At 34.2% G+C, this 144,179-nt stretch overlaps 12 protein-coding genes across 12 annotated transcripts; 10 read left to right on the top strand and 2 right to left on the bottom strand.

Moving 5' to 3' along the window:
- The first annotated feature begins 5,500 nt into the window (after positions 1-5,500).
- Positions 5,501-6,445, top strand: LOC109443658 (olfactory receptor 6C6). Its single transcript, XM_019724342.2, has one exon. The coding sequence runs from the start codon at positions 5,501-5,503 to the stop codon at positions 6,443-6,445; it is 945 nt and encodes a 314-aa protein (XP_019579901.2).
- A 9,097-nt stretch (positions 6,446-15,542) lies between these two features.
- Positions 15,543-21,807, bottom strand: LOC109443680 (olfactory receptor 6C6). The gene is made up of 3 exons (XM_074324886.1): positions 21,710-21,807; positions 21,289-21,327; positions 15,543-16,380 (listed from the first exon to the last, which is right to left on the bottom strand). The coding sequence occupies exons 1-3, from the start codon at positions 21,805-21,807 to the stop codon at positions 15,543-15,545; spliced, it is 975 nt and encodes a 324-aa protein (XP_074180987.1).
- A 6,060-nt stretch (positions 21,808-27,867) lies between these two features.
- On the top strand, positions 27,868-28,806 carry LOC109439553 (olfactory receptor 6C6). The gene has a single exon (XM_074319045.1). The coding sequence runs from the start codon at positions 27,868-27,870 to the stop codon at positions 28,804-28,806; it is 939 nt and encodes a 312-aa protein (XP_074175146.1).
- A 15,072-nt stretch (positions 28,807-43,878) lies between these two features.
- Positions 43,879-44,817, top strand: LOC141568630 (olfactory receptor 6C3). The gene has a single exon (XM_074319035.1). It carries the CDS (start codon positions 43,879-43,881, stop codon positions 44,815-44,817), a length of 939 nt encoding a protein of 312 aa, XP_074175136.1.
- A 9,201-nt stretch (positions 44,818-54,018) lies between these two features.
- On the top strand, positions 54,019-55,419 carry LOC109439235 (olfactory receptor 6C1). Its single transcript, XM_019719497.2, has 2 exons — positions 54,019-54,919; positions 55,400-55,419. The coding sequence occupies exons 1-2, from the start codon at positions 54,019-54,021 to the stop codon at positions 55,417-55,419; spliced, it is 921 nt and encodes a 306-aa protein (XP_019575056.2).
- Positions 55,420-67,525: 12,106 nt separating this feature from the next.
- On the top strand, positions 67,526-68,485 carry LOC109439229 (olfactory receptor 6C3). Its single transcript, XM_074324885.1, is given in 5 exon segments — positions 67,526-67,603; positions 67,605-67,945; positions 67,947-68,056; positions 68,059-68,205; positions 68,208-68,485. Coding segments are annotated over 5 exon segments (954 nt in total).
- A 4,858-nt stretch (positions 68,486-73,343) lies between these two features.
- On the top strand, positions 73,344-74,636 carry LOC109439228 (olfactory receptor 6C3). The gene is made up of 2 exons (XM_019719489.2): positions 73,344-73,365; positions 73,975-74,636. The coding sequence occupies exons 1-2, from the start codon at positions 73,344-73,346 to the stop codon at positions 74,634-74,636; spliced, it is 684 nt and encodes a 227-aa protein (XP_019575048.2).
- A 5,203-nt stretch (positions 74,637-79,839) lies between these two features.
- LOC109439236 (olfactory receptor 6C75) lies at positions 79,840-80,778 on the top strand. The gene has a single exon (XM_019719498.2). It carries the CDS (start codon positions 79,840-79,842, stop codon positions 80,776-80,778), a length of 939 nt encoding a protein of 312 aa, XP_019575057.2.
- Positions 80,779-93,476: 12,698 nt separating this feature from the next.
- LOC141568624 (olfactory receptor 6C2-like) lies at positions 93,477-94,424 on the top strand. Its single transcript, XM_074319021.1, has one exon. The coding sequence runs from the start codon at positions 93,477-93,479 to the stop codon at positions 94,422-94,424; it is 948 nt and encodes a 315-aa protein (XP_074175122.1).
- Positions 94,425-106,925: 12,501 nt separating this feature from the next.
- Positions 106,926-107,864, top strand: LOC141568622 (olfactory receptor 6C75). Its single transcript, XM_074319017.1, has one exon. It carries the CDS (start codon positions 106,926-106,928, stop codon positions 107,862-107,864), a length of 939 nt encoding a protein of 312 aa, XP_074175118.1.
- Positions 107,865-116,528: 8,664 nt separating this feature from the next.
- On the top strand, positions 116,529-117,476 carry LOC109439226 (olfactory receptor 6C2). Its single transcript, XM_019719488.2, has one exon. The coding sequence runs from the start codon at positions 116,529-116,531 to the stop codon at positions 117,474-117,476; it is 948 nt and encodes a 315-aa protein (XP_019575047.2).
- A 10,145-nt stretch (positions 117,477-127,621) lies between these two features.
- LOC109439237 (olfactory receptor 6C70) lies at positions 127,622-128,610 on the bottom strand. The gene has a single exon (XM_019719500.2). It carries the CDS (start codon positions 128,608-128,610, stop codon positions 127,672-127,674), a length of 939 nt encoding a protein of 312 aa, XP_019575059.1. The 3' UTR covers positions 127,622-127,671.
- Between the last annotated feature and the right edge of the window lie 15,569 nt (positions 128,611-144,179).

Below are 144,179 nucleotides of genomic sequence, written 5' to 3'. Positions count from 1 at the left end.
GTCATTGTGTTTTATGCTAGTATGGCCTCCAGTGGTGTCAGGAACCTGCGTATGTTCCATGTTGACTCACCATTTCTAGTGTAATTGCTCATACTCACGGCTCCACATGGCTGGACATCCACATTATAACAGTGAGAGAGGGTAAAGAGGAAAAGGGAGGCAAATCCCTTTTATCAAGGGCTAATCCCAGGAAACTGCACAAATTGCCTCCCTTTACATTCTTTGAATAGATTTTAGTTACTTGGCCACAAGTTGCAAGGAAGGCTAGCGGTAGACATAGATAAATATTCCACTAATGTGGAAGTAGAGAATGCTTAGTAATTATGAAATATCAATGTAGGATCCATTAGACAATATCACAAAGACTAATTGGAAGAAAGACAGCTTTCGGAATAGAAATAAAATGACATACAGGACATAAAATGTTAGTCGTGTCTAGAGAATTGATAGTGGCACATTTAACCTGAGATGCAATTAGCCTATGGCAGGCTAAGTTCTCCATCTTATACTGTCACTTTTTATTACCGATTAAAATCCTGTTTTTTCCTGCTTCCAAATCCATATCTATGTATCTGGGATTTCAAAACATGAATGTGTGGGAGAGCAAAAAATATGATGGAAATCTGTACTGAATTCTCTGGAGATATAGTTAAAAGTAATTAAAATATAATATATACATATTATTTTTTCAAAGATTTAGTGCCTGGGGAGAACTCTTGTATAACATAAATTTGTGATCCTTTGGGAATGGTGTTCTTAAATCTCATAGCCTCCTCAGAATTCTTCATAATCTTTAGATATTTTCCTTCTTTTTTATTTATTGATACTTTTATTCAGATTATGAGGTCATGAATTTTTTTAAATTAAAATTTATTGGAGTGACAATTGTTAGTAAACTTACATGGGTCTCAGGTGTACAATCCTGTATTACATCATCTATATTATTACATTGTGTGTTCACCACCCAGAATCAGTTCTCCTTCCATCACCACATATTTGATCCCTTTTACCCTCATCTACCCCCGCCCCCGCCCCTTACCCTCTGGTAACCACTAAACCATTGTCTTTGTCTATGGGTTTTTGTTTCTTCATTTGTTTGTCTCGTTCCTTTGTTGTTTTCAGTTTTATATACCACATATCAGTGATATCATATGGTTCTCGACTTTTTCTGTGTGACTTATTTCACTTACCATAATAATTTCAAGATCCATCCAAGTTGTTGCAATGGCACTATTTCATCTTTTCTTAGGGCAGAATAGTATTCCATAATGGAATACTATTCTGCCCTAAGAAAAGATGAAATAGTGCCATGTCTTCTTTATCCAATCATCTATCGAACAACACTGGTTGTTTCTATGTCTTGGCCACTGCAAATAAAGCTGCAATGAACATTGGAGCACATATATCTTTAAGGATGAATGTTCTCAGATTTTTTTGTGTAGATACCCAGGAGAGGGATTGCTTGGTCATATGGTAATTTTATTGTTAATTTTTTGAGGAACCTCCACACTGCCTTCCATAGTGGCTGCACCAATCTGCATTCCCACCAACAGTGTATGAGGGTTGCTTTTTCTCCACAGCCCATCCAACACTTGTTATTATTTGTTTTGTTTATGATAGTCATTCTAACTGGTGTGAGGTGATATCTCACTGTGGTTTTTAATTTGCATTTCTCTGATGATTAGTGATGTTGAGCATTTTTTCATATGTCTGTTGGTCATCTGTATGTCCTCTTTGGAGAAATGTCTCTTCAGGTCCTCTGCCCATTTTTTAATTGGATTGTTTGTTTTTTGTTGTTGAGTTGTATGAGTTCCTTATATATTTTGGATATTAGCCCTTTATCAGAGGCGTTGTTTGCAAAAATCTTCTCCCATTGGGTTGGTTGCCTCTTTATTTTGTCAATGGTTTCTTTTGCTGTGCTGAAGCTTTTTAGTTTGATATAGTCCCATTCATTTATTTTAGCTTTTACTTCCCTTGCCTTTGAAGTCAAATTCATAAATCTTCCTTGAACCCAAGGTCCATAAGTTTAGTACCTATGTTTTCTTCTATGCACTTTATTGTTTCAGGTCTTATGTTTATGTATCAGAGGACTAACACTACCTAATTTTAATACTTTTTATAAAGCTACAGTAATCAATGCAATGTGGCATTTTCCTAAAGTAGAAAAATTGATCAGTAGAACAGAATAGAGTCCAGAAATAGATAACACCTGTATATATAGCTGATTTTCTAACAAAGGTTCAAATCAGCTGAGAAACTATGGATTTTTTCCCCCAAGAAGTTAATCTGATGTTATGTTTATCATATAAAAGCAGTGTTTGGGCTGCCATTCAACTTTGTGAATTCTGCTAGTACACCTGAAGCTTTCTTAATAATGGATGGCTATGAGCAATTTCTTCATATTTAAATACCAATAGCAAGTCTTTTAAATTTTTCTTTTGAAGACTTTTCAGGGGGTCATGACAAAAATCATAGGGGACTTTGTTTAATAATAATTTATACCTGGGTTTCTGATATAATATATCTAACCAATCCCTTTTACTCATTTTGAGCATATTCTTTTATATCAATACAGTTCAAATGTTTCAGTTATTTAAGTTCTCCTGACTAGGCCTTCATGTCATAAACTAAATGTGCCACCATATATTCCCCCCCATATCAAAACAAAACAAAACACCCAGAGTCTATGTAATTTTACTAACAATTGTCACCCCAATAAATTTAATAAAATTAAAAAAAACACACACACACACAAAACACCATCTTAAAATTAAAAAAAACACAACTCAGACAATGTTCTAGTAACATACAATTAAAATCCTCATTTTAATATTGAATCTATTTCACACATTGAAATTTTCTATAGGCATATTATTATTATTACTGTTATTACTATTATTATTTTAGTAATTGCAAGAGAAAATTATTTATTGGAGAAAACTTGACCTGCAGGTTTCTCCATAGTCCCCTTGGGACTTAGAAACAATCAGTGTTTTTGTTGCATATTCCCCAGATTGAAAAAAAGAAAAAACTGAGTGGAAGTTTGTTTGGCACATAAATAGTGCCAAACTCTTTGTTTGCTCATTTCAGTAGATTCCCTTGTGTCTTTATTGAGCCAAAAGATAAAACTTTAGCTGTGTTAGAATCATGGGATATGTTCAATTTCTGTACTTAAATATTGTATTTCTTCCTAGATTTTGATCTTCGATATAACATTTCCAGTTAAAAGTTAAGGAAAATTTTCTGAAATTTAACCAAAATGGAAAGGATGATAGAAATACATCAATATTCTTTAGTATCTGAATATTGAGATGTGTAGTGAATAGGAACTTAAGTGAAAAATGGGAAATATTAAAAAACAACAACACATTTCACCTTTTATTTGAATCCTTCTGAAGAAAACAATTGGTTTTTAAAATATCCTTTTAATAAATGAATAATGTCCAGAAATGATCATCACTCATAATTTAGTTAGTCCAATATGGCCCGTGTAAGGTAAGTCAAATTTTTAGTTTAACTTGTCTTTTTTTGAGTTAGAAGTTAGGGAAATATTTTGGAAATGCAAGATTATTAAATTTATCTTTAAATTGTCTCATTTGATCTATTCCTTTGATGGAGAAGTAAAAATTCCTATATAATTTTCCTATGAATGTATGTAAAACATAATAACATGTATATTTTCATATATAAATGACTAATCATTTTATTTATTTACCTCTATGAACTTGTAATTACATTGGATGCATCATGGAGATAAAAATAAGGAGCAGTAATCATTTTTAATAACAATTAGCTGCTGTTTACTTTTTTATTCTTGAGGAAATCTAACAAAACATTTATATCCAGTTCAAGGTTAAAGACAACTAGTGTGTTTAGCACTAACTCAGAACATTATGAAAAATAGGAAACAATGATGAATTAATGTCTTTACTAGTTATAGTTAGTCTACCAAATCATAAAATTCCACAGATAATGAATAAAAACGTAGATTTATATTTTAATGGAAAAAACTCAAGAGACAATCAAATAGAAGTACTTTTATGGTGGAATGCAAAGACTAACATTATTCGTGAAGAATAAACAGATTAAAACCGGTGACAAGCATTCAGATGTGTTTAAGACAAATATTCTAGGAATTTAGTAGCTTTAAAAAGTACATATGTGCACCTGAAGCTGAACAATAATGAATGCCAACTATAATTATATATATATATATATATATATATATATATATATATATATATATATGTGTGTGTGTGTGTGTATGTATGTATATATATGTATATGGTTACAGGAAGTGGAGTACAGCATTAGGAATAGAGACACAGTGGAAATGTAATGGTTCCGTGCGATGTCAGAGGTATAGTGGATGGGGGAGGGGGATTCACACAGTGTGAGGGATATAAATGTAAACGTCTAAGTATTGCTTTGTCTTGTGCACCTGAAACTAATAAAATAAAATAAAAATGTACATGTGTGAATAAAATAATATCAGGTTATCTAGAAAAGTAGAGGAATATATCTGAATAAACTTAATTGAAAAGAAAAGGAAAATACTTATGTGGCATTTCACTTTATCTATCATAGCTTATATTTTTAAGAAGGGGGAAAAAAGAAAGCCTTTTTAATATCATCTGGAAATTCTGAAAATTGGCTAAGACAAAGAAGTCTTGCTTTACTACAAAGAATATAATTAGCAAAAAAACAAATACAGTTAGTAACTGTGAAATACTGCTGTAGCACTAGTCAGTGACAAGGACTGTGCTTAAAAGCATTTTTATACTCAAATGAAAAGATATAGCTTCTTAATGTGATCTTAATATAATCTACACAACCATAAAGAAGGAATGTGAGACTATTATAAATTGAGTAAATTTTTAAAAGATTAAAATGTAGGAAGACTACTTTTAGTTTTTCTGTTTGTTTCGTTTCCTAAGTCATTCAGATTTGAGGCATTGTTAATGACTTACTTAGAACTTTCTAAGTTGATTCTAAAGGCCACTGACAAAGTGTATGAATAGGCAAGTGGAGGGAATTAAAAAAATAAACTGAAAGAAAATGGTACAAAAAATGTAATAAAGGACATATGAAATGAAACGATGATGAAAAATGGAATAAAAACTACTTGAAATATTTGCTAAATTCAGAAAATAGAAAATATGAACTATTTAAATAGTCTGTTAGGGTAAAGTCTTTGAAAGATAGGTTATAGATCAACACTAAATTGTGAAGTTAAATTTCAAAGGACTGATAAGCTCCCTATTAAGTGGTAAGTATGCCTTATTTCAATCTTGTCACGGGAAGAAACTCAGCATTTTTATAAAGATGACTAACATTAGGGGACATGTTCATTTTGATGACCTCAAGGTAGTTTGTGAAAATGTTCGCACATACGTAAGTTTTTGAATAAGGAACATTTTATGGCTGAGAAGAAAGAAAATTATTTTTTTAAACTATGATTTAATTTTGTTTTCTCTAGCTTTGATAAGAAAAAAAAGAAATGAACAATTCAATGGAAATAGAGTTTATTTTGCTTGGATTGACAGATGATCCTCTGTTGCAAATTGTGATTTTCCTGTTTCTATTTGTCAACTACATCTTGAGCCTGATGGGAAACTTAATCATCATCCTCCTCACTCTGCTGGACCCCCATCTCAAGACTCCAATGTATTTCTTCCTCCGAAATTTCTCCTTCTTAGAAGTTTCATTCACAACCGTCTGCATTCCACGATTCTTGATAAGCATTCTGACTGGAGATAAAACAATTTCCTACAATGGTTGTGCAATACAGTTATTCTTTTTTCTTTTATTAGGCGTTACAGAATTTTACCTTCTGGCTGCCATGTCCTATGACCGCTATGTTGCCATCTGCAAACCGCTGCATTATCCGATCATTATGAACAGCAAAGTGTGCTCTCAGCTTGTACTCAGCTCTTGGTTAACTGGATTCCTAATTATCTTTCCCCCATTGGTCTTGGGACTCAAGCTGGAGTTCTGTGCTTCAAAAACTATTGATCACTTCCTCTGTGACACTTCTCCTCTCCTGCAGATCTCTTGCACAGATACACAGTTCATAGAATTGATGGCTTTTGTCTTAGCTGTTGTGACACTTGTAGTCACTTTGTTGTTAGTGGTCCTCTCCTACACATACATCATCAAAACCATTCTAAAATTCCCTTCTGTTCAACAACGAACAAAGGCCTTTTCCACATGTTCCTCTCACATGGTTGTTGTCTCTATTACATATGGAAGTTGCATCTTTATGTATATGAAACCATCAGCAAAGGAAAGGGTGACTTTAACTAAAGGTGTAGCTGTGCTCAATACCTCTGTTGCGCCTTTGCTAAACCCCTTTATTTACACCCTAAGAAACCAGCAGGTGAAAGCAGCTCTCAAGAATATGCTGCACAGGTTTTGTTATTTTGAAAACAGTGAGACAAAATAGGGATGTAAGTAATACGTTGTTGAAACATGAATAGGAAAATTGAAAACAATTTTCAGTTTATTTTTTCATATCTATGCCATTTCTCCCCTCAAGTATTTATATCGTATTAGGTTTACTAAGTCTTCCTGATCTCTGTGCTTCCCTCCGTTCTTCTTATTGACTAGATCTTTATACTCTTTAGTAGTAAACTGTCTCCTTCAATCAGAATATTAAATTCCATCTTTGACTAGAAATATCTCTTCCCATTAATGATACCTTCATGTACTGAATGTTTTAAAAAAATGAACCTTGCTAGATGTACTTAGTTAATTATTTCAAATATGTGTGATAATTGTTAAGCATTGCATCTGCTCCTACGTGTTTTGTCTGCTAAAACTGAGACACAAACTCAAAACCTGATAATTATTATGTCGTGTAATTGCACTTGTGATGAAAAAGAGAAATTAAATATTTTTAAAGTTCAAAGTAGGCTTGCAAAAAAAAAAATAACTTACGCTAAAACTTGAAAGATGAATAAGGAAATAAAATTTCAAAGGTTCTGTAATCAGAAGTATAAAATATGCAAAGGAACTGAGATTCTAATAAATAAGTTTCAACTTGAGAGTTACAATGATTATGTATATGGTATTTGTAAACATTATTAGTTAATGTTTTGTGTAGAAATAATTGAACTCCAGGCTTTGGAGTTCAATTGCTTATATTGCATTATAGTATTTGGTCTACAAATGATAGTAACCCATGAAAGAAATTCAGGTATTATATAATTTATTTACAGATAGGTTTGGGATCTTTTGATATATTTTCAATTATATGTAAATTTAAAATGCCTGATCCATTCTGGTTGTGTCAGTTTCATCAAATTTATTAAGTATACCTTACATAAAAGTGCATATGATCATTTTAAATGAATGGATTTCAACAAATATTGACATCCACATAATAATAAAGGCAGAGAACATTTACATTATAGTAAATATTTCCCTTTACCTCTTCCCAGTCATTCCCTTTCCCTCATGCCTGCCACTGGATCCAGGTATCCAGTCTTGTCCTTTTGGTCACTATAAATTAATTTTGCCTTTTCTGAGTTTTTTTACAAAAGAAACCACAAAGAATTCCCTTTGAACAACATCTCCCCATTTTTCCACCCTCTAGTCCCTGGTAATTTTCAATTTGTATATTTGATCCCATGCTTAACACAGGATCATGAAAATGAATTTATCAACTGTCATGTATACATTTAATATATTATTACAAATATCACATTATCATTAGTTATCAATGCAGTATAAAAGCTGAGTGGTAAAGAAATAGAACATAAACTAAGACTTAATACAGTATTGTCATGAGCAAGAAGAGTATTTTCCCTCCTTTTAAAAAATATATTAAATCAGAGAATGAATAAACAGTGATTTCATAGATCAACATGAAATTTAAATCAGTTTTATTCACACACTTGAATGTTTTAGAAATGTGACCAATGACGATGAAGAAGATGAAGATGATGATAAAATGAAGGTAAGTTTGTGGTCCTGGTGATGGAAGTCTTATGTCACCATCTACGTGGTCACAGTTACCTCATATCATTGGATTGACTTTCCTCAGAGATGAAATGAATCCATATACATGAACATATGAAAATCAAATGATACTGTACTTTTACAATATGAAGATATAATCCGGACCTTCATAAAATGGAGATGAGATCTGTATACAAATCAGGCTATTTCAGACATTTTTTCAGAATGTCTTCAGAATGTATCTCATCTTGTTGAAATCTGCTCTCTCTTCCTTTCCCTGCTCCCACAGATCTCTCTCTCTCTCTCTCTCCAAGCCCCTTCTCTCTCGCCATTCTCCTTTTATCCAGAGGCACGATTATCACAATATAATAAAATTAAAATTTGGGAGCAAATTATTTTTCTAGAGGAAATGGGAGAATTATTTAATTTAAATCAAAATTTAATCCTTAGAATTGGTGTAACTGGGGAGTAAAGTGGCTCAGGTCAAAGTAACGATTAATCCGTATCTCATGCACTTGTACTTTCCACTTGAAACGTTACTCCTAGGCGGTCCAGTTGAAAATGTGAAGTAAGAGTAAGCCTTCCAATGACGTGAGAATATAGCTCTCCTAAACAATTTAGGAAAGATTCCATGATAAAGTTACCAGGAAAGTGGGTGGATGAAGTTCCAAGCCATGAGATAGGAAGACATCAGCACTCGTGTGTCACATTCTAAACAGAGTGAGGGTTCTGTCTTGTGGAGAGAAACTTCCAATATCTGAGGATGGAGAGGCAGGCAGCTCTGATTACTATATTGCTCAACAAAATATTAAAGACCAATGAACTAGAACAGTTAAATAAGTTCCTGGTTGAAAACCTATGGCTACTCCCATAGCTCAGATAAAGTACAATACGTATTACTTTTCCTTGCTTTTGCTTTTTGAGAAGAAATTTACTTACAGGTGATTATACACACACATATGTACAGGCAAATATTTCCAAGGGTTTTCTTTTTATCCATATAGGTGTTCATTTTATTATTTACTATGTTTGTGTTATTATGTATTTTATTATTTATTAATTGTAACATTTATTTTGTTAAAACAGGACCCCAGGATTCTTTGACTTCTGAGGGATATAGAGGGCATGTGAGGAAGAGGAATTGTGGGAGGTTAAGGGGAAAACATGGTAATACATACATCATCTCCCTATGATGTAAGGGACTTCTAAAAGAATTTTTAAACAATTAGAACCTAAGCTATACTCTAATACCTATCAAGCCAGGAATGCAGCAAGTAATAAATATAACAATTAAATGATGAAAACATTTTTTTCTTTGTTCAACTTGATTCCTCATTTAATTGAGAAAATATGATCATTTGTGGATAACTATACTTTTTTTTCTTTTTAGTTAAAGTTTACTGGGGTGACAATTGTTAGTAAAGTTACATAGGTTTTAGGTGTACAATTCTGTATTACATCATCTATATATCACATTGTGTGTTCACCACCCAGAGTCAGTTCTCCTTCCATCACCATATGTTTGATCCCTTTTACCCTCATCTATACATTTTTTTTTTTTGGAAATTTCTCTGTGGCCTAAAACTTTTATGAGGTGATGATAAAATGCTTCCTTAAAAATCATTCAATGTATGTTAGTTGAGTGTGGAAATGGAAAATGAATAAGGAGGAGTAATATTTCTCTTACACCATTATCCCCTCAATCTAAAGTTCAATAAAACCTCTCATTTTTTTTCCTGAATATCTCTGACTCTATTATATGTATCGTAGATCCACTGTCACATTTACATGCTGAATTTCAAAATTTTCTCAGTAGGTTAAAGTAATGGTCCACTCACTTGTCCCCTTGACTCTTTATTGTCTATATTCAACATAAATTTCAAGAGTAAGCTCCCCACCCCCAAAAAAGGTGAATATTAAAATTTACACCTTATATACAATTTCAATGATTCTCTTTACTGGAAGTATCATGTAAAGAACAGCATCTCAAAATAACCAGGGTATATGTTAAACACCGACAGTATCCCAGACAGAATGACTCAGACACACCAGGAATGGTAACTTGAAATTACATTTATAAGACCACCTAGGTGATTCTTATACACACAACCTTTCAAAATTATTTAATATCAAGTTTAAGTCCAAAATACTATTCTGACACACAGGTCCCTTTATGTTTTGACCCTTCAACCTTTCCAGACTTGTTCCCTCTATCTCCTGCAAAGTACATCTAGTATCAGTTGCAACGTTTTTGAATTGTTGAAAATAAGTGTTATCTTTTACTGAGTGCTAAAGAGTTCTAATAGTATGTATTTTCTGAACTATGGGTTATGACTCACATGTGGAGAAATTGAGGCATAAACGGTTTATGTATTCTTTGCAGTGTCGCACATTGTGTACTTGGTGAAGATTTTAGTAACCAGGCTGAATATCTCAAAATCCTGTTCTAAGCATTAGATATACTAATTCTCCAAATACATGTGGTTATCTAACACTCTGTGTTATTTGTATATATGTATATCTTAGTTTTCTTTCCTTATGTATACTTTTGGTTTCAGCAGAATTATTACTTTCTCCTGAAAGTCCTCCCGGATCTCAAACGTTACTTAGAAGCCATTTAATGGGCCCCATGTTATTTTTCTAAGTGTTTACTAAAACACTAATTATAGCAATATTGGAGTTATGTGCAAGTTACATTCATACAAAGCATATTTTACTCAAAGTCATAGTTTCTGGAAACTAATATTCAATAAGAGATGTTATTAAAACTTGGATTACAAATAAGTCATGGCGATGTAATGTACAGTATAAGGAATATAGTCAATAATACTGTGATAGCGTGGTACAGTGTCATATGGTTGTTGGACTTATCATGGTGGTCACTTCTTTAGGTGTATAAGTGTTGAATAACTACGGTGTATACCTGAAACTAATATAATATATGTTAGGTGTATTTTAATGAAAATCTTTTTTAAAAACTTGGATTATAGACTTGAAGGGGGTAAGTTACTATAGCAAAGGGAAATATTTTCATAAAGAGAATAAAATGTAAGGATTTTTAAAAAGAAATTTTATAAATATATTTTTTCAATTTTAATACTGAATTGAATATATGGAATTTCAGCATAAAGAATTTTCAGAAAATAATGACACAGAATTACAGAATCATTGAAATATTAGAATTTTATTGGTGATTTCTTTATTATAATAGCTTTTATCCATCTGTATTTGTTTAGGTTATGAATGTATGATTTAAAAACCAAAGTCCCCCCCAGAGTCAGAATATACAATGTGACATATAGATGATGTATCACAGAATTGTACACCGGAAACTATGGAATTTTACTAGCAATTGTCACCCCAATAAACTTTAATTAAAAAAACAAAATAAAAGGTAAACAAAAAACAAAGTCCCGTCAATTAAAACATTTCCCACCTGCTTTTTCTTAAGGGACAATGAGAGTAGTAAATTAGATGAAACCAACATTGTTTTACCACTCACTCATTCACTCATTATGAAGCATTACTGTTTCCAGGTAAGTAACTATTTACAAGCGAACTTTGAAGACTCAATAGAGGATTTTAAATGAATGGAATACCATGTAATGAAAAGTTTTATATCATAAATAAAATTGAAAGGTAACGGGCAAAATACTAATCTGTAAAGATAAAAAAGACAAACTTACAATACTTATAATAAAAAGAGCTTGTACATGTTGATGAGAAATATTAAAACAATATGGAAAAGAAGGGCAAAGGGGATGAACAGGCAATCCATTGAAGAAATGAAAATGACTTATAAAATTATCAATATCTGTTATCATAGATACCATATATTATATACTACTAATGATATTTCAGTATCACTAGTAATCAAATAATTGACCTTTAAACAGGAGAATATAATTTTGTTTGACAATTAAAAAATGATTGTAAAAAAATGATACTACTATGAAAAGATAAACTGTACTTTTATGGGTCCAGAATGAGAGAATGGCTCAATTATTTATGATATGGCAAAATATGTTATATTATTCAGTCATGAAGTTTCACCATTGTTTTACAGATTCAAATTAGACATAAGAAAATCCTAAGTACAATATCAGAAAAAATGTGTGTTATGTAGTATGGATCAAGTAATGTTAAGGTATACATATAAATACATAGAAAAGAAGACTGAAGAAAAGCACCTACATTGTTATAGTAGTGTTCTGAGATGTTAGGTAATTTTGTATGTCTTCTTGACTACTGTGTGTTTTCAGAAATCTCCATGGCTTCCTTTTGAAGTTTTGTTCGTTCTCATCCCTCCCCTACCCACCGTTCCTCCAACATGCAAACACACGCTATATACACCATTTGATGGAGGGAACTGTGGGAGTTTGTGATCTCCACATCTTCTTGCCCCCACATTTATTTTTTGGCCGTGAAAACATTAAAGCCTGAAGTAGCAAAGGCCAAAAGCGCTCCTTGCGTTTGGGAATATTAGTGTGAAGACTGGCTTTCAAAACCCAGTATTTCTCATTGTCATAGCAACCTGGATCTTTTGGTTCTGTTCTAATTTCAAGACTAATGCTCCATTTTTTAAATATAAGTATGCTCAATATATTTCAATTTTAAAAATTTGTTTACTCATTTATTGATGCAAGTATGGCTTTGTAGATTTTTAAAAATTTATTGGGATGATATTGGTTATAAAATTTATAGGTTTCAGGTGTGCATTTTTATAATACATCATCTATATATTGCATTGTGTACTTAAATTTTTGATTTAGAAATAATTCATAGTTTTTATGCCTACAAAATATATTTTAGGTGCTTTACACTAAACTTACAAATTTACTACTGACTTGCAAAGACCATCTTTCTACAATTTTCTACAATCAGAGACAATACCTAAAGTGCATCCATTCCTAGAAGAGGTAACACACCTCTTGTGACTGTGAGCAGGGAGCAAGGACCCCAAGCTTCTTGTCTTCAGGCCCCAATTAACAAGGCGTCATTCTATGTGAGTTTAATAAACCCACAATTACAGTTACAAAGCTGGACATTTAGGTGCTCTCAAATCAACACCCATTCTAGCAGAGTTAGTCACAACATCACTAGTTAAGATACAGAGCAATTAGACGCTAACGGAAAATGTTAGCTCTACCATTCAGAAAGTAGAATTAAGGGGTTAAACCCACCTGCAAGTGTACTGTTAATTTTTTTTTTTAATTTTTAAAATATTGGCCTCAAATCCTTTTCACCAACGACAAGGAAGATCTGAGTCTAAATGGAATGTTTTAAAAGAAGTGCTTCCTCGTGCCTCGCTCAGGCTGCATGCTGACCTTTTCATGGTCCCCAGCAGTTGCTCGGCTGTCAGGAAATGCTGGCAAAGGTGGAACATCACTGGACCTGTCATGAGGTCAATCAGCTTGTTCTTGGGCCAGTTTGCTAAATGTGTCCATCCTGAAGAGTCTGCACCCAAACCAGTGGTAAAATGTACTACCGATTAATCCCCAGCTCGTCAGGGAATTGTAAACTTCCTCATACTTGTAGTCCACTCACCGCTTTACCTGGCATGGGGGACCTCAGGCCTGGAATATAGACCACTTCAGGGACACATGAAGCTGCTGAAATTTGTGTTTTAGCCTACCTGGGTGACAGGCAAAGGGACACCTGTCTCAGGTCAGCACTGACCTATTTTATTAGAATGTTCTGTGTGGTTTGCAACCGCTAAAGATATTGCATACAGCTAAATTGCATTCTGTGTGAAAATGTTAATGTATTGTAATATCTCATTGGCTTTTTCATTATTCTCTGTAGAGGTTTATTATCTGAAAGCTGCTGAATTTTCTTAAAAGCAGAAATGTTTCTTCTGTAAAATAGATTGCTCTTTCTATAGCAAAGTCTCATAATCTAAAATACTTGTCAAAATAAATGAATAGGATGTTTGCTAATTTCATGACTTAAAAATCACATTTGTTTATTTACTCATTAATCTACAAAATTAAGCAATACACCCTGGATTGCAGTCATTAGTACAAATAAGGGAGATTCTTCTAACAGTCAAATGTAGCAGAGAACACTGTACCGTTGTGTTTGCTTCAAAATGAGGTCTGTTAATGTGCAAATGAGTTTAACAATTTCAAAAGGTTTCCTCTGAAAGAAAATCAAATACATAAATGTAGTCCCCCAGGAAACAGGGTTGGGATCATAACATAGGAAGTGGATTTTATATGGAGGAATTGTAAAATACAATGTAGCATTGAACCTCGAGGATGGCCAGAAGCTATTTTGTCCTGAATTGGAGCATACGTGCAAATGGAAGTTACCTTTATTCCTAATTAGATAGAAAATCAGGATATAGGGAGATGGTATCCACATGAAAGTGTAGACATCCATATAAAGGACCCTTTGCTCTCTTGGATATAACAGAGAACTCAAATAGCTCATTTACCTGACTCCCTTCAATTTACCAAGTAGCATACTAGGAGCTTGAAACATAAAGTCAATGTAACTTCACTTCTCTCATCTGTAAAATCAGAGAATAGTGCTTTTCTCACAGGGTTTCTTTTGAGTATTAAATAAAATAATATATGTAAGCACTTAGAAAGTACATAGTGAGCTCCATATGTGCATTTGTTAAATAAATATTTTCAATGATGTTATCTAAGGTTTCAAGTAGCTTACAGTTTACTTATAGTAGAAGCGAGTAAATCAAGGATCTTTGTGCTGTGTAACAGGTGATGACAGGGACATGGACACGGTATTGTAGGAACACCAGCGAGCCTGGTGGAGGGCCTTGTATGGGAGACTTGAACTTCATTTTGAAAGTTGTGAGAATATTCAATGAAGAATTTTAAGCTGGAGAAAGATCATTTCAGGTCTGTATGATCAAATACAGTGTTGTCGGTAAATGTCAGGGGGCTGGACTAGAACCCAGAAATGAATTGAGACTTTTGCTGTGGAGATGTGAGGACCTGGCCAGAGGCAATGTGGCATTTCATTGGAATGGAATAATACCTGCAGAGAGAAATCAACCTTAGATTCTAGTAAATAATTGCCTTCAAGGATCTATTGACATACCTCTGGATGGCCACGGTGGACTGGACTTGGTTAAGAGATTACCAGACAATATGTTTCTGAGACAGTTACAGCTATGGTTTGGCTAGATAATAGAAATTGTAAGGAATAGGAAAAATAAAACTGAGTCAGTGAAATAGTATTAAGTGTTGATGTTACAACATTGTAAATGAGTGCATGCTTTAAAATTTGTAAAATATTTTCCTATATGCTATTTTATGTTTTCTAGTGTCAGATATACATGCTTCAAATGGAATATTCTTTCTAAAGTGCGGATTGAATGTGTATCATTTAGGTAAGAACAACTTGAAGCGAAAGCCATTTGTTCGTGCAGGAATCAATGCATTTTAGTACGTAAAAAAAAAAAAGTAAGAGGTGTAACTGAGCTACAAGATTCTTCAAGAGAACCTCCTATATAAGGTAAGTATATATGAGGTAGAAAAACATGATCAGAAGAAATGCATGAAACACATTTCTTCGGTTTTATGGTAAGGCTGTGAGTTTTAGAATTTTTTTCACAATTGTTTTTTTGAAAAACACAACATCTTTTGTAATATGTCCCAGAAGACTTCTTTCACCTGCTGGTTCCTTAGGGTGTAAATGAAGGGATTTAGTAAAGGGGCAACTGAGGTATACAGCAAAGCTACACCTTTGGATACAGTCACTCTTTCTTTTGCAGAGGGTTTAATGTACATAAAAATACAGCTACCATAAGTCATGGAGACAACAATCATGTGGGAAGTACACGTCGAAAAAGCTTTGGTCCTTTGCTGTGCAGAAGGGAATTTCAGAATGGTCTTAATGATGTGAGTGTAAGAGAGAATCACTAACACCAATGTGACCACAAGTGTCACCACAGCTAAGATAAAAGACATCAATTCTAGGACATGTGTATCTGTGCAAGAGATCTGGAGGAGAGGAGAAGTTTCACACATAAAGTGATCAATTACTCTGGAAGCACAGAACTCTAACTTGAGTCCCAAGACCAATGGGGGAAAGATAATTAGAAATCCTGTTACCCAAGAGCTGAGTACAAGCTGATAGCAGACTTTGCTGTTCATAATGATTGGGTAATGCAGCGGTTTGCAGATGGCAACATAGCGGTCATAGGACATGGCAGCCAGAAGGTAAAATTCTGTAACTCCCGGTAGAAGAATAAAAAATAATTGAGCTGCACAATTATTATATGAAATTGTTTTTTTTCTTGTCACAATGGTTATCAGGAATCTGGGAATACATACTGTTGTGAATATGATTTCCAGAAATGAGAAGTTACGGAGGAAGAAATACATTGGTGTCTTGAGGCGAGCATCCATCAGGGTAAGGAGAATAATGACTAAGTTCCCCATCAGGCTCAACATGTAATTCAAAAATGAAAATTCAGTAGTCAAATTTAATTCCCTGAATTGGACTTATTATGTATTTGACTTAATTTCTGATTCTGCAGTTAAGCTAAAATTACAGTTGACTTACTTACCTTCTTGAATCTATTATATTTATTATTCCACTCTGTGTGCATGGAAAAGATGTATGTTAACATAATTAATTCTTTTACTCTCTGTTATGATCATATTATATTATATAATAGGGCAATTTATAAAGAATTGTTTTTGTGAGAAGAGGCAATGTGTACATACAAGTATTGTGTTTCTGTAAATAACTTTCATATTTCCTCAATTCCATACTTACTGTGATGTTCAGAACTCAGGTATCAATAATTTAATGGCCGCCATCTTTTATTCCATATAAGTTGCATTTTTGTAAAATTTTGTTTTTATAATGCAGTCATCAAAACTCTCTCAAAATAGGTAGTTATTCTTTAAAACAAAATAAAAAAAATTTTGGAGTATCAACTAAAAATTACTCAGGATATCATCTTATAAAAGATAAGCAAGTGTTCCAAGAAATAGACTCCACATTGCCAACTGTACACTTACAAAATGCTTCAGTTTTATCATTTTCTACTTATACAGACTCAAGGGATCTATTAAAATAAAGAAAATATTTAGAAAGAAAAACTCTGGGGATCAGAGTTCCAGAAGTACTAATTATTGGCAATAAAGGACACCACTGTAATCTACTTTAAATAAAAGCTGAAGTGAAAGTATCCCAGAGGAGCATCCAAGTGATTTAGAAACATCAATGAAATATGTAACAGAATCACAAGCAGTTCCTTCCAATTAGTAACAGAACAAATTTTAGACTTTATTGTAAACTGTTTTACACTCTGGCATCTACTATTATATATATTTGATTTACATACAACAATTAAGCACAATTTATTTTTGGATTAATAAAGTGAGGTTTGAGGTGGATATCTGATGAATTTTTTTACTCCCTCAGTAAACTGAATTTTATCTATTAAAATTTTTATGTTAATACCCAAACCTGGAGACAATCCAATATCAGCTGGTGAGTTGATAGATGAATCTTAGAAATCTTATCCTAAGAGAAAGAAGCCAGATAAAACATCCACAAACTCTGATTCCATTTCTATAATTCTATAAACTAAACTAAAAATCTGATCAGTACTTAGAGACTGAGGATGAAGAGAAGTGACTAACTACAGAAGTGACATGAAGGAACTTTTTGAGGTGACTAAAACATTTTAAATCTTGACTGTAGTGGTGATTGCATGACTATATACAAGGTCTGACAATTAAGTTCGCGAATTTGTTGCAACGATGTTGCTAACCTTTTGTGATATCAGAGGGATTATTCATTATGAATTTGTACCAACTGGACAAATAGTTAACCAAGTTTACTATTTGAAAGTGATAAAAAGGCTGCATGAAAAAGTAAGACGACCTGAACTTTTTGCCAACAATACGTGGCGCTTGCATCACGACAATGCACCATCTCACATGGCACTGTCTATGAGGGAGTTTTTATCCAGTAAACAAATAACTGTGTTGGAACGCCCTCCTTACTCACCTGATCTGGCCCCCAATGACTTCTTCCTTTACCCAAAGATAAAGGAAATATTGAAAGGAAGACATTTGGATGACATTCAGGACATCAAGTGTAATACGATGACAACTCTGATGGCCATTCCAGAAAAAAAGTTCCAAAGTTGCTTTGAAGCGTGGAGTAAGCACTGGCATCAGTGCGTAGCTTCCCAAGGGGAGTACTTCAAAGGTGACTGTAGTGATATTCAACAATGAGGTACATAGCGCTTTTTCTGGATGAGTTCCGGAACTTAATTGTCAGACCTCATGTCAAAGTTCATCAGACTATGTAACTGCAAAAGGTGAACTTTTTGTAGTTAAATTCTATCTCAATCATCTATCAAATGTCTTTGGATGTAACTTATCTCTTTTTTATTGGGCTATTGAGAAGATTACATAGACCTATACAGTCCAATATGATAGCCATTGGCCAATATATGCATTTAAATTTGAAACAGTGAATATTAAAATAAATATTTAGTTTTTCAGTCACACTAGTCACATTTCAAGTACTTAATATAATAGCTATAGGTGGCTAATGGCTACCATATTGGACAGTACAAAAAAAATTTGTCTTTTGTAATGCACATTTAATTATATAAATTTTCTGTAAACATGTCTTTACTAGATGTCTCATAATTTTGATATGCTATGTTTTATTATCATATAGTTCAAAAATTTATCTAATTTCTTTCTGATTTTTTTTTAAATTAAATTTATTGGGGTGACAATTGTTAGTAAAATTACATAGATTTCAGGTGTACAATTCTGTATTACATCATCTATAAATCCCATTGTATGTTCATCACCCAGAGTGATTTTTTTTTTTTTAACCAATTGGCTATTTAGAAATGCATTGCTCCATTTTCAAATATTTGGTGACTTTCTAGTTGCTTCTTTGTAACTGATTCTTTTTTTTAATGTAATGTTTATTTATTTATTTATTTATTTATTTATTTATTTATAAGTTAAAGTTTATTGGAGTGACAATGGTTATTAAAGTTACATAGGTTTCAGGTGTAGAATGCTGTAATGCATTATCTATATGTCACATTGTGTGTTCACCACCCAGAGTCAGTTCTCCTTCCTTCACCATATATGTGATCCTGTTTACCCTCATTCATCACTCCTGTCCCCCCTTACCCTCTGGTAACCACTAAACTATTGTTTGTTTTTTAATTCCACTATAATTACAAAGCATACTTCCAAGAATTTAATCCTGTCGAATTTTTTGAAACTTCCTTTATGCTAAACTCATAGTCAGTTTTAGAAATATTTTTTGTACTTTTGAGAACTTTAGATATTTTGAACTTGGATGCAGTATTCCCTATTTATCAGGGGGTTAAAAGAACAAAGCTTAAGTTCTTTCATATTTTACCAAAAAATACTACATTCAATAAGAGTTTACTTATTGTAATTTTCATCTATGTAATTTCTTTTTGGTTTATTTTAGTTTCTAAACTCATTTTGTATGTTTCCATTTTGTTCATACATTGTTTTCTTGATTTCTCCACATCTTCCTTTACTTATTTTAGCATCTTTAAGACAATTATTCTACGTCTTTGTCTAGTAAATCTATCATTAAGTCTTTTTCAGTGACAATTTCTGTTGATTTATTTTGAATGTGCCATACTTTCCTGTCTCTTTTTATGACTTGTGATTTTTCTGTTGAACACTGGATTTTGAATTCAATAATGTGGTAACTCTGGAATTCAGACACTTCTTCCCCAGGGCTGCTGCTTTTGTCATTGTTTCTGTTTTTCTTTAATTGATTTATTGTTGTAGGCTTTCTATGTGGCAAGTATCAGCCTGAGGTCTTCTCAGGTATTTTCTGAGCTTGTGACCCAACTTGGGCGTTCACAGTCACTTTCTAATTTTCCCTATATCTGCATTTACTTTAAATGCCTTAGCCTTTAACGTATGGCTCCCAAAAGGAAAAAAAGAGAAAAATGAAGGTGGGTCAGGGCACCAGTCCTTTAAATTCCCTGAAAGTCACTTCAGCCACAGGGAGAAGGCTTTACAACAACACTGGGAGGTTTAATACCTTTGTGGTCAAAAGCACCAACTGGGGATCAGAGTATAGATCCCTAATATTTGAAGGAGAGGATCCTTTTTGTCCACCTTGGCTCCTGCAAGCTGCTCTAGGAACACGTGCACAGCTGGGAAATGCAGGATGAGGACCTGCTACTGTGTTAAGAGCTGAAATTACCAAAATTAACAGCAATTTATCACCTCAGCCTTCCCCTGAAGTTGCAAACCTTCAATAGACACTGGAGTTCCAAAATGATTATATCAGACAATTCTGCCAGTGCAATTGTTGTCTAGTGGGGAAGACAGATTCCTGGTACCGGTACTTCCCACTCCACTACCTTCCCCAGATCCTCTTAAAGATATACTCATTTTCATGTCAGAATTGTAAACTCAAAGTAAATAACATATTTGACTCAGAATCATATTCAGTCAATATACTCCCTTTGTTCTACTTTAGTCAGTTAGTGTATCAGGTGTCAAATTTTAAATAACTGTTGTCTAATAATTTTGAACATGTTTATTGTAATTCATATATTCTTTTTTTGTAATTCAAATATTCTAAAATTTGAAGATAATCTTTAACATTGATGTTATTTCTCTTTGGAAGAAAAAACCCTATGTTGTTTAGTTTGGTGAGATTTATTATTTTTTTCCTGGTCCTGTTTGATGTCTGATTCACAAGGTTACAGATACACCTGAAAAGCAATTTCCTCTAATCTTGTGACAACAATTTTCCTGCCTGTTCAGTCATATATTAGTCAGATTTCATATCATCTATTTAGTATTTGCAAAATTAGAACTAATAAATAAATACAACCAAATAACTATTATTTCTCAAAGAATATGAATTGATATAAGAGTCATTAAGAGCCTCCTTGGAAATCGTTTTTACAATCCCAGCTCCAGACTACTTACCTGTACTGTTAATAATCAAGTGAATTGATCACTCCAGCATTTATTTCTTAGTTTGCTAGAAGGTACTAAGAGCATTGTTCTATTATGGAATCATTTTTAGCTTTGATGAGATAATATTTGTACTGTGCTTAGCACTAGGTAGTACCCAATACATCTTATAATTTGTCAATTTAAGTGTAATACTATTTAAGGAATATAAAGATAAAGAAATTAACTTGGAGAATTAAATTTGAAAATTTGATGCTATGAATCAAGGTATATAACTTGAAAAAAATTTCATTTCCACAGGAAATGACCATAACAATTATCAACTTTATACATTTCCATGATCCTGATCACCAAATTAATCAACTCCCTTTTAGCATACTAATTAATATAAGTAACCAGAATAATGAAAATAATAAATCTGCTAGTGAGGAGGTAGTGATGATATAATACATATACTTTAAATTGTTTAAATGACAGTGGCAGGACAATAATGGTTTCCAAAGATAACAGGACCTAATCACTGGGACCTGTAAGTCTTACCTGATTCCCCCAAAAAGGTCTTTTCAGATGATTAAGTTAAAGAACTTAAAATGGGGAGATTATCCTGGATTATCCAGGTAGGCCTTACACGCAATCACCAGTGTTCTTATGAAAGAGAGGCAGAGGGATATTTGACACAGATGGAAGAAGAGAAGACAATGTGAACACAGAAGCAGAGATTGGATAATGTGACCACAAGCCAAGAAGAGCAGCAGCCCCCAGAAGCAGGAAGACGAAAGAAATGGTGTTTCCCCTAGTACCCCTGGAGGTCACGCAACCCTGCAACAACTTGATTTTGGCCCAGTGACACTAATCTCAGAATCCTGGCCTCCAGAACTGTGAGAGAATGAATTCTCATTGAGTTAAACCATCTATTTTGCCATAATTTGTTACAGTATCCACAGAAAATTAATGCACTGCCCAGTGAAAGAAATGGCAATGTATACATAGTTATGGTATCAATATCAGTAAAAATCAAGCCTTAGGAACCTAAAAAGGGAGAAGAGTCTTTCACTTCCTAAAATACAGCAGTCAGATGTCTTAAAAAATCTTCCTGATACAAAAAGCCTAATAGCTCAGAAAGAAGATATAAAGATGAATGGCTGAGCTGGTGGAAAAATAAGTGAAATCTGCAATTTCTAGAAAGATAGAGTGAACGAGTCCTGAAACAGATCATCACAGGTAAGAGCAAAGAAACAAGTGTTGGATCAGTTATTGGACTTTACCACACTTCGTAAATAGGGTAATGAAGTAAAGTTTGGGTTCCACATACAGTGCTTAGTTTTGTTGCATGGAAATATATTGAGCCAGAACCAACCAGGAAAAACTATCTTCCTCAAGATCTAAATAAAATATAAAATCATCACCAAAGAGAGAGAAATGTGGACACTGTGTTCCCTTCACCTTGGATATAGGTGGGGGGGAAAGCTTCCCTTAGAATTTCTATTCTCATCCCTATGCTTAGATATATTTGGAAGTAGACTGCACACTCCTCCTAAATTTGAATACCACCAACGCAAAGTTTGTGTAACAGTGATTAGGTCCCAGTGATTAGCATACAACACTCAGCAGCTGCAAATGCCAATCCTCTTAGTAGAACTCGTATCACACACAGGTACAATTCTATAGAATGTGACTTCACATCATAATAAAGTATCTCATAATGTATGCATGTCAGGTCACCACAAGTGGTAACCAGCAGAAACAATAAAATGCTGAATAGACTCACTATAATTATAGATGTTTGAAGAATCACAGAAAGTCTATTAAATAATAATGTATGAGAGCTTAAAGAAATAAAAGAGAGTAAGACAATTTAATAGGGATAAGAGACTGTTGAAAAAAAGATTTGGAGAAAATAGGGTTTATTGAAATGAAAATAAAAATTGAAATGGAGTTTTACATATGAGTTAAACAGCTAATTGATGTATTTGAGACATTAATGCATCAATAGAAAAATAAAACTCTCGGTAAACTATTTAGAATACAGTGTAGAAAGGCAAGATAATGAAAATATGAAAGAGCTCACAAGACACTCTAGGTATAATGAGATGTAACATATGTTCGATTAGATATCCAGGTGAACAAACCTAGAACAGGGAAAACAAATTTAAGAGATAATTGCTGCTAATTTTCCATAATTGATGAATGACACCAATTTGCATTTTTAAGAAACCAAATAAATATTAAGCAAGTTAAGGGACAAGACATCCATCAGTAGTGAAATCATGTATAGGAATCCATGAGTAGGAAACTCCTGAAACTGCAAAGACAAAGGGACCATCTTAAGGGCAGTGAGAAAGTAAAGATAGACTAGATACATATGGCGAATAACAATTCAACAGCAACTTTGTGATACAAAGATAATTAAATGATATCTTTAAAATATGGAGAAAATATTAACTAAAATGAGACGTGTATAAGTGGCAAAATTATTAAGAACTAGAGCTCAAAGTTATTTTAGGCAGAGATGTAGCTATGAAAGTTTTTCAAAACACATCAGAAAGTGGTGATAAGTCACAAATCAAGAGGAAATATTTGCAGCTGGAAATGATTAGTAGCTACAATACATAAAAACACCCCCGTGGAACCATAAGGAATAAACAACCTACCGTGTTTCCCCGAAAATAAGACCACGCCGGACCATCAGCTCAAATGCGTCTTTTGGAGCAAAATTAATATAAGACCCAGTCTTATTTTACTATAGTGTAAGACTGGGTCTTATATTAATTTTTGTTCCAAAGACGCATTAGAGCTGATGGTCCGGCGAGGTCTTATTTTCGGGGATACATGGTACATAAAACTGGCTGAATTGTACAAGGCGTAAGACATCTGAAGATGGGTTTCAATTTCTTTTCTAATTAGGAAAATATTTAACATCACTTATGAAGAAAGTAATTCCAGAGAAATTTGAGTATGTATCAAACCTCCCATGGAAAACAGCTGGAAGGAATGGGATATATGAAAAATATGTGCTTGACTTTAATTGAAGAGATAAGAGAGGGAAGAATTATCAGTGCAGTATAGTACATGGAACAGAGATCCAGAAAAGAAGATTGGCCTTTGGGCCTTCATTTTCCCTAAGATAAATGCTGATTGAGAAGTGATAATGTTCATGCTAAGTGAAATAAATCAGACAGAACAAGTCAACAACCGTATGATTTCACTCATAGGTAGGATGTAAAACTGAAAGTAACAACCTCATAAACACAGACAACAGTTTAGTGGTTACCAGAGGGTAAAGGGGGAGGGAAGTGGTAGAAGAGCGTAAAGGGGGTCAAATATATGGTGATGGAAGGAGAACTGACTGGGTGTTGAACACACAGTGCAATATACAGATGATGTATAATAGAAATGTACACTTGAAACTTTATTAAATGTATTGGGGTAACCAATGTCACGCCAATACATTTAATAAAGATTAAAAAAAAGAAGCAATGACTAAGAAACAGGAAAGTTCAGTGTTTTTTGACTGATTCCTGGGTTCAGGGAGACAGGGAGGGGAGCATCAGAGGAAACTTGGTGAACACCTCTAATTTTGAGTTGAGAAACTCTAGTAGGCAGACCTTCACTGGCAGATACAGTTTAGCATCAAATCATCTCAGTACATGCATTTGGATTGAGATTATCCTGGATTACTAAGGGCTTTGGGTACCTGACAAAACCAAAATTTATACATGTCTGGAGGAAGTGTCATCCTCTTCAGTCACATTTGTTTTCCAGTTGCACGTCAAATGAATACAGTGGAATAAACTCAGTGGTGCAGGATTGACATATTGGTGTGAACTCATTTTTATATATAGAGAGAGATTATAGAAACTAATACAGGTATAAACATCTATATATGTATATGCGTGTGTGTATAAGTGTGTATATCTACCTATATATCCAAATGAGTGGATATATATATATATATATATATATATATATATACCCCTCTGTATACATTTTATATATATATGTATATATATGTATATATGTAAATGTGCATACATGTATGTATAAGTGTGTGTATGTGTGTGTGTGTGTGTGTGTGTGTGTGTGTGTGTAGATCTGTCCACTGTGAGGGCCTGGAAATGTGGTTACTAGTAACAGCGAGTGCATGTAGCACCCATAGCACCTAGATCTTGGTTTCGCAATAACTTTTCATTATAACAATCAGGACTCCATAAATAAATGGCTGATAACAAGGTTAGTCCAGAAAAGGTACAAGATGAGAATGGAGCACTTTGTGGTGCCAGGAAATAAAGAAACCCTCAAAAATCAGTTTGGCACATGGGGCAGCCAGTTAGGTCAGTTGGTTAGAGTGCGATGCTCTAACACCAGGGTTGCCAGTTGGATTCCCGCATGGGCCAGTGTGAGCTGCACTCTCCACAACTAGATTGAAACAACTACTTGACTTGGAGCTGATGGGTCCTGGAAAAACACACTTAAAATAAATAAAAGTTAAAAAAAAAATCAGTGGGGCATATGAAAAGGACAAGGGAACAATTTTGAAGGGACTTACACTGGCCAAATCTGGGGCAATTTAGCATCAAAATAAATAATAATAATAATAATGAATAAAGATGGAAACCATGAGTCTGTAATGATATAAAGTAATCTGTAAACTGGAAGTTTTATAAAGATTGAGATATTTACATAGTATTCAAAGTATCTACAAGTATACAAATTTAATTACAAAAATTAAAAAGTAGCTTTATGGTTAATGATCCTATACATACCCACATTAATTAAGAAATAAAACATCATCAATAATGGGAAAAAATGAAATAGTATGATCCTTGATAGGATTTCATGAGATGACATCATCATTTCTGTGATATTCCTGCCAAAGTTTAATAAATTGAACATAATGATGGAGAAATTCAGACCAACATTGAGGGACATAATATAAAATTTCTGGACCATAATTTTCAACAACATTCTTGAAGGTTAAGGAATGACTAGGGAGCTAGTCCAAATTAAAGTACACTAAAATATGAAGATTAAATGAAACATAATTTTAAACTATATTCTTTTTTCTATAAAGAAAAATTTCTAGACAATTGGTGAAACTTGAATAGGATTGAAAAATTACATGTTAATAATGTGTCAATGTTAATGTTCTGATAACTATGGTTGTATTGGCTTATCTAGTAAAATATTCTCTTTTTGTCATCTATATGCACTACTGTATTGAGTATCAGATGAAACATCAATTGCTTCAAGAATAAAAGATTCTCATTGTGTACTTCTTATTGTTTATCCTTATTTTTTATATTGTTTTAAAATAATAGGGAAACAGGGAAACATTTAAATTCTGCCTCCCTCATCCCAATTTTGGGAGTTGGTCACCATCGAGTTAATGGAATCCTAACATATTGACTAATGGAAATGAGAAAGGTTCCTTTTTTTAGGATAAACTGTATTAGCAGTAGAATTAGACAGAATTTCCCAGTGGATTATGAAATTTTTGTTGGAATTAAGTATAGAGTTTAAATTATTTCTGGTTCTCTTTTGGGAGAATGTTCTTCGGTTTTATAGTTAAAGCAATTCACAGTGATTTTTATTTCCCCCTTTCTTTCTTTTTTTTGTGCATAATTGGTATGTCCTCTCACCAGTCTCCAGAGGGCATTTCTTTTTCTTTCCCCTTTTTATTTCAATTAATTCCCTTGTGTATCTTATGAAATAAATGATAAAACTGTGGCTTTTGTTGGTGTTCAATTGGAAGCAATAATTCTTTATTATAAAATTTGGGTTATTTTCATCTGAGATATTTCCCCAAACACCTTTTAATTTAGAGCATCACATTTTAATATAAAATTTATGGAGATAATTTTTATTTAAATATGTAAGAAAACACGGAAAATTAATCTTATCTTCCATAAAGGAGAATTCTAATTGAATTATCTGTAATATCTATGTCCTACGATTTTAATGAGTGAGAATGAAAGTGGAAGATACTAGCAGATGTATATAATTTCCAGATTGCATATCTGTTTTGAATCCTTGTCCAGAAAAGCATTGAAATTAAAGTTCATCTTGAATATTTCGAATATTTTATAATATTATAGAGGGAGATATTCATCATTTGTTTTTAACTCTTGCTTCTACCATATTCCCATAGGGAGGAAATTGTATCAATATATCCTACCATGGTAAGTCACTTATAATTTGGAATAAATGTCTAGATCATAAATGAAAGAAATTCTGCAAGGACAAGTCAGGTAATATCCCCTGAATTTGAATTGTTATTTATATTTTTATGTAGGTTGAATAGTCAATACTTCTTGATAAAAAGCAACTGATTATGAGAAGACTAATATATTTAAAACTGAAGAAAAATAATACTTAAGTGAAATGAGATAAAGGAATAATGGAGAAGTACTACATTGGGACAAAATAACTACTGGTATATCTTTGAGTATTTCAAAGAGAAAATACATAACTTATTATTCCTATATTTTCCATATATTTAAAAAGCATTTTGATGAGCTAAGGATTTTTGAATAAATATTGCAAATTGACACTGGTATAATTATATAGATGTTATACTTTTCCAATAATTTAAGAAATGTTCATAGAAAGTACACTTCGAGTAATATTCCTGTTTCTCCATGTAAAACATTGAAACAGAGTTCAGCTAATCTGGAAATAATCAGCTCAAAATTAAATTATATTTCAAGTTCAAATGGGGAAAAAGAATTTAGTAGTGTAAAGATAACTGTGGCTTCAATGGAACAATTAGAGACTGCTTAGGTTGATCTATGATATCATTTTATTAATAGGTATCATCTGTCTTGTCAAATTGGATCAATCTTTTAAACTTGTTCACATTTCTGAATGTTTTTTCAATGTCTGTAAATTTTTAAAGTTCCTGTTATTTCCCCTTTTGGAGTTGTTTTCCTATGTCTATTTAATAGGACTAAAATCTGAAATGAAGAACAAGTCAAGAGAGATAGAGTTCATTCTCCTGGGACTGACTGATGACCCACAACTGCAAATTGTGATTTTTATATTTCTCTTTCTAAACTATATGTTTAGTGTGATGGGGAACTTATCCATTATCCTCCTTACCTTGCTGGATCCCCGCCTCAAGACTCCTATGTATTTCTTTCTCCGAAATTTCTCCTTCTTGGAGGTTTCATTGACAACAATCTGTATTCCCAGATTCCTGATAACCATCGTGACTAAAAACAAAATTATTTCCTACAATGGGTGTGCATCTCAGTTATTCTTTTTCCTCTTATTGGGAGTTACAGAATTTTACCTGCTGGCTGCCATGTCTGTTGACCGCTATGTAGCCATCTGTAAACCCCTACGTTACCCGATCATTATGAACAACAAAGTGTGCTACCAACTTGTGCTCAGCTCATGGACAGCTGGCTTTCTGATTACCTTTCCACCACTGGTCTTGGGACTGAAACTGGAATTCTGTGCTTCCAAAGTCATTGATCACTTCATATGTGACACTTCCCCTCTGCTGCAGATTTCTTGCACAGACACTCACTTCCTAGAATCGGTTTCATTTGTCTCGGCTGTTGTAACACTCGTGGTCACGTTGCTGTTAGTGATTCTTTCCTACGTTTATATTATCAAGACCATTCTAAAGATCCCCTCCGCTCAGAAAAGGACAAAGGCTTTTTCCACTTGTTCTTCTCATATGATTGTCATCTCCCTTACTTATGGTAGTTGTATCTTTATTTACATGAAGCCATCAGCAAAAGAAAGGGTGACTTTATCCAAAGGTATAGCTGTTATCTATACTTCGATTGCCCCTTTATTAAACCCGTTTATTTACACTCTAAGGAACCAGCAAGTGAAACAAGCCTTCAAGGATACACTCCGAAAGAGTTTCTTTTTCTTCAAAAAATGAGGAAACATTTTTATATTAAAGTCTTGGAGAAAAAAGTAAATAAAAAAATTTATGCATTTTTTAAGTTTACTTAATCTGTTCTTCAATTAGTTAGCCTTCTCATAAAACTTTAACCCAAACTTTTTTCCTTCCTACTTCTCCTTATGATTAGCATTCCCTTTTGTGCTATAGTAAGTGTCCTTTCTTTAAGTAATCAACACAAATATTAAATTTCATTTACTCTGTAAGACATAGTACTGACCTCCTCAAAAAAAACTATTTTAATTATATATTAATCACAAGAGAATTTTATAGGCATAAGAGTAACAACATGAACCACCCTAGGCTCTAGGAATTGCTTCAGATATTACTAGCTAATATCACAAGCCTGACAATTCAGAGTGTAGACTTTTGAGCCAGTCAGCCAGGGTTTAAATCCAGACATACATGTGAGCCTGAGCAAGTTTACCAAATTCCTTGTTGGTAGGTTTCTCAGTTGTAAAATAGATTAGAATAATAATAATTCTTATTTATAAGATGTTTTTGAGAATGAAATAAGATGGTATATATATATATATATATATATATATATATATATATATATATATATATATAGTGATTCTAGATCGTCATCTGGCCCAGACAGAACTGAATAAATATTAGCTGCTCTTGGGGTAAAAGGTTTCCTCTGTTGAGACAGTATTAAACAAGACAAGAAAAAAAAAGGCTTCAAATCATAAAAAGCTTGTATATCCTAACATGTACTAAGACTTTATCTGGTAAATTTATAGACTTGAAAATTTGGAGTGAATAAGAATCACCTACCTGATTAGCTTATTTAAATCAAAGTCCATATTCACATCCGTAAAATACCTATTCAATTTACTTGGAGTATAGTATAGAAACATGGATTATAGGTGATTCTGAGGTAGGTGGTTCATATGAGAGTGTTCTTTTTAATCTGAGATTCTCTATGATCAGATATTTATTTTAGAAAGATCGTTCTGTTAACGGTATTGAGAATGCATTTTTAGATGTGAGAGTTAGGAAGACAAGTTAGAGGGCTAATGTTTTAAACTAAATGAGTTAATTGAGAGTTAAATTGTGACAGTGGCAATGAATTTGAATCTCTGGAAGATGGATCCAGAACAAACTGAGGGGAACTGTTAACTGTTTGGATATCAGATAAATGCAAGGAGCTTTTTAAAAAAACACATATCAGTTGATTCTTCTTGGGATTCCCTCTCTGTCACTCCTGCAGATACTCACTCAAATATTTAATGCCTTTTAAGAAAGAGGTAGTATTGATATCCTGTCAGATTTAGAAAACGACCTACAAAAAAATCACTAAAATATATAGAGTTCCATATTGGATATAATATGCTATCAGAGAAATATGAGTAAAAAGTCATTAAGGTATTTGATGGCATAATGATTATCCATGTAGGCCTGAATAGAAATAATTTGTTCAGATTTGTGTTCTGATTCAATTTATAACTCTTAAGCCTACATTGTTTTTCATCTGCTTTTCTATGGCAAATAGAAGGGAGTGAGTCCATGTTATTATATTCAAAGCCCTGAAAGCCTCCATCCACACAGTTTGCTTTGCAATAAGCTCTTAAAAAATTACCAGACCCTTATTAAATATGTGATTTGTAAATATTATTGTGCATTTTTTGGGTTGTATTTGCACAATTGAATCAAATTTATCTATTTTGTTGCTTGTGCTTTTCGTGTCATATTTAAGAAACTATAGCCTAATCCAAAGTTACAAATATTTATCCGTAGAGTTTCTTCTAAGAATTTGGAGTTTCTGTGCTCATATTAAGGTCTTTGATTTCTTTTGAGTTGATTTTTGTATATGGTGTCAGGTAGAAATGAAAGTTTTTATAGAACATTAGAATATCCGTGAGATGATTTTGAATTTCTGTTAACAGTATTACATTATTAGTAATTTTAATGTAATTATTACAGTTCTTGATAAATAATAATATCCAACCTCTTCCAATATTTTATGCCTTGTCTTTTACTTTACATGAAATTGCACAGCAGTGTAGAGTTTGAGGAAAATGGGTTGAAAGATATCCCTAGAAAGTATGAACCTAAGTATAGACTCTTTGAACAATAAAATGAGAAGCAAAACATAAAATGTGTTACATTTTAGAAAACAAGGCAAATAATATTTCCAGGAGAAAAAAAGTGTGCAAAATTGTGAATCTAAGACTGTTTTTTCCAATATTGACATAGAAAAGAGTGATTCAATTTTGAAGGAAAAAAATAGTTTTCTTCTGTATGTAGATATCTAGTTATCCCAACATGATTTGTTAGAAAAAACTATTATTTCCCCATTGAATAATCTTGGCACTCTTGTTAAAAATAAATTGACCATAGATGTGTGGTTCTATTATTGGTCTCTCAGTTCTATTCTATTGATCTGTATGTTTATTATTATGCCAGTATCACACGGTTTTGATTACTGTGGCTTTATAGTAAGTTTTGAAATTGGAAAGTATAACTCTTTTTGTTTGTTTGTTTCTCTTTTTCAGTATTGTTTTGGCTGCTCAAGGTCTTTTGCAATTCCATATACGTTTTAGGATTAGCTTGCCATTTATGCAAAAAGAGCAGTTGGAATTTTTATAAGAAGTACATTGAACTTGTAGATCAACTTGGGAAGTTTGCCATCTTAAGTAACACTGTTAAGTCTACTGTCCATGAAACATGGATGTCTTTTTATTTATTTAGGTCTTCTTTAATGTCTTTTTAAAAAGTTTTCTTCATTTTCTTTGTACAAGTATTGTATTTCCTTGGTTAAATTTATGTAAAATAACTTTTATAATTGATAATCAAAGGACAGAAACTCAACAAAAAAACAGGCAAATAACTTGAGTGGGTGTTTCTCCAAAGAAGATATACAATGGGCAAAAAAGCACATGAAAAGATGCTCAAAATCAATTATTAGGTAAATACAAATAAAAAACCATAATGACATGCCACTTCAAACCGCTAGGACAGCTTGTAATATATAATAACAAATGTTAGTGATGATGTACAGAAATTAGAACCCTCTACTTCTAGGAATTGAAATCATACATTCACACAAAAACTTGTACAAAAAAATGTTTATAGAAACATTGTGCATAATAGCCAAAAAGGGGAAATAACCCAAATATTCTTCAAGTGATGAATGGATACACAAAAGGTGGTATATCCATACAATGAAACATTATTCAGCCATAAAAAGGGATGAAGTACCGATGCATGCTACAGCATGGATGAGCCTTGAAAACAACACTAGTGAGGAAAGTTAGACACAAAGTCACATATTGTGTGATTCCATTTATATGAAATGCCCAGAATAGGCAGTCCATAGAGGCAGAAAGTAGATTAATGGATGTCTAAGGCTGGAGGGAGGGGAGATGGGGAAATGAGCTCTTTAATGGTATGGAGTTTCTTTCTGGAGTGATTAAAGGTATTCTGGAATTGTATAATGGTGATGCAAATATAGTCATGCACCACGTAACACCACTTACGTCAATGATTAACCACATATACGATGGTGATCCCATAAGATTATAAGACAGCTGAAAAATTCCTATTGCCTAGTGACCTTGTAGGTGTCATAACATTGTAGGGCAACACATTACTCACTATTTGCGGTGATGCTGGTGTAAACTAACCTACCACACTGCCGTCATATAAAAATATAGCACATAAAATTATATACACTACATCATGCTACATAATAATAATAAACAACTATATTGCTAGTTTATGTATTTAATACTTTTATTGTTATTTTAGAATGTACTATTTCTACTTATAAAAAAGTTTGCTATTTCATCCTTTCATAGTGCCGTTTGCGACAACATGGATGGATCTTGAGATTATTATGCTAAGCGAAATAAGTCAGACAGAAAAAGTCAAGAACCATATGATTTCACTGATATGTGGTATACAGTGACACTGGAAAAAACAAAAGAACAAGACAAACAAAGAAACAAAAACTGATAGAAATAGACAATAGTTTAGCAGTTACCAGAGGGGAAGAGGAAAGAAGGGTGGTAGATGAGGGTAAATGGGATCAAATATATGGTGATGGAGGAAGAACTGACTGGGTGGTGAACACACAATGTGATATATAGATGATGTATTACAGAATTGTACACTTGAAACTTATGTAACTTTACTAACTATGGTCACCCCAATAAACTTTAATTAAAAAAAATAGTTTGTTCAAAACAGCGTGTCGTGTTATGCCAGCAGCAGCCTCATACTTCTCTTATTTACCTTGTCTCTTCATTGCATCATTTTCTCATGTTGTTCTGTACAGTAACTTGCTGTACAGGTTTGTAGCCTAGGAGCAATAGGTTGTACCATTTAGCCTAGGTGTGTAGGAGGCTATTCCGTCTAGGTTTGTGTAAGTGCACTCTATTATGTTCACATGACAAAATCACCTCAGGACACATTTCTCATATTGTATTCCCATCGTCAAGTGGCACATGACTGTATACTAACAACCACTTAATTGTGGGTTTTTAAATGATTAAAATGGTGAATTTTATGTTACATGAGTTTTATCTGAATTCAAACGAAATATGCCAAGGGGAAATATTTTTTACCTTCGTGTCTTCAAAAACTTCCTCTTTACTGTACTTTTCCCGAAAAAATACTGCAGGATACTGACATAAGAAGAAAAGTAGAAGGAGATGTGTGATACAATTTCATGAAATTTTTCTTGCCTTGTTCAGGACCCCTTTTCAACCACAAATTGGCTTGTAATGTGCATCTTTTTTGTTCAGTGCAGTCTGCAGCTCATCTCATTTTTGTCTTTTTTAATAGGAACCACTGGTCATTTTAACACTTGCAGTTATTTTCCTCAATGAGTGTTACCGTGAATTAAGACATGGTATCTCCGCTCCTTACTTGCTTGATAACCCAAAATAAATTTTTTTTTCTTTTTGTAACAGTAATCAACAAAACAAAATCATAAGGAAGCCAAATACATTTTATAGTATAGTGTATTTGTTAAGAGAACTGTTTCTGGAGTCATCCTGAATTTGTCAGTTAAAAATCCTGGTAATTCTGAAAAAATTCTTAAGCTCTCTGTGCCTCTTTTTTTTTCCATCTGTGTAATGGGAATGAGTGATAAAAATTACCTACTTCATGGGATTTTGCTCATGTAACTGAGAACAGTGCCTAGCACATGTAAATATGAGAAACTATTAATATAGAGAATAGAAATGCAGTGATAATGCTCTTGGCACATTGCGAGTGGTTACTACATGGGAGAAATTTATGTTGTGATTTATCTATTTCAAAATTGATGCAGCTCTTAAAATTCCCTTTCTCATGAAAAAATTAGCAGTTTGAAAATAAATTTTATATGACTATTCTCAATTTCTTCTCCATGATGCAATCATTCCCTATAACAGATATATGCATGGAAACGTTAACTGTTATGTTTTCTCTTGAAAATAGTATTCAGAAGAGGATATTTGTGGAATATGATTTTCTAAGGTTTCATTCTTATAAGTACTTTTTCTTGTTTTAAGCCTGAAAGGACATCCTCAGTGAATAAATCCTTCCCCTATAGTCCAATTTATATATCTACATATAAAAGTAAAATTTTAATTATTTATTTATATTACTATAAAGCTACGTGATCTATAAAATCATTGAGGTCATGGAATACACAATTTTTCTTGCATTCACCCCAGTGTACTCTCTGGCACCCAGCAGTGAATATCTGCTACTTACAATTGATAATTAAGTAATTTATTATCAGATTAATAAAGTAATAAAAATTTGACATGACACTATATTATTATCAAACCTTTCACCATTAACTAAAAAACTCTTAATATTGTCTAATGCCCAGTTCACATTAAAATTTCCTGCTTGTATCTAGTGTGTATATGTTTATATGTGTGTGTGTGCATGTAGATTGGTTATTGTCCTTTAGAATACTGAACTTTCTGAATTTGATTTATTGCTTTCTTTATATATAAATCTGAAGAATAGAATAAACAAACAAAACAGAAATAGACTCATAGATACAAAGAACAAACTGATGGTTGCTAGATGGGAGGGGGGTTAGGGGTATAGATGAGAAAGGTGAAGGGATTAGGAAGTACAAATTGGTAGTCACAAAATAATCATGGAGATGTAAAATACAGTATGGGGGATATAGTCAATGATGCTATAAAAACTATGTGTGGTGTCAGGTGGGTGCTGGACTTATCAAGGGGTTCACTTCATGAATTTGTACATTCCGGGCCACTATGCTATACACTGTACACCTGAAACTAGTATAGAATAATATTGAATGTCAACTATAATTAAAAATATATATATAACTCATATATATATATAAAACTCATATATACATATATACATATATATACATATATGTATGTGTATATATATAGTCATGGGATGTAAGTACAGCATAGGGAATATAGTGAATGGTATTAGTGAATGGTATTATAATAGCTATGTACAGTGTCAGATGGGTAGTACACTTGCTGGGGTTATCATTTTGTGAGGTGTTTGTTTATTCTATTCTTCAGATTCCACATGTAAGTGAGATCATATGGTATTTGTCTTTCTCAGTCTGACTTATTTCACTTAGCATAATATTTTCTAGGTCCACCCATGTTGTTGCAAATGGTAAGATTTCGTCTTTTTTATGGCAGAGTAATACTCCATTGTATAAATGTACCAACATTTCTTTATCCAATCGTCTATTGATGGACACTTCAGTTGTTTTTATATCTTGGCTATTGTGAATAGCGCTGTAGTAAGCATAGGGGTGCATACATTTTTTCAAATTAGTGTTTTAGATTTCTTTGGATAAATACCCAGGAGTGGAATAGCTAGTCATAAGGTAGTTGTATTTTTAATTTTTTGAGAAACCTGCGTCCTGTTTCTCATAGTGTCTCCACCAATTTGCAATCTGACCAACAGTGCACAAGGTTTCCCTTCTCTCCACATCCTTGTTGTTGATTTATTGATGATAGCCATTCAGACAGGAGTCAGGTGGCATTTCATTGTGGTTTTTATTTGCATTTTTCTGATTATTAGTGATGTGGAGCGTCTTTTCACATGTCTATTGGCCACCTCTATGTCCTCTTTGGAGAAATGTCTCTTCATGTCCTCGGCCCATTTTTCAATTGGGTTATTTGTTTTTTTGGTGTTGAATTGTATGAGTATTCTACAAATTTGGGATATTAACCTCTTATCAGATGCATCATTGGCAAATATCTTCTCCCATTCGGTAGGATGTCTTTTTGTTGTGTTGATTATTTCCTTTGCTGTTCAAAAACTTTTTAGTTTGAGGTGTCTCCTTTGATTATTTTTTTCTTTTGTTTCACTTGCCTGATGGGTTGGAGAAATCTTACTTATGTAAATGAAAGCTATCTTTGGTAATAGCTTTCTTCCTAGTACAGGCCTATCTAAATTATTTAAGGCAGTCAAGGAAGAAGTAAAAAGCTCTTTTTGAGTCTGTAGGGCATTGCTTGTCTTCAGCTACAAATAATCTACGTGCCAAAGTGGCACATTCTGTGGTGAGTTGCTCTGAACTCCATCAATACTATGAACATCTTTATGTCAAAAATTGACAATTTATATGAAATGGACAAAATCTTTATAAAACACAAACTACCGAAAGCTCTCAATAAGCAATACAAAACCTGGATTGCCCTGTATCTGTTAACATAATTGATTTCTAGTTAAAAACCTTCCCACAGGAAAGAAATCTAGACCAATAATTTCACTGGTTAATTCTACCAAATTTGTTTATAATACCAATGATACTCACAGTCTTTCCAAAAATTGAAGAGTAGGGAAACTTTCCAATTCACTGTTGAGCCAGCATGATACCAAAAATAGACAAAGACATTAAAAGAAAATACAACTATAGAAAATATTCCTTATGAATATAGATATAGAAATTCATACATATACATATCCAATACATATAAAATGTCCAATATTATATAAAAATGATAATACATCAGGACCAAATGGGATTTATTTCAGTAATGCAGTGTTAGTTTAAAATACGGGGAAAAAAACACACCATGTATTTCATTGTGTGAACACTATAAAAAATAATTTAGTCATAGATGTGTAATTTAATAAAATATAACATCCATTGCTGAAAAAAACCTCTGAGTGGACTAGGTATAAAAGAGAACTACCTCAATTTAACAGAAGACATCTAATAATAACCCACATCTATATCATACTTAAGTTAAAAAACTGAATGCTTTTCCCATAAGATCAGGAGAAAACTAATATACTGTTGTCCTCTTCAATAATGTTGATCTAGAAGTTTAAGAGAGAAATATTTACAGAGAAAATTGAGAAACATTAAGACAACGTTGGGTATTATGAGTATAGATTCTTAAACTAGGATCTGGCTTTCCTCTGGATGCACTTATACCTCAAAATTTCCAATCTACTTGTTTTGACCTCAGAAGAGAGTTATGCGCTGATCTCCTGGAAACAAGACAAAGTCCAGGTCACATCTTGGCTACATGATAGACCCTGAGGGATTTCTGGAAGCCATCCTTGGATTTATCAATAGCCTCTTAACTCTTCTCCTTGTGAATCTCCATTGGAAATGGTTATGTTCTATCCCACAGAGGACCTAAAATGTTGACTTCTACAAAATAATTATTTCCATCAATCACAATTGCTTAATATTTTATATATAATAAAAATAGTTGTGAATTCTACTTTCTTACAAAAATAGAACTCAATCTAATTTACAGTAATCATCTTCTTGAAATATAAAAGTTTTCTACATATAGCCTTTTTCATACTTATCCTTAGGCTCTGTTAGTGTTGGGGTATCAAGAAGCAAAGTTATTTCATAATTCCAAGTTAAACAATAACAATTATAATGTACATATAATGCGCATAATATTTTAAAATGTTAATTAATTTAAATCTTATTACAAATAGCGATACTTAATTGAAGTGTAGATTTTGTCCATTTTTATTATTCATATTGGCCTTTACATTCACCATTCAGTCCGCCTAGAGATTCTGGAGGCCTCTCAACACTTTTCTGAGGATGTAGCTCCTCAGAATGTGTTTGGAGGTTTCTTATTAGAAGATCTTGTCCATTTTTTAAAGATGACGCTTCTAATCTCTCGCGCTCTCTGCTTCTCTCTGCTGTAACTCAGGTCCTTGAAGCAATAGTATGCCATCCACTCTTTTTCGTTCTCACCAGCTTCCAAGCATCTAAGGTATGTCAGGTTGCATAAAAGCTCCAAGATGAGCTAGACAGGCACCAGTCCTCACAGGCCCTGAAAGCCCAAACGTTGGACACATGTTCTACCCTTCTTTTTTCCTCCTGAGGGAGGGGCCACTCACGGGCCTTAATCTCTTAATCTCGTGTAAATGGGTCCTGTGAAAACATCAAATTTTCCAAAAAATCCTTTTATAGTATCATAAAGCATACTGTCTTTAAATTAATAACTTTTAAATTAGTTGAATCTCACTTCATGGCCTAGGATATGGTCAGAGTTTTATAAACATTTCTTGTACATTTGAAAAGTACATGTAATTATAGTTGAGTGCAGTGTTCTATGTAGGTCAACCAAGGGTCCAATTCATTAATCACATTTAAATTTTCTGTACTTTTACTGTGTGTATCATTACTGAGCTATTTATAATAAATCTCCTTATACAACTGTGGTATTATTTCTTTCTCTTTGTAGTTACGTTGATTTTTTTATTTTTTAAAATATTAACACTATGTTTTTATGCAGCCACAAGTTTGGAATTGTTATATCTTCTAGGTGAATGTAAATTTTTCATCATTATGAAAAACCACTAAGTCCTCTCTATCTGAAGTATACATTTTTCAGTAACATCAACATTAACTGATAAAGACATAGTATAACTATACCATACCAGCATTTAAAACTATACCAGCATTTAAAAAAAAATTGTTCACATGGCATATCGTTTATCTGTCAATCATTCACTCTTGAGTGGATACTAGAATATTGTGCAGAACATCTGTAACCGGTACCTATTTTTATTTCTTCATCAACTAATTATTAAGTATTCCCAATAAGGCCATATATATTGATAGAGGAAGAGGATGTAATGCAGCAGAAATTTGTTTCAAAGGTGTCTGTGTCATCTGTTCATTAACCTTGCTTGTGCCTTTTGGACCTACTCAAGTCTGATATCCTAAGTACTGTATCCCTTTGATGATAGATTGCTGCTGGGAATGAACAATATTATAGCTCAGAGGGTCCAACAACACTCAGCTCATTATGGGAAGCTCAAATCTAATGGTCAATCGATGTCCTATTGTTCTGTCTTTAATTTCTACTAGGGCCCAATAGCACACCAGAAAGTGTTGTTCCAAAGAAGATTGTATATTTGCAATAGGTTGTTCCAGAATCGTAGTTTGTGCCAGAATCATAGTTTGTGCTATGAATTTCCATTTGTGGGAAACAGAAATGCCATACAACATCACTATTTGTCACTACTACTTCAAATAGCATTAGAATTTCTTGGTCATTTGGCCCAAGTGGAAGAGCACTAAAAAGAATACTAAATTTCATATGGAAAACAAGCATACAGTAATAATTAGGAAATCTTGGGAAATGAGGAACATGAGAAGACTACTAACCATAGAGATATCAAACTATAACATAAAGCTTCTATAAGAAAAACATGCATTCAAGCATCGAGAGATAGATCAACATAGTAAAAACTATAAGTGATATTCTATAACTATTTGAATAGTTTTAACTTTTGAAATATTCTTATTGTTTCACATATTCCAAAGACAAAATTAAATGAGCAAGAATGGGGGGAGAACCCTAAAATTGAATACACACAAGTGAACATAATAGTAAAACAAATTGATAGCCATGTAGGGGGATAAAAACAAAGAATTGATAACAAGGTCTGACAATTAAGTTTGCGAAATTGTTGCAATGATGTCACTAACTTTTTTGATATCAGAGAGATTATTCATTATGAATTTGTACCAACTGGACAAACAGTTAACCAAGCTTACTATTTGGAAGTGCTGAAAAGGCTGTGTGAAAAAGTTAGACAACCTGAACTTTTCACCAACAATTCGTGGCTCCTGCATCACAACAATGCACCAGCTCACACAGCACTATCTGTGAGTGTTTTTAGCCAGTAAACAAATAACTGTATTGGAACACCCTCCCTACTCACCTGATTTGGACCCCAATGACTTCTTTCTTTACCCGAAGAAAGGAAATATTGAAAGGAAGACATTTTGATGACATTCAGGACATCAAGGGTAATACGACAACAGCTCTGATGGCCATTCCAGAAAAAGAGTTCCAAAATTGCTTTGAAGGATGGGGTAGGCACTGGTGTCAGTGCATAACTTCCCAAGGGGAGTACTTCAAAGGTGACCATAGTGATATTCAACAATGAAGTTTGTAGCACTTTTTCCTAGGATGAGTTCGCAAACTTAATTGTCAGACATGCAATATTTCAAGATAGCATTTTGACAATTTGCCATCAGTAGAATAGACACTGCAAAAAATTTTTAAACTTTATTAAGTAAATTTTTTTCTATAATAAGAGTATAACAATTCAGAAACTATTTTTTTGTGTGTTGTAGAACTGACCAATTAAGAAATGTCAATGTGAGACTACTATTTTTTAAAATGTATTTCCTGTCTCTGTTCCTTGAAAGTTCCAAGGAATAATGATAAATTAATAGCAAGGAGTCCACAAGCATCCAGATCTTGTATTCTATGTACCATTTCTTGCTAAAAACAACCTTTGAGAACTGAAGAAACGGCCAACAGACATGAAAAGATGCTCAACATCACTAATCATCAGGGAAACGCAAGTCAAAATCACAATGAGATACCACCTTACACCAGTCAGAATGACTATTACCAAAAAGTCAACAAATAACATGTGTTGACAAGAATGTGGAGAAAAGGGAACCCTTGTACACTGTTGGTGGGACTCTAGCATCTAGGAGTCTAAGAAAAGATAGGAAAAGAAACGTGTCTAATAGAATTTTTTTAATGAAATGTAGTGCTTTGTGAGATAGAAACTCACTCCCTTTTCCTCTAAGAAAATCAGTAAAGACTGCATTGCTCACAAATACACCCATGATGAAGACAAGATAATTAACTAACTTCTTTCTGCTTCAGACTCTTTATCTGAGTAATAATAATACTCATCTCAAAGGGTTTTTGTTGTCTGGGAAAAAATGAGATAATTTAAATTCATAGTCAATGTCTGGTAATCAATAAAATCTCAAAAAAAAGTATTGCTACATGTATTATTGTTAAAGAGTTTAAGATACAAAATATGAATAGATTCACTATTTGAATACAAAAACAAAGGGAAATGAATAGAATTTTCATAAGTGGAAACTCAGTTTCACTATTTCTACTTGAATATTATGAACTAATACTTTTAACGCCTATTTGTATCTATTATAAGTTCAACGCATCTAGATGTCTATGTATTGTCGTATGTGTTAACTAGTCGTTTGTTCATTTTTTTCTGTTTTCTTCCTTCTGTCCCACTTTCAAATACTCTCATCTTTAAATCCTATAAATAATCTGCACCCCTGGCATTAAATGTACACATGCCTTACATCCATATTTATAACTGTGAGCAAAATAAGGATAAATTGCTAAATGTAAAATTCATATTACACATATGTGGATATATAGTATATGAATATTATATTCGTCTAGTAATAAAATCTATATCTCTCATTGCATAAAATGTGAAAATAAACAAGGTAATAATATCTGGTGACTGATTTCCAAATATTTATTTTCTTGGTTGATAAATATTCTCACAATGAGAAGATGTCAAATATAGACAAAGGAATTTAATGTTCGGATTTATGGAAGCACATGATAGAGCGATGGAAAGTATTCAAAAGCAATAAAAGCAACTTACAGCAAACATTGCTGTGATATTAGTCATGGACTGTGGGAAAGATTTTCCTGAATTCAATGGGTCAATACAGGGATAAAACTCCTCATCAGACTTTAATATGTTGTCCATTTCAGAAGATAATTAAGTCATACCAGAAATTCAAAGCAGTGTTTTCTACCTTTTCATTCTGGTATAGTAAAGAACTCTTCTCTACTTTGCCAAAATTCAAGGGATATAAGCACTAGAACCCTCTTGAGGTTAAGTCCAGAATTTCTGGGAGAATAATGTGAAGTTATTGTACAATCATAGAAGAATCAAATTCTAAATCAAACATTCACATACTCAGTATCACACCTTGTTTATATATTTGTCTCATTTAACTCAATCATTTTTTTATACTTCATCAATATTTATAAAAGTGATTCACCCATATCTTTTAATGATGTCTCACTTTTACTTAATGAATTCCCCTGAGCCAAAAAGAAAGACACAGATAAAATAAGTCCAGTTCCACTTGCATGACATACATACAGAAGAATTTTCTATTTTTCAAAACAGCATTTGCAGAAAAATATGAGTCTCTTAAGCCTACAGAAATTTAAGTCTCTTAAGCCTAAGGAAAACAGTATTTAGATTTATAGATGTATAATCGTAGAATTAAAAAATGTTCTTTTAAAATGTTTGCATAAAGCAAAGAAAATGTTTAATAACTGTTTTACATTGTATGAAAAGGGCAAATGAAAGTACATTACTAGTCCACACAGGTGTAACTGAGTTTATACATAGAGTGTGGAGGAGAGACAAAATGCAGGAATGAGTTATATTATTATAAAATGTTCCAAAAATGTTACAATACCAGGGATGAAGGATATTGTGAGTCAAATATCACTAGTCTAACAACAAAGAGAACTATGATCCCAGAGAGCCAGGAAAAAGTGAAATCACCACATTTGTTTTGATAGTATAATAGAAATCAAATAAATTGCTAACTCAGTTTACCAGCTCTGAAATTATGTAAATATTTAAGTAAATCAGACGATTAAATTTGAGGCTAAACCATCAAGAAGAACCAGGAAGTAAGTAAATTTCTTATTTTTCATTATATTGTTCCATTTTATTCAAATGTTTTAAAATATTATTTGCATATGTGTTCGTAGATTTACATCCCTTTCAATATTAAAAGTTAAATAACTTTACTACCAAGAAGACTATTAATACAGTCCTAAAGCAGGAACCCAGAAATAAGTCTGGGGTTCTTCATGGTTTTTTTCTCCCAAGTTTAATGGTATTCTCTTACAGGAATAAGATTATAAAAAGACATTCCCCATTAGAAAGAATATCTCCTTCTCAGTAAATTGTTTTTTGACCATCTACTTGTTCCTTTGCTATAGTAATACTGTAAACGAAAAAATGAATTGTGCATTCTATGAATTAAATTATCTCTAGGCAACTGTTTATTTTAATAATATTAATAGAAGTTTACCTTCTTGTTCTTCTGGCCTTTATATCATAAAAGGGGAAAAAATGATATGGGGAGAGTGATAGCATCAACCAAATCCTTAGGAAAGTAATGCAGGAGAGAATACTAGCAAAAAATTCCTATGGATAAACATGTATGTGCTAAAGTAAGATGATTATTATGTTGACTAGTTGTTTAACTTTGTAAAAGTTTCCTAAATTATGTGTGCCAAATATGAAGGTAGGTCAAAATAACCTCTGTAAGCTTTCAAACTGTGTACTTAAATTACCCACAATCTAGACTGTTTTTTATAATATTGAGGAAAGGAAAAAAATCAATTAGAATATATCCATATTTTTAAAAAGAAGTTAAATATTTTAAACAATAATTAGAAGTTTGATTTTAAAGAAACATTAGAAGAATTATCTCTGTTTAAATGTTAGCACAAGTTTTTTATCCATAGTCTATGTATTTTCAAAGAAAAGAGATCAATATTTAATTTCAGATAATATTTGTTCCTTGAATGTAAGGTCAAATAGAAATTAGAGAGAGTTGCTGAACGTGATTTTCAATTCCATAGATTATTCACTATCATGGATATTTTAAATTTTATACTCTATTCTCAATCGTGGGGTTTTCTTGTTTTTAATGTTCTGCAGGGAAAACATATTTTCTGTTCTAAAGGGGAAGAAAAAAAATCGGCAATGAAAAACCACACAGTACCCACAGAATTCATTCTTCTAGGACTATCAGACGACCCAGAGCTTCAGGTTGTGATTTTTCTGTTTTTAGTAATCACATATATATTAAGTGTTACTGGAAATTTGACCATCATCACTCTCACCTTGGTGGACTCCCATCTACAGACCCCTATGTATTTCTTCCTCAGGAACTTCTCTGTACTAGAGATATCCTTTACAACTGTCTGTATTCCTAGATTTCTGGGCACAATTATCACCAGAGACAAAACTATTTCATACAATAATTGTACAGCGCAATTGTTTTTCTTCATTTTCATGGGGATAACTGAATTTTATCTTCTAACTGCCATGTCCTATGATCGCTATGTAGCCATCTGCAAACCTCTGCATTATACAAGCATCATGAACAAAAGAGTCTGCATATTGCTTGTCTTTTGTGCTTGGCTGGCAGCATTCTTAAATATCTTCCCACCAGTTATTCTCTTACTCCAGTTAGATTACTGTGGCTCCAATATCATTGATCACTTTGCATGTGACTATTTTCCCCTCCTGCAGTTATCCTGCTCAGACACCTGGCTCCTAGAAGTGATTGCTTTTTACTCTGCAATAGTGATTCTGCTTTTCACTTTGGCATTAATAATTCTATCCTACACATTCATCATCAGGACAATTCTGAAACTGCCTTCTGCCAGTCAGAGGAAAAAGGCATTTTCTACATGCTCCTCTCACATGATTGTCATTTCCATCTCTTATGGAAGCTGCATATTCATGTATGCCAACCCTTCTGCAAAAGAAAAGGCATCATTGATCAAAGGAGTGGCTATTCTCAATACCTCTGTTGCTCCTATGATGAATCCATTTATATATACCCTGAGGAACCAGCAAGTGAGGCAAGCCTTTAAGGACACTATCCAAAAGGTTATATTTTTCTCTAGTAAATGAAAAAGCTAGTAGTGTTTAAGGATAAACTTCTTATCAATGCTTCCTACTATTCATATGACATTTGTGCTCTTTGTAACTCACTGTCCAAACTCTCATATTCTATGTAGCTTGATGATTTCAGGGCAGTTGGTTATTTGTTTAAAAAAAGCAGCAAATATGGATCCACATCTCACATAAGAATAACTTCTGTATGGATTAAAAATGTAAATGTAAAAAGCAAAAGCATACAAGTATTAAATATAAACAAATATTTGCATAATTTTGATGTATGGTAGGATACCCTGAGAAGAATAGGTCACCAAGAATTCATGATCGACTGTACAATCTTCTGAGTTGAACCACACCATAAAGAAGTTAAAATATAAGAATAGGCTCTGGAAACATTACAACAGATAAGACACACAAAAGGTTTATATCCATAATACATACTTATCTTCTACTATTAAATGAGAAGTGAACACAAGTTATGAATAGACAATTCATGGATGAGAAATATAAATATGAAAAATGCTCATTATATTTATTGGAAAATATGGGATTTAAAATAATATATAACATTTAGTACTAAACACTTACTATAGCCTAACAACTTTGTTAAACACTATTTATACATTATTTCATTGAATCATTACAGTATCCTATAAGTTAGGACTACTAGTCCTCTCATTTTATGAGGAGAGAAACTGAATCTCAGAAAGGTTGAATAAATTTTATAAGTTTACAAAGATATTGGAGCTCTTCAAGCTCAAAACCCAGGCACAAAGACCTAAGCTCAAAGACCACATCTTATCTTTATGATACTGTCTATATTATTAAGTGAATTATGGCATAATTTTTATCTGTCTGTAAAATGTATAAATGACTTGTAATATCTGGTGTTGGTTAGGATGAGGTGAAAAGAGCTCATTCTTGTCTATAGGAGGAACGTTTTGAAATATCTATCAAAATGTAGTACTCACATATATGTTATACCAGTACTTGTATATATGCACATGAGTGCACAGAAATGAACTTAGCGTTGTAACTAATGATGTGAAGTTGGTAGCAACCGAATTCCCTAAATCTTAATCAGCAATGAAATTATTGATTATTCAAGTCTCCTCTGGTATTCTAGGCAACTGTTTTAAAAGGATGAGTTTTATCTAAGTAATTTCACAAGAAATGATATTCATGACATTGTTAACTAAAAAAAGGAAAATCGCAGAATATTTTGTACAGTAAAATTGCATTAGTGTATAAAGAAAAATATCTCTCTGAATGTGTGAATGTGACTGTATTTGTGAGTGAATATATAGAAAAACTATCTGGTCTAACATACTGTAAATATTTAATAATGGTTAATTTGAAGATCTGAGGGTAAATGGAGGATTGGTTGGAAACATAAAGGCCATTCCATATGTCACTACCTATTCTTGATTTGATACTTGATTCTCAAAATATTAAGCATATATTTCTCTTAAAATGAAAAAATGAAAAACTAAAGTTTGAAGAAGACTTCTGATTTTTAAAGATAGTAAAATGCTTTCTTTTTTGTCTTCAATTTTATATACCACATATCCGTGAAATCTTTGGTGCTTGATTTTTTCTGACTTTTTTTGCTTAGCATGATAATCTCAAGATCCATCCATGTTGTCTAAAATGGCAGTATTTCATCTTTTCTTATGGCTGAGTAAGAGTGGCTATCTTCAATACTTCAACTGCTCCCATGTTGAACCCTTTTATTAGGCTGGTGCAAAAGTAATTGCGTTTTTTGCAATTATTTTTAACTTTTTAAACCGCAATTACTTTTGCACCAACCTAATATTAATACCCTGAGGAACCAGGAAGTAAAACAAGCTTTCAAAAACTTGGTTTGAGGGCGGCTGGATGGCTCAGTTGGTTAGAGCGGGAACTCTGAACAACAGGGTTGCCGGTTCGATTCCCACATGGGCCAGTGAGCTGTGCCCTCCACAACTAGATTGAAGACAATGAGCTGCCACTGAGCTTCCAGAGGGGCAGCCGGATGGCTCAGTTGGTTAGAGCACGAGCTCTCAACAACAAGGTTGTCGGTTCAATTCCCGCATGGGATGGTGGGCTGCACCCCCTGCAACTAAAGATTGAAAACAGTGGCTGGACTTGGAGCTGAGCTTTGCCCTCCACAACTAGATTGAAGGACAACGACTTGGAGCTGATGGGCCCTGGAGAAACACACTGTCCCCTAATATTCCCCAATAAAATGAAAAAAAAAAAAAAAAACACAAAAAAACAAAATTACAGTTTAGTTGGAAAAAAAAACTTGGTTCATAAAGTAGTGTTTCCTAGAAACAAATGAAAGTATGTATTAACATGAATGAATGTCATTGTGAAGATTCAATAAAGGAAAAATGAAATTATAACTTCTACTATATCCCCCTATATCCATCTCACAGGTACCTGCAATGCTGAGCTCATTGCTTCATCTTTTTTTTAACCTGAAATTGACTATGCTGTGTCTTCATTTCAAACTATCTTGTAGTTTCTATGTAATCACTGATTTTGATTTACATAAGAATATAAAACCAGTAGCTATAGAACATAAATCGTTTTGCTGATTTTTCTGAATAATAAAAGTATTTTGTACTATAATAGCTAAAGTAGTATACACTGTTTTAATCAACTTACTCTTAAATTTTTTCTTTTGTTACTAATATAACAGTTTCTTTCATAAAGTTATATGAAATATGAAATAAATTAGATATCTGCAACAGCAATAGTTTTTTGCACACTATCTGTAGCATCTGTTCAATTCTTCCCACTCATCTGATGGAGTTGGGTATTTATTTTCCTACTTATGAGTAATTTAAAGCTCATAATATCCTATATTTCTTAGTTATGCTGAAGGCATGTGTTATGTCTTATGTTATAAACTCTAATTTTTTAGACAAACATTATTATCTTTAAAAATATGTAAAGGAAGAATATTTAGTAAGCCTTCATTACTCTTATGTCCCCTGGAAGTTTGATATGAATTTCATAAATAATATCTCACCTATAGAGAGCATTTGTCCTTTATTATTTTTTTCAGTTACAGTTAACATTCAATATTATTTTATATTAGTTTTATGTGTACAGCACAGTGGTTAGACATTTATATAATTTATTCAGTGAACCCCTGATTAGTTTAGTACCCACCTGGCACTATACGTACTTGTTGCAATGTTATTGACTATATCCTCTATGCTGTACCTTTACATCCACATGACTATTTTGTAACTACCAATTTGTATTTCTTAATCCCTTCACCTTTTTCACCCAGCCCCCTAAACCCCCCCGCCCCCTGCCGGCAACCATCAGTTTAGAGAGCATTTATTCTGTGCCATATGCTGAACTAGGTATGTTTTATACCATATCATTTTTAATCTTCAATTTTCTGGCAAATTAGGCAAGATTATCTCTTTTTTTTACAAATGTGTAAGTTGATGCTCACAAAAGTTGAGTAATTTGCCTAAGGTCTTTAGTTATAATAGCCACAATGATAACCTGATTAAAAAAACAACAACAAAAAAAACCCCAAAAACTTGTGTTTGCTCTGTTTTACACATATTTAAAACTCTGTAAGGACCTGCAAATTTTGCATAGCTTTTACTAAGGACCTACCTAGTTTTACTGGCTTTTAAACCTATTTTATCTCATTTCAACGTAATTATATTATTATAATTTAATCACAGAAGGTACTAACTACAAATGTTATTATATTTGGTATATAAATTACAACATTAATTAATCAAAACAAGAAACACTTCTACTGTTATTCCTGGTGAGCAAGACTGGACAGGGACAAAAAGCATAATATATTAGCAATATATTATGGTACCAAAAATTGTTGTTGGAAGGCAAATTAAAAATAATGGAGTTAATGAATGTATTTAGCACAATGTGATAGATTGCCAGGTTTTTTTAAATGGTGTGGAGTATTAGGTGGAGATCTGCATTAGGAATTAAGATATTTTGTTGCTAATCTATGTCTGAAAAAATGATGTCCAGGAAAACAAACTTCACACTTAGTGTTGTGTTTTGTTTTGTTTTTTCCTGTCTCATTGGACACTGTCCCCCAAGCTTACTTTTCCAATTTCAAAACTAGTGTATATTTTCCTTTATATTCCTTAGTGTGTTGTGTATATTCTTGTTCTGGCAATTTTGGTTCATGGAATTAGTTCCCTTGAGCCAGCGTCAGAAACTAGATAAAAGATTAAGGTAGCTTGTGCAAGAAAATCTATGTAGAAACCATACCATAGGGTTTTAAAACACATTCTGATATTTTTTCACATTTATATATTTGCTCCTTTGTCACTCTCTATACTCAAAGAAACATCTCCTCTGGACAAAATGGGAAATTTAAGACAAAAACATTGACAATATAAAGCAAATTTGTTTCTTAAATGAGAGGAAATGTTTTCAGAAATGCTGGTCTCCCTGGATTACAAAGACAGTTGCTAATATTTTTTATATTCCAGCCATTCTGTGCACTAGTGACCCTTTATGAAAATCAGGTAAGTCAGGCATATGGAATGCAATGGAAGTTTCCCATTGATTCATGACCTTGTTGATTCGTTACTTATTAGTTCAAATTTTAATCAAATTAAATAATATATATTGGAGTTATTATAGTATATATTAAATAGTATATATTGGAGTATATATTAAATAGTATATATAGCCAGTTATTGGAGTAACTAAATATATTAAAAAGTGTAGAAAGAGGTTAGTATATTTTGTTTTATTACATCAATGTGTTCATTCTCTATTAAAAAAGGCAGGAAATTACAATCTCTGTGTCTGTGGGTTTCTAATTGAATATAGGCTATGTAGCACTTTGTTTAAGAGAATAGATTTTATACTGCCATTTGAGACAATATGGATGGATCTTGAGATTATTGCACTAAGTGATAGAAAATGTCGAAAACCATATGATTTCACTCATATGTGGGATATAAAACTGAAAGCAACAAATGAACAAGACAGACAAACAAGCAAAAGCTCATAGACACAGACAACAGGTTAGTGGTTACCAGAGAGTAAAGGCAGTGGGGGAAGGTAGAAAAGTGTAAAAGGGTCAAATATATGGTGATGGAAAGAGAACTGACTTTGTGAGGCAAACACACAGTGCAATATATAGATGATGTATTATAGAATTGTATACTTGAAACCTATATAATTTTACTAACCAATGTCACTCCCAATAAATTTAATTAAAATAAATAAATAAATTTTTTTAATTAAAAAAAAAAAGAACAGATTTTAATTTCAGGTAGTCTGTGACTATATTTGATATTTGCTAGCTACATAAATATACCTAAGGTACATAACCTCTCTGAGCCTCATTTCTTTATTTGGGAATAAAGATAAAAGTTTCATAAAGATAAAAGTTTCATAGGTGTGGTATAAGGGCTTAATGAAATGAAATATAAAAATCTTTAGTATTTCACTGAAATAAATAATGCCTTTGCTAAATCACAATTACTGTGAATATCTTCCCAAAGATGGGAGTTAATTCCAACTAAAAGAAAAATAAAGTAAATAAAACAGCTCTTCTTAAAACATCTTAAGTGCCACATGTTTTATAGAGTACTTTCATTTATATTATTTAAATTAATTCTCAAAACCACCCTTGAAATTTCAACTTTATTTTAAACAGAGAAAACTAAAGCTTAAAGGAATTAACTCATCTAAAGTCACAAATCCATTAAGTAGCCATTTGTATTTTTAATTCATGTTTCTCTAACTGCAAAGCCCATACACTTTCTGTAATTATAATTTACCCTAGAATGCCATAAATAAGAAATTACTAGTGTTTTGATACTATAATTTTATGATTAATTTATTTACTTTTTCTTGTTTAAATTATAGGTGCTAGCTAATGAATTGAAAGTGTGAAGTTATTACTCAATATTGGTCATAAACCCCTACAGATATGAGTATTACTATATCTGAAACTATTATTAAATGTGATTTGATGATATCTCCTTTCCCTTGATTTGTTTCTATGACAACTGGTATGAATGCTGAAAATTGAATCTGCCCATTATTGACAAAATGAAGAAATATAAATTATTCAGGTTTCTCCAGGAAAATATTCATCTAAAATAATTGTGGAAAAAAAGTAAAAAGCAGCTAATAAAACAATCCTTCTGACAACCTTTTGGAATTATTGAGGAGTCTGCTTATTCAGGCCAAGAGAGGTTCTTAAAGGAACCCTGTGTACACCTGAAATCTATGTAACTTTACTAACAATTGTCACCCCAATAAACTTTAATTTAAAAAAAAACACAACAAATGGAACCCTGTATAATGGCCCAAAGCCTGGAATCATTGAACAGTGCTCAAAGTAAACTTAGAGTAATTATGAAGCCACATTGAATTAAACAATTTTCCTTTTCTCTAATGTATTAACCTAAACCCTGAACAACTCTTTAAACTCATAAAGTAGAAAGAAACAGAGTGATAGGATCAATAAAGCACATTGCTTTGGAGATAGGGTTTTAAAATTTTTTCTAATAACCTCTAGTGGAGAAGAGAATCCAGTAAACATAGCAAAGTTTGAAACAATTAAACTTTCAAAATTTTTGCATTAGTAAGGGATATTTTCACCCAGTGCAGCATAAAACATTAGTAAAAACAAAAACAACAATAAAACACACCAGAACTAAAATGGGACCGGTAAGGCTCTTATCTCAGTCTCTCAAAAGAACTTCCTTTGCTCCTTCAAACTTGATGTATCCTTTAACATAGAATGCCTTTCTCACTTTGGACATCAAAGCAATTGGGAATATTTAGTTTATCTAAAGCGTCATTGTTAATGTTAACCTGATGGTAGGGATTTTGGAAGAGCAGGATATAGGAGTGTTTTCAGAACGACACCTTGGAGATGATTTGTGGACGTCTTTTTAAAGAAATCTGAAGTATTACTGTTAATTTTCATTTTGAATTGCTCAAAGGGTCTGTTTCAAGGGATTTTAGAATGCAAGTAAGAATTGATTTTGATGAAATATGTGGAAGGAAACATAAGGTTTAACAACCTAAACCATGTTCTTCCAGGGGAGGATATGGATTAGCATTCAGAGATAAAGCTAAAAAGATGAGGTAAATACTTAAAGATATACTTCATACTCTGTATGAATACAACCTTGGGATGACTGAAGGCTCCAGGAATAGTATGAATCTTGTTAAATGTTGAAGTTTATTTCTCTCAAAAAGCTGGTGAATAAATAAATAAATAAATAAATAAATAAATAAATAAAATACCGATAATTTTTAGTAAGCTTACTTGATGTTAGAAAATCAATACAATCCATTGAATTTTCACAAACATTTTTCCATATAAACTATAACTCCCCCAATTCTGTAATATTGGATCATCTCCTGCTAGAGTTTCTTTAACCAGGTTTCTCTAGTCCTTGAAGACTGGCTATACAAGTGTTCATTTTCAGTGATGCTCAAATGAACCCTTCCAATATCTATTAATACCTTCCCTCACACCTGTTCATACATTCTTTCAAAGGTTTATTCAGTACCCAAAAAGAATAAGTCATGGTATTATTCAGAAAAGTGTTAAAATTAACAGGAAAATTAAGAGTAAAAACAAATATTTTAAAAAAATTGAAATAAAGTTAAAATGCAATACAATGATAACATTATTCACTATGGCATAGTAATAATAATATATTATAATATGTTTTATACATTATAATATATATTATAGATCCATTTAGAAGTGGATCTCCAATGCCAGTAAGTTATTGCAGAAATTTCATTCTTCGGATTGAAACTAAATGTTGTCCATTTGATGAGAATGCATTTTGTGACTTCAAGGTGTTTTGAAACACAAGATCTTTCAGTGAAAAGAACAAAACCTAATTGAAGGAAGAATGATGTTACTAAGCAGGAGTAAAATTACTTAAAAGGATAAATTGCGAAGAAATTTAAGGAAAGTAACTCTGAAACAATGTTTTATGAAGTTTTCTTTTAAATTATATATTAAAAAAATTTGGCTTCCTTTACATGTCCTTTGTTATAAATTTACTTTATACAGGTAATTTAGCCTAAGTGGATAAATATATCTTGAAAAGATGTATTATTAGCCTAAATTAAAAAATAATAGTGATTATTAATTATTATTTTAAATAAAAAGGGAATTAGGTTGTATAGGAATAAAGGTGCTATAAAGGTGATAAAAATGACACACACATAGGTGTGCTGAAATGTCATAAAATATTGCCAGGGATGCAGATGTAATCAACCTCAGTTCTTCCTACTTAAATTCTTTTCAATTTCTTTCTTCTCTCTATCCCTAACATCTGAAGTTGCTGGCGGCAATGACTTTAGTATTTCTGACTTTCAATGAGGTAGTAGCAGGAGTTGGAAAAGCTGAGTAGCAAAAGTTGATAGATGGCTAAGGACAAAGTAGTCACTTTTTATTTAAAAACACAGTATCTTTCCCATTTTTGAGGATTCTCAGTGTAATTAAAATTTTAACTTACACAGAATGGAAAACTTGTATAAGGATTGGAACAATAACACAAAGCTGGTTCTCATTGGGAAGAAACTTGGTGTGCATGTCTCTGAAGGTTCACAGGTTGTGTTTGAAGTCAGAAAAGTCTGGGAACATATCCCTGCCCTATCACTTCAAGCTTTGTGATACTATTTTTTTTTTTTTTTAATCTGCCTCAACCAAAGAGTTTTCACCTGTGAAACAGAGGCAATTAAAGGATCATTGTTTTTTTCTTCTTTAATTAAAGTTTATTGGGGTGACAATTGTTAGTAAAGTTATACAGGTTTCAGGTGTACAAATCTGTAATACATCATCTTTACATCACATTGTGTGTTCACCACCCAGAGTTAGTTCTCCTTCCTTCACCATATATTTGATCCTTTTTACCCTCATCTACGTAACACCATTGGTGGGAATGCAGATTGGTGTAGCCGCTATGAAAGGCAGTGTGGAGGGTCCTCAAAAAATTAAGAATAGAATTACCATATGACCCAGCAATCCCTCTCCTGGGTATCTACGCAACAGGATCATTGTTATTATCAGTTTGCTTTAAATTTGCCCTGAAGGTGAAATGACATACTATTTCAGTCAAATTCTGCTCCACACTTGGATATTTGTTAATCCACTCTTCAGGTTTGTTCCTTGTGCTTTCTCCTACAGGTCTGGCAGGAGATAAACCAAAAAGCAACTGAAGAATGAGAAATCATACAGAAATAACAGAGTTTATCCTCCTGGGACTGTCAGATGACCCAAAGCTTCAGATGGTGATTTTTGTCTTTCTGCTCATCACCTACATGCTCAGCATCACTGGGAACCTAACCATTATCACCCTCACCCTGCTGGATTCCCACCTCCAGACCCCCATGTATTTCTTCCTCAGAAACTTCTCCCTATTAGAGGTTTCATTCACAACTGTCACTATACCCAAGTTCCTGGGCACCATTATTTCAGGGGACAAAACTATTTCCTTTAATGATTGCATTGCTCAGTTATTTTTCTTCATTCTCTTGGGAGTCACTGAGTTTTACCTTTTGGCTGCCATGTCCTATGACCGTTATATTGCCATCTGCAAACCTCTGCATTACACGACCATCATGAATCGAAGAGTCTGTATACTCCTTGTCTTCGCTTCATGGCTAGCTTCATTCTTAATCATATTCCCCGCACTCCTGTTGCTCTTAAACCTTGATTACTGTAGGTCTAATATTATTGACCATTTCACCTGTGATTATTTTCCCCTGCTGCAACTTTCTTGTTCAGACACAAAATTCCTAGAGATAATGGGGTTTTCCTGTGCTGTGTTTACTCTAATGTTCACTTTGGCATTGATATTTCTGTCCTACATATATATCATCAGAACAATTTTAACAATTTCTTCTACTAGTCAGAGGACAAAGGCCTTTTCCACATGTTCATCTCACATGATTGTCATATCCATCTCTTATGGCAGCTGCATTTTTATGTATATCAAACCCTCAGCAAAAGATAGGGTGTCTTTGAGCAAGGGAGTTGCTGTGCTAAACACCTCAGTAGCTCCCATGTTGAACCCCTTTATTTACAGCTTAAGAAATCAGCAAGTCAAGCGAGCCTTCATGGATATGACAAGGAGGACTATTTTTCACAAGCAAATGAAATAATGTGGTGTAATGAATTAGAGACACATTGAAGGGAAATTTTAAAAATATGAACATGAAATTTCAATAGCTTCTTCAAATCACAATAGACTCCCTGTCATCCTCGTCCATTCTCTTTGTTTTTTATTCTAACAATTCTGTTTGTTTAATATGTTTTTCAGTTAACGTCAATTACTTTCTTATGTCTTTCTGAGTCCCATTCTTCTGAACACTTTGTTGAAATGTCTTAAACAATAATTGTTTTTAAAAGTAAAATTATGTTCTGAGTTTTGTTTAGGAAAAAAATTATCACCAAGAATGGAGGAGATACTTTTTAAATATTTATATGATATTTTACTTACTATACACACAAAATGTAATTTTATGATTTTCATTTATATTTGACAGATGTTCCCTTCACCATTTTACAGTTTCTCTAGGAAAAAAAATATTTAAATATCTTATACTTTATTGAAAATGTAAATGCTTTCATTTAAAAACAAAGAAATCTTACTTATTTCTCATTTTAATATGTCCATATAAATTAATGTATTGATAAAAAGCATAGATCATTAACAATATACACTTTTGTAGATTTAGGTGCTAAATAAATCCCCATATTTTCAAATCTGATAATAACTCAATAGATATAGGTAGGTACATACTTACTGTAGAAAATAGAAAAGGAATAGACATTAGATTCATAGGTTATGTTCACTCTCTCTAATTCCATAGATGGTAAGCTCCACTTTCTAACTACTATTAAAAATATACATATATAATATATTTCTTCACAAGTTTTTTAGTAGTAGAAAATGTACTATAATCCTAATTAGTGGTGCAAGATTCCTAATGATCGTTATAAGATTTATTCAATTGAAAGATACAGCGCAGGATTTTCTGAGAAAGAAAAAAAAAGTGACAGAAATTTGAAGGGAATTTAAATGTTAGAAGAAATTTATGAATGGTTTCTCAATTTAATTTCATTCATTAATTTGTATGTTAAAGAAGACAAAGAGTTGACAAACAAGAATTTTATAACCTCTAAGTATATATTTCCCCAACTGTAAATCAGGTAAATCAGGAATACATAACTTACTATAAGGATGGAAATAAATCTGTAAAGTATGGAGTATAATTAGTTGTCAATAAATTGTAACAATTATTATTAATATTGTTTTCTACATCTCACTGCTATAGTTTTGAATATGTGCAGATTACATTTTTGAAGGCAGTAAGAACACTTAATATGAGAGCTACCCACTTAAATTTTTAAGGGCACAGTTCAGTGTGGTTAACTATAAGCACAGTGTTGCATAGCAGATCACTAGAACTTATCTTGCATAACTGGAACTTTATGCCCATTGATTAGCAACTCCCCCATTTCCCTTTGCCCCAACCCCTGGCAACCACTGAGTGATTGAGTCTCATTCTATGAGTGATATCTCATTCTATGAGTCTGAGTGTATTAGATACCTCATAAAAGTGGACCGATGCAGTATTTTTTCTTTTATGACTGGCTTATTTTACTTAGCATAATGTCCTTAAGGTTCACCCATGTTGTTACATATGACGAAATAGCCTTCCTTTTTAAGACTAAATAATACTCTATTTGTGTGTATTTACCACACTTTCTGTATCTATTCATCCTTCCATGGACATTTAGGTTGTTTCTATCTCTTGTCAATTGTGAATACTGCTGCAATGAACATGGGAGAGCTAATATCTCATAGAGATCTTGGTTTCAATTATTTTAAGTATATACCTAAAAGCAAGATTACTAGAAAACATGGTAGGTCTATTTTAAATTTTTTTTGAAGAACCTCCATACTGTTTTCCATAGTGGCTGCACAATTTTGCATTTCCAACCAACAGTATACGAGGATTCTATTTTCTCTGTATTTTCACCAACACTTGCTGTCTTTTGTTTGCTTGATAATAACCATCTTGACAGGTGTGAGGTGATATCTTATTGTGGGTTTGATTTGCATTTTCCTAAAGATTAGTAACACTGCACATCTGTCGTATACCTGTTGGTGATTTATCTCCTAGTATCCGTATGTCTTTTTTGGAAAAATGTCTACTCAAGTCTTCAGCCCATTTATTATTATTATGATTTATTTTTTTGTTTGTTTTCAATCTACTTTTTATTTATTAAATTTATTGGGATGACATTGGTTAGTAAAATTATATAGGTTTCAAGTGTACATTTTTGTAATACATCATCTATATAAAGCATTATGTGTTCACCACCCCGAGTCAGTTCTCCTTCCATCACCATGTATTTGACCCTCTTTTCCCTCTTTTACCACCCTTTTTACCCCCTTACACTCTGATAACCACTAATCTGTTGTTTGTGTCTATGAGTTTTTGTTTGTCTAGTTTCTTTGTTGTTTTCAGTTTTATTAGATTGGTGCAAAAGTAATTGCGATTTAAAAGATTAAAAATAATTGCAACAACTGCAATTACTTGTCCACCAACCTAAGATATTCCTTGTATAACTGAAGTCATATGGTTCTTGACTTTTTCTGTATGATTTATTTCACTTAGCATGGTAACTCAAGATCCATCCATGTTGTCGCAAATGGCAGTATTTCATCTTTTCCTTTTTTAAAAAAAATTAAATTTATTGGGGTGACAATGGTTAGTAAAATTACATAAGTTTCAAGCGTACAATACTATAATACATCATTTATATATCACACTGTGTGGTCACCACCCAGAGTCAGTTCTCTTTCCATCACCATATATTTGACCCCCTTTACTCTTTTCTACCATCTTCCCCACCCCATTACCTTCTGGTAACCACTAAACTGTTGTCTGTGTATGTGAGTTTTTGTTTCTTTATTTGTTTGTCTTGTTCCTTTGTTGCTTTCAGTTTTATATCCCACATATGAAAGAAGTCATACGGTTCTTGACTTTTTCTGTCTGACTTATTTTGCTTAGGATAACAATCTCAAGATCATTTCATGTTGTCCCAAATGGCACTATTTCATCTTTTCTTATGACCGAGTAATATTTGATTGTGTATATGTACCACACCTTCTTTATGCAATCATCTATTGAAGGACACTTTGGTTGTTTCCATGTCTTGGCTACTGTGAACAATGCTGCAGTGAACATAGGGGTACATATATCTATACAGATAAATGTTTTCAGATTTTTTGGGGTGGATATCCAGAAGAAGGGTTGCTGGGTCATATGGTAATTCTATTCTTAATTTTTTGAAGAACCTCCACACTGCCTTCTATAGTGGCTATACCAATTTACATTCCCACAAACAGTATATGAGGCTTCCTTTTTCTCCACAGGCTCTCCAACACTTGTTATTACTTATCTTGTTGATGATACCCAATCTAACTGTTCTGAGGTGGTATCTCTTTGTGGTTTTGATTTGCATTTCCCTAATAGCTAGTGAAGTTGAGCATTTTTTCATGTATCTATTGGCCATTGTATGCCTTCTTGGGAGAAGTGTCTGTTCAGGTCCTCTGCCCATTTTTTAATTGGATTCTTTGTGGGGTTTTTTTGTTGTTGTTGTTCAGTTGTACAAGTTCTTTATAAATTTTGGATATTAACCCCTTATCAGAGGAGTTGTTGCAAATACCTTCTCTCATTCAATTGGTTGCCTCTTTTTTTGTTGATGGTATCTTTCGCTGTGCAGAATCTTTTTAGTTTGATATAGTCCCATTTATTTATTTTTACTTCCCTTGCCTTTGAGGTCAAATTCATAAAATCCTTTCTGAACCCAAGGTCCACAAGTTTAGTACCTATGCTTTCTTCTATGCAATCTATTGTTTCAGGTCTTATGTTTAGGACTTTGATCCATTTTGAGTTAATTTTGGTATATGATGACAGATAGCAGTCTAGTTTCATTCTTTTGCATGTGGTTTTTCAATTTTCCCAGTACCACCGTGTTTCCCTGAAAATAAGACCTAGCTGTACAATCAGCTGTAATGTGTCTTTTGGAGCAAACATTAATGTAAGACTTAGTCTTATTTTACTATAATGTATAATATATAATATTACAATACAATATAATATATTATAACATAATATATTATAATAAATATAATATAATATAATACTGGGTATAATATAATGTAATATAATATAATACTGGGTCTTATATTAATTTTTGCTCCAAAAAATGCATTAGAGCTGATTAGAGCTAGGTCTTATTTTCAGGGAAACATGGCATTTATTGAAAAGGCTTTGTTTTCTCCACGGTATATTTTTGGCTCCTTTGTCGAAAATTATCTGCCTGTATATATTGGTTTTATTTCTGGGTTTTTAATTCTATTCCATTGGTCTTTTGTCTGTTTTTCCTGCCAATCCCATGCTGCTTTGATTATCGTTGCTTCATAGTACAAATTGAAGTCAGGGAGTGTGATACAGCCTTTTCCTTTTTTCTTAGAATGCTTTGGCTATTCGGGGTCTTTTGTGATCCATAAATCTCATGATTTTGTATTCTCTTTCTCGACAAAATGCCATTGGGATTTTGATGGGCATTGCATTAACTCTGTATTCTGCTTTGGGTAGGTAATACAGCTGTTTTAACTACGTAGATTCTTCCAGTCCATGAACGTGGGATATCTTTCCATTTCTTCATGTCTTCTTTAATTTCTTTTAATAATGTCTTATAGTTTTCAGTGTATAGGTCCTTCACTTCCTTTGTTAAGTTTGTTCCTTGGCATTTTATTTTTTTTGTTGCAATTGCAAAAGGAATTGTTTTTTGTTTTTTCTTCTTTTTCTGAAATTTCATTGTTAGTATATAGGAATGCAGTGGATTTTTGTACATTGATTGTGTATCTGAAACTTTACTGTATTCATTGCTTCTAATATATTTTTGGTGGAGTCTTTAGGGTTTTCTACATAAAGAATAATGTTATCTGCAAAAAGAGACAATTTAACTGCTGCATTCCTAATTTGGATGCCTTTTATTTCTTTCTGTTGCCTAATGCTCTGATTAGAACTTTCAATACTATGTTGAATAACAGTGGTGACAGGGGCAACCTTCTCTTATTCCTGATTTTAGAGGAAAAGATTTCAGTTTTTCACTACTAAGTATATTAACTGAAGGTTTGTCATATATAACCTTTATTATGTTAGGGTACTTTCCTTCTATATCCATTTTATAACTTTAATCATAAATGAATGTTGTATCTTATCAAATGCTTTTTCTGCATCTATTGATATAATTATATGATTTTTATTTTTTATTTATCTTTTTGCTATTGAGTTGTAGGAATTCCTTATATATTTTGGAAATTAACCCCTTATCAGATACAGAGTTTGTAAATATTTTCTTCCATTTTATAGGTTTTATTTTCACTCCGGTGATTCACTCTTTTTTCTTCTTTAAATGTTTAATAGAATTTACCACTGAAGCCCTTAGCATTTCTGTCCCTTAGCATTTCTTTGTTGGTAGACTTTTGATTACTGCTTCAATATCCATATTAGTTATGAAGGGTCTCTACAGTCTTTTTATTTCTTCATGATTTAATTTTAGTAGGCTGTATGTTTTGAAAATTTATCTACTTCTTCTCAGACATCTAGTTTGTTGGTATATAATTTTTCATAGTAGTGTCATGATACTTTTTTATTTCTGTGGCATCAGTTAATAATGTCCCTTCTTTTATTTCTGATTTTTTTATTCATCTTTATTTTTTATTGTCTAGATAGATAAGGATTAGTCAATTTTGTTTATTTTTGCAAGAAGACAATCCTGAGTTTTGTTAATTTTTCAATTTTTTTCTATTTTCTCTTTCATTTATTTCTGCTCTAATCATTGTTACTTCTTTCTGCTAACTTTGGGTTTAATTTGTTCTTTTTCTATCTACTTTAGGTAGATAGAAATTAATATTTTTATTTGAAATCTTGTTTTGTTTTTTAATGTACACATTTATCGCTTTGAACTTTTCTCTTAATACTGCTTTCCCTGCATCCCATAGTTTTTTTTCCAACTTTTATTAAATTTATTGAGGTGAAATTGGTTAGTAAAATTACATGTTTTAAATGTACAATTCTATAGTACATCACCTATATTACATTGTGTGTTCACCACCCAGAGTTGGTTCTCCTTCCATCACCATATATTTTACCCCCTTTACCCTCTTCTACCACCCACCTCCTCCTATACCTTTTGGTAACCACTAAACTGTTGTCTGTGTCTATGATTTTTATTTGTTTATCTTGTTATGACAAATAAGACAAACACCCCATAGTTTTGATACATTGTTATGTGTATGTATATAAATGTTGTTTAAAAAGTCTATTTTGACAAATAAATGTCAATAACTTTTTAAAAAAGAGATGTAAGGAAACTATAAATTAAACCAATTTATTAACCAAATACAATGTATGAACAGTATTTGGATTCTAATCCTAATCAAATTTTAAAACTTTAAAGTACTCCGATGTTTACGAAACAGGTGGAAATTTACCAGTTTACCAAATGTCAGGATATCTTTAATATAAAGAAAATATTGCTTTTATTAAGTGCAATAATGTGATTGCTGATATTTTTAAGTCTAATTTTGAGAGATTCTTACTAAAATATTTACAGATAAAGTGATATAATCTATAGAATTTGCTATAAAATAATATTGAGTATAAATAATTAATTGGCATATACTTGAAGAAATATTGACCATGAGTTGTTAATTGTCAAACTTGGTGACTTGGTAGGTGTTAAGTTCATAATATTATGAACAGTAAGTTATTGACATTTTATTTATTCTTAAGAATCCACAATAAAAGTTTACATAATTATTTCATTTAAAAATTAAAATAGACACTAACAATTAGTCAAATAATTGAGAAGAATAAACATAGTGACATTTTAACAATTATAAATAATAGCTCTTTTCTTATTATAAATGTAGAATATGCACATTTGAATAATTTGGTAAATGTAGAAAAATATATGGAGAAAATAATTACCCAGAACTCATTTACAACTATATGTATCCCTAAATTTCTGAAGACAATTATCACCAGGGATAAAACCATTTCTTGTAACAGCTGTGCAGCCTAACTATCTTCTTTATCTTCTTGAAGGTAACTGAATTTTTCATTCTACTTTCCATGTCTACTTTCGCTGTGTTACCATCTGCAAGCCCCTTCATTTTACAATCATCATGAACAGGAACTCTGCACCCTCCTTATGCTGTGTGCATGGCTGGGGGGTTTCTGACTATTTTCCCACCTCTATGCTTCTCCTCCAGTTGGATGACTGTTTCCAGTGTCATTAATAATTTTGCATGTAACTGTTTTTCTCTTTTACAACTATCTCGCTCAGACACATGGTTCCTAGAAGTAGTTGGTTTTACTTTGCTGTTCAATTTGACGAGCCTGTCTACCCTGATTCCCTGGGTGGGCAGGACAGCCCTCGGATGGTGGCAGAGCAAGGCTAGAACCAAGTCTCAGGGCTGCTTCAGGTTCCACAGCCAAGACTGAGGTCAGAGAGGTTACCAATAAAATTGCAAGATAGAAAATCAACATACAAAAGTCGGTTGTTTTCCTACACAAATAGCACACTATATGAAAAGGAAATTAAGAAAACAATCCCATTCATGAGAACAACAAAAAGAATAAAATACTTAAGAATATGTAAACAGAGTAAAGAATCATACACTGAAATGATAAAATACTGATGAAGGAAATTAAAGAAAACAAGGTAAATGGAAACACATCCTATTTTCATGGATTGGAAGAATTAATAGTGTTAAAATGCCTGTACTGCCAAAGTGATCTACAGATTCAATGCAATTCCTATCCAAATAACTATGGCATTCTTTATAGAAATAGAAAAAAAACAATTCTAAATTGCATGTGAAATCTAGACCTCAAATAGCCAAAACAAATAATTATACATTTTTTAATAGTTTTAGGTTTATAATAAACTTGAGAGAAAGGTACAGAAATTTCACATATACTCCTTGCCCGAACCTATGTACAGCCTCCCATTATCAACATCATCGTCACCAGAGTGGTACATTATTTTTTTAACGAAGGATGGTCCTACATTGACACATCAAAATCATGCAAAGTCCATAGGTTACCTTCGTGTTGGGATTCACTCTTAATGTTGTACATTCTATGGGTTTGGACAAATATATAATAACATGGGTTCATCACTATAATATAACACAGAGTATTTTTACCTCCCTAATGATCCTCTGTGCTTTGCTTAGTCGTCTCTCCCTTCTACTCAGCAACCACTGATTTTTTTATTGTCTCCATAGTATTGTCTTTTCCAGAATGTTGTATACAGTCATGCGCCACATAATGATGTTTTGGTCAAGGACAGACCACATACATGACTGTGATCCCACAAGATTATGGTGGAACAAAAAAATTCCTATCAGCTAGTCATAATGTCATAGCACAACATATTACTCACATGTTTGCAGTAGTGCTGGTGTAAATACTACTGCGCTGCCAATTGTATAAAAGTATAACACATACAATTATGTACAATACATAATACTGATGACAATAATAAATGACAGTGTTACTGGTTTATGTATTTACTAATTACTAATAAATTACTAATAATTTGTCGTTATTTTAGAGTGTACTCTTTCTACTTATAAAAAAAAGGTTGCCGTAAAACAGTATGCCGTGTCACACCGCAGAAGACTCATACTTCTTGTGTTTACTGTGCCTCTTGGTTGCATCATTTTATCTTGTGCTTCATTTAATCTTGTGTTGTTCTATAAATTTAGTGTAGCCTAAGTGTGCAGTGTTTATAAAGTCTACAGTAGTTACAGTCATGTCCCAGGTCTTCACATTCACTAACTGACTCACTCAGAGCTACTTCCAGTCCTGCAAGCTCCATTCATGGTACGTGCCCTATACAGGTGTACCATTTTTTTATCTTTTATACCATCTTTTTACTGTATCACTTCTATGTTTAAATATGCTTAGATACACAAATACTTAACATTATGTTACAATTGCCTACAGTATTCAATACAGTAACATTCCGTATAGGTGTGTAGTAGACTATACACCATCCAGGTTTGTATAACACCATCTGATGTTCACATAACAATGGAATCACCTAATGACACATTTGTCAGAACATATCCCTGTTTGTTACGTGGGGCATGACTACAATTTGAACCATACAGTAGTAGCCTTCTCAGATTGTCTTATTTCGCTTTATAATATGCATTTAAGCTCCCTCTGTATCTTTTCATGGCTTGATACCGCTTTTCTTTTTAGCACTGACTAATATTCTATTGTCTGGGTTATCATAATTTATTTATCCATTCTCCTACTAAAGGACATCTTAGTTGCTTACAAGTTTTGGCAATCACGAATAATAGCCAAAGCACTTTTCAGCAAGAAGAGCAAAGCTACAGTCATCACACTTCCTGATTTCAAAATAGATTACAAGGGTACAGCTATCAAAACATTATGGTACTGGCATAAAAACTGACATATAAACCAATGGAACCAAATAGCGAACCAAGAAATACATTTATAGATCTTCAACAAGAGTGCCAAGAATACACAACTGGGGAAGCATAGTGTCTTCAACAAATAGTCTTGGGAAAAGATAGCCACATATAGTAGAATGAAATTGGACACTTATCACAAGATACACAAAAATCAACTCAAAATGCATCGAAGTCTTAAATTTAAGACTTGAAACTGCAGGGTGGCTGGTTGGCTCAGCTGGTTAGAGCACAGTTCTCATAACAACAGGGGCACCGGTTCCCACATGGGCCAGTGAGGTATGCCCTCCGATACCAGATTGAAAACAATGACTTGACTTGGAGCTGATGAGTCCTGGACAGACACATACCCCAATTAAAAATTTAGAAAAAAAGACTTGAAACGATAAAACTACTAGAAGAAACTATAGGGAAAACTCCTTGACATTAGTCTGGGTAATGGTTTTTTTGGATATGATACCAAAAGCACAGGAAACAAAATCAAAATCAGACAAGTGGGATTGCATCAAACTAAAAAGCTGCAAAGCAATCAACAGGATGAAGAGACAACCTACAGAATGGGAGAAAATTTTTGCAAATCCTATATCTGATAAGGGATTGACATGTAATATATATAAGAAATTCAAACAAATCAATAGCAAAAACCAAATAACCCAATTTTCAAAATAAGCTAATAATCTGAATATACCTGATATATCTCAAAAGAAGCCATACAAATAGCTAACATGAATGAGTCTGGAGGACATTATGTTAAGTGAGATAAGCTAGACCCAGAAAAATACTGTGTAATCTCACTTACATGTGGAATCTTAAAAGGTTGAACTCATAAAAGCAGAGTGGAATGGTGATTGACAAATGGAGAGAGGTTAGTCAAAGCGAACAAAGGTTCAATTATGTGGAATGCATAAATTCTGGAGATGTAATGTACAGCATGGTGGCTATAGTTACTAATAATTACACTGTACACTTGAAATTTGCTAAAGAAATCCACACTGAAACATATTGTTATCAAATTGTCAGAAGTAAAAGAAAAAAAATTTGAAAGCAGCAAAAGAAAGAAAAGGCAGCGGGAAAAGAGGAAGACTAAATAAAAGATGGATTGACTCCATAAAAGAAGCCATAGGCATGAGTCTACAGGAGCTGAGCAGGGCTGTTGAGGACAGGACATTGTGGACATAGTCAACCTATGTAACAGCATTTTAAAAAATTGTGAGTGCAATATGTACTTTATAATTGTTATTATTTAACTTAGAACTATGAAACAGTTTGCTTCTTGCTGCCTCAACACTAATAAACCCTAAGAATTAATAAAAAAAAGGGTGTATGTAGAAAACTCTTATATTTCAAGAAGATGGTTAAATAAATTAGATTGAGTTCTCTTTTTCTAAGAAAGTAGAATTCACAACTATTTATATTACTCATGAAAATTAAGTAATTGTGATTAATGGAAGTAATTTTGTAGAAGTCAACATTTCAGGTCCTCTGTGGGATGCAAAGAAGAACACAACCATTCCCAAGGGAGATTCACTAAGAGAAGAGTTAGAAGGCCATTAATAAATCCAAGGATGGCTTCCAGAAATCCCTCAGGGTCTATCATGTAGCCAAGATGTGACCTGGACTTTGTCTTGTTCCCAGGAGATCAGTGCATAACTCTCTTCTGAGGTCAATCAAGTAGACTTGGAAATTTTGAGCTGTGAGCGCAACCAAAGGGAAGCCAGATCTTAGTTGTCTTATGTCTCTCAGTTTTCTCTTTAAATATTACTTTCTTAAACATCTAGATCAACATTATTGAAGAGGACTATAGTATATTTCCACATCTTTTTAAGATTTATGATATTCCTTTTCTAGTTCATGATCTATTTCCTTTAAAATACAGAAAAAATAAAATCAAATTTGATTAGTGTGAATTTCCTAGTGTCTGGCAGAGGAGCAATGATTTTGAGTTCTATCCTTCACAGCAGAAATTTGACTATCTAAAATATGAAGGAGGTAACTGTCACAGTTTTAGCCAACGAAATCTACAGCATAGTATATCCAGCAACACTGGAAATCAACTGGTAGGTTAGGATGACTGGGAGACATCTTATACGCTTCTGAACTATTCTACTGGATCTGTGGTCTCACGTTAAAGATATATGTGGGGCAGAATTACAAGAGAATAAAACACTTTTTCATAAAGCTTAATAGCTCATAAAGATGTTCAAATGGAAAATGCACTGGTTGACAGAACTGCTAAGATCTGAGGCAAGTAGTTACTTTTCCAATTTGTGCTTCACTGCAAAATGAAAAATAAATACTGCATGTGACTTTAAGCTTTGTCAAAAAAACCCAGCTTTGATATATACGTGTCTTGCAAGTGATAGAAGGTGTCAAACATTAATGATTTTGATGGAATTATTTTAAAAACCAATCAGTAAGTGAATATATTTTCTGTTTGTTAAATAAAATAATTAGGTTACTGCCTCTATCTTATAGTAAATATATATTACTATATAATATGGAGTGTTCGCATATTATCTTGATAATCACACCTATAAATATTAATATTAAAGATAAAATTAATATATAAAATCATTAAAAATAAAAATTCTATTTTATTTTCTAAAAAAATCATAAATTGATTTCTTATGTCATAAAAAGTGTAATGGGTTGTTACTTTAGTCTTCTAAGTTTCACTTTTACCTTTTGATGGAATTAAGATCATTCATTTCTGTTTTTAGGTGGTGTTAACTTCTAAAAAATACAGGACAGAAAAGAAAGAAAAATGAGTATTTCGTATGCTTGTTTCAACAAAAATGTAAGATTTACATAAATTGGACAAAACAAGAAGTATTGATTTTATTTACCATCTCTCAGTGATATGATTTATTGTATGAAGATTTCCCAACTTTTGATATAAAATAAGAGAACTAGTAAAGGAAGACTCACAAATATGCATTAAGACATAATTCAAACAAGATAGCAAAATAAAATCAGCATGGATTACAGAAAATGTTTTAGAATTTTATCAGTGATGATGATGTTGATCATGATGAATTACATCTTTCATCTCCTCCCTTTAATACTTTTACCACCTGAATGTCTTTAAAACACTAAAGAGAGTGAGAGTGGGAGAGAGAGAAATGAACAGGAACCACACAGTGATCACAGAGTTTGTCCTCCTAGGTCTTTCTGATGATCCTGACCTTCAGATTGTGCTTTTTCCTCTTTTTATCTATCACATATATACATATAGTAAGTGTCACAAGAAACCTGACTATCATCACCCTAACTTTGGTGGACTCCCATCTACAGACACCTATGTATTTCTTTCTCCGGAACTTCTCTTTCTTAGAAATCTCATTTACAACTGTATGTATCCCTAGATTTCTGGGGGCAATTATCACCAGGGATAAGACTATTTCCTATAATAACTGTGCAGCCCAACTATTTTTCTCTATTTTCACGGGGGTGACTGAATTTTACCTTCTCACTGCCATGTCCTGTGACCACTATGTTGCCATCTGCAAGCCCCTTCATTATACAACCATCATGAACAGGAAACTGCACCCTCCTGGTCCTGTGTGCCTGGCTGGGAGGGTTTCTGACCATGTACCCACCCCTTATGCTTCTCCTGCATCTGGATTACTGTGCTTCCAATGTCATTGACCACTTTCATGTGACTATTTTCCCCTTTTACAACTGTCTTGCTCAGATACATGGCTCCTAGAAGTAATCGGTTTTTACTTTGCTTTGCTAACTTTGCTGTTTACTTTGGCATTAGTGATTTCATCTTACATGCACATTACCAGGACCGTTTTCAGAATCCATCTACCAGAGACAAAAAGGCTTTCTCCACTTGTTCCTCTCACATGATTGTCATTTCCATTTCTTATGGAAGCTGTATATTCATGTATGCTAATCTCTCTGCAAAAGAAAAGGCATCATTGATCAAAAGAGTAGCTATTCTCACTACCTCTGTTGCTCCCAGGCTGAACCCCTTCATTTACACCCTGAGAAACCAGCAAGTAAAACAAGCCTTCAAAGACGAATTCCATAGTTACTTTTTACAAATAAATGAATTTTTATTTTGTCAAAAATAAAGGGCATTCTAAAAAAGGCAATTAAGTAAAATCTTGAAAATCTTAAACATCTATATTATGCCTGTTTTTCATAGTCTCTTCATATGCCACATTATAGTTAATTTAAAATTTTTCCATTTCTTCCACTTTCATTGGAGAAACCCAAGTTTCTCCAATACATTATTAATTGACTTACTCAAAAATATAGTAAAGTTGACTTCTCCTACTGAATTTTCTGGAAATGAAATGTATTTGTTTGAGATATTCTCTATAGTGCAATGTAAAAATAGTTCTAAATCTGTTAATATCAGTCCCTAAAAGGTGTATATATTATCACATTCGATATCAAATACAGAGTTTCAAAATTAGTGTGTAATTTCATGTGTATTTTCAAGATGACATTGATAATTCCTTTACATCTAGAGGATCTACATGTCCTGTATTATTGTATATTAAATACAGTCCTATGAGGTTATATGTACTAGTGCACTGCACATTAAATACAGAGGTCTTTATACTTTGCGAAAGTTAGTGTGTGTTTTCAAGATAAATATTGATCATGATGTTAAGCATTATTTATCAAATTTCCATGTGTTCTATCCTTTTTTACAAAATATTTGCATTTTTAAAAATTCAGAATAGATGCAATAAAACTAAAACACATACTGCTACCCTGAACTCACTGAGCATCATTATGACAGCTATTTTGAATTGTTTAGTAAGTGTTCATTTTCTTCCATTTTTTAGTGTCTGTTTAATGGAGATTTGTTTTGTTTCTTTGACTTGGCCATTTTTCTGTTTCTTAATGCTCCTTGTAACTTTGTTTTGAAATCTGTACACTTGAAAAAACCACTTCCTCTCTCAGTCTTTTAAACTGAATTCGTACAGGGTAAGACCCTTCACCATTCAGTCCGCCTAGAGTTTCTGGGGGCCTCTCAAAACTTTCAGAGGATGTAGCTCCTCACAGTTGTGTTTGGAGATTTCTAATTAGAAGAACTTGCCCATTTTTTAATTTTTTAATTTTTTTATTAGTTTCAGGTGTACAAAGCAACGTAATAGTTAGACATTTAAGCCCCTCATAAAGTGATAAACCACCCCCAAGCTACTACACTTCTGACATCTTATGTAGCTGTTACAATACCATCAACTATCTTCCCTATGTTGTACTCCACATCCCGTGCCTATATGTACCTATATATTTAGTTATAGTTGACATTCAATATTATTCTACTTCAGCTCTTCAAGTGTACAGCACAGTGGTCAGGCACCTACACAGTCTATGACGTGATCCCCTTGATAAGTCCAGTGCCCATCAGGCTCCTTACATGATCTTTACAACATTGTTGGTTATATTCCCCTTACTGTATTAACTATCAATTTGTATTTCTTAATGCCTTCACCTTTTTTCACCCTGCCCCAACCCCATTTCCACCTATCACCCTGATAAATCTAGTACCTATCTGGCACCATACCTTGTTATTAAAATATTATTGACTATATTCCTTACACTATACCCTACATCCCCATGACTACTGTGTAACGACCAATTTGTACTTCTTAATCCCTTCCCCTTTCATCCATCCTTAACCCCCCTCCCATCTTAAATTAGTCCCTCTGAGATTCCTTGTAGTACTGGTTTGGTGGTGATGAACTCCTTCAGCTTTTGCTTGTCTGGGAAGCCTCTTATCTGTCCTTCAATTCTAAATGACAGCCTTGCTGGGTAGAGCAAGCTTGGTTGTATGCCGTTGCTTTTCATCACTTGGAATATTGCCTGCAAAGTTTCTGTTGAGAAATCAGCTGACAGTCTTATGGGGGTTCCTTATAGGTAACTAATTGCTTTTCTCTTGCTTCTTTTAAGATTCTTTCTTTGTATTTAACCTTTGGAATTTTAATTGTGATGTGTCTTGGTGTTGGCCTCTTTGGGTTTATCTTGTTTGGGACTCTCTGTGCTTCCTGGGCTTGTATATCCATTTCTTTCACCAGGTTAGGGGAGTTTTCTGTCATTATATTTTCAAATAGGCTTTCAATTCCTTGCTCTCTCTCTCTTCTCCTTCTGGTACCTCTATAATGCGAATGTTGGTATGCTTGATATTGTCCCGGAGGCCCCTTAAACTCTCTTCAATTTCTTGGATTCTTTTTTCTTTTTGCTGTGCTTGTTGGGTGTTTTCTGCTACCACATCTTCTACATCGCTGGTTGGATTCTCTGCTTCATCTAATCTAATCTACTCTTGATTCCCTGTAATATATTCTTTGTTTCAATTATTGTATCCTTTATTTCTTACTGGTTCTTTTTTTATGGTTTCTATCTCCATTTTTGTGCTTCCTATCTCTCTGAAGAAGTTCTTCCTGAGATCATTGAGCATTTTTATAACCAGTGTTTGGAACTCTGTATGTGTAGATTGCTTGTCTCCATTTCGCTTAGTTCTTTTTCTGGAGCTTTGTTCTGTTATTTTATTTGGGACATGTTTCTTTGTCTCCCCATTTTAGGCTGTCTCCCTGTTTCTATGTCTTAGGTAAGGCTGCTATGTCTTCCAGTCTTAGCAAAGTGGCCTTATGTAGTAGGTGTGCTGTGGGGTTCAGTAGCGCAGTCTTTCTGGTCACCTGAGCCATTTGCTCCAGGTATGTCCCTTGTGTATGTTGTGTGTGTCCTCCTCTTGTAGTTGAGCCTTGGTTGATAATTTCACATCAATGTGAGGGACTGACCCTTCAGCTCACTAGCTGTGAAGACTTGCCTTGACTACAGTGGGAGAGTTGTTGTGCAGGGACTGATCCTGCAGAGCAGGATCTGCCTCAGCAGGACTCTGGTGTCTGCCCAATCCACCCCTTGGGTGTTTCCAGCTCATTTTGAAGCTGGCCACTAGGGGCGCTAGCCCCAGGACCACCTTGGAGGGGATCCACTGGGGATCTACTTCAGCCACAGCCCATGCCCCACCCAGGGTCACCCAGTGAGAGCCAGAAAGAAATCTGCAGATGGCTGCAGCCCTTGCTGTGCTTGGAAGAGCCTTGAGAGGCCAAGCCATGAACCAAGTCCGACTGCTGCTAATGCTGGCTTAGGGCTGCTCAGCCAGAGGCACAAGACACACTCAAGCCAGATACTGCTTGTCTGGGTTCTGTGAACCTTTGAGAGATGCTAGGAATGTGCAGCTTGAGGCAAGGCAGGTGGTCTGTATGAGAAAGACACTGGAAGTGTGCCTAAAAGTTGGGCGGGGCCAGGTCTCCAATAGCCAGGGCGGGGTGACTGAACAGCGACTCAGATATGGTGGCTGCTTATATTCGCGTGCCAGGAAGGGTGTAGGGCTCAACAAAGAAACAGTGGTCTCCTCCAGCTCCCCCGTCCAGGTGAAAGCCACCTCTCCAGCCCCTGTCTCAAGCCAGACAACTCACTTCCCCACCATATGTCCTTGCCACCTTTCCAGCTGCTGCTCCAGCACGGGAGCTCAGAGGCAGTGATTCCATTGGTGGGTAAGTCCGCATGTGCGGACCCTTTAAGAGGAGCACCTGTGAGTGCAGCCGCATTCTGTCTCAGTCACAATCTCCACTGGTTTTCACAACCAGAAATTGAGGGGACTTCTCTCCCCAGCACTGGAATCCTGGGCTGGAATCTCTCGCTTTCTAGGGGATGGGGAGGGGACCCCCACAGCCAAAATAGCCCTTCAGATCTTTAATGGTCACACGTGGGTGTGGGACCAGCTCGTTCCGCGTCTCTGACCTTTCTACCAGTCTGGAAGTGGCTTCTTCTGCACGTCCTTCAGTTCAGCTTGATTTTAGGCGATTCTCAATAATAGTTATTTTGTAGATTAGTTGTAATTTGATTCGTTGTGAGAGAATATAAACACAACATTCATCTACTGCGTCATCTTGGTTGTTCAGTATCCTTACCCATTTTTTAAAGATGAAGCTTCTAATCTCTCGCGCTCTCTGCTTCTCTCTGCTGTAACTCAGGTACTTGAAGTAATAGTATGCCATCCACTCTTTTTCATTCTCACCAGCTTCCAGGCATCTAAGGTATATCAGGTCCCAGAAAGGCTCCAAGATGGGCTAGACAGGCACCAGTCCTCAGGCAGCCCCTGAAAAGCCCAAACGTTGTTGGTTGCATGTCCATTCTTCTTTATTCCTCCAAAGGGAGGGACCACTGAGCTGTATTGGCCTTAATCTCTTAAATCTCGTGTAAATGGGTCCTGTGAAACAAAATTTTCAAACAAATCCTTGCACAGTATCATAAAGCATACTTTCTTTAAATACTGTAATGCAGGGACTCAGCTCCCACTCCCCACACAAGAACGCAGGATAGGGTGAGGCCAAAAAAGGAACACCAAGGGAGCCATAGATAGGGGAGTCAGAGCACTATATTCTTGCTGGCGACTGGTTGAGACACAAAAGCAAACATTTGCCAGTACCCCAACGAGGGGTCTTTCTGCACGCCTGTCTCGCTGGCGGCTGGGCAAGACACAGGAAGTAAGATCAACACGATCAGCAATCTGCAGTTCGCATCTTTGCCAACCGCACTTGCTAGCTGCAATCCATGTTTACTAGCTCAGCCGCGGCAGTTATATCAGTGGCCAATGGCTAACTAGTTACAGCTGTTGGCCATCTACTACCCGAGCCAGCACCTTTCCAGTGAGGTCGAGAGCCTGGAAACTGCTCTCTAGGACTCTGTTCCCACAAATACCTTGTAAATTAGATAGTTGAATCTCACTTCGTGGACTAGGATATGGTCAGAGTTTTATAAACATTTCTTGTACATTTGAAAATTATATGTAATGATAGTTGAGTACAGTGTTCTATGTAATCAACTAGGTCAAGTTCATTAAACACATGACTTACATCTACTTGTACTGTTTGTATCATTACTGAGCTACTTAAATCTCCTTATAGAAGTATGGAGTTGTTTATTTCTATCGGTAGTTACATTGATTTTTTATTTTTAAAAATATTAACACTGTGTTTTTTTGGAGACACAAGTTTGGAATTGTTATATCTTCTAGGTGAATGTAAACTTTTATCATTATGAAAAACCACTAAGTCCTCTCTATCTGACGTATACTTTTTTCAGTAACATCAACGTTCACTGACAATGACATAGTTACACCAGCATTTTTTTAAAAAAAGTATATTGTTCACATGGCATATCTTTTATCTGTCAATCCTTCACTCTCGAGTGGATACTACAATATTGTACAGAACATCTGTAGCCAGGCACATATTTTTATTTCTTCATCAACTATTTATTAAGTACTCCCAACAAGGCCCTATATATGGCCTTATAGAGGATATAATGCAGCAGAAATTTGTTTCAAAGGTGTCTGAGTCATCTGTTTATTAAGCTTACTTGTGCCTTTGGGACCTGCTCAAGTCTGATATCCTAAGTACTGTATCCCTTTGATGATAGATTGCTGCTGGGAATGAACAATATTATAGCTCAGAGGGTCCAATAACACTCAGTTCATTATGGGAAGCTCAAATCTAATAGTCAATCGATGTCCTATTGCTCAGGCTTTAATCTTTACTAGGACCCAATAGCACACCACAAAGTGTTGTTCAAAAGAAGATTGTAACTGAATTTTATCTTCTAACTGCCATGTCCTATGACCGCTATGTAGCCATCTGCAAACCTCTGCATTATACAAGCATCATGAACAAAAGAGTCTGCATATTGCTTGTCTTTTGTGCTTGGCCGGCAGCATTCTTAAATATCTTCCCACCAGTTATTCTCTTTCTCCAGTTAGGTTACTGTGGCTCCAATATCATTGATCACTTTGCTTGTGACTATTTTCCCCTCCTGAAGTTATCCTGCTCAGACACCTGGCTCCTAGAAGTGATTGCTTTTTACTCTGCAATAGTGATTCTGCTTTTCACTTTGGCATTAATAATTCTATCCTACACGTTCATCATCAGGACGATTCTGAAATTGCCTTCTGCCAGTCAGAGGAAAAAGGCATTTTCTACATGCTCCTCTCACATGATTGTCATTTTCATCTCTTATGGAAGCTGCATATTCATGTATGCCAACCCTTCTGCAAAAGAAAAGGCATCATTGATCAAAGGAGTGGCTATTCTCAATACCTCTGTTGCTCCTATGATGAATCCATTTATATATACCCTGAGGAACCAGCAAGTGAGGCAAGCCTTTAAGGACACTATCCAAAAGGTTATGTTTTTCTCTAGTAAGTGAAAGTACTAATAGTGTTAAAAGAATAAAATTCTTACCAGTGCTTCCTATTATTCATACTTCTTCAAAATTTTCTTTCCTTTAAAAATTATATACTTTCCCTTTTTTATTCTTATATTAAAATTTCCCAAATATTAATCTCAGTAAATTTGATTGTCATGTGGGAGACCCTGCTCGCTGCGCTATTTGTCGGGCGGGGCGGCCTGCGCGGTCTCTGGTCCCGCTCCCCACATAAGAACGCAGGATATGGTGAGGCCAAAAAGGAACACCCACGGAGCCATAGGTAGGGGAGTCATACCACTATATTCTCTCTGGCGGCACTATACTCTCACTGGAGGCTGGATCCACACTGTCCGCAAACCACCATCCACGTTTGCCAGCCCAGCCGCCATCTTCTTGCTAGCCCCCTTCTTCTCTTCTCTTCTTCCTTCTCTGCTAGCGTAGCCACAGCAGTTATATTAGTGGCCAATGGCTCACTGGTTACAGCTGACGGCCAACTAGCCACAGCTGATGGCCATGCAATCACAGTTGATGGCCATTTACTACCTGAGCCAGCACCTGCCTATGTGAGGCCGAGAGCCTGGAAACTACTTTCTGGGGCTCTGCCCCCACATTGATAAAGCTGAATGTTTGTTTCAGAATGTTCTGTACATTCAAATGTTTTATTCAAATGTACTTAGATGATGTAAAATATCTAGGTTAATTATTATGATTTTGAGTAGAAGCGGTTTCCTTTTTTATTTTATTACTTTCATGTGTACAAAAGAATGTAATAGAATAGAACAAAAAGGCATCCTACTGAATGGGAGAAGATATTTGTCAACGATACATCTGATAAGAAGTGGTTACTTTTGAAGGGACATAGGGCATTTAGTTTGATGGAAAGAGTTTTCAGAATATGATGTGGATTTCTGAACTTTTCATTCTTACCAGATAATAGAAATTATTGTTACTAGAAATACTTGATTCAATTTGGCATTTGCATGAAATCAAATCACTCAGGGGTTGGGAACAAAATATAAATACCTGCTTGCATATATTAAATGATTAAATTCATATATATTCAAAATTCTTTACACTATTAATAATAATTGTGATATAATGAGGAGGAGAGGGCTAGAAAATAAAACAAAAAATTTTTCAGCAATTGTTTTATTCCAGATCTATTGTTTTCTTTTATTGGCTCATTTAATCCTGTCAGCAACTTAATGAGGTAACGACAATTAATATTCTCTTTTAGTCAGAGGTAGTTTTCATTAAATAATTAAATACCTCCAAAAACTAAAAATAGGTAAAGAACAGACTATGTAAAACATATCAAGAAAAATGCATGAAACTATGATAAATTGGTGAGAGTTCAATTTTCCAGAGAACTAAGCTTTTATTGGAGGATCTAGAACTGACTTTAGCATTTTGGGAAGTAGGGAAGAGAATCAACATCTGTTGGTAATATTCTACACACTGTCTTTCTATCAGACAAATTATATGCAATATTCTTTTCACAAAACCTCTTAGAAAATGAGCATTATTATTCCTAATTTACAAATGAATGAGCAGAAGAAAATTGAGAGTTCAGTGTCACAAAGATTGTGGATTTCTTCAGAACTGGGATTTAAATCACTTTTCTTAAACCTCAAATTCCAGACTAGTTGGATATCTTTCATTTTCACACCAACTTTCATTGTAATAATTTTGGAATAGAAGTTCATGTTAAATATTAGAATTATTAAAGGACTATCTAATGTGTGATTAACTCATTCAGGCTTTACTTACTTATGACAGGTGTTGGGGATGTAGTGATGAAAAAGAATGATTCTTGCCCTAAATTATCTCAACTTCTAACAGGGGAAAAAAATAACACATAATTAAATTTTAATTTGATAAATCAACAGTTTAGGTCTAAATTGTCTGTAGACCAGGTAATGTTATCATTGAAAAAGAAAATCTCATGTTGATGATAGCCGTTCTAAAAGGTGTGAGGTGGTATCTCATTGTGGTTTTCATTTGTATTTCCCTAATAGCTAATGAAGTTGAGCATCTTTTCATATAACTTTGGCTGTTGGTATGTCTTGGGACAAATGTCTCTTCAGGTCCTCTGCCCATTTCTCAATTGGGTTGTTTGTTTTTTTGTTGTTGAGTTGCATGAGTTCCTTGTATATTCTGGATACTAGCCCCTTATCGGAGGCACTGTTTGCAAAAATCTTCTCCCATTCAGTTGGTTGCCTCTTTATTTTGTCGATGGTTTCTTTTGCTGTGCAGAAGCTTTTAAGTTTCATATAGTCCCATTTGTTTATTTTAGCTGTTACTTCCATTGCCTTTGGAGTCAAATTCATAAAATGCTCTTTGAACCCAAGGTCCATAAGTTTAGTACCTATGTTTTTTTCTATGCAGTTTATTGTGTCAGGTCTTATGCTTAAGTTTTTGATCCATTTTGAATTAACTTTGGTACATGGTGACAAATAGCAGTCCAGTTTCATTCTTTTGCACGTGGCTATCCAATTCTCCCAGCACCATTTATTGAAGAGGCTGTCTTTGCTCCATTGTATGTTTTTAGCTTCTTTGTCAAAAATTATCTGTCCATATTTATGTGGTTTTATTTCTGGGTTCTCAATTCTATTCCATTGGTCTATGTGTCTGTTTTTCTGCCAATACCATGCTGTTTTGATTATTGTAGCCCTGTAGTACAAGCCAAAGTCAGGAAGTGTGATACCTCCATTATAGTTCTTTTTCTTAAGATTGCTTTGGCTATTCGGGGTCTTTTGTGGTTCCAAACAAATCTGATGATTTTTTGTTCTGTTTCTTTAAAATATGCCATTGGGATTTTGATGGGGATTGCATTAAATCTGTATATTGCTTTGGGTAATATGGCCATTTTAACTATGTTGATTCTTCCAATCCATGAGCACGGAATGTCTTTCCATTTCTTTGTGTCTTCTTCAATTTCTTTCAAAAAAGTCTTATAGTTTTCAGCATATAGGTCTTTCACATCCTTGGTTAAGTTTATTCCTAGGTATTTTATTCTTTTTGCTGCAATTGCAAAGGAATTGTTTTTTGTATTTCTTTTTCTGAGAGTTCATTGTTAGTATATAAGAAGGCAATGGACTTTTGTGCGTTGATTTTGTAGCCAGCAACTTTACTGTATTCGTTGATTGTTTCTAATAGCTTTTTGGTGGAGTCTTTAGGGTTTTCTATATATAGCATCATGTCATCTGCAAAGAGTGATAATTTAACTTCTTCATTCCCAATTTGGATGCCTTTTATTTCTTTCTCTTGCCTGATTGCTCTGGCAAGGACTTCCAACACGATGTTGAAAAGCAGAGGTGATAGGGGACATCCCTGTCGTGTTCCTGAACGTAGAGCAAAGGGCTTCAGTTTTTCTCCATTAATTATGAGATTAGCAGAGGGCTTGTCATATATGGCCTTTATTATGTTAAGGTATTTTCCTTCTATACCTATTTTATTAAGTGTTTTAATCATAAATGGATGTTGTATCTTGTCAAATGCTTTTTCTGCATCAATTGGTATAATCATATGATTTTTGTCCTTTATTTTGTTTATGTGATGTATCACATTGATGGATTTGCATATGTTGAACCATCCTTGTGCCCCAGGGATGAACCCCACTTGGTCGTGATGAATAATCTTTTTAATGCATTGTTGTATTCGATTTGCTAGAATTTTATTTAGGATTTTTGCATCGGTATTCATCAGAGATATTTGTCTGTAGTTTTCTTTTTTTGTGCTGTCCTTACCAGGTTTTAAATTACCAATTTTTAAATAATAAAATCAGGACACCATGTAATCATGTTTGTACAAGATTCAAAACAAATTATTTGGTGTGTTTAACACTAAGCAGATAGATATACTTTATGTTTTAGTTATGCACAATGTGAATTTTTTACATAGTGAAGGTTAGCACTCATCGTACATGCATAAAGTGAAACAAGAAAAAGCAACACAAATGTTATGACCACAAAAAGAACAGATAATGAAAAATACTTGCATATCCCTCCTAAAAATTTTGTATGTAAAAATTTTGAGTAAGTTCATTAATATATAAATTAATTGGTTAATCCTGAGAAAATATTATTCCTTCGGGAAGCTCTGAAACTTCTGAAGAATGTAGAAAACAAAGGAGACATTACAGACTTAGGCAGGCTGTCTGAATATTTAAATATTTTTTAAAATGACCGTAGATGACAACACCTCTAAAGCTTTTGTGGAAAATAATTGCTTTAAACAGGAACAAACAATTAAGCAAATCCTGTATAACATCAAGAATTGTACTGGAAGCCATAAATAGAAAAAGAAAAGAAAAAAGTAATATTCTTTGCCTCCCCAAAACTTACCTTGAATTTTAAACTATTCCTTTTCATTATCCCTCAGGAAAAGAATAGGCAATGTTGTGGAGAGTGCTAATAAATTTAAAAATAAGTAAGAACACTTGCAGTGTATAAAAATAAAACTGGGTCTTAGGTAAAAGTGCTCCTTTAATATCAGAGAGAGCAGACTCATGATTCATGATACTAGGCAGTAAATAAAAATACATTGAGTATATTTACAATCTTACAAGAGACCATCTTAATAGATTATTAATTAAAATTAGAACGCCTTGCAGTGCAGACATTGGAATTAGACTGGGGATACTTCCCCACCATTAAATACCTCTGTATACTATTATTTATCAAGGACATATTATTCTACCCCAATGGGCAACTGAGCTGTCTCCATAGATTGTAGAAGTTTGAATGGGGAAGGAGAAAGAAATGCTTACTCAAAATAGCAAAATTTAAAAGGTATATGGAGAGCAACAAAATATGTATCTTCAAGGGTATTGTGGTATCCTTGGGAGTAAGCTCTCAGAGTTTTATTTGAGGTTTTAATCTTTTTTTTTCTTGTTTTCAGGAACATATCAAAATGTTCAGAGGACAAAGATTTAGACTGAAATGTGTGAGAATACAATGAAGGAAACATAGGAGTACTGAATTAATGGATGATGTAATAAATTTTTAAAAACGTTTTGTTTCTATGTACTACAAAATCATTTTTCTATTAACTAAAAAGGCAGAATAATTTTCTAAGCATGGGTGGCGGTGGCCGTGTGCATGCATGTGTGTGTGAGTCTCTTTGTTGGTGTCATAGCCTTTTTATTTGTTCATCTATTTTACAGCTGAAACAAAGAATATCATTGAAAAGAAGGAAAAGAATGAGAAATTACACAGAAGTAACAGAGTTTATTCTTCTTGGACTGACAAATGACCCACAGTGGCAGGTTGTACTTTTCACATTTCTTCTTGTTACCTACATGCTAAGTGTAACTGGGAACCTGATCATTATCACGCTCACCCTTTCAGATCCCCATCTGCAGACTCCAATGTATTTCTTCCTTCGAAACTTCTCAGTCCTAGAAATATCGTTCACGTCAGTCTGCATTCCGAGATTCCTTGTCACTATTGTGACAGGCGACAGAACCATTTCTTATAATGGTTGTATGGCTCAGCTATTTTTCTTCATCTTCTTGGGGGTGACAGAGTTTTACCTTCTGGCTGCCATGTCCTATGACCGCTATGTGGCCATCTGCAAACCTCTACATTACACCACCATCATGAGCAGCAGAGTCTGTATCCTTCTTGTCTGTAGCTCCTGGCTTGCTGGATTCCTGATCATCTTTCCACCAATAATCCTGGTGATGCAATTGGATTTCTGTGCCTCCAATATAATCGATCATTTTATCTGTGACTCTTCTCCCATTCTGCAGCTTTCTTGCACAAACACTAGTTTTCTAGAACTCGTGGCATTTTTTCTAGCTGTGGTAACACTTATGGTCACCTTAACACTAGTTATTCTCTCCTACATGCATATCATCCAGACAATTGTGAGAATTCCTTCCTCAAGTCAAAGGAAAAAAGCCTTTTCCACTTGTTCCTCCCATGTGATCGTTGTCTCCCTCTCTTACGGTAGCTGCATTTTCATGTACATTAAGCCTTCTGCAAAGGAGAGGGTAACTTTAAGCAAGGGAGTGGCTGTGCTCAATACCTCAGTGGCTCCTCTCTTGAATCCTTTCATATATACTCTAAGAAATCAGCAAGTGAAGCAAGCCTTCAAGAACATGGTCCAGAGAATGGCCTTTTCTTCAAATAAATGAATTGATTATGTGAAAAATGTACCCCTGAAAGCAAAGCTGAATAAAACTCTTTGCCCTTCTTTAAATACCTCACTTCCTTCTTTAATTTAGGCATGTTTATATGTTATCAATGTCTGTTTTTCTTATTAGTCTAGAAGCCAGGTCCTATTTAAAGTTATAAAGATGACAGTCAATCTTTCAGCTGTGTAATTAAATTTTAGATAAATCAATAATCTCCATTATTTCTCATATCACAGCAAGGTAGATCATGAAGTCATCCAAGACATAAAGACTATTATAATATAAGAAGCTTACTAAAAGTTGCGTATAAATATAAAATTTATTTTATGTGAAATAAATAAAAATATGTATTTTAATCAGTACCTCTAAAATGTTTTCTTCAGTGTCATCAATAAAACATGTTACATAATTAGAGTTATTAAAATGTCTACTTGAATTTATCAATAAAATGTAGTTAAAACATTAGAAAAATGAAATAGGAATTTAACATAAAATGTGGTGTCAGAAATATTATCTCTCAGACCGACAGGTCTAGAGATGCTTCTGGAAGAAACATCACAGTGGCTGCCCAAAGAGAATCCCAAGTTCAGTTCAAATTTGTATTGGTTGGTGATGGTTGGACTGGAAAAACTACATTTGTGAAACATCATCTGATTGGTGAATTTAAGAAGTATGTAGCTGCTGTGGATATTGAGCACACCCCCACCCCTCCTGTGTTCCATACCGACAGAGGACATATTAAGTTCAATGTATAGGATACAGCTGGTCAGGAGCAATTTGGAAGACGAGAGATGGCCATTACATCTAAGTCCAGTGTGCCATTATAATGTTTGATGTAACTTCAGATCGAAAGACACAAGACTGAAAGCAAAGAGATGAAAAAAAACGTTTCATGTAAATGGAAATTTAAAAAAAAACTGAGATAGCAATAATTATACCAGGCAAAATAGACTTTAAAACAAAAGCTATAACAAGAGACAAGCACTCAGTAATTCTACTTTTGTTTATTTATCAGATAAAATCCAAAACATTAATTCAAAAAGACACGTGCATCTAGAGGTTCATTGCAGCATTAATTACAATACTCATCATATGGAAGCAATGTAAGTGTCTTTCAATAGGTGAATGGATAATGAAGAGGTGGTACATATATGCAATGGAACATTACTCAGCCATAAAAAGAATGAAATCTTCCTATGTGCAATAGCATAGATGAACTTGAATGAAATGTCAAACAGAGAAATATAAATACCATAGGATTTCAGTTAGATGTGGAATCTAAAGAACAAATGAATAAACAAACTCATAGATACAGAGAACATATTGATGGTTGCCAGATGGGAGGGGAATTGAAAAGGTGGTGAAAAAGGGGAAGAGATTAAGAAGTACAAATTGGTAGTTACAAATTAGTCATGGGCATGTAAACTATAACATAGGAAATATAGTCAATAATATTGTAATAACTATATATTGTGTCAGATGGGTAATAGATTTATTAGGGTAATCACTTTGTAAGTTATATTAATGTCTAATCACTGTTGTACACCTGAAACTAATATAACACTGTATGTCGATTGTAATTGGAAAATAATAAAATTATTTTAAAAAGAAAAGGGAAAGAAAGAAAATAATAATATATCTATGATTAAATCTTTCTGTAGTTGTATAATATTGCTTGTTTTGCATGATTCAATTTTGTCATTTCAGATGCAACATAGAAAGTCATAATTTTTATAACTCTTAATCAAATTCACTGTTTAAACCCCCTCTATGTGCCAGATCAAAAATTTTAATACTCAATGGGCATGACAACAGCCTATTCCTATAAAATATATTGTCTCTCACAACATAAATCCTAATAATAAATAAAACTATTGTATACCAAATATGAAAATCAATGATAAGTTAAAAGCCAATTCTTGCCTTAATTAAACATTAAATGATTAGGAAAATAAATCCATAAAAGCAATGGTACTGTAATAAAAAATAATTTTAAAAAAGAAACATTATTCAAGCAATGTGCTACAAGAGCATTTCCCCCTACTTCCTACTTACCATAGGAACATTCTTTCTTAATCATGACATATTTATTAATCATGAGCCCTGATCTACCATCATAAAGTCATAAACTCCTAAAGCAACTAATATGTAACCATACAGGGTTTTCCCCAATTTCTAAACTGTCATCTCATCTCCAAGTTACTGTACTTTTTATTACCCTTTTGTAATTGACCACAAGCAACATTTTTTAACCAGTCTTCCAAACCTTATTTTGTTATTAAAATATTCTCTGATGGGTTCCTTTTAAACACACATATTTCAAAATTTCAAGGGCAGATATTTTATAGAAAGCGTTAGGTCAGTGGTTTTTAATTGAGTGAACTGTTTTTGAGTCATTCATGTAAACATTGTCTTACAAAGTATCATCTGTAGGCAGAATAAAGAATTTTTCTGTTACACTTTTCCAGTTTTTCAAATGTAAATAAATGCTCCTATGATTAAAAAATATAAATTCATTCCACAATATCATTGAATACCTAGTATTTTTCCCCAATGTGTATTCTCATATTAAATACATACTTTAATTGTTTAATAATTGTTTATATCACGGTAAAGCAAAATACTTTGATTATTAAAATTGCTTATACCCATATCCTTAGAAAGTGTAGTGGGGAATTGAATCAGGCTTGTGCTTTTTTCTTCTCATTAGTAAGATGGGCACCTGGCCTCTGTCTGATGCTGTTGTTCTATCTCACTGTCTCAAAGGACAGCAAGCATCCCTGCTGCCTATTTCAGTTGCTTTGCCAAAGTTCATAATGCACAAGATTTATTAATGACATAAAACCTAGGTCTCTGAGGATTCTTTATTCATTCAGGTGATCCCAGTGTGTCTTCAGAAGACCAAGCAGAAAACATAAATAACATTATTTTTGGAGTAAAAAGCCAACTCCCTGCTCAAAACCATCAGAGCTCTTCCAAAACCCAGAGGAAGTTCTTTTATCTCATCCCTTATATTAGGTTTTCTTCCCTTTATGACAGAGATCAAAGGAAAGTCTTTTCAAGGTTTACAAGCAAAGGTCTCTAATGAGTCTTTATATGATATGAAAGTGGGAAACTCAAAGAACTCAAGACCCTCCAGGAGATGCCTGGAGAGTAAACGCAGGTTGATGACCCTGGTGGACCAGGGCAGAGGCACGTCCCCCTTAACACAGCACAATTAAACACAGCAAGGAGCTACCGGCTGAAACCACGACAAATTATCCAAAGAGTAAGTACCATAAGGTAGATACGTGAATTATTTTCCATTTTGAGAGATAAGAGAAAGAAATATTTGTTGGCATAGCCCTCTGTAATGCGGTTAGTTAAGCTTATTTCAACTTCTAATACGGAAAATTGTAGTAGACACGTCACGACCAATTCAATAGTGCTTTGTAAGACGAAGATCACATGCAGGGCTACATTTTGTTTTCCGTAAGCGGTGACCTTCGCAGTGTAACATCAAGAACATACAGAAACATATTTGCCAAACCCCTGGAATTTATACCCCCAAAGAATATTACATTGCTTAAAATGTTATCATTTTCTAAATTGTGAATATTCTTTCATGATGAAAAATTTAAGCAGAAACAAATCCATCCCTCCTAAGCCTCTATTAGTTCAACAGAAATGTTCCCTTAATATCTAAGTTACTCACTCAAGAGTAACTTAATGACTTAAGGAGGGGAGAAAGGTACTTTTTGTGGTTCATGAAGCACTGGTTGAAGAGTATTTCACTAAGGCCATTTTGCCGCCTGGTGTGTGTTCAGAGCGGGGGAGTATGAAAAACAAGATGACAGCAAGGACATCCATTTTTAGTGATTTAATAGTTTGTTCTACTTATTGCCCGTTTTGTAGCCCTAGAGTATTTGGGAAAGAATTCTTAGATAAATCAAATTTAAAGGTCTAGGCAATGAATAAGGCATAGCAAATTGTTAGCACACTATTTCACTTTGTTGACCTTAAACAAACACACAGCCAGCTATTTCTCCAGAAACGAGGATTTATTCAGGAACAACAAAGAATTGCAATTCGGGACATGCAGTCTAATGGCAAACAATGCTCAATTCCAGAGAACCCAGGAGAGGAAGTTCTTTCACAGAAGAAAGGGGGAGTTCAGAGGATCTGTTGTAAACAGAGAGTCCATTGGAGGAAACTAGGAGTGTGACATGTGGCTTTTCATTGGCTGAGTTGTAACAGTCTTTCATTGGCTAAGTGGTTGCTCCTTTTTCCTGCTGGAGTGGTAGAGTAGAAAAACGTCTTTCTGTTGGAGGTCATTGACAATGAGTAGTAGGGTGTGAGAACTTCTCCTGCAGGCCCTCCCAACTCTAATTTAAATGAAGTTTCTGTTTATCAATCTTCATAACTTGCATATAAGAGAAACCATAATAATGAGTCTTAATAAACTGATCTTATCTAACAAAGGCAAAACTAGCATTTGCATAGAAAAGGAGGATTAAGGGGATATGAAAATTCTAATAGTTGGAAAAGAAAGCACTCTGTTTTTCTTTCCTTGCATAAGCTGTTGATTGGTGTGAGACACAAAGAGACCACAGTTTTGGGGTGGAAGGGTCATCAAAGGAAACAGTTTTCGTTATTTATCTATTTCTTGAAAAACATTGAGGGTTTAAGTTATGAGGTAAGTGTGTGTGACAGGTTGTCGTTATATAATGTTGGCTGGTAGCTTTGTTAGTGTCTTCATCTAAGTTGTGCCACGTCTGCATCATTTCCCTTATTAGATTTTTTATTAGTTTTCCTGCATGAGTGTCCATTTTTCTATGTTACCATGTTTCCGCGAAAATAATATATAGTCGGAAAATCAGCTGTAATGCGTCTTTTGGAGCAAAAATTAATATAAGACCCAGTCTTACATCATGTTATACGATATCATATTATATTATATGATATCGTATAATATCACATTATACGATATCATATAATATTATATTATTTTATATTATACCAGGTATTGTATTATATTATATTATATTATATTATATTATATTATATTATATTATACCCAGTGTTATATTATAGTAAAATAAGACCGGGTCTTATATTAATTTTTGCTCCAAAAGACGCATTAGAGATGATTGGCTAGGTCTTATTTTGGGGGAAACATAGTAGTCTCTTTAAAGCAAGGTTGGCCTTGCTATATGTAACTCACGGGATTTTATAAGCACATGTCCATAGGAAGAGAGAAATCAACTTTTTCAAACTCAGAGGGCCATGTCATTTGCAGTATATGTTTTAAAGCCAACTGAGTGAAAAAAGTCATTCATGTACAAACTAATGGATGTCTCCTGGGGAGATACCATTTTATTCAGTAATAGAAAAATAGCAGGAACCCTAGAGACTATGTACTCAGTTAGTACATATTTTCATAGCTACCATTATAAATAATTACTGCTGCTTAAAGACTAGGTACAGTTAGAAATAGAGTCCTTTCCTCTTGCTGAAGAATATACATAATATCAACAAAATAAGACTTGAAATACAGGGAAAGAAGCCCGTTAACATTCTACTCGTCCTTCGTGTGTTTCTAAAATTATAATGTAAATATATAAATTAAGTGACTACATGTTATACAAATACAGCACTAATTCGAAGGGAGCTGTGGATATAAATGATGATGTCAAGTTTGGGCATCAAACCACCATTAATTGCCTTGGTGAATCTCAAACATTAAGATGCATATGAAACGCTTGATCACAATACTAAAAATATTTTAATTTTCAGTTTTTTCACTGGCATCTAACCCTTATCCCCCACTGCATGGCTAAAATTTTTTAGCTCTTTCTTAGTTCGGGAATCAATATGGTGAAAGCCTCCTTGATGAATCTAATTCAGAGAGTTACATACATTAAATAAGCTAGTTAAATATTCAAGTATAGTTAAGTATTTCTGGAAGAAGAAAGTAAAACATTACATAAAAATAACTACAGTAAGAATTTTTATATAAATTAAATGAGTTTATGATACAAAGCCTAGCCCTGTGAGTAGCAAATAGTAGACACTGGATGGCATACTTCCATTTAAAATAGCTTGTGTCACATTTTCAAAAATCCAGGTGGAAGCAAGTCCTGACATAGAATTAGGTGGATGTGGTCTAACAGAAAGTAGGAGGGAGACAAGATTCCAGAGTTGCATCATTAGTTAGGAAGAGTGAGCCCAAAACCACGTCAGAGTGAAGGATTCCACACATTTTGTACCAGTCTGAGCCTATTGATAATGAATGTTATGGCTGGACTGGCCTTGTGGTTCTTCTTATGATTACAAGACACCTCAGCAATAACCATCATGAAATGTGGGGGAGGAGGATGGGGAAGGTTTATTACTCACACGTCCTAGAAAGCACATGGCATACCTGGGGCCACACAGAGCGGTTATGGGTACGTGTGTGCGCTTGCGCATGCGTGTGGAGGGGGAGGGGCTGGGGTTCTGCTTTTATTGGGTTTGAGGGTAGGGACCTAGGATTTCCCAGGCTAACTCTTTATCAGTGAATTTAAAACCTAGGAAAGGGAATTTAAAGCATGGAGAGAGAAAAAAACAAGAGGTCCAAATTGTCAGTTATGGAAATCAACCATGATCTCCAAAAAACGTGTGGGTGGGGTGTTCAGTATCTGGCAATGTGTTTATTGGAGATAGCCATCTTTAAAGTTGATGCCTCTTTGAATTGGATACCTCAGCAATCAAAGCTTAAGTCATGCAGTTGCATTACAGAAAGAAAAGCCAATTGTCAGGTCTTACAGGACAACATAATCAAGGCATAGGCCAGTACACCTTGAGGAGTTAGGCAAAAAGGAGGTTGGGATTTTAGGTGGGTACTCGAGTATGGACGACAAAGGCCATGGAGGTAAACATCACCTTTGTCATAATTTTCCCCAGCTTACACTTGTGGAGAGATTTCTGAGAGGTTAAGACCCAGATAAATTAAAAGAAGGAAATGATTCTTGTCTTCTGGAAAAGGAAAGGATATAGTCACCCTTACTTAATAAATTGTGAAGATGGAAAAGAGGATTACAAGTGATACTGTATTTCTGAAGAGGAAAAAAAAAAGAAGGTTAAATTTTTTTTTTCTGATTGAACTTTTTTTTTAAATTAGTTTATTGGGGTGACAATTGTTAGTAAAGTTACATAGATTTCATGTGTACAATTCTGTATTATATCATCTATAAATCCCATTGTGTGTTCACCACCCAGTCAGTTCTCCTTCCATCACCACATATTTGATGCCTTTTACCCTCATCTACCACGCCCTCCCCCCTTACCCTCTGATAACCACTAAACTATTGTCTGTGTCTATGAGGTTGTGTTTCTCATTTGTCTGTCTTGTTCTTTTGTTGATTTTGGTTTATATACCACATATCAGTGAAATCATATGGTTCTCTGCTTTTTCTGTCTCACTTATTTTGCTTAGTATTATAATCTCAAGATCCATCCATGTTTTCACAAATGGTCCTATTTCATCTTTTCTTACCGCCAAATAGTATTCCATTGTGTATATATACCACTACTTCTTTATCCATTCATCTATCGAAGGACATTTTGGTTGTTTCCATGTCTTGGCCACCGTAAATAAAACTGTAATGAATATTGGAGTACATGTGTCTTTATGAATAAACATTCTCAGATTTTTTGGGTAGATACCCAGGAGACAGATGCTGGGTCATATGGTAATTCTATTCGTAATTTTTTGAGGAACCTCCACACTGCCTTCCATAGCAGCTGCACCAGGCTGCATTCCCACCAACAGTGTATGAGGGTTCCTTTTTCTCCACAGCCTCTCCAAAACTTGTTACTATTTGTCTTGTTGATGATAGCCATTCTGACTGGGGTGAGGTGATATCTCATTGTGGTTTTGATTTGCATTTCTCTGATGATTAGTGATGTTTAGCATTTTTCATGTCTATTTGCCATTTGTATGTCCTCTTTGGAGAAATGTCTCTTCAGGTCCTCTGCCCATTTTTCAATTGGGTTGTATGTTTTTTTGTTGCTGAGTTGCATGAGTTCCTTACATATTTTGGATATTAGCCCTTTATCGGAGGCACTGTTTGCAAAACTCTTCTCCCATTCAGTTGGTTGCCTCTTTATATTGTCGATGGTTTCTTTTGCTGTGCAGAAGGTTTTAAGATTGATATAGTACCATTCATTTATTTTAGCTTTTACTTCCTTTGCCTTTGGAGTCAAATTCATAAAATGCTCTTTGAACCCAAGGTCCATAAGTTTAGTACCTATGTTTTCTTCTATGCAGTTTCTTGTTTCAGGTCTTATGCTTAAGTCGCTGATCCATTTTGAATTAATTTTGGTACATGGTGACAGATAGCAGTCTAGTTTCATTCTTTTGCACATGGCTTTCCAATTCTTCCTGCACCATTTATTGAAGAGGCTGTCTTCTCTCCATTGTATGTTTTTGGCTTCTTTGTCAAAAACTATCTGTCCATATTTATGTGGTTTTATTTCTGGGTTCTCAATTCTATTCCATTGGTCTATGTGTCTGTTTTTCTGCCAATACCATGCTGTTTTGATTATTATTGCCCTGTAGTACAAGCTAAAGTCAGGGAGTATGATACCTCAAGCATTGTTCTTCTTTTTTTTTTTTTTTAAGATTGCTTTGGCTATTCGGGGTCTTTTGTGGTTCCAGACAAATCTGATGATTTTTTGTTTTATTTCTTTAAAAAATGCCATTGGGATTTTGATAGGGATTGCATTAAATCTGTATATTGCTTTGGGTAATATGGCCATTTCAACTATGTTGATTGTTTCAATCCATGAGCACAGAATGTTTTTCCATTTCTTTGTGTCTTCTTCAATTTCATTTAAAAATGTATTGTAGTTTTCAGCATATATGTCTTTCACATCCTTGGTTAAGTTTATTCCTAGGTATTTTATTCTTTTTGCTGCAATTACAAAAGGAGTTGTGTTTTTTATTTCTTTTTCTGAGATTTCATTGTTAGTATACAGGAATGCAATGGACTTTTGTACATTGATTTTGTAGCCGGCAACTTTACTGTATTCATTGATTGTTTCTAATAATTTTTAGGTGGAGTCTTTAGGATTTTCTATATACAGCATCATGTCATCTGCAAAGAGTGACAATTTAACTTCTACATTCCTAAATTTGGATGCCTTTTATTTCTTTCTCTTGCCTGATTGCTTTGGCAAGGACTTCCAACACTATGTCGAAAAGCAGAGGTGATAGGGGACAGCCCTGTCGTGTTCCTGAATGTGAAGCCAAGGGCTTCAGTTTTTCACCATTAATTATGAGATTAGCTGAGGGTTTGTCATATATGGCCTTTATTATGTTAAGGTATTTTCCTTCTACACCTATTTTATTAAGTGTTTTAATCATAAATGGATGTTGTATCTTGTCAAATGTTTTTTCTGCATCAATTGATATAATCATATAATTTTGTTCTTTATTTTGTTTATGTGATGTATCACATTGATGGATTTGCATATGTTGAACCACCTTTGTGCCCCTTGGGTGAACCCCATTTGGTCGTGATGAATAATCCTTTTAATGATGAATAATCTTTTTAATGCTTCGTTGCATTTGATTTGCTAGAGTTTTGTATAGGATTTTTGCATCTATATTCATCAGAGATATTGGTCTGTAGTTCTCTTTTTTTTGTGTTGTCCTTACCAGGTTTTGGTATCAGGGTAATGTTGGCCTCATAAAATGAGTTGGGGAGTACTGTCTCTTATTCAATTTTTTGGAAGAGTTGAGAATGATTGGTATTAGATCCTCTTTGAAGGATTGGTAGAATGCACTACTGAAGCCATCTGGTCCAGGACTTTTGCTTATGGGAAGGTTTTGGATGACTGATTCAATTTCATTACTGGTGATCGGTCTGTTTAGATTTTCCATTTCTTCATGGTTCTGCCGAGGAAGGTTATATGTTTCTAAGAACTTGTCCATTTCTTTTAGGTTATTGAATTTGGTGGCATATAGCCCTTCATAGTATTCTTGGATGATCCTTTGTATTTCTGTGGCATCCGTGATAACTTCCCCTTTTTCATTTCTGATTTTGTTAATTAGTGTCTTCTCTCTTTTTATCTTAGTGAGTCTAGCCAAGGGTTTGTCAATTTTGTTAATCTTTTCAAAGAACCAGCTCTTTGTCACATTAATTTTTTCTATTGTCTTTTTGTTCTCTATTCCATTTAGTTCTGCTATGATTTTAATTATTTCCTTTCTTCTGCTGACCTTGGGTTTCACTTGTTCTTCTTTTTCTAGTTCTTTAAGGTGTAACATGAGGTTATTTATTGGGATTTTTCTTGTTTCTTGAGATAGGCCTGCAATGATATAAATGTCCCTTTTCAAACTGCTTTTGCTGCATCCCAAAAATTTTGGTAGGATGTATTTTAATTCTCATTTGTTTCTATGTATCTTTTGATCTCTCCTCTAATTTCTTCTTTGACCTCATCGTTCTTTAAAAGTATGGTGTTTAATCTCCATGTATTTGTGTTTTTTTCCTGCTTTCTTTTTGCAGTTGATATCCAATTTCAAAGCCTTGTGATCAGAGAATATGCTTGGTATGATTTCAATCATCTTAAATTTCCTGAGGTTAGTTTTATGTCCCAATATATGGTCTATCCTTGAGAATGTTCCATGTACACTAGAAAAAAAATGTACAGTCTGATGTTTTAGGATGAAGTGCTCTATAAATGTCAATTATGTCCATTTCATCTAATGTGTCATTTAGGGTTGCTATTTCATTATTTATTTTCTCTTTGGATGATCTATCCATAGCTGTCAATGATGTATTTAAGTCCCCTAGTATAACTGTTTTGGTCAATTTCTCCCTTTAGTTCGGTTAGCAGTTGCTTGGTATATTTTGGTGCTCCCTGATTGGGGGCATAAATATTGATGACTGTTATGTCTTCTTGTTGTATAGTCTCCTTTACCATTATGAAATGTCTATTTTGTCCCTTGTTACCTTTTTCACCCTGAAATCTATTTCATAATCAGTATGGCTACACCTGATTTCCTCTGGATACCATTTGCTTCAAGTTTCAATTTCTACTCTTTCACTTTGAGTCTAAGAAGCAGGTTAAAGTGTAGATAAAGGGTCAAATTTAACAATGGAAGAAATTTTAAAAGCAAACTACAGGTCTTATAGGTAGGTACATTTTGTCCTTAAGACATTCAGAATTAGCATTCTATTCTTTCCAAGTGATATTTTTTCTCTAATAACTGTAGTTGTGATTCACCAACAGTCGGTTCACAGAGGATTCAAATATTAGATGACTGAACTTTAATTTTTTAAAAAATATTGTGGAGATGCTAGAAAAATAATTACCAAAAAAGTGTCATTGGCTTCAACACTAATGAAGTTATTGTAGATGTTTAAAAATATTACTCAGCCATAAGAAAACAAGAAATACTGCTATTTATGATGACATGGATGGATCTAGAGAGTATTATGCTAAGTGAAATAAGTCAAGCTGAGAAAGACAAATACCATATGTTTTCACTTATACATGGAGTATAAAGACAAAACAAAACAAACAAGCAAAACAATAACTGACTCATAGAAACAGAGACTAAAGGAATGGTTACGGGGGGATGGGTGAAAAGGTAGAGAGGAATATAGTCAATAAGATTGTGATAAGCTTACACAGTGACAGATGGTTACTAGAATTAGTGGGGTGATCACATTGTAAGGTATAAAAATGTCGAATCACTGTATTCTACACCTGAAATTAATATAACTAAGATTGTATATCAACTACACTTAAATAAAAAAGTTAATAAAAACATTAAAAAGCAGTTGGGGGTTCGAATTGAAAGTCAGGTTGCAGAGGCTTAAAGCTTAAATGGAGTAGAAGTAAGATGAGAAGGTGCAGACACTATCTTTTTAAAGAAATTGAAAGCCTAATAAAAAAAAAACACAACCTGGAAGATTACAAGTAGTTATTATTAAATGTATTCTTAGCTTCAGGGGCTTTGAGAGAAAGAGTACTGCAGTCAATTAACAAAAATAACATGGATTTATATGAGGATATCTTTTTGTAAATATCTTGAATACATTTTCTCACACTATAAATAAAATAGCTGTACATCAAACCACCTTGAGTTAAGAACAAGCAATATAAGTAGAGAAGAAGAGTCAAAGGAAAATCTCAGGATCCAGGGTTGTGTTTTGTTGTCATTGTTAATTGTTTGTTTTCCAGGAGAAATGCATCTTACCCTTAAAACAATCTTTTCATACTAACAACTGAAAAGCATTCATGTTTTTAACTATGTGGATATGTCCTGTATCCAAGGTTTGTCTTAGACGAAGAAGGATTAAGTACACATGAAATAACATCACCTTTTTTCCCCCTAACTTATTTGTAAATCCAATCCATATAATGAATTACAAACAATCAACTACATTTATACATTTTAAGGGGCAAAAAAATTATCTGACAAAAACTTCGATTATTTTACAATAACAAGAATCGTGAAGGAATAATCCACTGCTCATACAAGAATATTCAGAAAGGCTATTGGAATAATGGCAATATTGATTATGATGTGAAAGGAGAAAATAAATGTACACTGGATTGCTTGGTTTTTATATGTACAGTCTTTATATGCACAGAATTCAAATATCTAGGTCCCGATAAAATCTCTTCTTTTTATATGCTGATTGGATAGATTTCAAAAGTCAGTGATGAGAAACCACACACCAGTAACAACTTTTATCCTGCTGGGACTGACGAATGATCCACAACTGCAAATTCTGCTTTTTATCTTTCTATTTCTCACCTACTTATTGAGTGTAACAGGGAACCTGACTATTATCCTTCTCACCTTGGTGGACTCCCATCTTAAAACTCCTATGTACTTTTTCCTCAGAAATTTTTCCATCTTAGAAATCTCATTTACCACTGTCTGTATTCCTAGATTCCTGTACAGCATATCAACCGGGGACAATAGCATTACCTACAATGCTTGCGCAAGTCAAATATTTTTTGTTATTCTCTTTGGAGCAACAGAATTTTTTCTCCTGGCAGCCATGTCTTATGACCGCTACGTTGCTATCTGTAAACCCCTTCATTACATGACCATCATGAACAATAGGGTCTGTGCCTTTTTAGTCCTCTGGTGTTGGGTGTCTGGCTTGCTGATCATTCTCCCACCCCTTAGCTTGGGCCTCCAGCTTGAATTCTGTGACTCCAATGCCATTGATCATTTTAGCTGTGATGCAGGTCCCCTCATGAAGATCTCATGCTCAGATACATGGGTAATGGAACAAATGGTTATCCTCGTGGCTGTATTTGCACTCGTTATCACCCTAGTGTGTGTGTTTCTGTCCTACACATACATTTTCAGGACTATTCTGAGATTCCCCTCTGTCCAACAAAGAAAAAAGGCCTTTTCTACCTGCTCTTCCCATATGATTGTGGTTTCTATCACCTACGGAAGCTGCATCTTCATCTATATCAAGCCCTCAGCAAAGGAAGGAGTGGCCATTAATAAAGGCGTATTCATGCTAACTACTTCTGTTGCCCCCTTGTTGAACCCTTTCATTTACACCCTGAGGAATAAGCAAGTGAAACAAGCTTTCAATGACTCCATAAAGAGGATACTATTTCTCTCAAAGAAATCGACATTTTGATGAATAAGACAGAGTAAAATGAAAGAAGAAAGTCCTCTAAATAATTAAGTACAGCTCCTAACTTTTTCATTGTTTTGTGCCTGTAATTTACTCTTACTAATCTTCTCAAAGTCGTTTAATGCTGCATTCTAATCTCATCTTAAACTTCTTCCAAACAAAACTCATACATCATGTTTTTCCTATTTGTGAAGCTTAAAATATATTTCCAAGTAGTTAAACTTGCCTCCATTTCTGACGTAGTGCTTTCTTCAGTGCTCTTGGGAAGAAGAGAACACAATAATATTTAAAAGTATTTGAATTATATAGCAGATACAGTATATAGTAATAGTACTAGTTTCTCTCTCTAAGTCAAAGTTATCAAAATTAATATCATAAATCTAAGAATAAAATAAAACATAGAAAACAGCAAGAGCAAAGATGTATTAAAAATAAATTAAACCAAATAAGGCCTTCTAGGCTAATTAAAATAATGAAAACAACAAAGTGGAGAGATATTAGTGGGAATTTGGGAATAATCAGTATTGAAGAAGTGGAAACATCTTCATAATCACTGATAAGATGTATAGTAGTCCTCAAATATCTGGAGGGGACATGTTCCAAGACACCCAGTAGATGCCTTAAACCTGAGGTAATACCAAACCCTATATATGTTTTCTCCTATACATACATACCTTTTCACTTGAAGGAAGCACTTTCTGGCTTCTATTTGGCATATTCAAATTGCCAGCATCACTACTCTTATGTTTTGGAGTCATCATTCCATGAAATAAGGATTACTTGAACACAAGCACTGCGATACCACGACAGTCCATCTGATAATCAAGACGGCTATTTAGTGACTAATGGACAGGTAGCATATACAGTGTGGACAGAGGGATGATTCAGGTCCAGATGGGATAGAGAGTGACAGCACGAGATTTCATCACAGTACTCAGAAGACAAGCAATTTAAATCTTATGAATTGTTTATTTCTGGGATTTTCTATTTAGTATTTTTAGACCAGAGCTGAGCCTGGGTAACAGAAACCACAAAATAGAAAATGCAAATAAGGGGGGACTACTGTTTTAGCAATTTATTTATATTCATGAAATTCCTAAAAAGACATACATTTAATTTAAAATACATTTAAACATAATGTCACTTATTATGGGTTACAAAATTAGAATAAATGCATAAGAGCAAATTAGATATTCAAATTTTTTAAATTAAAGTTTATTGGGGTGACAATGGTTAGTAAAGTTACATAGGTTTCAAGTATACAATTCTGTAATACCTCATCTATATATCACATTGTGTGTTCACCACCCAGAGTCAGTTCTACTTCCATTACCATATATTTGACCCCGTTTACACTCATCTACCACCCCGTACCCCCGCCCCTCTGGTAACCACTAAACTATTGCTTGTGTCTATGAGTTTTTGTTTCTTTATTTGTTTGTCTTGTTCCTTTGTTGCTTTCAGTTTTATATCCCACATCTCAGTGAAATCATATGGTTCTCGACTTTTTGTGTGTAACTTATTTTGCTTAGCATAACAATCTCAAGATCCATCCATGTAGAAGATCAAATTTTAAATGCTGATGAAATAAGATAACTGTTTACATTAACACTAATGAATGATTTAAGAAGATATCATGGATATCCAACTGGCAAAAATAGGGGGGGAAAGGAGCTACATAAAGGAATAATTATGGGAATTATGATCAAGGGGACAATTGAAGAAAATGTTCCTAACTTGAAGAATTTAGAGTTTGAAGCAAGTAACAGTATGCTAGTTGAAAAAGAGAGAGAGAAAAGAGGGAGGGACAGAAGGAGGAAGGGAGGGAGGGAGGGAGGGAAGGAAGGAAGGAAGGAAGGAAGGAAGGAAGGAAGGAAGGAAGGAAGGAAGGAAGGAAGGAAAAAAAGGAAGGAAAGAAGGAAGGAAGGAAGGGAAAGAGAGAGAGAGAAAATAAACCTCCACTACTAATACTGTCATGCGGGGTGGCCTGCGGGGCCTCTGGTCCCACTCCCCACATAAGAATGCAGGAAATGGTGAGGCCAAAAAGGAACACCCACGGAGACATAAATAAGGGAGTCATACCACTATATTCTGTCTGGCAGCCAGGCGAGACACATGCAGTAGTAGCCACACGATCCACAGTCGCCATTCACTTCTCTGCCTGCCAACCAACCAACCAATCAACGCAGCCCAGCAGTTACATCAGTAGCCAATTGGCTAACTGGTTACAGCTGATGACCAACCAATCACAGTTGATGGCCATTCACCACCCGAGCCAGCACCTCCCCACGCGAGGCCAAGAGCCTGGAAACCGTTCTCTGGGACTCTGTCCCCACAAATACTATCACCTGTTTAATTGTCATCTTTAAAAGTTAATTTTTATATCTAATGGCTAACAGACAAAAAGGACAAAGAATTAATCATTAAAGAAAAATGTAAAAAATTGCCTCTGCTATTAAATTAAAACCTCAGGGACTATTTATTTCAAATTTTAAAACTGGGCTTAGAAATTGCAATTAAACATTCTTTTAGATTATTTCTATTGACAGTATTTTGAAAATAACTGCCTTTTTGAACTACCAGTTTCACAGTGCTTGTGTTCAAGTAAACCTTATTTTATTTATAATGGCCCCGAAGTGTCAAACTCTTTTCAAACATTATTATTAATGCCCTTACCAGTTTTAGTTGTATCAAAATGTAGACGGAAGGAGGCTGAGTAAATTGACAAATATATCATAGGTAGCAAATAATAGAGCCTGAATTCTGATTTCAGTCATGTTCAATCCATCCACTACAATACACTACCTTTAAAGCAGAAGTGTAGTTTTGGTGGGAGAGGGGTGAGAAAGGACACTGTAATCAGACATTTATAAGCTGCCACAGCATTAGGGATCTCTCTTCCATAATATACTCTTCGTTTATCAATGTGTCTGTTTATCTCTGTTTATTAAATAGCTTTGACATCAAAACAAAGTCTAACCATTTCAGAATTTATGTACTAGATTTTGTATATCAGAGTATGTCCTATTGTAGTATAATTAAGATTTCATGTTTTGATAAGGAGAAAAAAGATGAGAGAAAATTGCAGTTATCATCTTTCTGTCAATTTTGAAGCATATTTATTTATGATCAACATGACCTCATGGAGCATTCACCAAAGACTTCCTTTCTTCTTAATTAAATTTATTGGGTGACAACGGTTAGTAAAATTACATAGGTTTCAAGTGTACAATTCTATAATACATCATCTATATATCACATTTTGTGCTTACCACCCAGAGTCCATTCTCCTTCCATCACCAGATATTTGACCACATTTACCCTTTTCTACAATCCTTCCTTCCCCCTTACCCTCTGGTAACCATTAAACAGTTGTCTGTGTCTGTAAATTCTTGTTTCTTTATTTGTTTGTCTTGTTCCTTTGTTGCTTTTAGTTTTGTACTCCACATGAGTGAATTACATACTAAAATCAATATGAGCTACATCTGAATAAAGAAATCTGTACAAGAGACTCTAAAAATACTCAATATTGAGACCAAAGTACTTACGTGACATTTAGTAATGTATTTGATTAATGACAAAGTAACAATTAGTGAATATAACTATTATAGTTGACATATTTGCAAAACAATTAAATAATTTTAACTACTTAATTTAAGTAATGTACCATAGCATCTATTAACATGTAAAATTGAAGAAGACAAGAAGATTAGGAGCCAAGAAGCTGAGTCAAATAGTATTACGCCAACCTTCTTTACATGTGCAGTTTTAAGTGTTATGGCCATAAATAAATGCAAAAAAAAAAGATAATTAGTAATTACTATTTAAAGCATAAAATTTCACTCAGCATTGAAAAGTAACATTCTTTTAAACTGGAAGTGAAAGATGTACAGTGGTGAGAGTGTTACAGTTTGAAATAAAAGAAAGTTACTAATACTTAGTAGTTCCATTTCTTTACGGTTTATTACTAATGCTTTTCCCCCCTTTTGTGGTATTACGTTTCCTTGATTACTTGTGATTCTTGTTGCCTTCATTAGTGTCTGTACATTTGAAGAAGTAGGCACCTCTTCCAGTCTTAACAGATTGGCTTTGGCAGGGAAAGCCCTTTATGTCAGCTCACCCAGAAGTTCTGGGCTTGCCATCTATTGGGGTCCATGGGTGGAGTTGCTGCTGAAGTCCTCAGGTGGACTGGCCTTTTGACTGTTCAGCAGATGGGCCTGCTGCATAGTTCCACACAAGCTGACCTGGTACCTAGGTCTGCATGGGTGGGTCTGGAGCCTGAATCCACTGGGGTAGGCCTGATATCTGAATCCATTTTGGCAAGCCTGAGACCTGGGTCTATAGGGGCAGGTATGGAGCCTGTGATGTTGGGGGTGGCCTGAAGGCTGGGTCCAATGGGGACTGAACTGGTGCAGGGGTGTCCATAAACCTGAATCTGCAGGGGCCAGCCTGGTGCTGGGTTGGACCTGTATTTAATTTTATACAGGCTTATATCATTCTTATTAATTCACCTTTTACATGCAATCTATATGCATGCCTCCATCATTTCTCTCTGCTAGACTGAATTCTGGGTGCTTTGTGGCTTGCTTGTCAGGGATGAGTGGGAAATCAGCCACTTTAAATGCTAACATTTGATTTTTCTCAGCTTCAGGCTTAGCAACCTATCAACTTGTGTTCCTGGATTAAGTGCAGGCATAGTGACTGGAAAATAAGCCCTCTCTTCCTTGATAACTGTGATCCTTCTAAACTAAAAAGCACTATGGCCAAGCATTTCAGCACATAATCAACATTATTCTTGTTAGTATCATTTCTATTATCTCATCTCACTTTTCAATTTCCTCTCCTAACAAGACAAAGATTTTCATAAAGTGAGCTGACAATCATGAAGTTAGGGTTCTAAAGGCTCTTAGCTCTTCCAATTCAATTTACATTTTTTAACATCCCTCTCCAGGAATATTTTTTATTAAGGTAAAATTCACATAACATAAAATTCACCTTTCTAACCATTTTATTGTGTGCAAATCATTGACTATTAGTACGTTCACAAAGTTGTGCCATCATCACCATTATCTAATTTTAGAACATTTTCGTCTCTCAGTAAGAAACTCCATATGTATGAAGCAGTGACTCCGTATTTCTCCCTTCCTCCAGCCCCTGGCACCATTAATATGCTTTCTGTTTCTATAATTTGCCTATTCTAGACCTTTCATATATGTGAAATTATATAACATGTTTATTTATCATTCACTCTCTCTCATTCTCTCTCTTTCCTTCTTTTTCTCTCTCAAATACAGATGTATGTTGAGATAGAGATAGAGAGAGATAAAGATAGAGACATTGAGAAATACAGATATATACATTTATATACATATAGTATATATGTTGTATGTACTATATATACTTTATATACTATGTATATATATATATACTTTATACACTATGTATCTACAATATATATGTGTGTATGTATATGTATATATACTTTATATACTATGTATACTTTTTATATATAAATACTAATACTGTTAATATAAATATATATACATGTTTTTCTTATCCATTTGATAGTAAGTTGGACGTTGTGCCTTTTTATCTTAAATTACCTCACTATCTTAGGCTATGTTTCCTAATAAGATCATTGTGTTACATAGCCAAAGGATAATAATCAAAATCAGAAAATCTGACATATTAATATTTTCAAATCCATTGTCCATATTAAAATTTCATCATTTTCCCAATAATGTCTTTTATATCTTTTTATTTTCAAGTCCAGCATAATCCAGGATTACACATTGCATTTAGTTCTCATTTCTGTTCAGTTCTTTTAATCAGTTCCTCAGCTTATCTTTCACCTTATTGTCTTGAGATTTTTGAAGAGGATATGTTATTTGAGCTCATCTGATCCCCCTAAAGGTTAAATTGAGGAATAAAGCAAAAGTGATCATAGATCCTTTCTTAGTCCATATGATCAAGAGCCAGATAATGTTGGTTTTCCCACTGATGATGGTAACTGATCACTTGGTTAAGGTAGTCTCTTCCAGATTTCTCTAGACTACAAAGTTACTATTTTCTCCACGTAATATGTAATTTGTTAGATATTTCAAGACTATGTAAATAACCTGTTCCTCATGAAACTCATCCACTATTTATAGCATCCAATGATGGTTTGCTAACTAATCATTACTTCTGTATTGATTAATCAGCATATTCTACTATAAAGATGATCTTTATTTTCTCCTGTGTATTTTATTGATTGATTAATTGTAAAACAATATTGACTCAAGGATTCTTATTTTACTCGTTACAATCCGTTAATATCATCATTTATGCTGATATACAAATTATCCAAACATGGTGAGTTGGAGCTTCTTTTAAGTAGCTTCCAAACTTTGTTTATATGTACTCGTCATTTTTTGAGTACAAAAATAAGATAATTTCAGCTCTTTTCTGTTTTCCTTGATCTAGCCCTGAATAATAGAGTCATTTCTCCAAAAATCTCAGGTTCTTTTCAGTCAATAATTATATTTAGAGACCAAGATGTGGACACTAGTTGTTTTGGTGGGTTATTGTGTATGAGCCCTCTCACAAGACAGTGTATGTGTGTGTATGTGTGTATACGTGTGTGTGTATACATACACACACACACACACACATATATGTATATATCATATATATGGTATATACATATATGTGTGTGTGTATATATGTGTATACACACAAATGATGTGTATATATATATATATATATGATGTGTTCATACTGATACCTCTAATTCTATTACAACACTAAATAGAGTACTTAAACACCTCCTGTTTGTGCTTATAATTTCTTTCTCCTACAGTGGAAAATTCAGTGTCATTTTCTTCAATGCCACACTTGTATCAGCCTACAGTACACACAAAGCAATTACAGAATTGATAATCAGTACCACTGTGAAAAGCAAACCTAATAACCAGAATTCACTTTTTAATAATTCTTTTTTAAGTAAAATTTATATCCACTGCAAAGTACAAATATTAAGTATCCAATCTGATGAGTGTTGACAAATATAAGCCACATTTCTATTAATTGTCAGGATCATTCACTTAGTCAATTGCAGGTTTCTACTTTAAACTGTGGTTGCTTTTATAAGACTTCCATAGGGGGAAAAAAGTCAGTTGTAAGCACCTAAATGCGAGAAGACCACCATTAAAAATTACTTCAATGTTTCATTGTATAAAGCAACCATTTACTATGCTCACAGACTCTGTTGTCAGGAATACATACAGAGCAGAGCACGCAGGTCTCATTTCTGCTCCATTATGTCTGAGGCCTCACATGGAAGACTTAAAGAGTGAGAACTGGAGTCATCTTAAGTCACCTTCACTTGCATGTCTATCAGTTGAATCAGACTGTCAGTTTCAGGCCTCAGTGTTTTTGTTTGTTTCGTTTTGTTTTAATATGCACTTTTCTACGTGTTCTCTCATAAGAGTCAGTTTGGGCTTTTTCACAGCATGGTGGTTGGGTTCCAAGGATAAGTGTCCCAAAATAGAGAGATCTAGATAGGAGACATATTCTTTTTTTGACTTATCCTTAGAATCCCACAGCATCAACTCTACTGGTTGGAGTAGTCACTAACTTCTGCCCAAATTCAAGAGAAGGAATTTACCATACTTCTTCTTAAAAGGAGTGACAAAATTACCGCACCCCAACAAGGGGTCTTTCTGCCCCCGTCTCGATGGCAGCCAGGAGAGACACAGGAAGCAAACATCCACCAGTTCCAACACACGGTGGCATGTTCCCAAGCAAACGGTCAAGTGGTCCATCAAATCAGGGATGGAGCCAATTCCCTATAGTCCACAGTAATTCGCCAGGGCTGTGCGTTGGCCTTACAATGTGTGCTCTCTCTGCAGGGCGAGGGCTCCAATTCCTCCCCAACCTGTGGGTGAGTGTCTCAGCAAGCACTTCCCAGCCAACACGGCCGCAACGACCTTCACTTTCTCCAGCCTATGCTGGTTAGAGAACTATCCATGTCTTCCCACCCCTCCATGGGGGTCCAGCTTTCCGGCAGTTGCACGGCCCTCTCCACACTGGTTGGAGAGCCATCCATTTCCTCTCACCCCTCCTCGGGAGTCCCACTCCTAAGAACAGTGCCACCGGCTAACACACACAGTGTGGGAGCCACATGTCCTCCTGCCCAGAGTCAGACACCATTTCTACCTGGCCGGTATCCTGCTCAGCACGCCAGGTGTCTGAGTGGGTGGTGGCCTTGGTGTAAGATGTCCACAACTCTAGGAGCCCACGGCAGCTGCAGACCATCAAAAGGAAGGTGATGCCTTCTCTGGCCAAGAAGGTGATGTGCCATCCAGAGGCTTGAGTCTCCCAGCCAGATGGCACCTCCTGTTCCTGGCGCAGCTCCTCACAGGCTTCCTGAAGATGAGCTTTCACGTGTAGAAACTGCTCGATTACCCCTTTGGGGATTCTGGCCAGTGCTGTACCCTGCTCGCTGCATCATGTGTCATGTGGGGTGTCATGCGGGGTCAAATCCCACTCCCCACACCAGAACACAAGATATTGCGAGGCCAAGAAGGAACACCAACGGAGCCATGGATGGGGTGTTCATACCACTGTAGTCTCGCTGGTGGCTGGGTTGGAGACACAGGAAGCAGGCTCCATACAATGCACAATCCACTGTCCGCTTCCCTGCCAATCAACCAACCAACCAAAAAACCATCCCCTTGCTAAATGCAATCTGTGCTTGCTAGTTCACCCAAGACATTTATATCAGTGGCCAATGGCTAACTGGTTATAGCTGATGGCCAACTAGTTACAGCTGATGGCCATCTACTACCCGAGCCAGCACCTTTCCACGTGAGGCCGAGAGCCTGGAAACTGCTCTCTGGGACTCTGTGCCCACAACCTGAAGAGACATTTCTCCAAAGAGGACATACAAATGGCCAATAGACATATGAAAAAACGCTCAACATCGCCAATCATCAGGGAAATGCAATTAGAAACCACAATGAGCTATCACCTCACAACAATTAGAACGGCCATCATCAACAAGATAAATAGTAACAAGGGTTGGAGAGGCTGTGGAGAAAAAGGAACCCTCGTACACTTGCTGGTGGGAATGCAGATTGGTGCAGCCGCTATGGTAGGCAGTGTAGAAGGTCCTCAAAAAATTACGACTAGAATGACCATATGACCCAGCAATCTCTCTCCTGGGCATCTACCCAAAAAATCTGAAAATATTTATCCATAAAGACAGATGTTCTCCAATGTAATTGCAGCTTTATTTACAATGGCCAAGACATGAAAACAACCAAAACGTCCTTCGGTAGATGAATGGATAAAGAAGTTGTGATATATATACACAATGCAATGCTATTCTGCCATAAGAAAAGATGACATAGGACCATTTGCGACAACATGGATGGATCTTGATATTATAATGCTAAGCGAAATAAGTCAGACAGAAAAAGTCGAGAACCTATGATTTCACTGATATGTGGTATATAAAACTGAAAACAACAAAAGAACAAGACAAACAAATGAAGGAACAAAAACTCATAGACACAGACAATAGTTTAGTAGTTACCAGAAGGTAAGGGAGGAGGGGTGGTAGATGGGGGTAAAGGGGATGCAATATATGGTGATGGAAAGAGAACTGACTCTGGGTGGTGAACATACAATGTAATATATAGATGACATATTACAGAATTGTACACCTGAAATCTATGTAATTTTACTAACAATTGTCACACCGATAAATTTTAATTTAAAAAAAAAAGAAAGAGAGGGGATCTGTGATTTCAAAAGTAATGTAAAATTCTCAAACTTTTCTTTAAGAAGTGAAAATTACCCAAAGAGCTGTCTTTATCATCTCTGTATTCTCAGAACCTAAACTTGAGGCCAATACATACTAAGTATCCAAAAAGTAATTGCTGAGTGAATAAATGGTAGTGATTCTAATCATGATCAGATTTTCTATATCAAAATTCAGTGGAAAGATGTAAAACCTTAAGGACAAGCCTGACATCAGTGATGGTGTGAAAACATGGAGAATTCAGCCCCAGTCTAAAACATCACAATGAATTCTCAATATTTTCCCTAAGATTAGAGAAAACTCTACTTGTTCACAGTTTAGGTGTTGCCATTTAGAATGTTAATGTCTGTTTCTCTATTATTAAGTTTCCTCTCCTTGTGAACTTATTCATTATTACAAAAATTTAAATTCTTCAATGAATTTTTTTGCTCTGATTTGAGGCCACTCTCACCTAAATATTCTATTCTAGATCATGTCCTAATTTGGACTATTGCTTAATGCTTTGTGTCTTGAGAACACCAATCTCCATGGTGCCTTTTGTTTATTCATCAACTAATCCCCCTGAGTCCATTGTAAATGGAAGAGATAAAATGATGGCTAGCCTGAATGACATTATTTCTGCACAAGAAAAGATCATGTCACCATGCCCAAGAAGCATGGAAAAATATTACATTAGCCCTCATTTCAACTATAGCTTATCTCAATTATTAAAATAATATTTCTTTAAGTGGCCTAGGTAAGATATACTGGCACTCCAGGTCCAGAGAAATTTGGGTTCATACGTAAAAATGGGATGATATATACCTTTTTTTTTAATATTGTAGGGGAGCTCTTGGAATTATTTTTTATAATCAATATTTTGGATATTTGGTTAAAAATATAAAAATGACAGAGGAGAAGTATGACAAAGGCTTTTGAAAAATCCCAAAGAACTTGTACTTAAAGAAGTCAAAGAAGCCATTATAGATCACATTAACTAAAACCAGTCACATTCACCAAAAAGTAAGTACATCTTTGACAGTTTCTTTCAGGAATATGTTTTTGCCTTAATAATATATAAATCTCCGCTTTATACAAGTAATCTCAATTATGCACATATTATGTATAAATGGAACTCAACCACACAATTTTTACAAAATATATAAAGGAAGGAAAATTTTAAACTACAGTTTACTCATTATTGTTCACTGTAACACAAAGATTTTGTGATTGATAACACTATGTGTTTTTTTGTGTTCTTATCTAGGTAAATTCAAATTACCAATTTTTAAATAATAAAATCAGGACACCATGTAATCATGTTTGTACAAGATTCAAAACAAATTATTTGGTGTGTTTAACACTAAGCAGATAGATATACTTTATGTTTTAGTTATGCACAATGTGAATTTTTTACATAGTGAAGGTTAGCACTCATCGTACATGCATAAAGTGAAATGAGAAAAAGCAACACAAATGTTATGACCACAAAAAGAACAGATAATGAAAAATAATTACATATCCCTCGTAAAAATTTTATATGTAAAAATTTTGAGTAAGTTCATTAATATATAAATTGGCTAATCCTGAGAAAATATTATTCCTTCGAGAAGCTCTGAAACTTCTGAAGAATGTAGAAAACAAAGGAGACATTACAGACGTAGGCAGGCTGTCTGAATATTTAAATATTTTTTAAAATGACCTTAGATGACAACACCTCTAAAGCTTTTGTGGAAAATAATTACTTTAAACAGGAACAAACAATTAAGCAAATCCTGTATAACATCAAGAATTGTACTGGAAGCCATAAATAGAAAAAGAAAAGAAAAAAGTAATATTCTTTGCCTCCCCAAAACTTACCTTGAATTTTGAACTATTCCTTTTCATTATCCCTCAGGAAAAGAATAGGCAATGTTGTGGAGAGTGCTAATGATTTTTAAAATAAGTAAGAACACTTGCAGTGTATAAAAATAAAATTGGGTCTTAGGTAAAAGTCCTCCTTTAATATCAGAGAGAGCAGACTCATGACTCATGATACTAGGCAGTAAATAAAAATACATTGAGTATATTTACAATCTTACGAGAGACCATTATAATAGATTATTAATTAAAATTAGAATGCCTTGCAGTGCAGACATTGGAATTAGACTGAGGATACTTCCCCACCATTAAATACCTCTGTATACTATTATTTATCAAGGACATATTATTCTACCCCAATGGGCAACTGAGCTGTCTCCATAGATTGTAGAAGTTTGAATGGGGAAGGAGAAAGAAATACTTACTCAAAATAGCAAAATTTAAAAGGAATATGGAGAGCAACAAAATATATATCTTCAAGGGTATTGTGGTATCCTTGGGAGTAAGCTCTCAGAGTTTTATCTGAGGTTTTAATCTTTTTTTTTTTTCTTGTTTTCAGGAACATATCAAAATGTTCAGAGGACAAAGATTTAGACTGAAATGTGTGAGAATACAATGAAGGAAACATAGGAGTACTGAATTAATGGATGATGTAATAAATTTTTAAAAACATTTGTTTCTATGTACTACAAAATCATTTTTATATTAACTAAAAAGGCAGAATGATTTCTTAAGCGTGGGTGGGGGCGGTCGTGTGCATGCATGTGTGTGTGTCTCTTTGTTGGTGTCATAGCCTTTTTATTCGTACATCTATTTTACAGCTGAAACAAAGAATATCATTGAAAAGAAGGAAAGGAATGAGAAATTACACAGCAGTAACAGAGTTTATTCTTCTTGGACTGACAAATGACCCACAGTGGCAGGTTGTACTTTTCACATTTCTTCTTGTTACCTACATGCTAAGTGTAACTGGGAACCTGATCATTATCACCCTCACCCTTTCAGATCCCCATCTGCAGACTCCAATGTATTTCTTCCTTCGAAACTTCTCAGTCCTAGAAATATCGTTCACGTCAGTCTGCATTCCGAGATTCCTTGTCACTATTGTGACAGGCGACAGAACCATTTCTTATAATGGTTGTATGGCTCAGCTATTTTTCTTCATCTTCTTGGGGGTGACAGAGTTTTACCTTCTGGCTGCCATGTCCTATGACCGCTATGTGGCCATCTGCAGACCTCTACATTACACCACCATCATGAGCAGCAGAGTCTGTATCCTTCTTGTCTGTAGCTCCTGGCTTGCTGGATTCCTGATCGTCTTTCCACCAATAATCCTGGTGGTGCAATTGGATTTCTGTGCCTCCAATATAATCGATCATTTTATCTGTGACTCTTCTCCCATTCTGCAGCTTTCTTGCACAAACACTAGTTTTCTAGAACTCGTGGCATTTTTTCTAGCTGTGGTAACACTTATGGTCACCTTAACACTAGTTATTCTCTCCTACATGCATATCATCCAGACAATTGTGAGAATTCCTTCCTCAAGTCAAAGGAAAAAAGCCTTTTCCACTTGTTCCTCCCATATGATCGTTGTCTCCCTCTCTTACGGCAGCTGCATTTTCATGTACATTAAGCCTTCTGCAAAGGAGAGGGTAACTTTAAGCAAGGGAGTGGCTGTGCTTAATACCTCAGTGGCTCCTCTCTTGAATCCTTTCATATACACTCTAAGAAATCAGCAAGTGAAGCAAGCCTTCAAGAACATGGTCCAGAGAATGGCCTTTTCTTCAAATAAATGAATTGATTATGTGAAAAATGTACCCCTGAAAGCAAAGCTGAATAAAACTCTTTGCCCTTCTTTAAATAAATTCTTCAAACACCTCATTTCCTTCTTTAATTTAGGCATGTTTATATGTTATCAATGTCTGTTTTTCTTATTAGTCTAAAAGCCAGTTCCGATTTAAAGAAAAATACTGAGATAGCAATAATTATATCAGACAAAATAGACTTTAAAACAAAGGCTGTAACAAGAGACAAATAAGGACTCAGTAATTCTACTTTTGTGTATTTGTCAGATAAAATCCAAAACATTAATTCAAAAAGACATATGTATCTAGATGTTCTTTGCAGCATTATTTACAATAGTCAACATATGGAAACAACGTAAGTGTCCATCAATAGATGAATGGATAATGAAGAGGTGGAACATTACTCAGCCATAAAAAGAATGAAATCTTCCTATGTGCAATAACATAGATGAACTCGAATGAAATGTCAGACAGAGAAATACAAATACCACAGGATTTCAGTTAGATGTGGAATCTAAAGAACAAATGAATAAACAAACTCATAGATACTGAGAACATATTGATGGTTGCCAGATGGGAGGGGAATTGGAAGGATGGTGAAAAAGGGGAAGAGATTAAGAAGTACAAATTGGTAATTACAAAATGGTCATGGGGATGTAAACTATAGCATAGGAAATATAGTCAATAATATTGTAATAACTATATATGGTGTTAGATGGGTAATAGATTTATTAGGGTAATCACATTGTAAGCTATATTAATGTCTAATCACTATGTTGTACACCTGAAACTAATATAACACTGTATGTCAACTGTAATTGGAAAATAATAAAATTATTTTAAAAAGAAAAGGAAAACAAAGAAAATAATAATATATCTATGACTAAACCTTTCTGTAGTTGCATAATATTACTTGTCTGGCATGATTCACTTTTGTCATTTCAAATGCAACATATAAAGTCATAGTTTTTATAACTCTTAATCAATTTAACTGTTCTAACCCCTTCTATGTGCCAGATCAAAAATTTTAATACTTAATGGCATGATAACAGCCTATTACTATAATATATATTGTCTCTCACAACATAAATCCTAAATAATAAATAAAACTTTATTGTATACCAAATGTGAAAATCTATGATAAGTTAAAAGCCAATACTTGCCTTAATTAAAATATTAAATGAAGATTAGGAAAATAAATCCATAAAAGCAATGGTGCTGTAATAAAAACTAATTTTGTAAAAGAGAGAAACTTTATTCAAGAAATGTGCTACAAGAGCATTTCTCCCTACTTCCTTTACCATAAGAGCTTTCTTACTCATGACATATTTATTAATCATGAGCCCTGATCTACCATAATCAAATCATAAACTCCTAAAGCAACTAATACGTAACCATACAAGGTTTTCCCCAATTTCTAAACTGTCATCTCATCTCCAAGTTACTGTACTTTTTATTACCCTTTTGTAATTGACCACAAGCAACATTTTTTAACCAGTCTTCCAAACCTTATTTTGTTATTAAAATATTCTCTGATGGGTTCCTTTTAAACACACATATTTCAAAATTTCAAGGGCAGATATTTTAGCAGAAAGCGTTAGGTCAGTGGTTTTTAATTGAGTGAACTGTTTTTGAGACATTCATGTAAACATTGTCTTACAAAGTATCATCTGTAGGCAGAATAAAGAATTTTTCTGTTACGCTTTTCCACTTTTTCAAATGTAAATAAATGCTCCTATGATTAAAAAATATAAATTCATTCCACAATATCATTGAATACCTAGTAATTTTTCCCAATGTGTATTCTCATATTAAATACATACTTTAATTGTTTAATAATTGTTTATATCATGGGAGATTAGGTAAAGCAAAATATTTTGATTATTAGAATTGCTTATACCCATATCCTTAGAAAGTGTAGTGGGGAATTGAATCAGGCTTGTGCTTTTTTTCTTCTCATTAGTAAGATGGGCACCTGGCCTCTGTCTGATGCTGTTGTTCTATCTCACTGTCTCAAAGGACAGCAAGCATCCCTGCTGCTGCCTATTTCAGTTGCTTTGCCAAAGTTCATAATGCACAAGATTTATTAATGACATAAAACCTAGGTCTCTGAGGATTCTTTATTCATTCAGGTGATCCCAGTGTGTCTTCAGAAGACTGAGCAGAAAACATAAATAACATTATTTTTGGAGTAAAAAGCCAACTCCCTGCTCAAAACCATCAGAGCTCTTCCAAAACCCAGAGGAAGTTCTTTTATCTCATCCCTTACATTAGGTTTTCTTCCCTTTATGACAGAGATCAAAGGAAAATCTTTTCAAGGTTTACAAGCAAACGTCTCTAATCAGAGTCTTTATATGATATGAAAGTGGGAAACTCAAAGAACTCAAGACCCTCCAGGAGATGCCTGGAGAGTAAACGCAGGTTGATGACCCTGGTGGACCAGGGCAGAGGCACGTCCCCCTTAACACAGCACAATTAAACACAGCAAGGAGCTACCGGCTGAAACCACGACAAATTATCCAAAGAGTAAGTACCATAAGGTAGATACGTGAATTATTTTCCATTTTGAGAGATAAGAGAAAGAAATATTTGTTGGCATAGCCCTCTGTAATGCGGTTAGTTAAGCTTATTTCAACTTCTAATACGGAAAATTGTAGTAGACACGTCACGACCAATTCAATAGTGCTTTGTAAGACGAAGATCACATACAGGGCTACATTTTGTTTTCCGTAAGCGGTGACCTTCGCAGTGTAATATCAAGAACATACAGAAACATATTTGCCAAACCCCTGGAATTTATACCCCCAAAGAATATTACATTGCTTAAAATGTTAACATTTTCTAAATTGTAAATATTCTTTTATGATGAAAAATTTAAGCAGAAACAATTTCATCCCTCCTAAGCATCTATTAGTTCAACAGAAGTGTTCCCTTAATATCTAAGTTAATCACTCAAGAGTAACTTAATGATTGAGGAGAGAGAGGTACTTTTTGTGGTTCACGAAGCACTGCACAAGACAGTGAGGTTGAAGATTATTTCACTAAGGCCATTTTTGCCTGGTGTGTTGTCATGCAGGGTCTGTGGTCCCACTCCCCACATAAGAACACAGGATATGGTGAGGCCAAAAAGGAACACCCACAGAGCCATAGATAGGGGAGTTATACCATTATAGTCTCGTAGGTGGCTGGGTTGGAGAAACAGGAAGCAGGAGCTACACGATCTGCAACCCTCACTCCGCCGCTTGCTAGCTCAGCCACCATCTTCTTGCTAGCCCCCATTTTCTGCTAGCATAGCCACGGCAGTAATATTAGTGGCCAATGGCTCACTGGTTACAGCTGACTGCCAACTAGCCACAGCTGATGGCCATCCAATCACTGTTGATGGCCATTTACTACCTGAGCAAGCACTTGTCTATGTGAGGCCAAGAGCCTGGTAATTGCACTCCTGGCTCTGTCCCCACATGTGTGTTCAGAGGAAGGGGTATGAAAAAGGAGATGGCAGCAAGGACATCAATTTTTAGTGATTTAATAGTCTGTTCTACTTATTGCCCTTTTTGTAGCCCTAGAGTATTTGGGAAAGAATTCTTAGATAAATCAAATTTAAAGGACTAGGCAATGAATAAGGCATAGCAAATTGTTAACACACTATTTCACTTTGTTGACCTTAAACAAACACACAGCCAGCTATTTCTCCAGAAACGAGGATTTATTCAGGAACAACAAAGAATTGCAATTCGGGACATGCAGTCTAATGGCAAACAATGCTCAATTCCAGAGAACCCAGGAGAGGAAGTTCTTTCACAGAAGAAAAGGGGAGTTCAGAGGATCTGTTGTAAACAGAGAGTCCATTGGAGGAAACTAGGAGTGTGACATGTGGCTTTTCATTGGCTGAGTTGTAACAGTCTTTCATTGGCTAAGTGGTTGCTCCTTTTTCCTGCTGGAGTGGTAGAGTAGAAAAACGTCTTTCTGTTGGAGGTCATTGACAATGAGTAGTAGGGTGTGAGAACTTCTCCTGCAGGCCCTCCCAACTCTAATTTAAATGAAGTTTCTGTTTATCAATCTTCATAACTTGCATATAAGAGAAACCATAATAATGAGTCTTAATAAACTGATCTTATCTAACAAAGGCAAAACTAGCATTTGCATAGAAAAGGAGGATTAAGGGGATATGAAAATTCTAATAGTTGGAAAAGAAAGCACTCTGTTTTTCTTTCCTTGCATAAGCTGTTGATTGGTGTGAGACACAAAGAGACCACAGTTTTGGGGTGGAAGGGTCATCAAAGGAAACAGTTTTCGTTATTTATCTATTTCTTGAAAAACATTGAGGGTTTAAGTTATGAGGTAAGTGTGTGTGACAGGCTGTCGTTATATAATGTTGGCTGGTAGCTTTGTTAGTGTCTTCATCTTAGTTGTGCCACGTCTGCATCATTTCCCTTATTAGATTTTTTTTTTATTAGTTTTCCTGCACGAGTGTCCATTTTTCTGTTAGTCTCTTTGAAACAAGGTTGACCTTTCTATATGTAACTCATGGGATTTTATACAGCACATGTCCATAGGAAAAAAGGAATCAACTTTTTCAGTCTCAGAGGGCCATGTCATTTGCAGGATATATTTTAAAGCCAACTGAGTGAAAAAAGTCATTCATATACAAACTAATGGATGTCTCCTGGGGAGATACCATTTTATTCAGTGATAGAAAAATAGCAGGAACCCTAGAGACTATGTACTCAGATAGTACATATTTTCATAGCTACCATTATAAATAATTACTGCTGCTTAAGGACTAGGTGCAGTTAGAAATAGAGTCCTTTTCTCTTGTTGAAGAATATACATAATATCAACAAAATAAGACTTGAAATACAGGGAAAGAAGCCCGTTAACATTCTACTCATCCTTCGTGTGTTTCTAAAATTATAATGTAAATATATAAATTAAGTGACTGCATGTGATACAAATACAGCACTAATTCAAAGGGAGCTGTGGATATAAATGATGATGTCAAGATTGGGCAGCAAACTACCATTAATTGTCTTGGTGAATCTCAAACATTAATATGCATATGAAACGTTTGATCACCGTACTAAAAATATTCTAATTTTCAATTTCTGTAGTGGAATCTAACCCTTATCCCCCACTGCATGGCTAAAATGTTTTAGCTCCTTCTTAGTTCAGGAATCTATATGCTGAAAGTGATGGAGGAATATTTTTCCTGTGAGTCCCCAAATGATGTAGATGATGTTGGATCTGCCAGCAGTTTCTGGGTGTGGGCAGGGATCATGTCTCGTGAGACCGAAGAATGGAAACACGGACCCAAGAGAGGCAAAGAGTTTTTAAAAAGACGATAGTTTATTGAAAGCAAAGGGTTAGAGCTCCTGAGCGGGAGGGGTCCCGAATGGGGGTGCCCCATGACTGAGGCAAAAACTCTTACTTTTATACCTTCCCTTGCCTGTTTGTGGAAGGGGAGCTGTTTGAAGAAGGGAACTGGCGCCTTCTAATGAAATTAATCTACCAGGTTTGTTCTGCTTGCCCATCCTAAAGAATAAGCAAAGTAACTCAGGCTTATCTATCAGATCTGCTCCATTTGTCAGGCCAAAAGGAATTTATTATGATTAACCTCAAGGCCGTGTTACATTATGTCCTGGAGTGAAGGAGTGATCTCAAAACCTGGAACTTTAGGATATGGCCGTCTTTTGTTTATTCCACAAAGTACCTCCCTGTCTACCTAGGGACATGCTAACTATCCTGTGTCAAAAGCCTCCTTGATGATTCTAATTCAGAGAGTTACACGCATTAATAACCTAGTTAAATATTTAAGTACTATAGTTAAGTATTTCTGGAAGAAGTTAAATAGTTAAGTATTTCTGGAAGAAGAAAGTAAAACATTACATAAAAATAACTACAGTGAGAATTTTTGTATAAATTAAATGAGTTTATGTTACAAAGCCTAGCCCTGTGCTTGGCAAATTGCAGACACCGGATGGAATGCTTCCATTTAAAATAGCTTATCTCAGATTTTCAAATGGCCAGGTGGAAGCAAGTCCTGACATAGAATTAGGTGGATATGGTCTAATAGAAAGTAGGAGGGAGACAAGATTCCAGAGTTGCATCATTAGTTAGGAAGAGTGAGCCCAAAACCACGTCAGAGTGAAGGATTCCACACATTTTGACCCAGTCTGAGCCTATTGATAATGAATGTTATGGCTGGACTGGCCTTTGTGGTTCTTCTTATTATTACAAGACACCTCAGCAATAACCATCAGGACATATTTTAAAGCCAACTGAATGAAAAATGGGGGTAGGGGTGGGGAAGGTTTATTACTCACTAGCCATGGAAAGCATATGGCATACCTGGGGCCACACAGAGAGGTTATGGGAGAAAGGTGTTGGGGAGGGGCTGGGGTTCTGCTTTTATTGGGTTTGAGGGTAGGGACCTAGGATTTCCCAGGCTAACTCTTTATCAGTGAATTTAAAACCTAGGAAAGGGAATTTAAAGCATGGAGAGAGAAAAAAACAAGAGGTCCAAATTGTCAGTTATGGAAATCAACCATGATCTCCAAAAAACGTGTGGGTGGGGTGTTCAGTATCTGGCAATGTGTTTATTGGAGATAGCCATCTTTAAAGTTGATGCCTCTTTGAATTGGATACCTCAGCAATCAAAGCTTAAGTCATGCAGTTGCATTACAGAAAGAAAAGCCAACTGTCAGGTCTTACAGGACAACATAATCAAGGCATAGGCCAGTACACCTTGAGGAGTTAGGCAAAAAGGAGGTTGGGATTTTAGGTGGGTACTCGAGTATGGACGACAAAGGCCATGGAGGTAAACATCACCTTTGTCATAATTTTCCCTAGCTTACACTTGTGGAGAGATTTCTGAGAGGTTAAGACCCAGATAAATTAAAAGAATGAAATGATTCTTGTCTTCTGAAAAAGGAAAGGATATAGTCATCCCTACTTAATAAATTGTGAAGATGGAAAAGAGGATTACAAGTGATACTGTATTTCTGAAGAGGAATAAAGAACACAAGCAACTTAAATTTAAGTATGGATAAAGGATCAAATTTAACAATGGAAGAAGTTTTAAAAGCAAACTACAGGTCTTATAAGTAGGTACATTTTGTCCTTAAGACATTCAGAATTCGCATTCTATTCTTCCCAAGTGATATTGTTTCTCTAATAATTGTGGTTGTGATTCACCATAGTCAGTTCACAAGGGATTGAAATAACCGATGACTGAACTTTAATTTTTTTAAAAATACTGTGGAGATGCTAGAAAAATAATTACCAAAAAGTGCCATTGGCTTCAATAGTAATGAAGTTATTGTAGGTATTAAAAAATATTACTCTGCCATAAGAAAAAATGAAATACTACCATTTATGACAACATGGATGGATCTAGAGAGTATTATGCTAAGTGAAATAAGTCAAGCTGAGAAAGACAAATACCATATGTTTTCACTTATACATGGAGTATAAAAACAAAACAAAACCAACAAGCAAAACAATAACTGACTCATAGAAACAGAGACTAAAAGGATGGTTACCAGAAGAGGGGGGGACAGGGATGGGTGAAAAGGGGGAGAGGAATATAGTCAATAACAACGTGATAAGCTTACACAGTGACAGATGGTTACTAGAACTAGTGGGGTGATCACATTGTAAGGTATAAAAATGTAGAACCACAGTATTCTACACATGAAATTAATATAACCAATATAAGATTGTATACCAACTACATTTAGATAAAAAGGTTAATAAAAAAGCAGTAGAGGGGTTGGAAGTGAACGTCAGGTTGCAGAGGCTTAAAGCTAATGGAGTAGAAAGAAATAAGATGAGAAGGTGGAGACACTATCTTTTTAAAGAAATTGAAAGCCTAATTAAAAAAAGAAACACAACCTAGAAGATTACAAGTAGTGATATTAAATGTATTCTTAGCTTCAGGGGCTTTGAGAAAAAGAGTACTGCAGTCAATTAACAAAAATAACATAAATGTATATGAGGATATCTTTTTGTAAATATCTTGAATATATTTTCTCACACTATAAATAAAATAGCTGTACATCAAACCACCTTGAGTTAAGAACAAGCAATATAAGTAGAGAAGAAGAGTCAAAGGAAAATCTCAGGATCCAGGGTTGTGTTTTGTTGTCATTGTTAATTGTTTGTTTTCCAGGAGAAATGCATCTTACCCTTAAAACAATCTTTTCATACTAACAACGGAAAAGCATTCATGTTCTTAACTATGTGGATATGTCCTGTATCCAAGGTTTGTCTTGGATGAAGAAGGATTAAGTACACATGAAGTAACATCATCTTTTTTTCCCCTAACTTATTTGTAAATCCAGTCTATATAATGAATTACAAACAATCAACTACATTTATACATTTTAAGGGGCAAAAAAATTATCTGAGAAAAAGTTAGATTATTTTACAGCAACAGGAATCCTGAAGGAATAATCCACTGCTCATACAAGAATATTCAGAAAGGCTATTGGAATAATGGCAATATTGATTATGATGTGAAAGGAGAAAATAAATGTACACTGGATTGCTTGGTTTTTATATGTACAGTCTTTATATGCACAGAATTCAAATATCTAGGTCCCGATAAAATCTCTTCTTTTTATATGCTGATTGGATAGATTTCAAAAGTCAGTGATGAGAAACCACACACCAATAACAACTTTTATCCTGCTGGGACTGACGAATGATCCACAACTGCAAATTCTGCTTTTTATCTTTCTATTTCTCACCTACTTATTGAGTGTAACAGGGAACCTGACTATTATCCTTCTCACATTGGTGGACTCCCATCTTAAAACTCCTATGTACTTTTTCCTCAGAAATTTTTCCATCTTAGAAATCTCATTTACCACTGTCTGTATTCCTAGATTCCTGTACAGCATATCAACCGGGGACAATAGCATTACCTACAATGCTTGCGCAAGTCAAATATTTTTTGTTATTCTCTTTGGAGCAACAGAATTTTTTCTGCTGGCAGCCATGTCTTATGACCGCTACGTTGCTATCTGTAAACCCCTTCATTACATGACCATCATGAACAATAGGGTCTGTGCCTTCTTAGTCCTCTGGTGTTGGGTGTCTGGCTTGCTGATCATTCTCCCACCCCTTAGCTTGGGCCTCCAGCTTGAATTCTGTGACTCCAATGCCATTGATCATTTTAGCTGTGATGCAGGTCCCCTCCTAAAGATCTCATGCTCAGATACATGGGTAATAGAACAAATGGTTATCCTCGTGGCTGTATTTGCACTCGTTATCACCCTAGTGTGTGTGTTTCTGTCCTACACATACATTTTCAGGACTATTCTGAGATTCCCCTCTGTCCAACAAAGAAAAAAGGCCTTTTCTACCTGTTCGTCCCATATGATTGTGGTTTCTATCACCTACGGAAGCTGCATCTTCATCTATATCAAGCCCTCAGCAAAGGAAGGAGTGGCCATTAATAAAGGCGTATCCATGCTAACTACTTCTGTTGCCCCCTTGTTGAACCCTTTCATTTACACCCTGAGGAATAAGCAAGTGAAACAAGCTTTCAATGACTCCATAAAGAGGATACTATTTCTCTCAAAGAAATCGACATTTTGATGAATAAGACAGAGTAAAATGAAAGAAGAAAGTCCTCTAAATAATTAAGTACAGCTCCTAACTTTTTCATTGTTTTGTGCCTGTAATTTACTCTTACTAATCTTCTCAAAGTCATTTAATGCTGCATTCTAATCTCATTTTAAACTCCTTCTTCCCAACAAAACTCATACATCATGTTTTTCCTCATTGTTATAAAATTTTTTCCAAGTAATTAGACTTGCTCCATTTCTGACCTGGTATTTTCTTCAGCGATCTAGGGAGGGAGACAACATAATAATATTTTAAAATATATAAATTATATAGAAGATGCATTATGTAGTAATAGTACTAGCTTCTCTCTCTAAGACAAAGTTATCAAAATTAATATAAATCTAAGAATGAAATAAAAACTAAAAAAACAACAGCAAAGTTGTATGAGGTGTGACAATTAAATTCATGAACTTTGTTGCACTGATGTTGCTAACCATTTTTTATATCAGAGGGATTATTCATTATGAATTTGTACCAACTGGACAAACAGTTAACCAAGTTTATTATTTGTAAGTGCTGAAAAGACTGCGTGAAAAGTTAGACGACCTGAACTTTTCACCAACAATTCATGACTCTTGCATCACGACAATGCACCAGCTCACGCAGCACTGTCTGTGAGGGAGTTTTTAACCAGTAAACAAGAACTGTATTGGAACACCCTCCCTACTTACCTGATCTGGCCCCCAATGACTCCTTTCTTTACCCGAAGATAAAGGAAATATTGAAAGCAAGACATTTTGTTGACATTCAGGACATCAAAGGTAATACAATGACAGCTCTGATGGCCATTTCAGAAAAAGAGTTCCAAAATTGCTTTGAAAGTTGGACTATGTGCTGGTTTGGGTGCATAGCTTCCCAAGGGGGAGTACTTCGCAGGTTGACTGTAGTGATATTCAGCAATGAGGTATGTAGCACTTTTTCTTCGATGTGTCCATGAGTTCAATTGTCTGACCTTGTATTAAAAATAAATTAAATCAAATAAGGCCTTCCAGGCCAATTAAAATAATGGAAAAAACAAAGTAGAAGCAGAGATATCAGGGGGAGTTTGGGAATAATCAGTACCGAAGAAATGGAAACATCTTCATAATCACTGATAAGATGTACAATAGTCCCCCCACATCTGGAAGGGATACCATGTTTCCCCAAAAATAAGACCTAGCCCGACAACCAGATCTAATGTGTCTTATGTAGCAAAAATTAATATAAGACCCAGTATTACATTATATTACATTATATTATAGACCCGGTCTCATAGTAAAATAAGACCAGATCTTATATTAATTTGTGCTCCAAAAGACACATTAGAGCTGATTGTCCAGCTAGGTTTATCTTTGGGAAAACATGGTATAGTCCAACACACCCAGTAGGTGCCTGAAACCTTGGGTAATACCAAACCCTATATATGTTTTCTCCTATACATACATACCTTTTCACTTAAAGGAAGCATTTTCTGGCTTCTATTTGGCATATTCAAATTGCCAGCATCACTACTCATATGTTTTGGAACCATCATTCCATAAAATAAGGATTACTTAAACACAAGCATTGTGATACCACGACAGTCAATCTGATAACCAAGATGGTTTCTTAGTGACTAATGCGCAGGTAGCATATATGGTGTGAACAAAAGGATAATTCAGGTCCAGATGGGACAGAGAGCGACAGCACGAGATTTCATCACAGTACTCAGAACACAAGCAATTTAAATCTTATGATTGTTTATTTCTGGAATTTTCCATTTAGTATTTTCAGACCACGCTGACCCTGGGTAACTGAAACCACAGAAAGCGAAACTGCAGACAACGGGGGACTACTGTATTAGCAATTTATTATGTTTATATTTATGAGAGAAATTCCTAAAAAGGCATACATTTAATTTAAAATACATTGAAACATAGTGTCACTTATTATGGATTACAAAATTAGAATTAGATGCATAAAAGCAAATTGGAACATCAAATTTCATATGCTGATGAAAGGAGACAACTATCACATTAACACTAATGAATGGTTTAAGAAGATATCATGGATATCCAACTGGCAAAATACAGGGGTCGGGGGGCGAAGGAAGGAACTGCATAAAGGAATAATTATGGGAATTATGATCAAAAGAACAATTGAAGAAAATATTCCTCAATTGAAGAATTTAGAGTTTGAAGCAAGTAACAGTATGTTTGTTGAAAGAGAGAGGAAGGAAGGAAGGAAGGAAGAAAGGAAAGAAGGAAGGAAGGAAGGAAGGAAGGAAGGAAGGAAGGAAGGAAGGAAGGAAGGAAGGAAGGAAGGAAGAAAGGAGAAAACGAAAGAGGGAGGGAGAGAAGGAGGGAAGCAGGGAAGGAGAGAGAGAGAGAAAGAAAGAAAAGAAAACAAATCTCCACTAGTAATACCACCACCTTTTTAATTATTAGCTTTAAAAGTAAATTATTACATCTACTGGGTAACCGACAAAAAGGACAAAGAATTCATCATTAAAGAAAAATGGAAAAAATTACCTCTGATATTAAACTAAAACCCCAGGGACTATTTATTTCAAATTTTACAAGTGGCCTTTGAAATGGCAATTAAACATTCTTTTAGATTATTTCTATTGACAACGTTTAGAAAATAACTGCCTTTTTGAACTACTGATCTCACAGTGATTGTGTTCAAGTAACCCTTATTTTATTTAGTAATGGCCCCAAAGTGTCAAACTCTTTTCATCCTATAAATGTTTTAGTTGTATCAAAATGTAGATGGAAGAAGACTGAGTAAATTGACAAATATAGGTAGCAAATAATAGAGCCTGAATTCTGATTTCAAGTCATGTTCAATCCACTACAATACACTACCTTTAAAACAGAAGTGTAGTTTTGGTGGGAGAGGGGTGAGAAAAGACACTGTAATCAGACATTTATAAGCTGCCACAGCATTAGGGATCTCTCTCTTCCATAATACACTTAGTTTATCAATGAATCTGTTTATTAAATTGCTTTGACATAAAAAAAAGTCTTAACATTTCAGAATTTATGTACTAGATTTTATATACCACAATCTGTTCCATTGTAGCATAATTGAGATTTTATGTTTTGATAAGGAGAAAAAAGATGAGAGAAAATTGCAGTTATCATCTCCCTGTCAATTTTGAAGCATATTTATTTATTATCAACGTGACCTCATGGAGCATTCACCAAAGACTTCCTTTCTTCTTAATTAAATTTATTGGGGTGACAATGGTCAGTAAAATTCCATAGATTTCATGTGTATAAATCTTAATATATCATATACATATCTACATTGTGTGCTCACCACCCCCAGTCCATTCTCTTCCCATCACCAGATATTTGACCCCCTTTCACCCTCTTCTACCATCCCTTCTTCCCCCTTCCCCTCTGGTAAGCACTAAAAGGTTGTCTGTGTCTATGAGTCTTGTTTCTTTATTTGTTTGTCTTGTTCCTTTGTTGCTTTTAGTTTTATACTCCACATATGAGTGAATTATGTACTGAAATCAATATGAGATACATCTGAATAAAGAAATCTGCACAAGAAACTCTAAAAATACTCATTATTGAGACCAAAGTAATTGTGTGACATTTAGTAATATATTTGATTTAATAACAAAGTAACAATTAGTGAATATAGCTATTATAGTCGACATATTTGCAAAACAGAATTAAATAATTTTAACTACTTAATTTAAGTAATGTACCATAGCATCTTTTAACATGTAAAATTGAAGAAGACAAGAAGATTAGGAGCCAAGAAGCTGAATCAAACAGTATTACGCCAACCTTCTTTACATGTGCAGTTTTAAGTGTTATGGCCACAAATAAATGCAAAAAAAATGATAATTAGTAATTAGTATTTAAAGCATTAAAATTTCACTCAGCATTGAAAAGTAACATTCTTTTAAACTGGAAGTGATAAAAGAAAGTTACTAATACTTAGTAGCTCCATTTCTTTACTGTTTTTTACTAATGCTTTTCCCCCCTTTTGATGTGTTACGTTTCCTTGATTATTTGTGATTCTTGTTGCCTTCATTAGTGTCTGTACATTTGAAGAAGTAGGCACCTCTTCCAGTCTTAACAGATTGGCTTTGGTAGGGAAAGCCCTTTACCAGTCAGCTCACCCAGAAGTTCTGGTCTTGCCATCTATTGGGGTCCATGGGTGGAGTTGCTGTTGGAATCCTCAGGTGGAATGGCCTTTTGATGGGTTCAGCAGGTGGGTGGGCATGCTACCTAGCTCCACACAAGCTGACCTGGTTCCTAGGTCTGCATGGGTGGGTCTGGAGCCTGAATCCACTGGGGTAGGCCTGATATCTGAATCCATTGTGGCAAGCCTGCGTCCATGGGGGCAGGAATGGAGCCTGTGATGTTGGGGGTGGCCTGAAGGCTGGGTCCAATGGGGACTGAACTGGTGCAGGGGTGGCCATAAGCCTGAGTCTGCAGGGGCCAGCCTGGTGCTGGGTTGGGCCTGTATTTAATTTTATGCAGGCTTATATCATTCTTATTAATTCACCTTTTGCATGCAATCTATATGTATGCCTCCATCATTTCTCTCTGCTAGACTGAATTCTGGGTGCTTTGTGGCTTGCTTCTCAGGGATGAGTGGGAAATCAGCCATTTTAAATGCTAACATTTGATTTTTCTCAGCTTCAGGCTTAGCAACCTATCAACTTGTGTTCCTGGATTAAGTGCAGGCATCATGACTGGAAAATAAGCCCTCTCTGCCTTGATAACTGTGATCCTTCTAAACTAAAAAGCACTATGGCCAAGCACTTCAGCACATAATCAACATTATTCTTGTTAGTATCATTTCTATTATCTCATCTCACTTTTCAATTTCCTCCCCTAACAAGACAAAGATTTTCATAAAGTGAGCTGACAATCATGAAGTTAGGGTTCTAAAGGCTCTTAGATCTTCCAATTCAATTTACATTTTTTAACATCCCTCTCCAGGAATATTTTTTATTAAGGTAAAATTCACATAACATAAAATTCACCTTTCTAACCATATTATTGTGTGCAAATCATTGACTATTAGTACGTTCACAAAGTTGTGCCATCATCACCATTATCTAATTTTAGAACATTTTCATCTCTCAGTAAGAAACTCCATATGTATGAAGCAGTGACTCCGTATTTCTCCCTTCCTCCAGCCCCTGGCACCATTAATATGCTTTCTGTTTCTATAATTTGCCTATTCTAGACCTTTCGTATATGTGAAATTATATAATATGTTTGGCCTTTTTTGTCTGGCTTATTTTACTTAGCATAATGTTTTCAAGATCCATCTACGTTGTAGAATCTACCCGTACTTCATTCTTTTTTATAGATGAATAATATTCTATTGCATGGATATATCACATTTGTTTCTGTATTCATCAGTTGACGGACATTTAGGTTATTTCCATTTTTGGCTATTGTGAACGATGCTGCTATGAACATTCACATAAAAGGTTATGTTTGAATCATAGCACATTTAGATGTGCTTTCTAATATTTAGAATACCTGGTGATGATGCTAAGGGAGCATAAAAATTGGAGAGATGATCATATACATTCTATTCTGTTTTCTGATACAGAAACATCACTTTAGCAATAGGAATACAAACGAATCATATGTGATTTGAAATACATTCATATGCTTAGTACCTGGAAATCTCAGTAAAGAATTTTGTAATTAAAATATTGTTGCTGTATGCCATTATTATCACTCTGTGCTCTTAAAATTACCAAAAAACTCAAAAGAGAATTGAAAAATAAGAGTGAATTCAATATAATAATAGTTTCACATTACAAAGAGAAAATAATAAGTGAAAACGTCAATGAATGTAAGACTGTACTACTGATGGTGGAAAACAAGGAATCATTTCCTAAAGTTATGAGAATGTTTGTGTGCAGATAAAATCTTCCCACATGTTGTGTAGCATCCGAGCTTCTTAATAAAATATCAAATATTGGACCTCAAGAAATTCTAATCATATTCTAACAGTTGTGTAAGTACAAGAAATTCTAAAAACTCTTAATGAGTCAATTATTAGGGTATTTAGTAACTTTCAGTCACTTGTAATTCAACTACTCACAAATGAAGAAATGACTTGGTAATTTTAATATAGTCCATAGTCCACTATGACTACCCTTGTAAGGCAAACCCACAACACTGAGTCATATTATATTTTGAGAAGGGTTGTTTTAGTCCAAGCCTATTTTTTGTAACATTTTAGTAATTTTAAACTTAAATAAATGTTCCGAGAATAGTACAAGCATTCTATATGCCTTTTATCTAGAGTCACAATTGTGTAAATTTTATGTGATTTATTTATCATTCACTCTCTCTCATTCTCTCTCTTTCCTTCTTTTTCTCTCTCAAATACAGATGTACGTTGAGATAGAGATAGAGAGAGATAAAGATAGAGACATTGAGAAATACAGATACATACATTTATATACATATAGTATATATGTTGTATGTACTATATATACTTTATATACTATGTATATATATATACTTTATACACTATGTATCTACAATATATATGTGTGTATGTATATGTATATATACTTTATATATTATGTATACTTTTTATATATAAATACTAATACTGTAAATATAAATATATATACATGTTTTTCTTATCCATTTGATAGTAAGTTGGACGTTGTGCCTTTTTATCTTAAATTACCTCACTATCTTAGGATATGTTTCCTAATAAGATCATTGTGTTACATAGCCAAAGGATAATAATCAAAATCAGAAAATCTGACATATTAATATTTTCAAATCCATAGTCCATATTAAAATTTTATCATTTTCCCAGTAATGTCTTTTATATCTTTTTATTTTCTTCAAGTCCAGCATAATCCAGGATTACACATTGCATTTAGTTCTCATTTCTGTTCAGTTCTTTTAATCAGTTCCTCAGCCTATATTTCACCTTATTGTCTTGAGATTTTTGAAAAGGATATGTTATTTGAGCTCATCTGATCCTCCTAAAGGTTAAATTGAGGAATAAAGCAAAAGTGATCATAGATCCTTTCTTAGTCCATATGATCAAGAGCCAGATAATGTTGGTTTTCCCACTGATGATGGTAACTGATCACTTGGTTAAGGTAGTCTCTTCCAGATTTCTCTAGACTACAAAGTTACTATTTTCTCCACGTAATATGTAATTTGTTAGATATTTCAAGACTATGTAAATATCCTGTTCCTCATTGAAACTCATCCACTAGTTTCAGCATCCAATGATAGTTTGCTAACTAATCATTACTTCTATATTGATTAATCAGCATATTCTACTATAAAGATGATCTTTATTTTCTCCTGTGTATTTTATTGATTAATTGTAAAGCAATATTGACTCAAGGATTCTTATTTTACTCGTTACAATCCGTTAATATCATCATTTACGTTGATATACAAATTATCCAAACATGGTGAGTTGGAGCTTCTTTTAAGTAGCTTCTGAACTTTGTTTATATGAACTCTTCATTTTTTGAGTACAAAGATGAGATAATTTCAGCTCTTTTATATTTTCCTTGATCTAGCCCTGAATAATACAGTCATTTCTCCAAAAATCTCAGGTTCCTTTCATTTAATAATGATATTTAGAGACCAAGATGTGGGCACTAGTTGTTTTGGTGGGTTATTGTGTATGAGCCCTCTCACAAGACAGTGTATGTGTGTGTATGTGTGTATATGTGTGTGTGTGTATATATACATAGATACGTATATATCATATATATGTATATGGTATATACGTATATGTGTGTGTGTATATATACATGATGTGTATATATATATGACATGTTCATACTGATACCTCTAATTCTATTACAACACTAAACAGAGTACTTAAAAACCTCCTGTTTGTGTGTATAATTTCTTATTCCTACAGTGGAAAATTCAGTATCATTTTCTTAAACGCCACACTTGTATCAGCCTACAGTACACACAAAGCAATTACAGAATTGATAATCAGTACCATTGTGAAAAGCAAACCTAATAACCAGAATTCACTTTTTAATAATTCTTTTTTAAGTAAAATTTATATCCACTGCAAAGTACAAATATTAAGTATCCAATCTGATGAGTGTTGACAAATATAAGCCACATTTCTATTAATTGTCAGGATCATTCACTTAGTCAATTGCAGGTTTCTACTTTAAACTGTGGTTGCTTTTATAAGACTTCCATAGGAAAAAAAAAAAGTCAGTTGTAAGCACCTAAATGCGAGAAGACCACCATTAAAAATTACTTCAATGTTTCATTGCATAAAGCAACCATTTACTATGCTCACAGACTCTGTTGTCAGGAATACATACAGAGCAGAGCACGCAGGTCTCATTTCTGCTCCATTATGTCTGAGGCCTCACATGGAAGACTTAAAGAGTGAGAACTGGAGTCATCTTAAGTCACCTTCACTCGCATGTCTATCAGTTGAATCAGACTGTCAGTTTCAGGCCTCAGTGTTTTTGTTTCGTTTTGTTTTAATATGTACTTTTCTGTGTGTTCTCTCCTAAGAGTCAGTGTGGGCTTTTTCACAGCATAGTGGTTGGGTTCCAAGGGTAAGTGTCCCAAAATAGAGAGATCTAGATAGGAGACATATTCTTTTTTTGACTTATCCTTAGAATCCCACAGCATCAACTCTACTGGTTGGAGTAGCCACTAGCTTCTGCTCAAATTCAAGAGAAGGAATTTACCCTACTTCTTCTTAAAAGGAGTGACAAAGTTACATTGTATGAGGATGTTGGATGGAAGATGTGTTACTGTCATTTATGGAAATGCTTTCTGCCACAGAGGTGAAGGTGGAGTACAGAACATATTGCTTTATTTCTTTCCAGTGAGGCTGTACAGATAAAGAAAAATTATGGGAAGTTTATGCAACATGCCACTCTATACATTTATCTCCTCCAGTTATCATAGGTAGACTGACAGAAGCAATCATTATCTTAATGTTTGACAAATAATTTGTCTTTTTATCTTTGCATGTATCGCTCTAAAAGTCTTTATCTCCTTGTAATTTATTTAGAGATCTAAGTCCATCAATAATCTAGTTACAAACTTTAGTTCATTCATGTTTTCTTTTCCCATTGTCATTAAAATTAATAGATAAATATTTTCAAATATTTTCAAGAATATTGCCTACAGAAATCTATGGTAACTGTAGACATAGACAAGAACAAATACCATTGGCACATATGGAAAATAACTGCTAATAGCTTAATCACCACTATGGTATAAATCAACTGGTACAATAGCAGCTACATTAGGACAATTACAGGGTTATGACAGCTATGTATTCTAAGAGCTGACATTTGGAGTGAAAACAAAAAAAGATAATTTCATACCTTAGTTTTGGTGGAAATAAAAACATAATTTTATCTTTAAAGCAGTCATTTCAATTTTGAGAAATTGATATTCAGTATCATTTAGTGGAGAAATTTACACAGAATTAAAAACTAATAATTAAATAACACGTTATAAAATTCATCATATATTCACATTTACTCAATATATTCATTGGCACGTTCAAGAGATTAGATTTGTTTATATGTTCTTGGAAAAGATCATGTGAGAAATAAACTACTGTGTATTAAATCATATTTTGTTTTCTGCAATTTTAAAACTCTACCCAACACAAAAACTAAAATAAAATCACACAAATGAAATGTATGATCATTTCAAAGGAAATTACGCTTTCTAACTATATTGACAACTGACATTTGAAAATGTCACTTTACAAAGTAATTCTCTAGATTATTCTTTTAAAGTGCAAGCTCTCTTGAAGTATCTTAAGCATATTTAACTGTGACAAAATTCAATTTATCTAAATACTTTAAAGAACATAGCTTTTAAATAAAACATGTTACATTTATTTAAATTGTTTCACAGATACAGCTCTCCAAGAATTTATATTATATAGTACAATCAAAACCCTTCAATCATTTTATTCTAACAGTTTTAGAGAAAATGAATTTGCAATTTTATATTTCTAACAGAGAAAGTTTTCACTTTGAATAACAGAAATTTTAATTCAGAATGTATAGAATGGAAAGATTTTCTAAGCTTGGGTAAGCTAAAGTGATCCAACTAATTAAATATTAGAGGTCAATTCTTAAACTAGAAAAGTCAAAATAGGTTTTGTTTCATGTCCCTTTTGTGTTTTATGTTAGTTATTTAAATAAATAGTATTACTTGTCTAAAGCACAAAATATCTTTCTAAATACATCTCTGAAGGCTTGTTTAACTTGCTGGTTCCTCAGAGTATAAATGAATGGGTTCAACAAAGGGGCAATTGAAGTATTGAGCACGGCTACTCCTTTACTTAAAGTGATTCTTTCATTTGCTGATGGCTTTATGTAGATAAATATACAACTACCGTAAGTGATAGATACAACAATCATGTGAGAAGAGCAGGTAGAAAAAGCTTTTTTCTTTTGTTGAGCTGAAGGGAATTTTAGAATTGTCTTGATGATGTAAGAGTAAGAAAAGATTATTAATAACAATGTGAAAATGAGAATCATGGCAGCTAAGAAAAAAGCAATCACTTCTAGTAAATGTATGTCTGAGCAAGACAGTTGCAGAAAAGGAGAAATGTCACATATGAAATGATCAATGATATTTGAAGCACAGAATTCCAGGTCAAGAACCAAAAGCAGTGGAGGGAAAATGACCAGGAAACCAGTTGCCCAAGAACTAAGTATAAGCTGATGACAAACTCGGCTGCTCATAATGGATGTATAATGCAAAGGTTTGCAGATGGCCACATAGCGATCATAGGACATAGCCGCCAAAAGGAAAAATTCTGTAGCCCCCAAGAATATGTAGAAAAATAACTGAGATATACAACCATTATAGGAAATGGTCTTTTCTCTAGTTACAATAGTGATTAGGAATCTGGGGATGCAAGCACTTGTGAATGAAATTTCCAGAAGAGAGAAATTTCGGAGGAAGAAATACATTGGGGTCTTGAGATGAGAATCCAGTAGAGTGAGGGCAATAATGGTTAAGTTTCCTATCACGCTGAACATGTAATTCAGAAGTAGAAATAAAAAAATTACAATCTGTAACTGAGGATTGTCTGTCAGTCCCAGAAGGATAAACTCTGTCTGTTTTGTATGATTCTTCATCTCTCTTTCAAGATTACAAACTCTAGAAATAAAAAAAAAATACAAAAATGAGAAACTACATAAGTAGCTTTATCCTGGAAATGTTATGTAAAGGATCCATATTCATAAACATACCCATTTACAAGGTAATCTTCCGTGATGTTGAAGATATGATCTAGAACTGTGCAACAGACATTATTTTAAATAGCACTATAGGAATCAAATCAGTTTTGGAAATTGACCTGCAAAACCCGTAATAGTTGATTTTTTTACCCTTACTTATAAACTTCGAGTCATTTGTAACTAATTCCAAATTTTTGTATTTGTAAAATAAATTATATAAAATCTTGATTCAGTATTCAAAAATAATCCATTCATTTTTATTAACTTCATCAAAATAAAATTATACCAGTATAATGAATTAAGATCAACAGTTAAATTCTGAAACTTTTGATTTCATAATAAAGTGACATTTGCTTAGTGCCCCATTGTAGCCTCTTGCAACTTTTCTATGAACTACTAAAATGAAGACAGAAAATGAAAAAAAAAAAAAAGAGCATAAGGTTGTAATATCACAACAAAATAAATACTAGTTGAATCTAGGAAAAATTGAAAAGGAGTATAAAGCAGATACACCAACATTTATAAAAAAAAGTAATAATAATCTATTCAGAATGTCAACATTTTGCACGTGTAACTGAGACCGTAAGAATAAAAGAGAAAACACATTGCGTTTCTTCACAATGTCCACTCAGTTATAGATACCTAGAATCCAAACCTACTTTCAGGTTCAGCTTCGTGACAGTGAAAAATCACTGTTTTCTTGTTATATTGCCTATGTCCTCATGTCCCCAGCAATCACTCATATACATAATCATTGACTATGAATTTGAAGAAGTATTTATTGGTGAAGGAACTGTGTGATGATTTGGATGGAACAACAGCATTATGCTAGTACTTTGTTTGTAGTTGTCGGCTTTCAGAATCTCAATGATGAAAACAGAGTGAATAACAGAGCTGAAGTATAGAAATGGTGGGAGCCTGTTAGGAATTAGAAAATGGACTTAAAATTATGCTAATCCGCACAAAATCCAGTTATGTATCTGAGAAAGAAAAACAATGGCTAATGAGACAAAGGACAATCCACTATTAAGGATAAAAGTTTGGCCACTCTTTTTATTGGTTAAGAATGAACCTTTTAAAGTGTAAGTATCTCACAAACACACACACATACACACAAAAAAACAAAAAAACAAACAAACAAAACATAAGGAACAGTGTAATATGGCTAAGAGTTTAGAATCAAAGCCAGAGAGATCTTTTTGCAAATTTTACTCTATCACTTATTATTAGTTATATGGTCTTGAAAAAATTAATTTCCTTGTTTCAGATTTTCAACTATAAAATGGAAGTGAAATTGTTTTGACCTCAATTATAAGGATAAAATGAGATGTGTACAGAATGCATCAATGTCTAGTAACTGCTTAATAATCAGTGAAGAGATCAGTACACATAAAAACTGTAAATGTGTAGCAATATTTTAAATCTGTCACTTCATACTTTAACATCTCATATAAGTTCCTTAATTAAAGCAATAGTAAGGTTACCAAGAATAGGAAGATTATGTGGGTGGGCATTAATAATTGACTAAATGATAGCAGGTTTGTTTTTTTACTGGCATCAGACCTACACAAGGATGCTGATGATCCCTAGTTTTCATCAGTATCCTAAAATCTCTAACAATTAAATAAGATTAGAAAGAGACATTATAAATTATACAATTCAGTAAAATTCTTGGTTGGTAAATAAAATAAATTTACTTTCTACTGATCTGATTGGGTCCTTAGAATATCCAAGATATTAAACTGAAACTATTACAACAAGAGCATAGCTCAATAATGTGAACAGACAAAACAAATTTCTAAAGAGGAAAGAAATGTTTAGACAATATAAGGGAAATTTACCTTTTTCAAAAAGCAACTTTCATATTAGATGTAAGGTATATATCATGGCATACTTTAAGAGTAAAAAAAGAAAATAATTTAAATATTTAAAAATAAGGAATTCTTTAAATAATTGTATTTATTTCTAAGTGAGGACAATGATGAATATGTATTCTCATTAAAAATAATCTAAAAATATTTTAGATATTACAAAAAGATTTATACAAATTGATCCCATTTTCATAAATGTCCACATATGGTACATGCAAGCACGATTTCTTCAACTATATTAAAAAATAGTAAAAAATAATAAAGCACTCTTTCAGTGAGATATTAAATTATAGTGCATTTATATTTGTCATAAAAATTTATTCATTCTTAGTATCATCCTACTAAAAGACATTATTCAATAAAATACATTTTTTTCAAACGTCTCTAATTTATAAAAGCAAAACAATTAACTGTTAGTGAATTCAGAACACTGGCCAAATATTTTCAACTAAAATAAATCTAGTGATGCACTTCATTTTCCTCTTGACCTGAGGAAATCTTTTTCCCAATTTGCAAAATAGGTAAACTATTTCCAAATAAACTTAGAACACATGCACTGACAGAGAAAAAAATAAACTACATCATATGGCATACACTTTTTCCTTTCTTTTAAATTAAAAAGTATTTAAATTATGTTCCTTCTTGTTAATTAAAATTTGCCAATCGATATCTTTGCCTGTTCTGAAGTTTTTCTTCTTTTTGTTATTAAATACATAATATTTTTCCTTCTACATAATTTAGCCTATTAACTCACATATGGACACTACATTATTTAAATTAACAATTTTATTCCTTTAGGAAATCCTGGTTATCTCATTTTATATTTCTTAGCATATTTCTTCTCATAATTTTCTGGTGAATTATCTCTAGGCTATTGATGGCAATGGTAGATCTTAGAGAACCATAAATGAATCTAAATCTTTCTTCCTTGATCTCATCTTCATTTGGCCCTGTTCGTTTTGTTAATATCTCCTTGCTTTAACTTCCACTTTTTCTGCAAAATACTTTGAGCATTCATGTAGGTTCAATGTTGGTATCAGAGTAATTTCAAACCACAAAACAGATTTTTGTTCTGAACCAGTGCAGATCTGGCAATCAGTAATTATCAATGATAAATTGTCATTGCTCAAAGTGTTGATTAAAATTAGCATTTCCAAAAGACCTATTTGTTTCTATCTTTAAAAATGTATTAGAACATGTGAAGTCAATTCTCCAGGAAAAATACCCTCCAACCTTGTTATGTTTGATTGACTTTTAAGATTGTTCAGGCTTTCTTTATATAGAGAACAGTAGAATAGTTTTCCTTCCCCCTACATTTCTAAAGTATTAGAAATGCAGATGCAAGTGAATAAATCAAAACACATGCTCTTGCACTTATAGATTCATAAAATAGAAAATGAGAAATAATGTTTTATTCAAAGAGGAATAATAAAATGTCACATTTAAATCACTGTTATTTATTTGTATGTGACTTATGTGGTATTTGTAATTATTCTTAAAGTTTTGAAAGAAAAGTAATACCATTGTCTGACTTACCATTAGCAGTATATGTTGGTATCTTTTTGTTTTTCTCTAGATTACATGAACAAGGATCAACCATAATGAAACACAAATGTACTTACTGGAAAACAATATTTAATTTTGTAGGCAGGAATATTCATATAAAATAATTTTTCAGGTTAATTCAAATTGGAGACCTAACTGTGACTCTTTAGTAATGTAATTTTTCTTCACTATAACATATATCTGAACATATGGTAATATCTATGCCTTGGATAATAAAGATTTTTAATAAATACCTCTTTTAATACCAAATAATTTATAAAATGTGTGTCCAACTAACTCCACATTGCAAACTCTTGTAAAGATTAACGCAGCTGAGATGATTAGCTTGGAACTTGGGAAATATTTGCTGGTTTCAACTTATTTAAAAGGAGTGAATGCTTTTCTACAGGAAATCTAAGGGGATAGTGTCTCTAAGGAGAAATAAGGAAGATGAAAAAAATATATAAAAGAACTTACAAATGCCAGTTGGCCTTTGTCTTTATAATTTAATTAAAAAATAAGCTTATTGTTTCAAGCATGATGTTATAAAATACCACTAGGGTGGTAACATGAAAAAATATTCATTTCAAGACAACCATGTAGGCACTGCAAACTAACAGATTATTTTAGATCTTCAGTAATGCATATGGGCCAAGATACCAAGATAATTCTTTTTGAGGTTTTGGTGTGTGTTTTTTTTTCCCCAATGTGTGAACCTATCACTAGGAAAACACATATTGGTCCCTAACACAAATACTACTCCTACCAATTTTTTAAAAACAACTGTGTTCAATATTAAGAAAAAATAGAATTTCCACATACTATTATGACTTAACAATTAATATTTTCTTCAGTAATTTGACACTGTGCACCTAAGTTCAACCTTTTTGAAATATTACTAATTATTATAACACCAATCATGTACTAAACATTTACTATGCATGAAATACTATGCTAATTGTTGTACATATATCATTCAATCTAATCATCATAATAGGAAAGTACACATAGTTATGAATACTTCCTTTTTGCTGTTAAAAGGAAACAGTTTTCTTGCTCACACTCATGACAAAATTTAGAAATTATGAAATAGGATTGCAATCAGATCTTTGATTCCAAAGTGTAGCTTGTTAACCACTGTGCAGGACATCATGTTAAGTAAATGCTAGAAAGCATTTTGACAGCATCACTATGTTCAAACAACAAGGGGCAATTCCAAAATGACACAGGAGCCTTCTTGAAGGCCAAATTTGCAAAATAGTGAGTACCAAAGAAAAATTACCATTAAAATAAAGAATTACAGCATTAAAAAATTCCATAGTGATATCACTATAAATATAAATATCAGTATGATATAGATGTGGATATGACTGGAATAATCCACATCTATAGTCTCTAGAAGAATTCGAATGTCAAATTATTTACGTATAAAAAATTTAAAAATTAGGGGCTCTGCTCTGCTAATCTCATAATTAATGGAGAAAAACTGAAGCCCTTTGCTCTACGTTCAGGAACACGACAGAGATGTCCCCTATCACCTCTGCTTTTCAACATAGTGTTGGAAGTCCTTGCCAGAGCAATCAGGCAAGAGAAAGAAATAAAAGGCATCCAAATTGGGAATGAAGAAGTTAAATTATCACTCTTTGCAGATGACATGATGCTATATATAGAAAACCCTAAAGACTCCACCAAAAAGCTATTAGAAACAATCAACGAATACAGTAAAGTTGCCGGCTACAAAATCAACGCACAAAGTCCATTGCCTTCCTATATACTAACAATGAAATCTCAGAAAAAGAAATACAAAAAACAATTCCTTTTGCAATTGCAGCAAAAAGAATAAAATACCTAGGAATAAACTTAACCAAGGATGTGAAAGACCTATATGCTGAAAACTATAAGACATTTTTGAAAGAAATTGAAGAAGACACAAAGAAATGGAAAGACATTCCGTGCTCATGGATTGGAAGAATCAACATAGTTAAAATGGCCATATTACCCAAAGCAATATACAGATTCAATGCAATCCCCATCAAAATCCCAATGGCATATTTTAAAGAAATAGAACAAAAATCATCAGATTTGTTTGGAACCACAAAAGACCCCGAATAGCCAAAGCAATCTTAAGAAAAAGAACAATAATGGAGGTATCACACTTCCTGACTTTGGCTTGTACTACAGGGCTACAATAATCAAAACAGCATGGTATTGGCAGAAAAACAGACACATAGACCAATGGAATAGAATTGAGAACCCAGAAATAAAACCACATAAATATGGACAGATAATTTTGACAAAGAAGCTAAAAACATACAATGGAGCAAAGACAGCCTCTTCAATAAATGGTGCTGGGAGAATTGGATAGCCACGTGCAAAAGAATGAAACTGGACTGCTATTTGTCACCATGTACCAAAGTTAATTCAAAATGGATCAAAGACTTAAGCATAAGACCTGACACAATAAACTGCATAGAAGAAAACATAGGTACTAAACTTATGGACCTTGGGTTCAAAGAGCATTTTATGAACTTGACTCCAAAGGCAATGGAAGTAAAAGCTAAAATAAACGAATGGGACTATATGAAACTTAAAAGCTTCTGCACAGCAAAAGAAACCATTGACAAAATAAAGAGGCCACCAACTGATTGGGAGAAGATTTTTGCAAACAGTGCCTCCGATAAGGGACTAGTGTCCAGAATATATAAGGAACTCATGCAACTCAACAACAAAAAAAAACAAACAACCCAATTGAAAAATGGGCAGAGGACTAGAAGAGACATTTCTCCAAAGAGGACATACAAATGGCAAATAGACATATGAAAAAATGCTCAACATCACTAATCATCAGAGAAATGCAAATCAAAACCACAATGAGATATCACCTCACCCCAGTCAGAATGGCTATCATCAACAAGACAAATAGTAACAAATGTTGGAGGCTGTGGAGAAAAAGGAACCCTCATACACTGTTGGTGGGAATGCAGACTGGTGCAGCCGTTATGGAAGGCAGTGTGGAGGTTCCTCAAAGAATTACGAATAGAATTGCCATATGACCCAGCAATCCCTCTCCTGGGTATCTACCCAAAAAATCTGAAAACATTTAGAGATAAAGACACGTGTGCTCCAATGTTCATTGCAGCTTTGTTTACAGTGGCCAAGACATGGAAACAACCAAAATGTCCTTCGATAGATGAATGGATAAAGGAGTTGTGGTATATATACACAATGGAATACTATTCGGCGGTAAGAAAAGATGATATAGGAACATTTGTGACAACATGGATGAATCTTGAGAGTAATGCTGAGCGAAATAAGTCAGATAGAAAAAGCAGAGAACCATGTGATTTCACTGATATGTGGTATATAAACCAAAAGCAACAAAAGAACAAGACAAACAAATGAGAAACAGAAACTCATAGACACAGACAATAGTTTAGTGGTTGCCAGAAGGTAAGAGGGGTAGGGGGTGGGGGGTGGGAGATGAGGGTAAGGGGGATCGAATATATGGTGATGGAAGGAGAACTGACTCTGGGTGATGAACACACAATGGGATTTGTAGATGATGTAATACAGAATTGTACACCTGAAATCTATGTAATTTTACTAACAATTGTCACCCCAATAAATTTAATAAAATGAAATTTAAAAAAAAAAATTAGGGGTTCTGGTCAAGATGGCAGATTAGGTAAACACGGTGCTCGCCTCCTCCCATGACCACATCAAAATTACAACTAAACTACAGAAAAACCATCACTGAGAATCACCTGAAGTCTAGTGGAACAGAAGTCCTACAACTAAGGACATTCAGAAGAAGCAACCTCAAGATGGGTAGAAGAAACAGAGACATAGAATGGGCTGGTCCCACAACCACATGTAGTGGTTTAAAATTGGGAGGGATATCTTGGCTGCAGAGGTCCCCCCAGAGGAGCAAGGGATCTCAGCCTGGCACCAGGCTCCCCAATCAGGGTTCCAGTGCTGGGAAGAGAAGTCCCCACAACTTCTGACTGTGAACACCAGCAAACATTATGAGTGAGTCAGAGGGTGGCTGGAGTCCCAAACACTCCTCTTAAAGGGGCCACACACAGACTTGCTGAGGGACTCACATGCTCTGTGTTCCAGCACTGGGGCAGCAGCTCACAAAGCACCAGGAACATAGGGGAAGGAACTGAATTGTCTGGCCTTAGAGCGAAGCTGGAGGGGCAGCTTTCTTCCAGACAGGAGTGCTGGCAGCTGCCCTTGTTCCTTTGTTGAGTTCACCCCATGCAAGTGCAGGCTGCTGCTATATCTGAGTCTCCATCAACCTGGCTAACCTGTTTGCCTCACCCTGGTTATTCCCTGAGACTCTCTCCCACCAAATTTGTGGGCCCACCCAAGGCACTTCCAGTGACTTGTCCATATAAATGGCCTGTCTTGACTCTGCTGTCATCTTTTCTAAAATCTCTCAAAGTTTCACAAACCCCAAGCAAGCAGCATCTGGCCCCAGCATGCCAAGTACTTCTTGCTGAGTAGCCCTGACTCGGCACTAATGACAGCTGGCCTCAGTTCACAGGTTGGCCTCTCCCAGGCACCTCCAAGCCCATTGCAAGTGGCAACCATCTGAAGGTCATTTTGTAGCCCATACCAAGTGGCTCTGGGCAGGGAACAAGCAGGAGCTGACTTTGGCCTGCAACAGAGCCCCTCCCAAGAGGCCCCAGAACCAAGACACCTGGTGGCCAGCTTCAGAACAACTCCCAGCCACCTCCAAAAAAGACACAACCAAAGGGCAAACTGGGCAGGCACCAGAGCCCCACTAAAGCAAATCCTGCCTCATAGGGTCAGCTCTTGTACAACAACTCTTCTACTGCAGTCACATCCAGTCCTCAAAACTAATCAACCTGAGGCAACAAGGCTCAACTACAACAGGAGGGCACACACAACCCACACAAGGGATACCCCTGGAGCACTCAGCTCAGGTGACCAGAGAGACTGAACAAGTTGACACCTACTACATAAGGCCATTCGACTAAGATCGAGAGACATAGCAGCTCTACCTAATACATAGAAACAAACACAGGGAGGCAGCCAAAACAGGGAGACAAAGAAATATGTCCCAAATGAAAGAGCAGAACAAACCTCAAAAGAAGAAGAACTGAACAAAATGGAGACAAGCAATCCACCAGATGCAGAGTTCCAAACACTGGTTAAGGATGCACAGTGAGCTCAGGGAGAATTTCAACAATAAGATAGGAAACAGAAAAATGGAGACAGAAAACACAATAACAAACCACTCAGAAACAAAGACTATAGTAACTAAAATAAAGAATACATTAAAGGGAATCAACATAGATTAGATGTAGCACAGAATCAAATCAGCGATTTAGAAGATAAAGTAACAGGATTTCCTTTACAGACGCTGAATAATATTTATGGGGTGATGGCAATGGGAGGTGTTGGTCAAAAGGTATAATGTTTCAGTGAAGCAGGATGAGTAAGTTCTGGAGATCAAATGTACAGCATGCTGACTATAGTTAACAATACTATACTGTATGCTTAAAATTTGCTAAGGGAATAGATCTTATGTGTTCTCATTGCATACACATAAAAAGGAAACATGTGAAGTGATGGATATATTAATTAGCTTGATTATGGTAATTATTTCACAATGCATACATATATCAAACCATCAGGTTATATACCCTAAATATATACAATTTCTGTCAGTTATACCTCAATAAAGCTGGGAAAATAAACATAATAAAAAATCTTAAAGATGAAAAAAAAGAAGATAAGGTAGCAGAAAACAACCAGTCAGAACAGCAAAAAGAAGAAAGAATCCAAAAAATGAGGATAGTTTAAGGGCCTGTGGGACAAATCAAGCATACTAAGATTTGCATTATAGGGATACAAGAAGAAGAGAGAGAGCAAGGAATTGAAAACCTAATTGAAGAAATAATAATGGAAAATTTCCATAACGTGGCAAACGAAATAGACATATAAGCACATACAGTCCCAAGCAAGATGAACCCAAACAGGCCCACACCATGACACATTATAATTAAAATGCCAAATGTTAAAGACAAAGACAGAATCTTAAAAGCAGCAAGAGAAAAGCAGTTAGTTACTTACAAGCGAGCTCCCAGAAGACTGTTAACTGATTTCTCAACAGAAACTTTGCTGGCCATAAGGGATTGGCACAAAATATTCAAAGTGATGAAAAGCAAGGACCTACAGGCAAGATTACTCTACCTAGCAAGGCTATCATTTAGAATCAAAGGGCAAATAAAAATCTTCCCAGAAAAGAAAAAGCTAAAGAAGTTTATCACCACCAAGCCAGTATTACAAAAAATGTTAGAGGGACTTCTTTAAGAGAAAGAAATATATATATATACACACACACATACTAAAATGTCAATAACTACACACATATATCAACAATTACTTTGAATATAAATGGATTTAGGTCATCATCAGCCACCCTATAATTTAATGCTCCAATCAAATTATAGGGTGGCTGATGATGACCTAAAATCTATGGGATGCAGCAAAAGCAGTCCTAAGAGGGAAATTCATAGCATTGCAGTCCTACCTAAAGAAACAAGAAAAATCACTAATCAATAGTTTATCTTCACACTTAAGGAATCTGGAAAAAGAACAGCAAAATAAGCCCAAAGGGAGTACAAGGAAGGAGATAATAAAGATCAGAACGGAAATAAATGAAATAGAAACCAGAAAAACAATACAAAAGATCAATGTATCCAAGAGTTGGTTTTTAGAGAAGATAAACAAAATCAACAAACCTTTAGCCAACTCATCAAAACAGAGAGAGAGAGGACCCAGATTAATAAAATCAGAAATGAAAGAGAAGAAGTGACAATAGATACCACAGAAATACAAAAACATTTAAGTAATTACTATGAGCAACTATATGCCAACAAATTTGACAATCTGGAAGAAATGGACAATTTTCTAGAAGCATACAACCGTCCAAGGCTAATTCAAGAAGAAACGGAAAACCTGAGTAGACTGATTACCACCAGGGAAATTGAATCAGTAATCAACAATCTCCCAACAAACAAAAGCCCTGGACCAGATACTTTACAGGTGAATGTTACAAAACATTCAAAAAAGAATTATTACCTATTCTACTCAAGCTCTTCCAAAAAATCCAGAAGGAGGGAAGGCTCCCAAACACTTTTTATGAGGCCACTATCACCCTGCTCCCAAAATCAGACAAAGACACTACAAAAAAAGAAAACTACAGGCCGATATCTCTAATGAACATAGATGCAAAAATCCTCAACAAAATATTAGCGAACAGAATTCAGCAATACATTAAAAAGATCATACACCATGATCAAGTGGGATTCATCCCTGGTATGCAACGGTGGTTCAACATCTGCAAATCAATTAATGTGATACACCACATTAACAAAATGAAAAATAAAAATCACATGATTATATCAATAGATGCAGTAAAAGCACTTGACAAAATCCAGCAGCCATTTATGATAAAATCCCTTAAGCAAGTGGAAATAGAGGGATCATATCTCAACATAATAAAGGCCATATATGATAAACCCACAGATAACATCATACTCAATGGGGAAAAGCTAAAACTATTCCCCTTAAGATCCGGAACAAGGCAAGGTTGCCCACTATCACCACTTCTACTCAACATAGTGCTGGAAGTTCTAACCACTATAAGACAAGAAAAAGAAATAAAAAACATCCAAATTGGTAAAGAGGAAGTAAAATTGTCATTATATGCAGATGACATGATACTATATATAGAGACCCTAAAGACTCCACCAAGAAATTATTAGAGCTGATAAATAAATTTAGTAAAGTAGCAGGATACAAAATTAATATTCAGAAATCAGTTGCATTTGTATATACCAATAATAAAATATCAGAAGGAGAAATTAAGAAAACAATTCCTAAATCTATGTAATTTTACTAACAATTGTCACCCCAATAAATTTAATAAAATAAAATTTAAAAAAAAAGCAATTCCATCCATTTACAATTGCTTCAAAGACTATAAAATACCTGGGAATAAATTTAACCAAAGAAGTAAAAGCTCTGTACTCAGAAAATTATAAGACACTGAAGAAAGAAATGAAAGAAGATACAAATAGATGGAAACACATATCATGTTCATGGATAGGAAGAATTAATATAGTTAAAATGTCCATACTGTCTAAGGCAATATACAGATTCAACGCAATTCCTATCAAACTACCAATGACATTTATCACAGAAATAGAACATATAATCCTAAAGTTTATATGGAAACATAAAAGACCCCGTATAGCCTCGGCAATCTTGAGAAAGAAGAACAAAGTGGGAGGTATCACGATACCTGACATCAGATTATACTACAAGGCTACAGTAATCAAAACAGCATGGTACTGGCATAAAAACAGACACATAGATCAATGAAACAGAATAGAGAGCCCAAAAATAAATCCATGCCTACATGGTCATTTAATCTATGACAATGGAAGCAAGAATTGACGGTAGGGTAAAGACAGTTTATTCAATAAATGGTGCTGGGAAACCTGGACAGACACATGCAAAAAAATGAAGCTGGACCACCTCCTTACACCATATACAAGAATAAATTCAAAATGGCTTAAAGACTTAAATGTAAGATCTGAAACCATAAAATTTCTAGAAGAAAATTTTGGAAGAAACTTTACAGACATTACCCAGAGTAAGATTTTTACTGATATATCTCCTCGGGCAAGGGAAGTAAGAGAGAAAATAAACATGTGGGATTACATCAAACTAAAAAGTTTCTTCACAGCAAAGGAACCCATCAATAAAACAAAAAGGGATCCAGCTGAATGGGAAAAATATTTGCCAATGATATATCCAATAAGGGGTTAATATCCCAAATTTATTAAAAAACTCACTCAACTCAACTCCAAAAACACAAACAAACCAATTAAAAATGGGCAGAGGACAAGAAGAGACATTTTTCTAAAAAGGACATACAGATGGCAAACCGACATATGAAAAAATGCTCAACCTCACTAACCATCAAAGACATGCAAATAAAAACCACAATGAGATACCACCTCACCCCAGTCAAAATGGCTATTATCAATAAATCAACAAACAACAAGTGCTGGCAAGGATGTGGAGAAAAGGGAATCTTTATGCACTGTTGGTGGGATTTCAGATTGGTGCAGCCACTATGGAAAATGGTATGGAGGTATCTCAAAAATCTGAAAATGGAACTACCTTATGACCCAGCAATTCCACTCCTATGTATCTATCCAGAGAAATCCAAAACTCTAATTCAAAAAAATTCATGCACTCCTCTGTTTATTGCAGCACTATATACAATAGCCAAGGCATGGAAAAAACTGAAATGCCCATTGGTAGACGACTGATTAAGAAACTGTGGTACATTTATACAATGGAGTATTATGCAGCCATAAAGAAGAAAGAAATCTTACCATTTGCAACAACATGGATGGACCTAGAGAACATTATGTTAAGTGAAATAAGTCAGACAGAGAAAGACAAATACCATATGATCTCACTTATATGTGTAATCTAAAGAAAAGAATAAATAAATTAATCAGAAACAGTTTCAGAGACATAGAGGAAAAACTGAGGTTGCTAGTCAGAGGGGGGGTGTGGATAAGGGGGAAAGTGAGGGGATTAGAAAGCAGTCAGTAACCACAAGATTGCCATGGGGTTATGAAAGTTATTTTGGGGAATGTAATCGATAATGCTGTAAAGATTTTGTAGGGTATCCAATGGACACTTGTTTCATTAGGGAGACCACCTCAGGGAAGATGTAGTAGATGCCTGATTATTGCACTGTACACCTGAAGCTGAAGCTGAAAAATAATGAATGTCAACTACAAGTTTATATATTATATAAATATATAATGTATATGGTTACTATAATGTATATAGTTACAAGAAGTAGAGTACAGCATTAGGAATATAGACAGTGGAAATGTAATGGCTGTGTGCCATTACAGAGGGATAGTGGATGGGGGAGGTGGGTTGACACAGTGTGAGGGATATAAATGATAAATGTCTAACGATTGCATTGTTTTGTGCTCTTGAAACTAATTATATATATATATATGGTAGCTGATTGGATAAGAAAACAAAAGTCTTATATTTACTGCCTACAGGAGACTCACTTCACATCAAAAGACACACAGAGTCTGAACATAAAGGCATGGAAAAAGTTATTTCATGAAAATGGAAACAAAAATAAAAAAGCTGAGTAGCAATACTTATACCAAATAAAATAGACTTTAAAACAAAGGCTATAACAAGAGACAAAGAAGGACCTAGTAATCCCACTTGTGGGTATTTATCTGAAGAAACTCAAAATACTTATTTCATAGGAAATTTTGTATCTATATGTTCATTGCAGCATTATTCAAATAGCCAAGATATGGAGGCAACCTGGGTGTCCAGCAATGGCTGAATGGATAAAGAAGAGGTGGCACACCCATCTAAAGTACAGAATAAACGAGCAAACTAAACAGAAATAGTCTCAGAGATACAGAGAATAAAATGCTGGTTGCTAGATGGGAGAAGTGGGGAAGAGGAGAAGGTAAGGGGATTAGAAAGTACAAATTGGTAGCCACCATATGGCCACGGGGATATGAAAGACAGTTTGGGGAATATAATCAATAATGTTGTAAAGATTTTGTAGGATGTCAGATCGGCACTTGAGATATTAGGGAGATCACTTAATGGACAGTGTAGATGCCTGAACATTGCACTATACACCTGAAGCTGAAGCTGAATAATATTGAATGTCAACCATAACATATATAGTCTCGGAATGTGGAGTACAGCATAGGGAATAGAATCAGTGGAATAGTAACAGCTATATATGATGTGAGCGGTAGTAGATTGGGGGAGGGGGGTTATTACTTTGTGAGGGGTGTAAATGTCTAACTATTACATTGTTTTGTACACCTGAAACTAATAAAAATAATAAGAGGTGGTATATATATACAATGGAATATTACTCAGCCATAAAAATGGGTGAGGAGGGGTAGGGAAATAAGAGGTACAAATTCGTAGTTACAAAATAGTCATGGGAATGTAGAAAATAGCATAAGGAATCTACTCAGTAGTATTATAATAACTATGTATGGTGTCAGACGGGTACTGGATTTATTGGGATAATCACTTCATAAGTTATATAAATGTCTAACCACTAAATTGTGCACCTGAAATTAATATAATATTGTATGTCAACTGTAATTGAAACATAAAAATATCAAAAAAAAATTTAGTGTTTCATTGGGCATCCAGTAAGCACTCAGTGAAAATTAAGAATTATTATGTACAGCTTCTCAATTCAAAGGGAAGAAGGTGGCTCAATAATAAAAATTTCATATCCAAAAAAAAATTTTTGTTTTAAAGTCTCTATTTTAAAACCTCATGGCATATATGAAATAATCCACAGCCAGCTGAGTTCACTCACGAGAGACACAAGGAGATCAAGTGATCAAATTTTAGTGGCAGATCTGGCTTTTATATTGTCATATTCTGTAGCTTTCAGCCATACCATATATTCTATTGTTTCAAACTTATACATCACCTTTATCAGTGACTTTATACTCCTAATAAACAATAATGTATACAAAAGATGTTCCCTGTTTACAAATTACATTTTACATATTTACAACGTTGAAGTTTGTTTGTTTAAATGAAAATCAAAATTAAAATTGCATAGGAAATGCAGCCTTTAAAAAGGACTGTGGTTGGTTATTGTGTCTTGAATAAAGTGCATTTTACTGACATCAATATTTTGAATAGTCTCTTTGGTGCCCCATAAGTGTTAATAACTGAGGTTCATTATAGTAATTATAGTATTACAGTATTACAACAATATAGTAAGACTAAGGTGAGAAGTGTGCCTGTCTTTTGTAATGTGGACAAAGGACAATTGTGGTAGGAAAGTTGAGAAAGAATAACAGGCCTAACATCTGGACCACAAGTGAATCTTCATTTAAATGTTATTTTTTAAAAAAAACATAAGTCAACTATCCAGAAATTAGATTTCAGCTTTTGTTT

This window comes from Rhinolophus sinicus, linkage group LG02 (genome assembly GCF_036562045.2).
Source record: "Rhinolophus sinicus isolate RSC01 linkage group LG02, ASM3656204v1, whole genome shotgun sequence".
NCBI lineage: Eukaryota > Metazoa > Chordata > Mammalia > Chiroptera > Rhinolophidae > Rhinolophus > Rhinolophus sinicus.
Note: the sequence above shows the minus strand (reverse complement) of the source record. Positions and strands in the feature narration are given on the sequence as shown.

What these genes read in the sequence shown, in the direction of transcription:
- LOC109443658 (XM_019724342.2), top strand. Translation starts at nt 5,501, where the DNA reads ATGAACAATTCAATGGAAATAGAGTTTATTTTGCTTGGATTGACAGAT.
- LOC109443680 (XM_074324886.1), bottom strand. Translation starts at nt 21,807, where the DNA reads ATGAGAATTCATTCTCTCACAGTTCTGGAGGCCAGGATTCTGAGATTA. An exon ending in GGGTTGCGTGACCTCCAGGG is followed by an intron (nt 21,328 to 21,709) that starts GTACTAGGGGAA and finishes CCTCACTAGCAG; the next exon opens with ATTTATTATTTTCATTATTC. An exon ending in CTGGTTACTTATATTAATTA is followed by an intron (nt 16,381 to 21,288) that starts GTATGCTAAAAG and finishes TTACATGTTGAG; the next exon opens with CCTGATGGGGAACTTAGTCA.
- LOC109439553 (XM_074319045.1), top strand. Translation starts at nt 27,868, where the DNA reads ATGAAGAACAAGTCAAGAGAGATAGAGTTCATTCTCCTGGGACTGACT.
- LOC141568630 (XM_074319035.1), top strand. Translation starts at nt 43,879, where the DNA reads ATGAAAAACCACACAGTACCCACAGAATTCATTCTTCTAGGACTATCA.
- LOC109439235 (XM_019719497.2), top strand. Translation starts at nt 54,019, where the DNA reads ATGAGAAATCATACAGAAATAACAGAGTTTATCCTCCTGGGACTGTCA. An exon ending in AGTCAAGCGAGCCTTCATGG is followed by an intron (nt 54,920 to 55,399) that starts ATATGACAAGGA and finishes TTTAAATATCTT; the next exon opens with ATACTTTATTGAAAATGTAA.
- LOC109439228 (XM_019719489.2), top strand. Translation starts at nt 73,344, where the DNA reads ATGGAGTTGTTTATTTCTATCG. An exon ending in GGAGTTGTTTATTTCTATCG is followed by an intron (nt 73,366 to 73,974) that starts GTAGTTACATTG and finishes AATCTTTACTAG; the next exon opens with GACCCAATAGCACACCACAA.
- LOC109439236 (XM_019719498.2), top strand. Translation starts at nt 79,840, where the DNA reads ATGAGAAATTACACAGAAGTAACAGAGTTTATTCTTCTTGGACTGACA.
- LOC141568624 (XM_074319021.1), top strand. Translation starts at nt 93,477, where the DNA reads ATGAGAAACCACACACCAGTAACAACTTTTATCCTGCTGGGACTGACG.
- LOC141568622 (XM_074319017.1), top strand. Translation starts at nt 106,926, where the DNA reads ATGAGAAATTACACAGCAGTAACAGAGTTTATTCTTCTTGGACTGACA.
- LOC109439226 (XM_019719488.2), top strand. Translation starts at nt 116,529, where the DNA reads ATGAGAAACCACACACCAATAACAACTTTTATCCTGCTGGGACTGACG.
- LOC109439237 (XM_019719500.2), bottom strand. Translation starts at nt 128,610, where the DNA reads ATGAAGAATCATACAAAACAGACAGAGTTTATCCTTCTGGGACTGACA.